At 49.0% G+C, this 143,040-nt stretch overlaps 1 protein-coding gene across 3 annotated transcripts; it reads left to right on the top strand.

Annotated features, from left to right (window-relative positions):
* The first annotated feature begins 32,194 nt into the window (after positions 1–32,194).
* Positions 32,195–121,511, top strand: Esrrb (estrogen related receptor beta). Of its 3 annotated transcripts, XM_052185349.1 has the most exons (7): positions 32,195–32,244; positions 74,644–75,053; positions 93,028–93,144; positions 107,773–107,883; positions 108,325–108,486; positions 116,607–116,876; positions 121,251–121,511. In XM_052185349.1, exons 1-7 carry the CDS (start codon positions 32,195–32,197, stop codon positions 121,493–121,495), a joined length of 1,365 nt encoding a protein of 454 aa, XP_052041309.1. In that variant the 3' UTR covers positions 121,496–121,511. The 3 variants fall into 3 exon arrangements, with proteins under 3 accessions (XP_052041309.1, XP_052041311.1, XP_052041310.1); XM_052185351.1 differs by lacking the exon at positions 32,195–32,244 and having other exon boundaries at positions 74,645–75,053; positions 107,773–107,910; XM_052185350.1 differs by lacking the exons at positions 32,195–32,244; positions 93,028–93,144 and having other exon boundaries at positions 74,657–75,053.
* The last annotated feature ends 21,529 nt before the right edge of the window (positions 121,512–143,040 follow it).

The raw sequence follows: 143,040 nt of genomic DNA, 5'->3' as shown, positions 1-143,040 counted from the left end.
CTTTAATTAGACATGTCCGAGAGGGCAGTTCCATCTCGGGGCAGGCGGCAATCTTTATCAAGCATGCCACATCTCTAATTACTGTGTACTGACAGATAACAATTGGGGAGCGTGGGAAGGGTGGGGGAGGCGGTGGGGGGGCAGGGAAAGGACGTAGGGGCTGGGGGTGGCCATTTGTCCAAGGAGAATGGCCTTCCAAGGCAACTGGGACCAAAGTGCTGTAACCCTAATGTGCAGGGACAGGGATGTGGCTTCAGATAACACCCTTCGGAGTGACTGACTGCAGGGAGTGTGGACAATGGCCAGGCTGGCATCTGGGCAGATGTGAGGATCATGTCCCCAGCCCTCAATCCATGAATCCATGTCCTGATACACTTTCGTGTGTGTGTGTGTGTGTGTGTGTGTGTGTGTGTGTGTGTGAGAGAGAGAGAGAGAGAGAGAGAGAGAGAGAGAGAGAGGGCACGGGGGTCTCTCTACACAGCTCTGGCTGACCTTGAACTTACTTTTTAGACCAGGCTCACCTCAAACTCACAGAGATCCTCCTGCCTCTGCCTCCTGAGTGCTGGTACTAAAGGCATATGCCACCACCCAGTTCTTTTCAACGTATTAGAACTCTGTTATTACCCAGGTTTTTAGTAGTCTGGTGGAAATATCAAGAAAGACCTAGGTTTGGACCCCTGGGTCCATGTCAACCAGCTTATTCAACCTCAGATAAGTGTCCTAAACCCTCTGGGCCTGACTGCCTTCCTTCCCCACCAAATGAAATGGGTTCCATCCAAGGATTTCCTTGACTGTGTGTGGAAATGACGACTGTGGAGCTGGGGAGGTTACGTTAGTAAAGTGCTTTCTTTCCATGCAAGCATGCGAACCTGAGTTTGGTCCCCAGAACCCACACGAGAAGCAGACACTCTGGCACACACTTGCAATCTCAGCACTGGGGAAGTGTGGACAAGCAAATCCCTGAAGCTTGCTGGCCAGCCGGCCTAGCCTAATTAGTGACTCTCAGGTCCCAGTGAGTGATCTTGTCTGAAGATGCAAGATGGACTGCAGCTGAAGTTGATCTCTGGCCTGTGTATGTGTGTATGTGTGTGTATGTGTGTGGTGTGTATGTGTGTGTGCATGTACATGCATGTGCATGTACATGCGTGTACATGTGTGTATGTGTGTATCATATACATGTGTATGTACATGTGTGTGTGCACACATAAGAAATGACATATACAAGAGTGTGTATCCTGCACAGCCTCCCATTAGTTAGAGAATAGTGTTGGGGAGAGGGAAGCTATTCAGATAAGCAAAAACTAAGGACAAGAAAGCCTCCTGCCTTTCTGGGGTGACCTCTCTATAGTGTTGACCTAGAACTAAGAACCACAGGAGCATGGATCAAGGCCAGGCCCTGAGCAGCAGGCAGGCACACTGTCTCCGGTCAAGGCCCCTCTGTAGTGCTCTTGAATTAAGATGTCCATCCTCACAGTTATAACCTGAGGTCAGTGGCTGCTTTCCCCTGAGCTTCAGGTTCCTCAAGAACAGAATGAGTGTATCAGGTCCCCGTGAGGACTGGACCGTGGACACATGAAGGACTCAGACTCAGTCCTGACCCTGGTTGCTGCCTGCCTGGCAGTTTATGAAGACTGAGTGCACGGATCACACTGTAACGGGTACCACAGCCTGCTAAGTGTAAAAGTTCTCCTTGCTCTGCTCTCCCTGTGGGAACAGGGCCTCCTACATGTGGGGACCCTTACCCAATGCCCCTCAAGAAAAGAGGCCTGAATTGTTCCTACAGCCCTCAGGCACAGCATTGAGACACACTAGCACTCAGCCTGAGCTGTGTCCCGCTGTCTGCTCCCCCACCCCCCAAACTCCCATTTTCCAGTCACCTTCAGAGTGACTCACTCTGGAGGTGGAGGCAGGAGAACCAGGAGTTGAGGCTAGCCTGGGCTACATTAGCCCCTACCTCAAAAAAAAAAAAAAAAAACAGAAACCAAACATAAATCCACTCCCTGCTGTCTAGCCTCCAGTAAACAGTTGCTCCCTGTAGTTCCTCTCCTCTCTAAGGCCCTCCTGGCCCTGTCTGATACCCCCAGAGTCCTTGTGCCCAGGCCCGGCTGCTAAGATTATTTTCCCCTGGGAATTGGCTTGATAGTCCTCCGTGTTCCGGTCTCTAGGGTCTCACGCTAGTGGGCTCTAAGACTCTCCGGGGGCAGAAGGGAAAATGAGCTCTGTCTCCTCAGGTGATGGACAAAGAACTCACATCTCACTTAGAACAGTTAAAATAATGCTTGAGCCAGTATTTGAACCTAGTTCAGGGTGGTGCTGAGGAGAGTTAATGTGGTGTAGATCTTACCACCAGACTGAGAAAACAGTAAGGCTGGGTACCATGGGCTGAGGAACACCCAGGGGTGTGCCTGCAGGAGAATTCTCATAAGCTCTGACAGGTTTAAAAACCTGGATCTTTTTGCAGGTGGATGCTTGCATTCTGTGGTGAAAAAGTTGTAGGCAAGAGGACAGCTCTACGAGGCAAGAGAGTGCGTGTCCTGGAGATTGCCCAGGGAAGTCTGGCCTGAGGAGCCCAGACTTGGGCTGATGGCGACCCCTAGGTAGTTTCAGAATATCAGCCACACGGGGACACCACAGGTATTGATGAGGACCTACCTGTCCCACCTCTGAGACATCTAGTGTTTCTGGAGGCATGGAGCTATTGCACAGATTTTACTTTACTAGAGACAGTGTGTGTGTGTGTGTGGGGGGGGCTCTATCAGTCTCGTGGTGGGTATTTGCAGGAACGCAGGGGTGACACTGAGCTTAGAGTCAGTCAGCCTTCCTGGAAAGACCCAGCCGCCCCTCTCTGTCTCTATGTCAGACACAGCTTTCTGAAGAGATGAGGATGGTTGGCAAAGCAAGAATAGTGTGTGACGAGCTGGGCAGTGGTGGCGCACGCCTTTAATCCCAGCACTTGGGAGGCAGAGGCAGGCAGATTTCTGAATTCGAGGCCAGCCTGGTCTACAGAGTGAGTTCCAGGACAGCCAGGGCTACACAGAGAAACCTGTCTCGAAAAAACAAAACAAAACAAAAAACAAAAAAAAGAATAGTGTGTGACTTCGTCAGAAGGCAGCATAGAAGGAACAAATCCTGAGAAGGCCTGTGAACAATGCCTGCGGAGCCCTGACCACTCCCAGACAAGGGAAATAGTGAGAGAATCCCCTCCCCTGTGACATATAAAGGCTCACCTGAGCCTTTCCTTGGCTGAACGCTGGTGGTGTACGCCTTTAATCCAGTCACCCAGGAAGCGTAAACAGGTGGACTTCTTGAGTTCAGGGTCAGAATGATCTACAGCGCAAGTTTCAGGACGGCCAGGACTACAAAGAAAAATCCTGTCTTGAACACACACACACACACACACACACACACTTCCCCTGAAGCTGATGTGGGCTCAGCTCCTCTGATCCAGGTGAGACCTCACATGAGCAGAGGAAGGGACAGGGAGGGTACCCTGGGCTTGTGATCTGGGGAGTTAGGGCAGAGCCTGGATTCTGTCCACGTGAGCCTTGCTTTCCTTGTCCATAGAATGGGAACTGTGCCACATCCCAAGGCTGCTGGGTGTGTATCTATCTCTGAGGGTATTTCCTGATGTGGATCCTGGTAGAATCTCCACAAACAGTGACCGCCTTGGCCATTGATTGATTGATTGATTGATTAATCAAGAAAATGCCTCTGCCAGATTCTAGGATCACCGAGTGTGGCAGCACCCTTCTTGCACTCGGGGCACAGATGTTCCAGCAGTCAGTGATTGAGGCCGCTGAGGAGGAGGCTGTGAGGTTATTGCTAAGTGGGTGGAGCCAGGCTGTCTGGATTCTAATCCAACAAATGCAACCAACTCCCTGCAAAATGGGATGTCTTTTTTTTTTTTTTTCTGGTTTTTTGGATTTGGTTTTTTCGAGACAGGGTTTCTCTGTCTCTGTCTCTGACAGGTGCTAGGGATTAGAACTCAGGTCTTCATACTTGTATGCAAGTGCCTCACCCACGGTGCCAGCCTTAAAGGTTTAAACCTTTGACATAACTACTTCATAGAGTGGCTTGGAGAGAATCTTAGCTGACAGAGCCAAAACTTGGAACTCAGGCCCTACTCGCTCAGTTTACATTATTTTGCTTCCAATTGCTATGTGCAGCTGTAACAGTGTTTGCATTACTTTTGCTGTGACTTTTTTTTTTCTGTAAGAAAATACTCGACCAAGCAGTTTAAAGAAGGGAGGGTGTATCTGGCTCACAGCTTGAGGGTTCAGTCCACGTGGCTGGAAAGCATGGCGGCGGGTGCGGGAGGCAGCTGAAGACTTGAAGCACACAGGAAGCAGAGCGCAATGCATGCTGGTACTCAGCTCACTTCCTTTTTCCTCAGTCCAAGACCCACTGGAACACTGCCGCCCGCGCTTAGGGTGGATCACCTCAATCAGCCCAGCCTAGAAGTTCCCTCACAAACACGCCTAGAGGTTTATCTCCTAGGTCACTATAGATCCCATCAGTTGACACTCAGCAGTAACTGTCGCAAGCAGCCACAACTGGGTTGCTTCAAACAGAAGGAATGTATTTCCGCACAGCTTGGAAGGTGCTGTTCCGAGCCTTCCTCCCTCCCGCTTCTGGTGGTCCCTGGCTGAGAGCTACATGTCTCCCATCTAGGTGCCAGGTTTCACAGTCTCCTTCTCCCCTCTGCCCGTGCCACCATCCAAAACCTCCTCTTCTGACCATGTGTGCTGGTAGGTGCCACTAATCATAGCAATAAAGTACGGGATTGCCGGGAGCTTGAGCTAGACCCGAGCTACATTATTCCAGAACAGATTGGGCTCTGGGATACACAGTAAGATCCTGTCTTAAAAATGAGAGGGACTTTTTTTTCTCTTTTCTTACAAGGACGTGGGGCCTTCTCAATCCATCATGGATTCAGTGACAACGTCTAGTGACACTCAGAGTGGACACGAATTTGACAGACTACTTTTTAACCCAGGATAAGATCAGTCTTGTTATCAAAGCTAACAGGACGGAGTTGAAGATCCGGCCCCTGGGGAGATGGGAAACTCTACCCTAATTCCGGAACTGTCTGGTATGGGGCTTCCGGATGTCCTGAGCAAGGGCCATTGACATTCCTAATCACTTAGTCACCTAGATTTAGCCTCTGTTAAATGCAGAAAGCCAGCCTTGAAAACGACCACCCCAGGGTGCCTTTTCCTGCTTCTTTAGGACAGCACCCTTGTTTTAAAAGAAAGCAGGATGCAGAGAATGGGGGTTCACCAAGTGCTTCCCTTTACCTGGAACTGGCCCTTCAGCACACCCCCACCCTCCCCACCCAACCCCACCCGACCCCACTCTCCCCACCCGACCCCCACCCTCCCCACCGGACCTCCACCCTCCCCACCCCCACCCAGTGTGCTCAGAGCTGGCCCACCCCAGCAGAAGCTTGGTGGAGCTGGAGCACCGGTGGCCCTGCCCTTCTTCCTAACTCTCTGACAAGCAGAACCTCTGCTCTGCCCACTCACTGCCTCTGGTGGCTGATCTGGGGACTGTGCCCCGGGTGGCCAGGCCATAGGGGTGCCCACTCTGGCTAATCCTGATGGCTGGTCCTGACCAGCCCAGCTCAAGCCTTGGAGGGCTGAGGGGGATGCTTGGGATAAAGGGGGACCCGTAATTGGACTGTTGTTCTCTCATTTTGCTGCGACGCAGCGTGTGGATTATAGACACCACTTGCTATAGATTTCCTGTCAGAGCCCATGAATCAAACTCTGCTGACTTATTTACTGCGGCCGGCATCTGTGTGTGAATATCCCGACCCCAGCACACACTCACAGGCATACACACACCCACAAGGACACTCTGTGTAGGAATCCAGGCCTGAGAGCTCTGGGATACCTCTGTGGTGGCCCAATACTCTGAGGCGCCCTCCTTACCCCAGAGTATTGACACCAGCAAGGGGCTGGTCACTGGGCCACATACAACCTTACCTTACAGGTGACTGCTCCATCCTTTTCCCATTAAACTTAAGGTGGCTTCTGTGAACTTAGGGATGCGTCCAGATTCTGACTGAATTAGACCACTGCCAATGGAACTGAGCAGTGGGAATTGATTCATATTTGCTATTCAAATCCCAGGGAGGCAAGCCTGGGCTAACATCTGGGTCTTAGTTTCCACATCTGTAAAATGGGAAGATTAACAATGTTGATTTGTGGGGAGGGGTGGCGAAAGAGAGAGGGTATGAAATGGGAATTCAGATGGAACACTCGGCACTGTTGGCAGGCCCAACTCCTAGAGAACCAAATCAAGGCTCAGGGGGATGAAGGGATTTGCCCAACAACACTGTGTGCACACACAGCACACAATAAAGCAAGAGCTCAAAGCCAGCTCTGCTCGGCCTTACAGACCAGAAGGCCGAGATTCAGCTTTCCTGAAAGTCATGGACCCGGAGAAAGAGTTCCTACCTCGTTCTTGCAGGAGCTTCGAGAGTGGGTTTTTATCATCTTTATGAAATGTAAACCTGATTTTTCTTATTTGGGGCTTGTTAGATATTTGCTTTTTGTGTCTGGTGTCTCTTTTTAAATGTTTAAATACATTGTAATTAAAATAGAATGGCATCATCTTCTTCCAACACTCCCTCCAGTCTGCCCATGCCCCATCCCAAATTGATAACTTCTTATTTGATTATCATTATCACATATACACACATATACATGCATGTACATATACATACACATACACAGATATAACCTACTGAGTCTGATTTTTGTTGTCTGTGTGTATATCGTCTCAGGGATGATGTCCCTGAGGGAGGCTATCAATAAAGAGTCTCATCCCAAGAGAGGCTAATTCCCCTCTCCCAGCAGTCATTAGTTGCCTACAGTTCTTTGTGAAGGGGTGGGGTCCCATGAAACTTCCCTCCCACATCAGCATGTCTTCTGATATTGTCATTGCCCTGGTCCAGATTATATAGCCTTTCTAGGAGAGCTACTTCCTGCTATTCTGGCTCTTACAATCTTTCTGCCCCCTCTTCCAAGATGTTCCTCAAGTCACAGATGCTCCGATGCACAGGTTTTCATTGAAACTGGGATCCCTACAATCCATTGATCTTGATATTGTGGTTTTCTGTAATGGTCTCCATTAGATGTAAAGAGAAACTTCTTTGATGAGGATGGTAGCCACACTTCTAAGTGGGTATAAGAATAAGATTTAGAAGGTAGTAAGGAATTAAGCTGATCTAGCCAAGTGGCTAGTTGGAGTCTCTTATCTCTTATGTGACATGCTTTAGATTGAGACTCATATGTGAGTTACTACAGGTGTAGACTATACATGCCTGGTTCATTGTTCCTACATCTTTCAAGAAGTATTTGGATACATGGTAGATAGGTGGATGGATGGATGGATGGATGGATGGATGGATGGATGAATGGATGGATGGGTGGGTGGATGGATGGATGGGTGGATGGGTTGGTGGGTGGGTAGATGGATGGATGGATGGGTGGATGGATGGGTAGGTGGATGGGTGGATGGCTGGACGGACGGATGGATGGATGGATGGATGGATGGATTGGTAGGTGGATGGATGGGTAGGTGGATGGGTGGATGGGTGGGCAGGTGGATGGATGGATGGATGGATGGATGGGTGGGTGGATAGTGTCCCTGTTTATCAAAGGATAGGGTTTTAATGAAAGCACCTGCTATATTTCCCACCATCTCTGACTTATTTAGTCTCCTTTAATAACAGCTATTCAGTGTGTCACAACCTGGAACAATTGTCATTAAATACAGATGTCATTGCCTCAGTATTAACACAGGAAGCACAGCTCGCGTTTCTCTCAAGCTCAGGGTGGGCCTAGCCTCTTGAGTTTGACACCATTGACCCATGGCTGGCTATCGATAGAGGATGGTGGGGCCATTGCCAAGCTTGAAGCCCATTTCCATCACGAGCATAACAAACAGGTCTCGCTTCCTCCTCTTAGGTCTTCGGATTGTAAGTCTGATTGTATGTGCTCTGGGCTATGCTCCCTGCTAGTCACGTGTGCTGTGATTAAGCCACCCTGGCTCAATCTATTATTTATCTTTAATTTTTTTTAAAATTATGACTATTGGTTTTCCGCCTGTATGTTTATCTTCTGGCTACTCTTGTCCCTAATGGCCGTGGAGGGCAGAAGCAGGCTTTGGACCCTGAGACTAGAATCACAAATGGATGTGAGCTGCTGTGTGGGTACAGTCAATCGAACCTGAGTCCTCTGGAAGAGCTACAAGTCTCTAGGCCTCCACTTCCAGATCCATCAATAAAGGACTGAGAATCCTGTGTCATAGGGGGCTACATAGGAGCCTTTAAGTTTGTCCTCAAACCCAGGGTGGAAGATCACACCTTATTTCCTCCACGTCTGGCTGGGGACATAGACGGTCTCCAATAAATATAGATGATGGATTGTGGAGCTTTGAGGTGACACCAAAGCTTAAGGGATTCTGAGCACAGTGCAGTTGTTTCTGCCAAGGCCTGGAACACCCCATGGTGATGAATAAATATATTAAGGCCATTTGCCTAGGAAGTAGACACATTTTCTTCCTTCCCCTCAAAGAGAGACTCTGGCCAAGAAATAGGCGGATTCGCGAGGTTGGGGAAGTCACTAACCTCCAGTTTGTCCCATGAGTCATCTCCAAAAGAGACACTCCTCCCCTCCTGGTATTCCCACTCCCACAGAGGGCTTATCACAGCCTCGCTTGTCGCCCAGAGGAAAATGCTTCACCCGCAAATGTAATTGTGTCTGAGGAGGTGTCCTCTGCAACCAGGCGGGTCACAGAGCCGATGAGTGAGTCAGCACAGCCGGGCAGAGTTAATTAAAGCAGTGAGGGCAGCTGGAGTCTGGAGCAGGCAGCCTCAAGGCAGGGACAGCTCCTGTCGGGAGTGGGGCTCCCTCTGTGGTCTGCTGGGAGGCTGGGATGGCTCCTGTGCAAGGCAGGAATAACAGGATTTCCTCTGTGGCCTGCCGGGCTCCAAAAGTGCAAAGAGAGGCCAAAGTTAGAAAAGGAGCAACCAGAGCCTGCAGAGGAAATCAAGAGTGGATGGAGGTCAGGGCCTCTAGGACTCTCCAGAACTGCTCAGTACAACTGCTAATTGCAGTTCTTAGAACTTGCTTTGGGTTCCATTGACAACATCTAAGAATACCCAGGAGACTCTCAGGATCTCTCTCTCTGCCTGGAGGGGACCGAGAGACAGAGGGGAGGAAGGAAGATGTACTTCCCTTAGATTACTGCTGCTAACCCAGGAAGGTGTCACCTGATGGAAGGTCCCAGCTGCGGCATGGTGCCCAGAGGTACTCAGCGGGGAGCTCTAGAGTGAATGAATGAGTGATCTTCCAACCGAGGTTTAGTTGAGCTGTTACTGCTTGATAGGTGATAAGGGGGGAAATGGGCTAAAAGATGAATTGAAAGGAAATGAAAGATGTACTCACTGGGACGTTGTGGCGGTTTGAATGGCTATAGTGCTCGTGGGCTTATGTGTTTGAATACTTGGCCCATAGGGAGTGGCACTAATAGGAGGTATGGCCTTGTTGGAGGAAGTGTGCCACTGTGAGGTCTCCTTATACTCAAGTGTGGCACAGAGTCTCTCCCTGATGCCTTTGGATCAAGATTTAGAAATCCTGACTCCTCCTCCAGTGCCCTGTCTGCCTGGATGCTGCCGTGCTTCCCACCATGATGATAATGGACTGAACCTCTTAACCTGTAAACGTAAACCAGCCCTAATTAAAGGTTTTCCTTTAAAAGACTTGCCTTGGTCAAGGTGTTTCTTCACAGCAATAAAGCCCTAAGACAGGTGTGAATTTCACAAAGGCGAGGTGTCTTGGTTACTCACTGCTAAGGTCTACAGGTGTATCAAGCCTACAGCCCACAGGCAGCCACATGTGGCTAAGGAGAGCCATGTATGCAGCTCAGCACAAAGGTGGAAACTTACTGGAAACATGATGATTGCTTTGTGGGGTTTTGAAGACCAACTTCATCGCGGGGTTCTTGAATGTGACCTCTGTACAGGACAATGTCCTATTGCAGTATGGCAAAGGTGGAGGTGCCTGACCCTACAGCAAGACTTAGTTTTTCTGTGGATGCTCAGTTAATGTTTGCTTGGTAATGAGCAGACAGAAAAAGGAAGGAAAGAAGGAAGGAAAGAGCCGGGTGTGGCAGCACACGCCTTTAATCCCAGCACTTGGGAGGCAGAGGCAGGCGGATTTCTTAGTTCAAGGCCAGCCTGATCTACAGAGTGAGTTCCAGGACAGCCAGGGCTACACAGAGAAACCCTGTCTCAGAAAACCAAAAGAAAAAAGAAAAGAAAAAGAAAGAAAGAAAGAAAGAAAGAAAGAAAGAAAGAAAGAAAGAAAGAAAGAAAGAAAGAAAGAAAGAAAGAAAGAAAGAAAGGAAAAGAAAGAAAGAAGGAAGGAAGGGAAGGAAAGAAGGAAGAAAGGAAGGAAGAAGAGAGAGAGAGGAAGGGAGGGAGGGGAGGGAAGAAAGAAGGAAGGGAGAGAGAAAGGGAGGGAGGCAGGAAGGCAGGAAGAAGCATTGGAAAAGAAAAGCCCCTAGGAGAACACTATTGTACGTGTAGGGAGGCAGGAGCCCGTAGGCTAGGGTGAGTCCCACAGATCTTAGAGAAGGTTTGATGCCAGCAGCAGCATCCTCCATGCCACCTTCGACCCCGTTCTTCAGGTACCTGTTATGGGAGAATGTTAGACAACCCTTCACCTCCTCTGCATCCTGAGGCCACCCACCTTGGAAGTGTCCACCCAACATGTCCCATGCCTTGGCCAACAGCTCATTCCTGTCCTACACCTGGTCCTTCTTGAATCTCTGCTCACTTCCACCTAACAAGCGAGGCAAGGCATCTCAGAAGGCCTCTGTGGCTTCCGCAACTGCGTCCTTCTCTCTAGACCAGGCTGGCCTCAAACTCACCAGCCTCTGCCTCCTGAGTGCTAGGATTAAAGGCATGTGCCACCAAGCCAGGCTAGGTGTACCCTTCTGAAGCCAGCAGGTGCTGTGGATGGGACCAGTGCTGACTCTGAGTGCTGAAGACGATGGGTCAGACACAGAAGGCTCTAACAGCCCCCTGCCTGGTGAAGTTTGCTGACTCCCAAAGGAAATGAGCATGAACACAACATCTCTGTGCCCAGTGGAATGCTGGGCAGAAGGAAGGGCCAGAGACGTGATGTAAGGCTGGCTCTGAGATAGAGAGCAGCCACCTGGGATGTCCTGGGTGGCAGGAACCACTCCGTCTCTCTGGCTTGCCGTTCCACAAGAAGGCCTGGGTGCTCCCACACCTATGGGCCCTTAAGTTCGCCATACTTTGTTCCTTCCCAGCCAGAACCTCCTAAACAAGCCACGCAGCCTTCCTCCCTGAGCCTGGAGTCCTCAGCCAATCTAGCTACAGTGACAGCTCTGTCAAGGCTCTCTCTGGGGATACTGCTGAGTAAGAGACCCAGATAGGCGTGGCTTACCACAGGCCTGGCTCCCTGTGACTGTCATGGGCCACCTGGACACAGCAGGATGAGCTAGCATGGACATGATCTCTCCCTTTGTCCTCGTCCTTCTCCGGGAACCAAACGGGCAATCCATCAGTGACAGGAGGCTTTGGCAATGTCGAGGGAAGCTGGCAGTGCTTGGATTGGCACGTGAGGTACAGGGGCCCTGGGCACACCTGCCTGCTGTCTACTCTGCCTCTGCCAGCTGAATACACCTTTGTCAGCCAGGCTGGGAACTGGAGGGGTGGGTGGTTCTGTCGGAGAGAAGACAGACACTGTGACCCCGAGGTCACTGGCTTGGACTTGAAGCCATCATGGCCAGAGACCTTTGAACTTGAGCTTAGACATTCAAGACCAAGGTGTGGTAGGCCATGCTCCCTCTGAAACTCAAGGGGGGGTGGGACTCAGCAGCTCACTGGTGGTCAATGGCGTTCTTTGGTTCTGTAGCTGCACTCTAGTTTCTTACTGTTATGAAGGGCAGGTGGTCTAACCTCTCCTCAGGACACTAGCATTAGGTCTCCTGTTCCTATATGCTTCAGTCTTTGCTTGACTATATCACAGCCACCTATTTCCAAGGTCCCATCCTCAGGTACCAGGGGTTAGGATGTCAGCGTGTGCTTTGGGGTGGGGGTGGGGGAACTTGAATTGGGACAGCCGTCAATTCTCCACCTCCTAGGGGAAGGGCAGGAATATTGCATCATAAATGTCACCATGCGCAAAAGGCTGCCTTCTTTTCTGTTCAGTGCGTGTGTACTGCCTCATGAACCCTCAGGAAACGCAAGCCAGGATAATGTCGCGGGCGTCCCTTTGGCGAGTGGAAGAGCGCAAGCTCCAGGAAAGCAGAGGCTGTAGTTGGCTCCGCCCACCGTGGAGTCTGTCCCCTAAGCAGAGAGCCATGCGCAGTGTTTGTTGAGTGAATCATGAACAACTAAGGTGCTGGCATCTCCAGAGAATGAGAGGAGTCTCAACCACGTGACTGAAAGAAACCCACTTACCTCCATAATTTTGCTGGGGTCTGAGGCAGGAGGATTTGAGTTTGAGGGCAAGCTGAACTATACAGTGAGTTCTAAATCAAGACCTGGCTGCATAGCAAGACCCAGCCTGGAAAACAAAAGAAGTTTGCAGTGTTCGAAGTTCCACCGTCGTTGGTGGGGTGTTCACGAGACCCCATGGACATGCGTGAACTACAATGCTGGTGATCAGGAAGTGCTCAGTCAGATTCCGCTGGGAACCCTGGCTGTTCTGGGTCCTTAGGCTGCTGCCAGGGAGTTGGGAGGGAGAGGAACCAGCCCCAGGAGTGGGTGACTTTGGGACTCACTTTCTTTGCTGCAGGGACTGGCTGGACTGTCTCAACCAGAAGTCATGACAGATCCTCCGAGAAGTGGGGGACAAGAGCAATGTGCCTTTGGCGACTGTACCACAGATTCTGACACATGGCTGACCAGTTAGTTTTGTTTTCTTGGCATCAGTCTTCGATGTCTTCTTCCTCCCTGGCAGCTCCGGGCTAGATCATCAGAAAGCCCTGACTCTGGGCTGACTCTGAGGCTGCAGCGTTTCTTCTCCAGCTCCCAGTCGCTCACCTGGGCGCTCGCTCAGCTCACCCGAGCCTGCCCACCCCGCAACACCTCTGCCGACCCTGCGAGCACTCTGAGACCCAGCGCGCCCTCTGGTGGCGCACAGCCCCGGACCGGCGTGGAGAGGTCCCTAGAGCGCTCTTGTGGACCTAAATGTTACCCGGTGGTCTGACTCCGATGTTTCCTGCTTTTTTGGTGAGGGAAGGGGGGCAGGCACCTCAGTGGCATAGGTGCGACCTCTCTTTCTTTGTCCCGAGTGCAAGTGGGTGAGACCCAGGCGGGAAATAGATGAGGGAGGGAGGACAACACCCTTCATCCTTACCTCCAGACTTCCGGTATGAAAGAGCAAACAAACACAGCTGACAGCGAGCAGCTCTCTTGAGAGCCCCAAAAATCTCGCCTTTTCTTTACTGTGATATCAAAACGCACTGATAAAGGGATCTGGTGTCTGCAAATCCTCTCACGGGACAGGGAGATGGACACGCAGCTATTGTGTAGGAGACCACCCAGCCCTATGCCTTTACCCCCATCACCTCTGAGCCAGGTGCTGTGCGTGTAACCCAGTCAACCCCAAAGAGTGAGACCTATCGGTACAGTAGCACCTACAAGGAAACCGAGGCACAGATACGTTAGGGATGTCTTCAAGATCATGCAGATCTGTTTATCCTGACAGTCAGGCTCTATGCTAATGTCAACCCCATGCCCTGCAGCCTCCATAGCAAACACTGTGCAGTTTCTCTTGCTTACCTACCTGCTCCTGAAGATGGTACCCTCCTCGCCTTTCCACCTAGAATGTTCTACTGTCCTGCCCTGATAAACAAGCTGGTTGAGCACTCTTCCTGCTCCCCTTGTTCCCAGACCCTGCACTCTCCCCAGTCTCTATGGGCAGGAGGCTGTCCTTTTTGGGACTCTCCTGCTTTTACTAGAGCATATTAAGCCGGCCAGCAGCAGAAACTACTGGCTTTCTTTGCAACCAGCATGCAGCAGGAAGTCCCATACTATCTTTCCCACCACCACTAACCATTTCCTGCTGAATCCCAGCTTCCTCTCCCACCAGGGAAGGAATCTGAATAGTGTTCTCTTGGCCTCTGAGGGTCCCGGTGGCTGGGGTTTTTCAGTCTGTTTCCTGGCTTCTCTATCTAGGGATTGAATATGAAGTAGAGGGAAATAGCAGGGGGCTTATTGGGCTCCTACAGAGAGGAGATGGGTCTTGCTTGTTTCCCACAATGCTACTTCCCACCTACATAACAATGTCTGGGTGAGGTTAGTAACAGCTATGCAGGGGGTGTGAGATAACCCCTCTCTGCCCACTGTGTCTCTGTGTTTAAGGCTCTGGCTCCTCCCGGCCTATACAGGGACAGTTTCACTGATGCTTCCTTGCCTTCATCCTAGAAGGCTGATGTTACTTTTGACAGGTAGAGAAATTGACCGCAGAGAGGCAAAGGGACATGCTCAGATCATGCAAGTATCCCAGAGAGTCCCACTCTGAGGCTGTGGTGGCCCCGCTATCCTATGCTGTCTCCCAGGTGATACAGAACTTAAAATTCTACAGCCTGATTTCTTCTTACCAAAGCCTGCCTTTTGGCACAGGGCTACATGACCACTTGTTCCCATGCAGCTGTTCTGAAGACCTCTGGGCATTACTCTGGGAAGGGGACAAGTAGCACACCGATGGTGGTCACTTCATCCAGCCCATCAGGGACCCCTGGGGTGGTCCCAGGACTGTAACCTCTCTTATGAAAGCTTGCGATCTACTATGTCCACCACAATTTCTGTCCCTCTTAAAGAAGGGATTTGATAGTCACTATCATATAAGATACCATGGCAAAGCTAACTTAGGGGAGAAAGGGTTTGTCTTCGCACATAGCTCCAGGATACCATGCGACATAGCAGGGAAAGCCATGCTGGTGGAAACTTAAGACAGCCTGTCATATCACAACCACAGTCAAGAGAAGGAAGAAAGGCGTGTGCTCAACCTCGGTGCTCAGATATCTTTTTCTGCTCTTTATTCAGAACCCAAATCCAGGTGATAATGTTTCCTATTTCCAAGCTGGGTCTTCCCACATTGATTAACATAATCAAGACAACCCCCTACAGACATGGCCACGCAGGAACCTGATCCAGTCAGCCCCTCAGTGAGACTCTCTTCCCAGATGATTCTAGATCAGGTCGAACTGAGAATTAAAACTCACCACCACAATCGCCACCCACTTCTGCCCACCAGGTACACCAGTGAAGGAGGCTGTCTGGGCCTCTGCCTGGGGCTCCTGCCACGCTGATATCTATCTAATATCTCCCATCCTTTTCTGATGGTACCAAACAATTTTTTATCTAAATTTATAACAATTAGACCATCTATACCTAAAATTCTAAAATGGTAGGAGGAGCCCAGGAAACCATAAGAGTGTAATCCATATGGTCTTTGACTTTAGAAATATAATAAAACTAAATATTGAAGAGTTCTAATACAATACCAAGGGATTTTGAATCCTTAGTTTGCTTTACAAGAGCTGATCTCAGTGATTTCAGAAAGGGAACCAAAGCAGGAGGCCAGGAGGGTTCGATGCAGAATAGAAACAACCTAACTATGGAGGAATTGCAAAATGATTGACACGCCTGTGTGTGTACCATGTGAGATCATTTTAATTGGTGCTTATAAAGAGTATGTGACAAGGCAATGTGGGTGATGAAAAAGAAAACCCCAAACCTGTGATGCTCCTGTGTGCCAAAGGTAATGGGCAAATGGAAAAAGGGAAGGGACTCTGGCGGTGACTGCCCTGCTTTTATGTAGTTGGCCTTGCTTAAAATTATTCCTTAGATTTAAAAATGGAAATAAATAGGGCAGGGCCTATCTCAGCTTAGATCTCTACTGCTGTGCTAAGACACGGATCAGAAGTAACTTGGAGAGGGAGGGATTTATTTCATTTTGGGTCATCATCAGGGAGAGTGGAGGCAGGAACCTGGAGGCAGGAACTGATGCAGAGGCTATGGAGGAGTGCTGCTTACTGGCTTGCTCCCTGTGGCTTGCTTGCCTGCTTGTCTCCTTCCTTCCTTCCCTCCTTCCTCCTTCCCTCCTCCTCCTCCTCCTCCTCCTCCTCCTCCTTCTTCTTCTTCTTCTTCTTCTTCTTCTTCTCTCTCTCTCTGTCTCTCTCTGTCTCTCTCTCTCTCCAAGACAAGGTTTCTCTATGTAGTCCTGGCTGTCCTGGAGCTCACCCTGTAGACCAGGCTGGCCTTGAACTCATAGATCTACCCGCCTCTGCTTCCTAAGTGTTGGGATTAAAGCCACGCACTACCACCACCCAGCAACCTGGTTTCTTATAGCATCCAGGACTACCGACTCAGGGGTGGAACTGCCTACAATGACTTGGGCCCTCCCATAGCGATAAAAAAATGTCCACAGGCTTGCTCACAAGCAATCCAGTGGGAGTATTTCTCAATTGAAGTTCCCTCTTCCCAAATGGACATGGCTTGTGTTAATTGACATAAAACGTAATTAAATAGCAACTGAACTCTTATTGACTTGACACACAAACATGCAACCAGAACCTCTCCTTTCTCATTTGCCCCCAAAATGTAAGTAAGAAAACATCCCACGGTCTTTAAAAATTCAAACACTTTAAAAGTTCGCCTCTTTAAAACGTTCAAAGTCTCTTTCAGAATTTAAAGTCTGTCAAAAATGTCCACCTTTCCTTACTCTAAGAGAGAAAAATCAGGACACAGTCACAATCAAATCAAAGCCAACCCAAAGGCCAACAGTGGAAATGTGCTGTTCTTGAGGTCTGAGACCTACTCATGATCCTCTGAGCTCCAAAGGGCTCCATCAGTCCTCTGGACTGACACCTGTGACTCCAGGGTATGTGGGCCGCTTCTCTAGCTCTGCCCACTGAAGTACACCAGCACGTTTCCCTGGCTCAGGCTAGCTCTACTCCACGACTGTTGTGCCCAAGGGGGACACTAGGGATGCTAGCAGTATTTGATTGCTTTAGGGCCATAACTGAAAACTGAGTTCACTGAACACTTAGGATAGATGATTATTTCTGAACATAAGTTGTTCTTAATAAAAGTAAGGAAACAAACTGAATGTAGCCGTGCACACTTATAGTCCCAGCACTTGGAGAGTAGAGGCAGGAGGATGAGGAACTAGAGGTCAGCCGCAGATATGTGGTTTGTTTGAGGCTATATGAGATGCTGCATTAAAAACAAAAACAAACAAACCAAACCAAAACCAAAAGAAACAAACAAACAAAAAAACAAAAAAACAAAAAAAAGGAAGGAAAGAAAAAAGGATAAATAAAATTGGAGGTGTAGATCAGAGATTAACGTGCACACTGCTCTTGCTGAGGATCAGAGTTCCATTTCTAACACCCATGCTGAGTGTATCAAAAAACACCTATAAATCCAGGGGAAAAAAATCTAGTGCCCTCTTCTGGCCATCATGAGCAATTGCACTCACATGCACATACCCACCCAGATACACATGCAAACGTGTAATAAAAGTAAATATTTTTATTAATTATTTTATTTATTTGCATTTCAAATGTTGTCCCCCTTCCTATAATCTCTTTTCTGCAAGCCTCCCTACTTCCTCCCCCGTCTCCTTTGCCTCTAAGAGGGTGCTCACCCACCCTCACACCCACTCATTCTTGCCTCAACCTGCCAGCATCCCCTACACTGGGGCAACAAGCCTCCACAGGACCAAATGCCTCCCCTCCCATTGATGCCTGACAATGCCACCCTCTGCTACATATGTGGTGGGAACCGTTGGTCCCTCTTTGGCTGGTGGTTTAGTCCCTGGGAGCTCTGAGGGTAGGGGTTGGTTGTTTGATATTGTTGTTCTTCCTATGGGGTTGCAATCTCCTTCAGCTCCTCAGTCCCTCCCCTAACTCTTCCATTGGGGTCCCCGAGCTCAGTCCAACGATTGGCTGTAAGTATCTGCATCTGTTTTAGTCGGGTGCTGGCAGAGCCTCACAGAGGGCAGCTATGCCAGGCTCCTGTCTGTAAGCACTTCTTGACATCAGCAATAGTGTTGTGGTTTGGTGTCTGTGGATAGGATGGATCCCAAGGTGGGGTGGTCTCTGGATGGCCTTTCCTTCAGTCTCTGCTCCATTTATAAAAGTAAACCTTAAAGAAACAAATCTAGGAAGAAAGATGAATGAATGAATGAATGAATGAATGAATGTCTAAATAAATCCATGTTAGTAACAAGGGACTGCCATGATGGCTGAGAGGGTAAGAGCGCTTTCTGTGTGGCCCTGGCGATTTGAGTTCAGTCCCTAGGATCCAAGAGAAGGTAGATGGGTGAACTGGTTCTATAAAGTCACCTTCAACCTCCACACGCAGACACATGCTGCGGGACATACCTGCCCACACACAACATGGAAAATAATAACAGAAATTTAAAAATTAACAATGAGCTGGGTGTGTGACATGCACCTTTAATCCCAGCATTTAATAAGCTGAGGCAGGGGCTAGAGAGATTGCTCAGTGGTGAAGAGCACCAGAAGTCCTGAGTTCAATTCCCAGCAACCTCATGGTGGCTCACAACCCTCTGTAAGGGGATCCAATGCCCTCTTCTGGGGTATCTAAAGATAGCTGCAATATACTTATATATGATAAATAAATAAATTTTTTGTTGTCTTTTTTTTTTTGAGACGGTTTCTCTGTGTAGCTCTGGCTGTCCTAGAACTCACTCTGTAGACCAGGTTGGCCTCGAACTCAGAAATCCACCTGCCTCTGCCTCCCAAGTGCTGGGATTACAGGCGTGTGCCACCAGTGCCCGGCTAAATATTTTAAAAAATAAGTTGAGGCAGAAAAGTTATGAGTTTGAGGCCAGCCTAGGTTACCTAGTAAGTCTATACCTGAATCTTTTATAAAATAATTTGGTAATGGCATTTGGCTATGAGAAAATAGACTTAAGGACTTAAAATGCTGTTTCTGAAATTTACCGATTCCAACATTGAAAAATTAAGACATCTGCAGAGGTGCTCAAATACTGATGACAGGGTTCACCCAGCAGATGTGGGCCCGAAGTTGTTGAGCAGCTGTGCCTACAGAGCCCCACTCTTTTGAGACAGGGTTTTCCTATATGGCTGTGACTGTCCTAGAACTCTCGATGTAGACCAGGCAGGCCTCAACTGACGTCTGACTGCCTCTACCTCCCATGTGCCGGGATTAAAGGTATGGACCACTTCTACAGAACCCCCTTAAGAACCACTATCCTGCAGAAGGATCAGAAGTTTAAGTTTATCCTCTGCTATATAATGAGTTTGAGGCCATCCTAGGCCAGGTAAGATTCTGTCTCAAAAAAGCAGAAAGAGGCGTAAGAACAGAACGAGAAGAGACACCACCATCACCATCTAGCGTCCCTAGCGGGGTGGGCATTGCTGATGTGCACCAAGACACACATGTCCCTCCTCTGCAAGACTATAACTGCCACCAGGTCTGTGTGAAAGGATTACCCACTGTTCTAGAAGCTGTCAATGGCTGGGTGTGCATGCCTTTAATCCTATATAAACTCAGAGGCAGGAGGCAGGAGGGTCTGTGAGTTTGAGGCCAACCTTGTCTACATAGTAAGTTTCAGGGCATCCAGGGCTATGTAATGAGACTCAAAACGAACAGAGGCTAGCAGTGCCTGTGATTATCCAGCCTATGGCCAGTGCAGGATTAGTTTATGTTGATGACCTTATTCATGCATGCTTTCTCCAAAACCTCTAGCCTAAGCTTCGACTCAAGGTATGAGGAACCCTAATCCCCAAATCTGAAAAACTTTCAAAGCACCAGTGTGTCAGTGGAAGTGGAACACTCCATACCTAACCCCATGTCGTCTATCCACCTTGGGCAAAGGGGCATATTGTAAATTGTGGAATTACCTTCAGGCTGTGTGCATGAGGTGACTATGGGACATACATGAATTTTACATGTAGACGTGGATTCCATTCCTTTACCATCTCCTTATCTGTCAAATTTTATCAAACCTGTGATATCTTATCAAATATGCCCTAATGCAAAATCTAAAACAGCTCCTGTCCCAAGCACTTCCAGTAAGAGATCTACACCTGTGTTCGTATTGCCAGATATGAGAGGAATATGGAGGCACACTTGTGTAAGGACAGGGCAAGGCACAAATTTAAATTATTGGCATTGTATAATATCTATCTAGGTAATATCTATCTATCTATTTATCATTTATTTGTGTATGTATATGAGTACACTGTTGCTGCCTTCAGACACACGAGAAGAGGGCATCGGATCCCTTTATAGATGGTTGTGAGCCACCATGTGGTTGCTGGGAATTGAACTCAGGACTTCTGGAAGAGCAGTCAATGCTCTTAACCGCTGAGCCATCTCTCCAGCCCCAAGAGAATGTCTTTTTAGGGGTGAAAAAGGATAAATTTTGCTGAGCAATTGCTGGGTGCAAGGCTCTAGGGAAGGCAAGCATGGTGACAAGGTGGGGAAAGAACATGCATGGGCAGGGTGTGGCCCATAGTTGCCAGACTCTTTGGAGTAAAAGACATCAAGTCCCAGGAGGAAACATCCTTAAAGGTCATGCTTCGTCTGTGTCTAGGGCAGATTCCATCTTCAGGGAGAGGCAAGTCTTAGGCTTCTGGAACGACAGTTCTTTTTACACCTGTTGAAAGATGAGGTTCTCGTGGGGGATGAGTTGTCATGCATGACATTAAGACTCAAAATAGACCCACAGCAACCCTCAGGATGGTCTCGCCTCTGTGGTGGCATCTCTGCCCTTGTGTAGGAGCCTGTGGCTCTCTGTGATCAGTCATGCACTGGGTTATGGAGTCGGGTGCTCACACGAAGAGGAGCAGTGGGATGATCACGCCCCAGGTACATCTTGGAGATGGCTTAGACTCTTTGAGGGTTTGCAGATAGGATGGGCCAGTCTGACAATCTAGCATTGCTCATTATTAGTAGGAGCAGATGCTAGCTAATGCCTCAGTTGTGCTGTGCACTCTGTGGGCGCTGAGCCTCATCAGGCTGAAACACAATGTGGACTCAGGGCATGCTACAGTGGGAGACACCTCTTCGGAGATGAATCTCGCTGTCCCCCTTCCTCTATTTAGGAAAGGAAGAAGTGAAGCCAGCTGCTGCCTGCTAGGCATGTGCAAAGTGCACACCCACCCTGCACCAAACAACCTTACATTGATTGATTGATTGATTGATTGATTGATTGATTAGTTGGTTGGTTGATAAATTCTCTGTGGTCCTAGATGGCCTGGAACTTACCATGTAGACTGGGCCAACCTTGAATACAGAGATTTGCCTGTTGCTGCTTCTGCTTTTGCCCACTAAATACTACAATCAAAGGCAGTGGTGGCACACGCCTTTAATCCCAGCACTTGGGAGGCAGAGGCAGGCGGATTTCTGAGTTCGAGGCCAGCCTGGTCTACAGAGTGAGTTCCAGGACAGCCAGAGCTATACAGAGAAACCCTGTCTTGAAAAAAACAAAACAAAAACAAAACAAAAACAAAAACAGAAGGCATGTGGTACCAGCCCAGCCTTTGACAAACCACAATACTGAGGTCACATCACAGAGGTATATCTTGCTCCAGGATCATGTTGTTAACAAAGGACATAGCCAAGATTTGAACTAAGCTTCGCAAAGACTCCAAAGCCAGTGTTCTTTGCCAATTATAGCAGTCACAGTAACAAGTTCCACGGCTGACTTGAAGTCACGTGGACATCGTGACGCTAGGAAAGAATAGCCAATCACAGTACCCTTCAGAATGAACCTGGTACTTGTCACGAATGTGCTTCAAGCCCAGCCATGGAGATGATATCAGCTTGATGCTGAATAGATGGAAAACAAAACAAAACAACAAAAAGCAAAACAACAACAACCCAAAAAGAAACACACACACACACACACACACACAAGCAACAATGGTTCCCAGACTGAGTGGAAATAAAGTGATCCATTTTTTCCTTCTTGTCTGATGGCTGCTTTATGTATCAGGGTCCTAGGTTCAGTTTCAGTGGAAGGTAGCTGTCTGGGGTTTTCTTTTAAAGTCTCAAAACCAGTGCTCTCAAATGGTGTCTCTGCAATCCCACAGGCAAAAAACATGTCTGCTAGTGGCACGTCTCTCTTCTGCGGATTGAAGACATCAAGAGCTATGAAGGAATCAAGACACCATAAAAATTCCATACACTAGCTCATCCTTTGATATTGGGGGCAAGGAAACACTCTCTATAGTAGACTCAATAAGTTAGCCAGGACCCACAGGATTAAAGGAAATGTGCACTGGTTGGTGTTGGAAGAAACAGGAAAATAAAACCACCTGCTTGTGCTTGAATAGCCTTTCAAGTTGGAAAAGGGAAGACCATGAACTCAAGAGCTTCCTTATGTACCCTGGCATCAGGAGATCCCTCCCGGGTACCATTTCTTGGGTATCTGTGTAGAAAGTTGTGAGAGCATCCATTTGGCTCAGAAGTGCTGCCTATTTGAGCTGCTCCAACTGAGCACATTGATTCTGATGGGAAGCTTTGACTTGGCAATAGAAAGTCTTTTTCATCACCTTTTCTGTCTCCTTCCAGCAGCACTCCGCTTTCTCTGGGTCTTGGAAAGTTAAAATATACCCTCTGGCTTTCCATCCATAACTGGTTAGTCCCTTCCCCAACACTACATTTCTTCTCAGGTTTTTTTTCCCTCCTTGCTGATAGCAAGGCTCATTCCAATTTGAAAGAACTCTTCAGTAAGGGGATAGGTCTGGTCCACGATGGCCTCCCAGCAGGATGTTTTGCTAACATATCATATGTTATGATATGTTATATCATAACATATGATATGTTAGCTGTACGAAGGTTATATGCATAACCTAACATATGTTGGCTATACGAAGCTTAAAATTTTCCCTGTTATCCATTGTGGTTAGATTTCTAAGCTAGCCCCCAAAAGTCACTGGTATTGACTGTTGAAGATAGCAGGGTAACAGCGCTAACTTGGGTGTGTATTTGACTTGGTTTTTAACTCTAGATTTCCTTCTGGCCCTGAGCATTGTACCTACAGACCTTCAGTTCCCTCCTCAGGCAGTAAGAGGAGGGCAGTGGTACCCACCGCAGCTTCAGGGTGTCTTGCTTACCTCATGGTAAGAATAAACTGCAGGGCAGTATCTAGTGGCCAGTACTGAGTGAACACTCAGAAATGCTGGCTTGCACACCTTCCAGCTCACCAGGTCAGAACACAGCATAATTAGTACATGCCTTGTGTGGCTTGAGAATGGATAATAATGAAAATGAATTTTTAATGATGAACTGTGGTGGCCCCCATAGGTTCATATATTTGAAAGCTTAGCTACAAGCTAGTGGAACTGTTTGGAAAGGATTAGGAGTGTGACCTTGTTGAAGTAGTTGTAGCCTTGTTGGAGGTGTGGGCTTTGATGTTTCAAAAGTCCAAGCCAAGCGGTTTCTCTCTCTCTGTCTGTCTGTCTGTCTGTCTGTCTGTCTATATCTCTATCTCTCTGCCTGCTGTCTGTGGATCAGCTTTCAACTACTGCTCAAGCTCCACGGCTTCCCACCATGATCATAACCCCTGAGGCGGTCAGCAGATCCCCACTTAAATGCTTTCTTTTTTAAGAGCTTCCTTGATCATGGTATCTTTTTGAAACAATAGCTAAGGCACAGGTCCAAACAGAAAGTCCACCATAGGACTAACTAAGAAATGAACTGTCTTAAACCCAGCACTTGAGAGGTGGACGTGAAGGATCAGGGGTTCAAGGACATTCTTGGCTCTCTAAGGGGTTTAAGGCCAGTTTAGGTTACATAAGACCACTGACTAGTGAAAGAAGGGAGAGAGGAAGAGAAGGAGAGAGAAAGGGAGGGAGGGAGAAAGGGAAGGAGGAAGAAAATAGAAAGTCTTCATTGGTGATATTTGACAAAAGGCAGAATTATTCGGTTAGGAAAAATGGTTAAGAGGCAGATCATGGTAGTTCTATGAGCAGCTCTGGACCCTTTCAGCGCCTTGAAGATGCCCATTATTTATCGATGGGAAGAAGGTCTCAGAACTCACTGCGATATCTCCTGGTGGAATCCTTTAGAGGTGGAGGCAGGATGATTGGGAATTTAAGGCGAGAGCCAGACTCCTGGCTCACTTGCTGTCATGTCTGGAAAAACTAGTGCCAATGTCTGGAACCCACGTGGTGGAAGGAAAGAACCAATTCCCAAAAGATGTTCTCAGATATCTGCATGCACGATGCAGCATGTGTGTGCGCCTGCACCTGCAGCCACTGCATGCACAGTGCAGCAGGTGTGTGCACCTTCAACTGCAGCAATTGCTTAGGACTTTGGCCAGCAAAAGACTTTCTTGGGAGGAGTATTTTTTCTTTATCAATAGTTTTGATTTGCTGGAGAAAATGTTATTTATTAAAAAGCAACCCAACTTTTATCCCCTTTTATTTTTGTTTCTGTATCCATATAAACTAGGGTCCGACCCAATTTATACTTGCCGACCCGGTAGTCTGATCCCATCACCTGCCCATGATACACAACCAGATGTGGGAGATTCTACCAGAGTTGCCCACCCAAGAGCCCCCTCTACTTTCTTTAGCAGAACTGAATACCTTGGTTTTAGCATTCATGTGTTCAAGAAGACCAAGTCTTTCCTTCCTGTGAGTAAATACATCTTTAAGGTAGTCACCATAGGATAGTTCTTCATTGACAGTGATTGATTGGAAGGTGAGCATGTGTCTGAATTCTGGCCACTTAAGGAGTGAGCATACTGGGGTGGTGGCATATGCTTGTAATCTAGGCACTGAAAGAGCAGAGACAGGCAAATAGTTCCGGACCAGCAGTTCCCTGTCTCAAAAGGATAAGGCTTGACAGTGCACCACACTGGCAGGCTGCTTGTCTAGTGTACAAGCCTGAGTCCCATCCCCTGGAAAGCAGGCACGAAGATCAGTCTTCTGGGATAGGAATTGAGACCTCTTGAGAAAAAATTATGTCTGGACCAAATACAAGCCAAACTAAGCAAAGTAAACCAGAGCAGGGAAGAACAGCATTTGCCTCAACACAGGCAGGCATGTATTCAGTCCATCCTCAGAGTCTACACAGTGGGCAAGTAAGTGATTCAGGACCACAAGGACCACCCTCCACCTATAGCCCCTCCCCACCCAAAAAGGCCCATTAAGGAAGCTTTAAGTAAGCTTAAAGTAAGCTTTAAGGAAGAAGATACAGACCGGGCAGGTTTGTTTTGTCTTAGCTCTTCACACTTAGAATCCTAGCACTCAGGAGCAGGAGGATTGCCCCAAGCTTGAAGACCAATCTGGTCTACATAGCAATGTCCTGGTCAGCCCGAACTATGCAGTAAGACCTTGTCTAAAACAAACCAAAACAAACTAGAGCAAAAGAAGAGAAGAGAGACCCTACCTCAAAGCCATCCCCAGAAGGGAACAAAACGGACAGAGTTTGGGGAAGTCTGAAGACAGCTGCTGGTGAGAGAAAGTGAGGACCAGTCAGTGAGTCTGAGACCCAAACATCTGTGCTTCGGTAGGCCAGAGAGCCCGCCCCAACTTGTCCCACGTTTGTCCCTTTCTCTCTGGGGTTCACATGCCCTCCACAATGCTGCTGACACCTCCTTTCTCCAAGTCCCTTCAATGCCAGGCTTGCAGTTGTCTTTCAGAGCAAGTCCCTGGGGTTGAGTATAAACCTCACCCGTGCCTTCAGTCAGCAGGTGTAAAGAGGAATTACTGCCGCTCCCTGCTCTGCTGGGCCTGGCGGAATTACCCCAAAGCCGTGTTTATCATGCCATTGAACCTTGTGCCTGTGTTTAATGTGCTATCTGCGCTGACCCCAGGTGACTCTCTGCTTCGCTGCTCTTTCCCGAAGCCATCCTACAGTCTGTGGCTCGGAGGGTCATCGCCGACAAGTGTATTACTGGTGTTTATCCATATTAAATCTTGGATCAGTGACTGCCTTTTTACCCATCTTTCTAAACTCACTTCAGTTCTCCTGCAGCCTTGCTTTCTGCCTTGTCGTTTCCTCCTAAGTCAGGAATCTATTGTGGTCTCGGGTTTCCAGGTGCCTCATGAAGAATAAAGATGCCATCGGTGGCCCTGCCTGCAAAGCTCAGAGCCTTCATCTGGAGCTGCTACTGACCCATTCATAATTGCATCATTGAGAGCAGTGGGGGAGTTCACTGAGGGGATTGACTTAATTACATCACACACATCTGTAAAGGCAGTGGTGGGCCTGAGTCTGCTCCTCTCAGAGCTCTATTGAAAGCTATCTTCTTTCTCACGTCTTGCATAGCACGTTACATTTCTCAAAACCTTTCCATTTTCTCCCTAAAGCTTGGAAGCTGTCACCCCATATCACTCTCTATAAAACATTCTGAGAGAGCTAAAGCAAAGTGCATTTTATTTAACTGCACCTTTAGGAAATCAAAACACGCTATGCCATCCCTAGTTGATCGTGGGCATCTATTTAGTTTGTGTTTTCATTTTGTCTTGTGGATGTACTTGGACTCAAAATTCACAGTCCCCTTGCCTCAGTTGCCCCCTGGCTGGCATCTCCAGCATGTGCTGCCACACCTGCTCCAATGTCTCCAATTTTTATTTTACCTTTGTCTTCCTATGTAGCCCTGGCCTGGAACTCACCCTCCCAGTTTTGAATTCTGGTGTCAGTGCTGAGACCGGTTCAAGTGATATGACTTTTTGTTCTTACTTGATAATAACATTTCAGTGTTAGATTTAATTTCCCTCAAAGTTTCACGTATTTTATGTTTTCTTTAAAATAGTTATACTCGAGACTTGAAATGTGAATGGGGAAAATGTGTGTGTGTGTGTGTGTGTGTGTGTGTGTGTGTGTGTGTGTGTGTGTGTGTGTGTGGTGGCACAGTGGTGCTGTGGGTAAAGGCACCGGCCACAAAGCCTGATAACTTGTGTTCGATTGCTGGGCCCCACTTGGTAAAAGGCAAAAACTAACTCTTAAGACTTGTCCTCCAACCTCTTGTTTTCTGCACAGGACCTACAGGAAGAACCAATCTGTGTGTTAAGCAGGGAGCTTTAATATACTATACAGCTGTGCTGGGGAGCATGAGATCTTTGGGGTGTGTGATGAAGGGGCAGGTAACAGAGTTTTGATCTCCACATATGCTCTATAGCACAAATATATACACACACACACTCATACACACACACACACACACACACACTCTCTCACACACACACACATATACACAAAATTTAAAAAAAAAAAAGAAATGTAAATGCAGCCCAATTTTCCATTTTCTTTGTGGCCAGAGGATTTTGACAGCAGGACATTTGTAGTTAAACTGTCATCGGTTGAGAAGTTTTTCTTTACCAATAAGACTCGAGATGAATTGCTTATACCATCATGTCTAGTCAAGGATGTTTTGTGCTCAAATTGATGCCAGAGTCACAAGAAATTGGATGATAAATTAATATGTGACACAGACAAAAATAAGGTCAAGTTTCTTTGTTATAAGAGAGAAAAAAACCCAGAATGCAGTGTAATGGAAAATACTTAATTAGATCATTCATCCAGTCGATAGCTCGTTGTTCAATGCCTCTCAGCTACCAGGTACCATCTAGGCATGGGTTTCCCTCTTGCTCTCCCGCCTCTCCCTCACTCCTCTGCCTCCTCTCTCTTTGTGTCCTGCCAGCACTTCTTTTCCTCGCGCAGAACTTCGTCAACAATGCTCTTACAGTCGTGATGCCCTCTGATTATCCTGGCGATAGGACAGAAAGAAGGAAAATCTTCGTTTCTCAATGTTCTGGCCCTTCCTTCTCCCTACTGGCTCCTGTTGTCTTCTGCACAGGACCTACAGGAAGAACCAATCCGTATGCTAAGCAGGGATCTTTAATATACTCTTTAGCTGTGTTCGGGAGCATACGATCTTTGGGGTGTGTAATGAGGGGCCAGGGAACAGAGTTTTGAAATATCTGGACATTCTTCCAAGACCCTTGGACCCTTGGTGTGGATTTCAGATAGTAGTATTAAGTAAGAACCCTAGCATTTATCCATTCATGGTCTCCCCCCACCTTCATACTTTTTGGTGTTATGGTGATGGTGCTAACAGAACGCAAGCTTTCTAGCCCCAATAATGGCCCATTAGAGCTTCAGGAAAAGCCATCATGTTTCTGTAGCATTTATCTGTCAGCAGGAGACTATTACAGAGCACAAACTCACATTGTATTAGTGTTATCAGTTCCTTATGATCCTTGGCACAAGTGCCAGCCAATGGGCTGGCAGCCTGCTGGCCCCCACTAGGTGATATAACTCCACACACAGAATCAAGCATATGAGAAAGCAGCAGGCCTGCAGAGGTGTGTGGCTGAGGCCATTCCTCCAGCCTGGAGCCCATGATACACAGTTCCTCAGAGATGGTAAGGTCACTGTCTTGGTCGGGCCTGCCTTAGTCACTGTGAACTGTCAATGGATGCCCTCTCAGGATCCGCCTTCTCCAGTCCTCACTGTGAGCTGGAGCACAATCGGGTTTGGCTTAGGATCCAAGCAATTCCATGGAATCAGCCTCCTCTTCCTGGACTGGTGGTAAGAAGCGTGTCTACTCATTGGGTTGTTTCCCCACAGCCTTGTTTTCTCCTGAACCCTTGACTTCAAGAGATGTGGGAATGGGTGAGGTATGGTGGAACCAAACTTCAAGCCCTAACGTCCACTGAACTCAGTGACCAGAGGGTAGATTTCCTAAAACTGCCTGGTGGGGCTTATTCAGGGATGAAGCCATCAAGACCTCTGGAGAGGGGGAGACCAAACTGGGTCCACCAGTTCCATTGGGTTTTTGTGGCTTGAGGGATACAAACAACTTCCTTTAGCAGTTGGTCCGAGAGCATGTGGGAGGAGAAAATCATGGAACTTGCCAGGCGTTTAACGACTGCCTTATTTATGGAAACTAGAAGACTGGTTTGGGAAGGCTGTCCCAGGGCATGGAGGGTAATGTCGAGACTGGGCTCTGAAGGAACAAAGGTGTGTTTTGCACCACACCAGGGACGAGGGCTGCTGTGCTAAGGATGGAGGCCAGGTGTGATAGGGCCAGCAGCGGACGGGTCTGTGTGGACCTGTGCTTGATTGGAGGCCACTTGGAGCTTTCTGCCCAAAGGGAAGCATGGGATTTTGAAGCATAGTTGGTCATGGTTGGCCATGGTTGGCCATGGTTGTAGACAGTGTATTAGGGACAGAGAGCAATCCCTTTTGCCCTCCCAGGAGTCCCTCATGATGTAATCACGAGGTGCACACAGACAGATGCCCAGTGCATCTGTGTGCAGAATACACCCGGAGGCTCGTACTACTGACCTTACAATCCTGAAAGAACTTGCACCCAGGGAAGGAGGAGGCAGGGAAAAGAGAGAGACCCATCTGCAAACACTAAGAAGTGGTTTTAAGCAGAAATCCAGCCCCCGGGCTGGCATGCTCTGCCAGTATTTGTTGTGTGACCTGGAGAAGGACATTTCAGCACACGGGGAAGTGCACGAATCTCTCCATTTATCAAACTTGATGAGGGTTCAAAATGCAGGTGCTTCTCAGCTCAGGATGGGGTTACATCCCCACCAAACTATCATGAATCCAAACGATCGATCGTAGGTTGGAAAGGCATTGAACACACCCATCCTACTGAGCCTCCTGGCAAAACTATACAGTGCACTGCGTTCCCCAGGTTTTGGGGCTGAGTAGGGGCTGTAGCTGTCTGTCACTGCCTGGCACACTGAGGCGGTATGGCACACATCTGTGTGCTGGGAAAAGGATCCCCACCCCCAAAGATCTTGCTGTGTAACCTTTGTCTATGAGCACAAGACACAGTATGCTGGGTACAGGATGCTGGAATTCTCCAGTGAACAACAACAACAACAAAACACACACACACACACACACACACACACACACACGCACACGCACACGCACACGCACACGCACGCACATGCACACACACGCATGCACGCACGTGCGCAGTCGTTCCTCTCGTGAGACTTCCAATCTATCGAGGAGGGGTAGTTCCTCTCCTTAATTAATAAAGTCGTGATCACTAACTGTGTTAAGCAACTTGAAACATGTGACTGGCAGAAGATTTGGTTGCTGTCTAGAGAAGGGTCTTCTAGATGGCAGCTGTAGTGATGGGCTGTGGAGGGGTACAGAGACACCGACAGCATCCTGCCTTGTGTTCATGGCCACACAGGCCAAAGAACAGGCCTCATTCTTCACTGAGACGGGAGTCATTGACTGTGCCTTTTCAAAGCCCTGGCAAGCCCCCCCCCCCCCCCGTTTGTGCTTGGGGACAGAAAGAATTCAGAATAGCCCAGTCAGTGAGGCCTTTCGAAGAGATGGGAGTCATGCAGACACCAACTCAAGGACAATACCTCTGCATTGCTTTGTTCCTAATAAAATACCTGTTGGGTTTTGTTTATTTGCTTGTTTTGTTTTGTTTTGTTTTGTTTTAGTAATGCGGGTCTCCTAGGGGGTCTGTTGATAGAGCAAACATCCCTGTCCACCTCTTGATATGATGCCTCAGGACCACCCCACACTTTCCTCCACTTCAGCACGTGTGACCAGTATCCACTGCCCCCCTCCCCAGCCTTGACTGGTGCACTTGTTCAAGCCAGACATTGCCCTTGAAGCCAGGGCCGCAAGTCCCCCCTCAGCGGCTAACCCCCTCCTGAGGCTTTCAGCACCCACCCTCGCAGCTTCATCCCCAAAACACACAGCACTGCCTGCAGTTACACTCCACGTAGACATTATTTTGGCGATAAAATTATTTATCTCTCCCCACCCAACCCTGTTCATTGTCTTTTGTAGAGAATAAGGTAATACTCTCTCTCTCCTGAGGGCGTTTCCTCCCCCCTTTTAAATAATTCTTTATCCACACCAGCACACATAATCAAATTGATTATTATCCCCGCGGCAGGCACATCCCCAAGGTGAAAAACCCCACAAGAAGAGTTGAGACTTGACTTACGCTCAGTTTGGTTACAGTGGCAGCCAGTAATGTTCTGGTTTATAGAGGGAGAGACAGACGGGGATGCAGGTGCATTGATAGCTGGGAATTCAGGTGTGCGTTTGAAAGTGTCAACTAGTGCCTCAGAGAAGCTGTGACAGGTAGGTTGGAGGTTTAAAAGCACAATTGTGTTTTCCAAAGCAGACAGGGATTTATGCCTGGGGCCCGGGGCCTGAGTGCACTGTTGGGATTTGCCAATGGGCGAAGCCTGACTTTTGTAGTCTGGAGGCATTTTATGGACACACACCCAGCATGGAGTCACATGCCAGCGGTTCAGAGCCGACTGGCCCAGGTGATAGGAGCAGGGAAGGGAATCTGTCTCTCTCTTCTGCCTGGCTGCGCCTCACCTGCTGGCCTGACCCTTTGCGCACTAAACGCGAGCTTAGAGCCTGTGAATTTCTAAGCCACTGGCTGCTTCTCCATGGTGGCGATGGGGCGGAATGTGACTCGTTTTTAATTTGTAGAACAAACCCGTTCCAAGAGACTCAGAAGGGATTTGCCAAGCCTGTCGGTTCATAGAGCTGTGTACCGGTGTTGGGGGGGGGGGGGACGAGGAGGGGGACGGGCGCGGCGCGCATGTTAGCCCCCTCCCTTCCAACAGTCCCAACCAAGCAGTTTGACTTTCCCCTCTGCTTTTCAGCTGCAAAAGCAAGAACGCAAGCTTTAGGACTCTAAAATCCAGCCTTCCTACTCCACAGGAGGTGGAGACCTTGCTTGCCCGCGGGAGTGTCCTATTCCATTGAAGTCTCTTGGGCTGGCCCCCTTCCCCCACCCCAGCTCGATTCTGTCACTTTAAGTCCAGCCCCTGAGAGATAGCCAATAGGAGCCAAATCATACATCAGTCTCTCAGCCTTAAAGCTACAGTAGGGTTAGTGGGCTCCAAGTGTCGGGCGCCCCAGCCTCCTCCACGGCTTCGCGTCCCCTCTGCCCGTCCGCTGAGCGCGCGGATGAGTGGGAGCGCGGAGCTGCGCGCCGCTCTCAGCCTCCGGCTCCCCCGCCGCGGCCGCGTCCTCCCACTCCGCCTTCTCGCGCTCACCGTGCCGGGCCGGGACTCGCACCTCGCCTGTGCCCTTCACTCGTCTTCCGCGTGATTTCCCCGCCGCCTTTCTCCTCCAACTGGGAATGCTAAAACGGGACTGATGGATGTGTCCGAACTCTGCATCCCGGACCCCCTCGGCTACCACAACCAGTAGGTGCCTCAGTTTCCTGTCTGTCTGTCTGTCTGTCTGTCTGCCTGCCTGCCTGCCTGTCCTTCTGCCCATCCAAGTGTCTCTATCCTGGATGTCGCAGTTCCTCTTCTACACATTCCTGAAGTGGCAGGGACCTAGGAGGGGCACTCCGGACCTAGGAAGGGGCAAACCGTACACTTGCCCGGGTTTCTTAAACCCTCCTCTTAACTTTTCCCTCATCATCTTTCACGAGCCCTTACTTTTAGACAACAGCGGCGCTTTCTTGCTCACTCTGAATTTGCTCCACGGTGACAAATATCTTCATTTCCATGACGGGCAGGCGGAAGCCCAGAACAGGTGCGGGGAAAGTGACCGACCGCAAGGGTGTTCTGTCCCGTCCTAGGAATCCTCCCCACGGGTGCTTTGATTTCCATCCTGGGTACCCAACAGGATTTCAGCCAGGGGCAGAAAAATCAGGTGTGCTAGGCCCGGTGAGGGGAACAGCCGGCGACCAATGTCGTGCGGGCGCGGGGGTCCCAGCGGGACGCGCTCATTGTGGCGGTCCCCAGGAGTCCCTGGGGCGCGGCAGGGCCCGGAGCGCTGCGCTGCGCTCCGCACGTCCTACTTGGGGACCCCTGTCCCCGGGAGCCGGGTGGCCCGCTAGGTGCTGCGGAGGTGAAGTCTGTTGGACGTTCGGGGCAGCGTGTCGGGTTCTGTATCCCCGCCGCGGGCTGAGCAGCGCTAGTACGTGGGTTAAGCGAGCTACACGGGTGGCTGAGGCTGCGGCGACACAACTCTCCGTAGCTCCGGGGTCTTGGGACAGTTTTCTGAGCGTCCTGGCTGGGAAGGGGAGAATCGACCCTAAGACTCGACTATCGCAGTTCAACACGGGCCACCCGCGCTCTCCAAGGTGGCGGTGCCACCTGCTCAAGCACCTGCCGCCGGGGTCTTCCTTCTGGCGCTCCGCGTCCCATCTCGCGTCGGTGGAACTCGGAGCGTTCGTTGTGCCGTCCTGGAAATGGTCCTCCGCAGGCTTAATAATTAAGATTAAAAAGAATCTAATGAAAACTCTGGCTTCTCACCCGCAGCTTTTCTAAGTAACTTTTGTGTTTTTCTTTTTCTCCACCCCCAACACCCCCCTCTTTTTATTTTTTTATTTTTATTTTTAACTTCTTTTTTCCTTTTTTTTTCCCCTGAAAGAAACGTACAGATTCAAGTTTTCTTCCCTATCATGCTCCTTTCCTTTCCACACCACTCATCTTTTCCTCGAACCATCCCGCCAAAGAACTTGGGAGACAGCTCTAAAATAAAGGCTGTGGACCTCCTCTGGTTAGATGAAGTTTCGAACCCTTCACCTTGCCTGGGAGACTGCTTCCCCTTGCCTGGGCCAAGCCAGGAGGCAACTTAGCAGCGCCGCTGCTGTGTCAATGGCCGGACTGTCCTGCCCCCCACCCTCACCGCGAAACAGTGACCCTTTCCCTTCAGGGATTTTCCCCCTGGCAAAGAGTCCTTTTTAAATACCTGCAGAATTGAAACAGAGGTTCAGAAGGAGGTGTTGAGGGATAGGAAAGCGGTCCTTAATTATAATGGATTCTGATTTCCATCGGCTTGAAAAGTGGCTTTTCAATTCTCTTTCAAGGTTATGCCGTTCCTGGGGCTGCGGGTGGGAGTAGGGGGTCTTTGCTTTCAGGCTCCTTCCCAAGGGAGTATGAGATCCTCGGCAACCCCGGGGGAAGAATAAGGTTAGGGGTGGGGACCGTGAGGCTTGTCGGACATTTCCTCACATAAAATTACCAAGTACGTCAAATATTGGATATTTAAATTATTTAGGCTCCCTTTCTCTGGAGGTGACTTCTTCCCTTGAGCCTGAAATATCTCTCTGTGTTTGTCCCTAGCTCAAGTCGTCATCGATCCATATGAGAATGTGTGTGCGTGCAGGGGCCGGGATGTATGCATTGATGGTGTTGTGCAGACCCCCAGAAGGCCTGATTTCAGTCCGGGGAGAAATGTGGATTAAGAGGAAACTTTCAGGGAGGCAACAAACAGGACGATGGAGCCAAGGTCTTAGAGGTGTAAAGCGAAAATCATTTATAAAGTAAGCCTGGCAGTGCTGTGCGGTCTCTACCCCTTTTGGCTCATTTCTTTCTTTCCCTCCCCCCCCCTCAAAATAATAGTAACAATAACAATAGCTTCTCTACCCGTGAGCCATACCAAAAGTCAAAAGTATGCCTGCCCCCCCCTTTTTTTTTTTAAACCCAGGACCTTCAGGCTGCAGCCAAGCTATACCCAGTAGTAGCTCATCTGCAGGTGTTGGCTGGAGCTATGGTTTGCATTTGCCCTGGTACAGAGGTGCTGGGGCATAAATGAGAAAACGGGAGGACAGGGGCCGGTATGTGGAGGTAGCTTTGGAGCCTCCTCTAGCAAAGTAGCAAAGCAGGGGTTGCCGCACACTCCGGTTTGCTGGAAGCATGGTGGCATACACGCATTTCTTACAGGCTGGTGTTTCTCAGGGAACCCGTGATGGGGTGCTGTGGGGGGAGGGCATCATGTGCTCTGTATATACATTCTTTTACCCTGTGTGCATTCATTGACATTCTCAGACTTTAGGAAGCCCAAGGGCACAGGGGGTGTGAGCTGGCGGTTGGGGTGCAGCTCTCCTGTCCCCTCCTGAGACAGAGAACATTTGTCACATTCTCTGTGTCATCCTCACCGTCCCAGGTGAGAGGTGAGCGGGCAGGTGCACACCTTCCTGGCCGTCCTGCCCTTCTTCTTCATTTCCCCACAGTCCATCCCAGAGGTGACTCCCTCACCCTTCCAGATCAGTACTCCCTGTACACGTATGACCTGCCATGGGCAGACTGAAGGTCCTCTCCTGTGAGTTGCCTGTGTAAGAATTGACTCCAGGAAACACTGGGCTGGAGACCCGAGGCACAAAACCCCCAGTGTCGGGGCGGGGGGTGGGGGGGGTGGGGGGGGGTGGGGATGGAGTTGCCACCTTCTGAGGAGGACGGACCACTTGACCACTTCACTGTTGTTAAGGAAACAAAGAACAAACTGTCCTGAAGGTAAAATATGTGGGTTCACACGTAGGAAAAATGCCACATGGTAATTCAAAATCAGTGACCTGGAGAAAAACAAAGGGGGGAATTAATTTTTAATGGTACATTCAAAAATAAATCAGAGAAAGGGCATTAGTCGTGGTTTTCCAGGGGAGGGGCTCCAGAAAAGAAACCTTTATATGTTTGCACTCCTCTGAAGGTGTCCATAGGTGGAAGAGGGTGGTGGTGGTATAGCTAGCCGGAGTTGTTCAGCCCCGAGGCAATAAATAGAAAAAAACATTAGGTCAGTGTCACAGGGCCCTAGTCAGGACTGAGGCCCTTCCGGGTCTGTGACAGTGCTAATATCCTTGGAAATTTCCTCTTGGGGTAAATTATTTTACCAATCCCTCTCATCTTAGAAATAATCTTCTATTCTGCCAATACTTATATAGTGTGTGTGTGTGTGTGTGTGTGTGTGTGTGTATGGAAAAAAAAGATTTTCTTTTATAAGAGCATGCACGGGAGAAACAACTTGATCCCCCAAACAGGAACCTTTTCATTCTATTGATTTGGAGTGATCAATAAATATCCCATTTAGTCGAGAAAAGGGACAGAGGAGACTTTCGGGATAGCAGTGTATGTGTGTGTGTGGGGGGGGGGGGGTGGAAGCTGTGAGAGTGACTTGATGTCACTCTCAGCCTTCTAGGAGGGGCCTGTTCTCAACCGGGCTCTCACAACTCCGTGCTCTGGGCTTCGTGAACCTGTAACTGGACATTTTGTCAGATGGCTTTTGGGGAGAGCCTAATGTCATTGAAAAGTTTCTTTTCTTCCTTGGTCCTCTGCAAGAAGTCTTGTTTCTCTGAGGCAGGGGTCTTTCTCATTTCCAGGCTGTGGGAGTAGTACCTGAAGGGTGGCTGGTGAGGACCTGGGGGCAGGCCGGCTGCGCAAAGAGAGTGTCTGACTAATAGCACATGGACCAGAGGCACGGTGCGATTGAGCTGGCTCCCTAGAACTTAGCTGTAAGCACCTGCCATCTCAAGATGATTAAGCCATGGTCCACATTCTAAAGGAAAGAATGGTAGACCGTTAGGCCATGACCTACCTTTTTAAATAAACTCAGACCTGTATCCTGAATGGCCTGACTGTGATGCCCTCCCTCGCCTGCCAGCTCTCCTGAGGTCTGCCCATCTCTCTCAGCTCCTCCCCGCATACATAGAAGCTCTGCCCGGCTTTAACCAGCCCTGCTGATGGGCTCTGGGACTGTCTAACTTAGATTCCGATGACCCTTAACTCAATGTTACTGCGATGGAACATTGGCTGCAATGTTCAGCTTCTAGTGTCCTCTGTAATTCCCCAAGGAGTACCTGGGCAGGAGTGGGCAGTGAATGCAGGGTCTGCAGATCGCTCCCTGGAAGCCATAGGGTAGAGTGGAGGAGGATGGGCTGTAGCCAAACCAGACAGTCAGCTTGGAAGCATCTTCAACATTCTGCTGTGTGCCCTTGAGACTCCTCCTGCTTCCAGCTCTGAAGGGGAAGGAAAAAAAGTGTGTGTGTGTGTGTGTGTGTGTGTGTGTGTGTGGTATGCATCTGTGAACCTTCTTTAAGCCTGCTGAGTTTCCCATCTCTGTCTATCACACTTATACCTCTGTGGAATGCTTGTCGCAAGGACCAGTCCTCAGAGGTAGGGCCCACAGGCTTCAGTTAGCCCTAGTCTCTCCTGGTGGAACCAGAGTGGCCTAGGGCCGGGTTACATCTGGTTGCCCCATTGGCCCAATGTTGTCTGGTCCCTGTGCAGGGAGGCTGTGGTGCTTATAATTGCAAATGTAATTAGCAGACCAGCCATGGGGGACTGGGATGCTCAACTTCTCTGCACATCTTAGTGACCCCTGTGATAGCTAGCCCGGCAGATTAACCCTCGAAGGACCAGCCTGCCTCTTGCCACCAGTGGGGCCCACTGATCTTTAGCTGACCACAGCAGAGCTGTGCTGAGATCAGACCCCCTTCCTCTGGAGAAGCTCTCTCGGCAACGAGTGTGAGAGGTTGTTTCTTGGAGATTTTCCTTCCCTTGGACACTGGGTTAGTGACCCTCAATTCTTGTCTGCTGGGGGCATTTCCTTCTCTATTTCTTCATGGTCACACTGGGATGCTGTGATGGGAGCCTTTGGCTGCATGCTGGCTGGTCCTATGACCCTGGGAGTCACTCACAGTCAGGATCCCATCAGGAGCCGGAGAAAGAAAAGCTCTGACAAAAGCTGTGATGACTTCTGCCCGGCGCACTTGGGGCTCAGGGGCAGGGGCTGGTACTCACCCATCTCATCAGTCTCAGCCACAGTCAGCTGGCAGGAAGTGATTGCTTCCCCCTAGCGTGAGCTCTTCATGCGTGTGTGTGTGTGTGTGTGTGTGTGTGTGTGTGTGTGTGTGTGTGCTCCGCAAGGCTGCCCAGCTTCTGCTGTTCTGCTCTGCTCGGAGATTTGTAGAGACGGTCATTGAGTCATCATCCAAAACCAAACACCAAACATCATACAAGTGAAGACACATGCAGCAACCTGTCTCCCCACCTCCCCCCAAGAGTGCCTCTGTTTTGTTTTGTTTTTTAAATCTTTTTTTCCTTTCTGTCTTGGTCAGGATTAATATCAGAGAGGATCATAAGAAGATTTTAATTTGCAAGAACTAGGGTAGAGAAGTGTCAAACCTTTTTTGTGATCCCATCAGGAGCTGCATCCAGCCCTGGGCCACTATGCTCTGGAGAGCCATGTGTGCCAGTGTGGTGGGTACAAGCATGGACTGTGGGCCTCGCTCCCTTTAAAAGGAGTGACAGTGTACAAAAAAAAAAAAAAAAAAAAAAAAAAAAAAAAAAAAAAAGCCCTGCCTGCCTGTCCCTTGCCTGAGCTGAGATCAGGTCTGGCGACATTCCAGTAAAAACTCTCACCTTGAAGTTGATCCAGAGTATGGAAGGGACCACAGAGGGACCCACTGGCTGGTGTTCTTGTGGTATAAAGGATCCTAGCTTTCTCAGAGGCCTCTCTCCGTCTTCACCCTGGACTGGACTGGAGCAGACTGGAGAGAGAGTGAAGGTAGACCCGCCCCTCTATCAGATGACCATTCCGAGGGACACAAGTACTTGGGCCATTCTACTGCAGGCCTCCATGTCCTCTCCTCTCCCTGGACAGATATGCCACCAAAAACGGAAGTTCAGAGGTTTTCTTAAATGGAGACAAATAAATTGTAGTTCCTCTGTCCTTTCTGTATGGGATCCGATAAGATGGTCAGCTGAACATCTTAGAATTAGGATTATCTCAGTGTAAATTAAAATTATGTAAACCTAACGTTTTTCAGAAGGTGAATATATGTGTGTGAGAGTGTGTAACTACTCTTCATTTTGTTGTGTTTTAAAACCTGTATAGATTTTGATCCTAAATAAATTTCCCTTTTCGTTTCTTAAGACCCCCAAATTGCCTATTGCATTTTGTAGTGAGCTTTTTCCAGGGTGGAGTCTTTTCTATTCCCAGCTGCATTGCCGGCCAGGATGGAGCCATTTCTGGGAATGGATTTCTAGAATATGGTGTTTTATTTTTCAATATCATCTTATTTAAGGGTCAAAGGGGAGTTGCACAAACTCTGACGGGGTTTTGTTTTTATCATCTGGCTTCAAGTGAGATCAATTTTTTGTTTAACGGTCTAGCATGGTCCTCTCTAGACCATTACAGAAACAGCTAGCTGGCAGCCGATAACCAGCATTTTACTAAAACACAGCATTTAAAACAAGAGTGAAGGTGACACACCAAAGACACACAGGGCACTGCCATCCCAGAGTTTCAGATCTGAACCATAAAGTATCCTTTATATGTGGCACTTTAATTTTCAATTGCACAAATTAACTGGAGTTCATGTATTACTTTTTAAAATTATCGATTCTTTTGCTAATTCCCTTTGGATTTCTGGTTTGAGATTTTTTTTTTTTTAACCTGATTGTAGATACCTGAAGTCGGGCACAACAGTGCATGCTTGAAATCCCAACACTTGTGAGGACAGAAGAATCGGGGGTTCAAGGTCATCCTCAGCTGCATATAGAGTTAGAACCGGGGCTAGCCTGGGTTATAGGAGATCTACACTAAGTGAGAGAGAATATGATCTATGTTAAAAGGAGAAGGAATGAGACAGGAGAAGAACAACCTGGAGAGGTGGATTTGAACATCGCCCGTTTTCCCTGTGCTCTTGGATCTGAAGGATGGAGAACAAGGCCATGCAGTCCCAAGGACACGTTCTGGGGAGCGATGGGGTGAAGGGGCATGTCCTAGGGGACCTTTTTCTCGTGCCTTACAACTCAGCCTCGTCTTGCGTCTTCATTCATCAACCCTCGCCGTTTCCGTCCCAACCTGGTACAGCATGTCCTTGTCTGCTAGCCTGTTTCGATTTCACTGTTTGGGAGGGAGACTGTAGGTATGTGGGCCTGACTTTGCACACATGTCACCGTGCAAACTGACTGTGCACACATGTCTCCATGCAAACAGGAGCACGTTTGAGCTGTCCTGGGGTGGAGGCCGTAAAAGTCTGATACAGAGTGCCTTCAGCCATTCCACTGTGATTCATCCATCCATCTCTTTATCCACTGTCACCCACCTGCTCATCTGTTTTGGTAAAAACATCAAGAACAGTGAAGAAAGACCCAGTCTTCATATTTCATTCAAGCTGGCTGTGTCTGTTACCCGGGAAACCAGTGATAGAGTATGAATGGAAGTAGCAGGAAACAGGAAAACTCTTCAGAGTCCTTTTTCAAGTCTTTCCCGTCTTTCCTGTCTCACCGTCTGGTCCTGGGTGCTCTCGTTGGGTATCCTGATGAAGCAGAGAGAGCAAACTCGTGTGCCCTCCCTCACACCTCTGCTTTCCTGATCCATCTGCAGAGTTCATTGTTAGTAATAAACCAGACCTTCGGCGTGCATGGAACAATATTTAGCCATCTCCTTTCAGGCTGACTCTTTGTCAGCCATCTCCTGGGTCTGTTGACGCCACCGTCTCCCTAAACCGTCACGCTAACAAACACTGTCAGAAAGAACACCGCTCTTCACAGAAATAATAGCGAGAAGGTGGTGGTTGTAATGATTATAAGAAGCGTAATAACAGCTTTCACCTTTTCGTTCCTCCAGAGTGCCAAGCGATTCACATGACCCGTGTTCTCACAGTCTCTGGTTAACGGTGGCCACAGTTTCGCCTCAGAGCATAAATACATTTTGTGGGAATGTAAAATACGCAAAGGCCTCGGGCTTGCGTATTTGAATTCATCCAGGAGCAAAACCAGTGTCTGGCTATGAGCAGGCAGGTGGCAGAGAATCTGGTTGGTATTAACCACATGTGCCCAACTCCAGAGGAATGCAGGAGAGAGAGCTCTCCCTTTAAGGATGTCCTTCCACGTCTCCTGTTGCTGTCAGGTGGCTCTTCTGACTGTGTTCTCATGTGTTTGCAGGTGGGAAAGGGGGGGCTTTGAAGGACAAGGGGGAGGTGCTTTGACATGGAGGATCTTCAAGAGTGGCAGGAAGTGAGGCAAGTCATCTCCCCAGCCACCTCGGTCGGCCACCTTACTGGCCCTTCTGTTTCTGTGAGGCTCTTGTCCCAGTTTGCAGGGCAGGACCTCTCCAAGAGCCTCTGAGCTACTCCTGCATCCAGTGATGCCACAGCTGTGTTCTCTTTCTTTTGCTTTTGTCTGCACTTGTGCGTGTGTTTAGGGGAATGTAAGGCACAGCTCTGCGCCCCCCAATATGCGGGGGACCCTGATGTCTGCATTCCTTTGAACAACTTAGGATCACTATGACTAGCTTCTTACCCTCCCCCCAAGGAAAATAAAATCGAAGCTTTGGATTATGGGTTGATTAGCAAGCGATTTAGCAAACAAACCAGTCCCCTCTGGAAATGCAAGCCGGTGTGGCTGTACAGTTCAGGTTCAGATCTGATCTTTATTCAGTCAGTGAGAGATCTTTATAGCTGTAATTCCCTTGTCAGATTCAGAGGATTTGTTTGTTTTGTTTTTAATAATGAATAATAAGAAACAGTTTTTGTTGAATTTAAGAATGATTGAAAGAAAGATTTTTTTAAATTTTTAAAATTGTTATTATTTTCTTCCAAAGAACATTTGGAATCTGTGTGTCATTGTCACTGAGAGTTCGGGGCTGGCCTGAGCATGCCTACCTGCCTTCGTAGCAGGTGAGCTAGCTGTTCATTACAGAGTCGGAACATTATCTTCAGCAGGTGCCAGGCCAACTTACTATTGGCTGTTGGGATGTCCCTTCTGTGTGTGCCACATCCTGTACTGATTCCAGAGGCAAATGGTTGAAACGAAGGCACACAACCAACAGCCACGGCGGTGGCCCTGATTGTTTATTGATGACACAGAATCTTTCTGGTTTCTTTCCTCTCTTCCCTGTGAAGTAACCAGCGGGAAATGAGCGTGCCTTCAGAAGGACCATGGAAATAAGATTCACGGATTTTCGTAGGGTTGCACGTGTCGGTTTTTATTTGTTTGCTTTCAGACAGAGTCTCACGAGTGGGCCTGCTATGTAGACAGTCTGTCCTCCAGCTCAAGGAAATCCACCTGCCTCTGCCTTCAGAGTGCTAAAACTAAAGGCACGCACCATCACACCCAGGTTCATAGATCTTTGCGGAAACTTTATTCTCTCTTTCTTTCCGCAGATAATAACTACCTCTCTTTAACTTGTTGTGGGGATCAAATCAAGTCATTGACAAGTGCCAGGCGCTTAGCAGGCATGTAGTAGGCGTGTCTTAAATGTTTCGTGTTAATGAAAGCGGGGTGGGGGGGTGCCTGGACTGGACTTAGCTTAATGTGATCACTGTGGCTTGGATTTCTGTATGTGTAACACAGGGGATTAGAGAAGGGATTAGTGGAGCTTGGGGGGAAATAATGAATAGGAAATATTCCTCTGAATGAGTGTGCACATCCTCAGTCTCCTGAGTGGACTTGCATGATGAAATAGAGAATACCGCACAGTTAAATGTAATTTTGGCTTGTATAATTTGGTTTAATTTAGATAAACAATGATGTTTTTTGTTATGCATCTCATGCAATATTTGCTAAATCTTAAATTTGTCTGATTAAGTAATGCGCCATTATATTCTCCTTATCCTTATCGTTATGGTTGCTGTTGCTTTTGGCAAAACACCAAAGGGTAGTTATATGTTTAAGGTTTGGGGAAAGAGCAGGGGGTTTTGGAGGGAGGGTGTCCCCCCCCTTTTTTTTACAGTTGTCTTTCTCTTTTCAACTTATTTATTTGTTGAATTTATTTTGCGTGTTTTCTGACAGTCTCACGTAGCTCAGGCTGGTCTGGAACTCGCTGTGTAGCCAGTGATGACCTTCCACTCCTCATCCTCCTGCCTCCGTCTCCCAAGGGCTTGGATTACAGGCATTGCAGTATTACACTCCCGCCTATTGTTTCCAATTACATTTTATCCATTTATTTTGTGTTTCTGTGTGCATGTATGTGTATGGGCACGTGTCATGGTGCCATGTGGAGTTCAGAAGACGACATGTGAAACTTGGTTCTCTCCTTCTGCCATGTGTGTCTCCGTGGGTTTGGCCACAGATCCCTTACCCGCTGAGCCCTCTTTCTGGCCCCTCAAAGTCTTAAGTGACCATCTCCTGCATCTTGCCAATATTAACTGGTTAGATTGGTCATAGCTTCAGGGGTTAGTGGGTAGAAGTGAGTTCTGCTTTCCCAATGTGTCAATGGAATCGCGATTGTGTAAGTCTTTCGGGGCATGTAGCACCCACAGCTGTTGAGTTTTGCTTTAGAGAGATGCAGAGGAGAAACTCTTTTGAGGACCCGAACTTGCTTGGTGTTCCACCCTCCACCCCACCCTCAGACATGTTGGACAACTGCAGCAAGTACCTGACATTCAAACAATGAGAAGATAACCTTGCTCTACCTAAATGGCCAAAAAAGATACTATCCCGTCTTCCTATGGAGAGCTCGGGTAAGATGCTGTGGGAAATCCACTCGCATCAGTGTCATATGGGAAGCAGAGGGGACTAGGGATGAAATCTGAATAGGGTCATCTGGGAGGGGGTGCAGATAAGCTAGGACCCCAGCTGCCGCTCACTCGCCTCCCAGAGCTAGTAATACCATTGTTTTACCTAAGGTCTCCTCGCTGCCTGGATACTGGGAATAAAAGGGCTCTAGAGCCCCCTACAGGCCCTCGCCGACTCTGCAGCCCATGGGCACCAACCCTACAGCTGGGCCTTTCTAGAGCGGAAAGGAGAGGCGCATGGACAGCTCAGAAGCCAGGATCACAGCTCAGCCCGTTTCTAGTTCTCCTTCTGAGCTGTGGTGCAGGTTCTGTAGCATTGCAGCTGCCTCCAGCTGTGGTGTGCCTTCCCCTAGCGCGTACGCACACCACACACACACACACACACACACACACACACACACCAGCAGGACAGGACACACTCACTGCCTCTGCGGCTTGCCTGACCTTCAGACAGTCTGGCAAGTATTCCAGCCCCACTTATTCTGAGGAATGCCCTCTGCTGCTGGATATGCAGAAGCATCGCAGCCTGGTGCAGAGCCCGACAGTGGTGTTCAGATCCACGGATGATCTTAATAATAATAATATTAATATTGGGTGCTTACTATGGGACACATGTTCCCAAAGGATATTTTACATATTCACCCACTGCTTCCTCACAACAGCCCTGGGAATCTTGTTTCACAGCTAGGTAGACAGAGGCATGCGAACACACAAGTCACTGTTTGACCCTTGCCTGCTCCCTTTCTCGGGCATCATAAGGCATTCTGGATCGAATCCTCTCTTGTGGCCTGCGTTTCCCCCTTCCCATGTTTCCCATCATCATCTACGCCTTACTCTTTCTCCATCAGCTCCTGAACCCCAGTCTGTGTGTGATGCTGGAGCCTGCCTTGAATCCCGCTTGTGCCTGTCAGCAGCAGTTCATAGCCCCAGTGTAACAACCCCCCCTCCTTGTGTTTTCCCTCACTCCACCCAGTAACCCAGGGATTCCCTGCAAGTCACTGAGAGAGTATCTTCAGTTCTTTTCCCTCTCTTCCTTGTCTAATGCCCACCGACACCTGAAAACTTATCCAAATAAATACACACTTGAGAACTGTTCTTCCCCAGAAGGCCTTTCCCCATCCGGAGAGCTTCTATGGATCCTGTGAAACCCTGCCCAAGGATCCCGTCTCTGTGAAGCCATCCCTTACACACCCCATATATGGCTGGATCTCTCTCCATGGAGCTGCCCAATGGCCCTGGGTTGCAATCCTAGCATAGAGCAAGTGCTTACTAATTCCTGTTTGAGTATGATAGAGAGGTTACCAGTGAGGGAACTGGAGCCTTGGGGACACAAAAGGGAGACGAGAGCCCTGTAGCTAGTGATGACCAGGACTCTCTGTGGCTCCACACCTGCTGCTCAGGCTGAACACGGAGCCGTCTAGCACAAGGGCCGGTAGCTAGTGCATACACTCTTCTGGGAAACAGCCAGTTCTGCGGCTGAGAGAAACGTAGCTCTCGGTGCCCAGGCCCCAGGAGACTCAATTGTTAATTTTTCAGTTTTTTTTTAAAGCTAGTTATCAAACACAATCACTATTGAGCATGAAATAATATAAATGTGTAATTCAACACATCACAGTAAAAACAAAGATCATAATACCAAAAGCTCAGCACTTCCTGAGGCCGTGGGACACTTTGCTTTCAGTGTTTGAAGCAGGTAGCCATCTCTGAGCTTGTCAAGGGCCATACTGTATTGTACAGTGGCAATTTGTGGCCCATTCCTCCAAGCCCCTCAGAGTTGTCACACTGATAGCTTGAAACGGGACACCACAGAAACTCAAAACTTCTATAGTCAGTCACTGCTCTTCTGCATGTGTTCCACCAACACAGCACCGTCTGGCTTCCTTGCATCCTGCTCTGTGACTGTGGATAAATGGCTTGACCTCTCTGTGCCTCAGATTCCATATCTGCAGTGAGCCTTCCTGTGGTGCTGGCACAACTAAAATGTGGTAAACATCAGGCGCTCAAGCAGAGATGCGTACACAGTAAGGGCTCAATAATCGCTGACTCATCGTACTTATATGCTCCTCACTGTCCTGAAACGTGTCCAAATCCCACCACCACGGAAGACTTCCCAGATAGAGGAATGTGCACTGTATGTCTGGATTCTAAGGTTCATTGCTCTCCACCACCCCCACCCCACCCCACCCCCTGCCCCCGCCCCCGCCCCCGCTCCTGCTCCCGCTGCTCCCGCTGCCCATGGCGTTGAAGCTGAGTAGCTCAGAACAGGAAGCAGAAAATACTGAGTGTCCCAGAGGAACAGCCCCGTTGACTAGAGGATTGCGCCCCAGGGCCTATGAGGCTTTGGGGTCAGGGCTGCAACAAACTGGAGAGCCGGTGAGGAGGCACACGAGGTCGGGGCTGAGCGCGGTGGATGTCAAACACAGCCAACCTGGAGCAGGGAAAGTCTGCAGATGGCTGAAGCTTTAAAGATGGCTGAAGGTCTGAGAAGAGACTCCTGTCCCCCCTGTGAGTGTGGGACCCAGAAGCTGTGCCCCAGCAGGCGGGGACTCTCACAGTACAGGGAACAGAAGACGTGTCCCAGAATATCCCAAGGGGAGCTTGCGCAGTGAATATCCTGGGCGGGACCTATTGACTGTGCTGTTGTCTAAGTCACACCCAGACAGGCCCTACCCAACCCCAGCCCAGCCCACTTTCAACAGTAAGCTAACTGGGAGCTATGGACTCCCAGTAACAGTTACAGCTGCCTCTACACAGGCCTGAAGGTGCGTCTCGCTGATTGCCGTGGTCCCGGTTTTGTTTTTAATTCTGGACTCATAGACCAACACCCCTGGAAGTGACCGTGCCTAGATTGGGCAGCATTGAAAAATCTATGCCGACTTGCTAGTTCTCATGGGATTCTGGTCTTTCCCCGAGCAATTCTGGAGCCTGCCTGTGTCAGAATTATTTGTGAATCGAAACACAGGGCTGGGATCGGAGAAGCCTGCAGTAAATATGATACATCTGAGAACGTTTTGTTAGGCTGGGCAGCTCGTGGGCTACCGTCCAGCCGTACAGGTTGCTCACTGACCATGGAGGTCTGTTTGAAGGACTGGTGAGATTCGAGGCTTGTTTTTCCTCAGTCATGGGCATTGTATACCAGGGAGAAGAGCAGAGTGAGTGTCTGAGGACTGAGGTGTAGAGAGGCTGAGGAACCTGGGCCTATTCATTCCATGAGAGCAGCCCCATCACTAAGTCACCCTGGTGTACTCTTATTGCTGCGAATCCAGTGCTCGGGGATAAGAACCACGCTGGCGCCCTGAGCTGAGAATCCCCTGGCAGACAGAAGAAAAAAAGAATGTTCTGGAACAGTACTGGGATCCCCGCCCCTAACCCCCGGCTCTGAGGTCTTAATGAGCAGGTTTGGGAGTGTGTAGGCACTCTAGAGGACATTGGAGGGGAGAGACCCCAGTGCACAGTAGAATTTGCTCTTAGGTTCCAACAGTGACTCTAAGTGGGAAACCTTACCCTGCTTTCACAGAGTACAGAGGAAGAAGGGCCTGCCCAGGTGACCCCAGGAATCCACTGGAATCAGGTCCAAACCAAAGCCATTTCCTGCGATAACTCTCAAGTCCACATACCTGGGAAGCACCATGTCTGTCACATCTCGTGGTGGTCCAGCACGGACCAGCCATCACTTGCTTCCTCCCTGCCTGTGGTGCTTAGAACGGTGCTATAGAACCCCTGAGAGGCCTGCGGCTGCTCAGGAGATTTGAGCATCCCGAAGTGATCCTGTCCATGGTGGCCCCTTGCCAGGAAGGAAGGAGGAAGAGGACATAGCCCCTGTCCCCTCATCCTATAGGGACATGGAAAGTGTCTATCATCCTGAACCAAATGGGGCCTGTATTAGTGCCGTGGAAGATGAAGACATGTGGGCACTGTCTTCTGACATAGACACCCTACCCGAGCCATCTTTATTACAATGAAACTATTAGCCAGGTACGATGACACATGCCTCTAATCCCAGCATTCAGGAGGCAGAGGCAGGCAGATCTCTGAGTTCAAGGCCAGCCTGCTTTGCAGAGCAAGTTCCAGGACAACCAGGGCTACACAGGGAAGCTCTATCTAGAAAACATGAAAGAAAGAAAGAAAGAAAGAAAGAAAGAAAGAAAGAAAGAAAGAAAGAAAGAAAGAAAGAAAGAAAGAAGGAAGGAAGGAAGGAAGGAAGGAAAGAAAGAAAGAAAGAAAGAAAGAAAGAAAGAAAGAAAGAAAGAAAGAAAGAAAGAAAGAAAGAAAGAGGGGAGGGAGGGAGGAAGGAAGAAAGAAAGAAAGAAAGAAAGAAAGAAAGAAAGAAAGAAAGAAAGAAAGAAAGAAAGAAAGAAAGAAAGAAAGAAAGAATGGAAAAGAAAGAATTAAAGCAATCAAAGCAGTTCTATCAGAGTCCTCTGGAAGCAGAAGATGGGTCTTTGCAGCTGTGGGGGCTGAATCTCCAGAGCCTTCATGTGTCCCAGACACCTGCAAGACTTCCATCCCCTAGCAAGCTCTGCACCCACCCAGACAAGAGAGAATACTTCAGATTTTCTGCCTCTGCTCGCCTAGTCCTGGCCACACGAACCAGCCTGAGATTGTGCCTGTGATAGGTGAGCCTTCTGAGAGAGTAGGAAGCAGGGGGTCCTACTTGGCAGCCATGCAGGGAACTCAGGGGCGAATCCTCAGGGGTGAATCCTCAGAACAGAAGAGCCCGCATGTGTGGTCGCCAGCAGCAAGCACTGGGAATGCTGCTTATCTTTGTCACCGTCATCAGAAGGGAACCTTGCAGAAAAGATCTATGGGGTCAGAGCGGTGTGCATGGTGGGGATAGAACGAGTGAGAGATGGGGAAACAGAAGCAAAGGTATTCTTTGGCTGCCTCACTGTGGCCTTCGGTGCCCGGTGCAGAGACACTGTTGGGGCCCTACTACGCTCCTGCTGACTCCTCCCAGCTAGCACAGCCGTGTCCAAGTTCACACCCTAACTTGGCCATCCTTATTCAGAGGTGACCTCTGGGACTATGTGTCTAAGATCTCTGGCTGAGAAGGAAGGTTGTAGAGCAGGAGGTGGGGAGGGGATTCATGGCCTCCGCAGCTGGTAGATGCCCTCACGGGAACGTGGGGATGGGATGGAAAAACAGGTGACGTAGGTGGTGGTCGTCGTCGTCGTCATCATCATCATCTTTAAAAGCAATGGAGTAATATAAACAGTAAAATCCAAGATCTTTAAGCACTAACATGCCAGCTATGAGCTTTGGAAAGTTCTGGAAGGAGAAACACAATATTGTCGTTTTGAAGGACTTGTGGGAAATGGGTTTAGGAATCCTGATATTGAGATTTATTTTTGGTTTTCTCTTTTTTATGATCACACATAAGTATTCATCAATAGAAATAATAATTTATGTTTATGTACATGAAAGCCAGAAGGCAGACATCTTTCTCTTGGAAGAAAAGCAAAGTCCCGAAGTCCCAACATGGAGCCCAAGCTCTGAGGCCTGAAAAGTTCTGCCTCTCCTTGCTCCACTGTTCTCTCTCTGCCACCAAGTTGGTACCACTGCTTGCCGCCATGACAAAGCTGTGTGTGTATGTGGGGGGCTGGATCAAAGGCTCAGGTCTTGGGGTGCAACGTTGACAGTGGGTGGATACAGTGACCTGCTCTGCCTGCTTGGTGCGGGCTGGCCTCCCTGGCAGGCTCTTGCTATGCTGCGTGTCTTACACAGCCTGCCCGGGCCATTCGAGCTGGCAAGGGATAGCAGATCACCTGCCTCGAATGCCATTAATCTTGTGTCTCTGCGGGCCCTTGTCATCCTATGCCAGCTTGCCTGGCACCAACTGTGGTGGAGAAGGACATGAATGGGGCCCTGGGCTTCTCTACACGGTAGGCCAGGACCCTGGAAAATACCATCTGCCTTGTTTGAGTCTTCTGACACATATTCCTCAGGTCAGGATACATTAAGGAGAGCCCTGCCTGGTGAAATCTCATTGTTATCCCCTTGGTAAGACCATAGCATCCAAGGTCATGGCTATATACACACCCCTGGAGTCACCTGTGGTTCCCCCCCACCCCCCCCCACCCCCCGGGTTTCCAGAGAACCTGGCTCCTGAGCCTTGCTGCATCTACCTGACCAGCTCGCACACCAAGCAGCAGAGATTCTAATCCCCTTCTCTGGATTTCCATGTCTAGTTCATCCTTTCCCCACCTATTGGCCAAACGCAGACCACAAGCCATCTGGGTACCAGACAGATGGAAGTCTGAGCCTGGCCGTGAATATCTCAGCAGTAGCCTAGGAACTCTATTTTCTTTACACTAAAAAAGCCAGCTAGGTAGGGACTAGAGAGATGGCTCAGTGGTTAAAAGCATTGGCTGTTCTTCCAGAGGACCTGGGTTCAATTCTCAGAACCCACATAGCGGCTCACTATGGTCTGTAATTCAGCTTTGACACCCTCATACAGACATGCATGCTGGCAAAACCACCAGTGCACATAAAATAAATAAATCTCTTTTTTAAAAAAAGTCAAAGCCATCTGCATGGTAGCGATGCGTTTCTGTAACCCTGGCCCTCAGAACCCAGCACTTGGGAGGTGGAGACAAGATATCAGAAGTTCAAAGTCTTTCTTTGCTACATATCAAGTTGGAGGATAGCCTGGGCTACAAAAGACCCTGTCTCAAAGGAGAAATAAATGAGTATACATCTCTTGCTCATGCGCTTTACCCTGGATAATAACCTCTTCATTCGGGTCTATGGGCACTGTTGAGTGAGCTCCATTGAGCCCCTGGCACGGTCTCATCACTTCACTCCTGATCTTTGAAATGTGGGCAGTGCCCCTTTGGCCAGCCTCTGGCCATTGGAAATTGGCTTTGTAGTTGGGGTGGGGGTGGGGAGAGTCAGCACAAGTTTACTCTGTCCCAGGCAGGATGCAGCATGCTTCCCTACTTCCTGTCTTAACTCTCTGTTGTGCACATATATTTTCCTCACCGTGGTAAGGGCGTTGGGAGATGGAGTAGTGGTCCCAAAGGCACAGATCTGGTTTCCATCACAAGATTGGGGCTGGAGAGACGTCTCTGTGGTTAAGAGTGTTTGCTGTTCCAGAGAATCTGAATTTTGCTCCAAACATTAGTATATGGCAGTGTATAACTCCCTGCTGAACTCCAGAATCTAATGTCTTCTTCTGCTTCTATACACACACACACACACACACACACAGAGAGAGAGAGAGAGAGAGAGAGAGAGAGAGAGAGAGAGAGAGGCCGGCAGGCAGACAGGCAGACAGAGAGACAGAGAGACAGAGACAGACAGACAGACAGAGAGACAGAAAGAGACAGAGACAGAGAGAGAGAGATAATGCTTTAATCACCCCCCCCTTTTTAAATGTCAAAGCAAGGATGTGAACCCAGGTACACCCTGGTCTGCCATGCTGGGCTCACTGGAAGATGGCAAATGACTCCTGTATCCCTCTGCCACCTGGTTTTAATTTTGTCCATGTATGCAGTGTAGGGTGCACGTGCCTCAGTCCATGCCAAGGTCAAAGAACAACTTGCAGTAGTTCCCGCCTTCCATCCTGCGGGTCCCAGGGATGGCGCCCGGTTCATCAGGTTTGGCAGCAAGGACTTTCTCTAACTGAGCCATCTCAACTTCCCTCTCTCTGTCTCGTTTACCAGACAGGGCTTTGTGTACCCCAGGCTCTCCCCAAGCACACCATGTAACCTAGGGTGACTCTGACCTCTGATCCCCACGCTTCCACCTCCCAAGTGCAGGGATCACAGGTATGTGCCACCAAACCCAGTTGACAGGGACAGGCCCATGCTTTGTGCTTTATGCATGTCATCGGGTGAGCACATTGCCTCTGAGTGGCAGTTTACCTCCTTTTGTTGACATCCCCCACCCCTAGAGTTCAGAGGCTGCCCACTGAGTGGGAGGTCACTGTTTTGCTGCTTGCAGACTGGACTTGTCTCCCCCCGCCCCCAGCTCCCACAAGCAGGGACCATAGAGTGACAGCCTGAGACATCACTTTCACAGCAGTTGCTGTGGGTGGCAGATAAATGACACATGGGGTCCTTAAAACAACCCCATGAGACAGATGCTTCTCTGTTCCTTGTTTCAAGATGTTGCAGCGACAGCCTGGAGAGGTTCCTTGACTGGCCCGGGGTGACTCAGCATTACAGCACAGAGCTTGAGCCGGGTCCACCAGCCGTCCCTGTGTTCTGCACTGCCCTCTGGTCCAGGCATGCCTAAAACACAGATGCCAATGTTGTGGAAGGGACCAGTCACCATGGTGGTGTTTAAAGGGACAGGATGGGACAGTTTGTGGGTAGACTGGTTGATACTTCTGTTATTTGTGTTTTTGACAGGGAGTCTTGCTATGTAGCCCAGGCTGACTCTGAACCCCAGGCAGTCCCCCTGCCATCACCTGCCAAAGGTTACAATTACAGGCATGTTCTATTGTGTCTTCGTCGATTGCTCTTCAATACGGGGTGAAACCTTTGTTTAAACAGATGGCTGGCTTTGGGTAATGTAAAGAAAGCTCCCTGTGATGGAGAGCTCTGGACTCTTAGAAAGGTCTTCATTCTGAACCTTGTGGTCTCATCTGGAGAGTGGTTATAGCAAGCAGTTCATAGAAAAGTCAAGAGACAAAGCACACTGTGGATAAGGTATGCTTAGATTAGGACTCGGGGTCTAACCGCCCCTTCCTCTCACCCCCTTCCTCCTTCTTACCCCATACTCCCTGTTTCTTACTCTCACTGTGAACATTGCTGTGAGCATTGCTCCAATTAATGGTGAATTCTTTCCTGGGGGGTGGTGGGGGTGGGGTTAATGTGTCCAAGGTCATTTAGAAGCTTAGCAAAGTAAGCTTCAATGACAAAGAGAGGCTGTGACTCTTTTCTCAGAGGATCTGACCCCAAAGGCAGTTCCCAAAAGAAGCGTCAAGAGTGTGACCAGAGGCAGCATGGCTTGGAACAGAGATGTGCAAGGTGGCCATTTTGAAGGGGACTGCACTCTCCATGTATATAAATATCACTGGTCACAATGGGTCTCCTGACTTCACAGTCACAGCAGACGCCACAGACCAGCTGTCCCTGCTTCGCGGTGTAAACTTGGTGGGAGTTCATGTAAGTCTCCGAGGGGACAATTACTTCATAAGTAGCTGTGGCAGCCTCTGGTCGGGTTTCATCCAGTTCCATGCAGAATAAGCGATGGCCCAGCAAGATATCTGTAACTTTCTCACTGCGCCTGCAAATGGCCCGACAGAACCCACGCTGGTTTGGCCTGGAGGACCAAATGAACCAGGGCTCGCGGAGCTTGCTGAAGGCAGAGGAAAGATGCCTGACACACAGGCTTTCCTGCTCCGGGCCCATCCTCTGCCCTTGAGAATTGGTTGGGCAGCGGGACCCCGAGTGGGCAGCTCACTCCCTTTTTCTTGTGTTGCCACATGCTGGGATTATCCTGCTGGAAAACCTTCTAGAAAAGTCATTTGGAGAGGAGTTTTGAATAGGAATGTAACAAGCCTGGAGATGGCCTCAAATGTAGGCCTGCAGACTTGAGGACAGAGGTAGAATGTCAAAGGCAAAGAATTTTCCAGAACTCACTTCAGCTGAGATGACCATCGGCCTGGTTTCATTCTGTTGACGTGATGAAATGCTGACCAGAAACAAGCTGGGAGGAAGGGGTTATACGGCTCATACTTTTCGGGTCTCATCACTGTGGGAATTCAAGATAGGAACTCAAGGTAGAAACCTGGAGGCAGGAGTCATGGGGGTGGGGGTGGTGCTACCTGCTGGCTGACTCTCTAACTCTTTCACATGCGTATGCTAAGTCAACTTTCTCTTCCTTCCTTCCTCCTTCCTTCCTTCCTTCCTTCCTTCCTTCCTTCCTTCCTTCCTTCCTTCCTTCCTTCCTTCCTTCTTCCTTTCTTTGTTCGTGAAGCCCCGAGTTTGATCTGCAGCACCTCACAACCTGGGTGTGATGATGCACACCTGTAATCGCAGCATTCAGAAGTTAGAAAGAGGAGGATCAGGAGTTCAAGGCCACTGTCAGAGGGTACAGTGAGTTCAGGGCCAGCCTTTGGACCCAGCATGAGGGCAGAAGGGTACCTGGAGCTCCTAGAACTTGAGGCCAGACCAACAGAGGTAAACACTCAGGTAGACACACTTCTCCAAAGCAAGCTAAGCTAGGTAAACATCAAGGAGAACTTAAGTTGTCTGGCAGTGGGAGGAGGAAGAGAGTTTTCAGAGTTTGTAGGGTCAGGTGTCCCAGGCTAGGTCAATCCTGAGGTAGGAGCCAGAGGTGTCTCAAGTCAGTTTCCTCATGAGGCAGGAATGGGACTCTATCTTAGGCCTGTGAATCCACGGGCTAACCAGAAGAGGTATATGGGTCTGGAGAGACGGCTCAGAGGTTAAAAGAGATGGCTCAGAGAGCCCGTACTGCCCTTGCAGAGGTCAGAGTAGAATCTTTAACACCTCTGTCTTTCTGTAGACTCATAACTGCCTGTGACTTCCAGTTCAGGGGATCCAGTGCCTCCAGCCTCTGCAAGGAACCAGCTTACATGCACACCCTGCTACTCATAGTTAAAAATATAAATAAATACAATAAAATAAAATGAAGAAGCCTCTGTAGCAGCAGCAGCAGCAGCAGCGCAAACTCAGGGGCGCATATTCCAGACTGCAGGCCTGCTGTCATCAGGATGTCGGATACATCCAGAGTTTAGCCATCTTCCCTAGCCAGCTGCCTTTCTGTTTTTTTCGTGTCATCATGGACAGTATGAACTTTTTTTTTTAAGCCCAGCAGCGGTGGTGACGCACGTCTTTAATCCCAGCACTTGGGAGGCAGGCAGATTTCTGAGTTCGAGGCCAGCCTGGTCTACAGAGTGAGTTCCAGAACAGCTAGGGCTACACAGAGAAATACTGTCTTGAAAAAAACCAAGAAAAAAAGAAAGAAAGAAAGAAAGAAAGAAAGAAAGAAAGAAAGAAAGAAAGAAAGAAAGAAAGAAAGAAAGAAAGAAAGAAAGAGGGAGGGAGGGAGGGAGGGAGGGAGGGAGGAAGGGAAGGAAGGAAGGAAGGAAGGAAAGAAAGAAAGAAAGAAAGAAAGAAAGAAAGAAAGAAAGAAAGAAAGAAAGAAAGAAAGAAAGAAAGAAATGTACTTTACTCTTTAAAAGGCAGAGTCTCACAAATCAGACTGGCCTCGAACTCACCAAAGTAGCAGAGAATGACCTTGAATTCCTGATCCCCCTTCTTCTATCTCCCTAGTAATAGAGCTACAGGTATTCAATACCAGGACCTGATTGACTGACTGATATTGATTGATGATTGATAGATGGATGGATGGATTGATTATTTGAGTTTTATTAGAGTTGCTTACTGAGCATGGATTAGGGGTTATTTACAACGGCATGGAACCTTACTAGTAACTATACCACTGAACAGAATATCTCTCCCTCCCCCGAAACCATTAACTATTAATCTCACCATGGAGAGTGGGGCCTTGTGAGCTCCTCCTCCCAGATTGTCTTATTGTTTGTTTGTTCTGAGGCAGGTTTCAGATGCTGACGCAGGGATAAATATCTCCTTCTACCAGAGTACCATTTGTAGCTTAAACTTTCTTAGAAGAATCTCAGAGGCCAGTGGTGGTAGCACACATATATGAACCCAGCACCTCGGGAGGCAAAGGCAGCAGAATTGCTGTGAGTTTGGGACCAACCAGAGCTACAACATGAGACCCTATCTCAAAAAAACAAAACAAAAACAAAGAAAGGAAAAGCTTGGTTCGAAACTAGCCTTCACCTCAAGTTTGAACTCACCTTGGGGTACCTGAGTTCTTGTTTAAGAAAGAAAAATGAAAAGAAAGAAAGTCTGGTGTGGTGACATAGACCAGTATCCTAGGACACTTGGGAAACTGAGACAGGAGAATTAGGAGTTCAAGGTCACCTTCAGCTACAAAGCAAGTTTGAAGTTACCCTGGCCCATAGGCCACACAGATGGAACATCAACAATGACAACAACGACAATGAAGCCACTAAGGCTCTACAGACAGATAAGCAGGTTAGGAGAGTGGGATGACCATTTGTCATTCCTCGTAGTCAACAGGCTTCTCAGTACAAAAGTCGGGTCCTGTTGGGTCAGTAGGGCAGTAGGTTTTCATTTGGGCTGGAAACCCTTGCAGTTGACATGGATGGAACTGTGCTGCTCTGAGAGTGGGGCTTCTAGGAGGGCGAAGGCTCTTTATGATCTATCCCTCATAATCTCACCAACAGCACCTGAAGTGACACAGCTCCTTGAAGCTTCCTTGGCCTGTGCGAGTGGCCTCTAGTTCTCCCTGGTCTGACCACAGCATGGGTGACTGTGGTGCAGGACCACAGGCTCCTGGCCGTCTAGTTCTCAGACAGATGCTAACAGCGCATGGAGCTGAGGCTCTGTCAGTCACCATCAATGACAGGGCCCATCTTTTCAGTGATCAGACTGACTGTATCAGACTTCAGACATTTAGATCTCCGGAGTGCCTGAGTCCTGGTCACCAGACAGCTTTTAGGAGCCACTAGGTGGTAAGAAGGGATTTAATGTAACCTATAATGTAGGTGAAAGGAATAAGACCACTTCGGCTGAGAATTGTTGTTCTAGAACATTCTATCCATCTCCTTACACTGTTGTCCATGCTATTCCCAGTTTTCAGCTACACAGCTACAAGGCCAGGAAAAAAAAATCAAGTTCTTCTCTGAGGCCACACAGGCAACAAATGGCCATCAGGTATAATTGTGAGATCAAAAGATTTGGGGGACAGCAGGTGATGGAGGCATACACCTTTAGTCCCAGAATTCAGGAGGCAGAGACAGGTGGATCTCTGAGTGTGAGGCCAGCCTGGTCTACAGAGAGAGTTCCAGGACAGCCAGGGCTACACAGAGAAACCCTGTCTCAGAAACCAGCCAACCAACCAAAACCAAAACAAACAAACAAAAAAGATTTTAGAGAAAGAACATTCTGATTAATTACTAGGTCCCTTCCTGGGTTTCTGGTGGGCAACTGTTAAGTGACAAGGGACACTGTGGGAAGGAGTTAGGTCTGGGTGGGGGGAAGGGAAGGCTGGTGCTCCTGAGGTGGGGATAGGAAGAGGAAGGGCACAGCCTGGCAACAGGCCTTTGCCTTAATCCAGCATGGACGTTTTATCTCCCAGACTTCACTCAGGCAGGCTCCCTGTAAAGATTTCAGCTCAATACCATTAGTGTCTATCTGCAGAGGCCCCTCATAAAACTGATTAGAAAGCAGGCTTTTGCATGTGGACTAGGGCCGTGGGCCTAATCGCATTTGTGCGTGAGATGATATCTAATTCCCTACACAGAGCAAGCAGACTGGGGGGCTCCCCTGGAGCCAGGGCCCCCCTAATTTGGTTTGCGAATACATCAGCTAAGTGAGCTGATGGCACTCCTTAGAGGAGTGGGAACAAAGCACCCGGGGCCTGAACTGGGCCGGGCATTGCCCCAGCTGTATTTCTGATGATGGGGGAGTGGGCATTCGGAAGACTAAAGTGGCCATATGAGGAGGTTGTTGCTGATTGCTTTGCCACCTTTTGAGCCTCTTTGTGTACTTTCCTGTTTTCATTTTTCATCATCATTATCATCATCATCATCATCATCATCATCATCATAATAATAATAAATAATAGGGCCCAGAAAGGTGGCTCACTTCCTGCTCTTCCAAAGGACCTGGGCTCAGTTCCCAGCACTCACATAGCAGCTTACAACCATCTGTTACTCCTGTCCCAACAATCTGTAACTTTATGTCCAATGCCCTCTTCTGGTCTCTACAGGCTCTTGAATGAATGTGGCAAACAGATGCACATGCAGACAAAATAGTCATATACATAACTTTAAAATAAAATCTTTAAAAAAAAAAATTTTGCAGTGATGGTGCCAGGAGGAGGCAGAGGCAGGCTGACCTCTGAGTTCAAGGCCAGCCTGGTCTATAGAGGTCTATAGAGTGAGTTCCAGGGCAGCCTGGGCTACATAGAGAAATCTGGTCTAGAAAAACAACAACAAACAAAGGAATATGGCGAGAGGGGTGTGGTTCAGTTGGTAAAGTGCAAGCCTGTCAGGCACAAAGCCCTGGGTCAAGCCCCAGCATCCCACGACTTCACAGGCAGCTTTGTAAATCTCTCCAACAAAGGCTGGAGAGATGGCCCAGCAGTTAAGAGTACTTGATGCTTTTGCTATGGAGTTTTTGTCAACCTGACACAAACTAGAATCACCCAGGAAAGGGGAAGCTCTACTGAGGAATCTCCTCCATCAGATTGGCCGGGGGGGCGTGGGTGTGGGTGTGGTTGTCCGTGGGGCAGTATCTTGCTTAATGGTTTATATAGGAGGGTCCAGCCCCCTGTGGGTGTCTCCACCCCTAGGCAGATGGTCTTGGGTTGTATAGAAGACCTAGCTGAGCAAGCCTTGCAAGCAAGCCAGGCCTTCCTCCGTGGGCTTTCTTCAGTTCCTTTCAGCTACCTGCCTTGAGCGCCTGCCCTGAGGTCCCTCCATGATGGGCTGTGGTCAGTGTTTCATCACAGCAACAGAGAAGCAAAGTAGAACACTGCTTTTCCAAAGGACCTGAGTTCGATTCCCAGCACCCACATCACAGTGGCTCAGAAGCACCTGAAACTCTAGATCCAACAGATCCAAAACCTTCTGGCCTCTGCGGGCACCTTCATGTGTGTGTAAACTCTCTGTCTCTCTGTCTCTGTCTCTCCACACACACACCACAAATACATATTAATTAACTAAAAATAAAAAAAAATAAAAATATCTCTCCAAGCAGGGGCAGTGGTGGCACACCTTTAACCCCAGCGCTTGGAAGGCAGAGGAGCCGAGGAACCGAACTGGAGATGGTCTAGCTTCGGATCCTGGGATCTTCCTGTGATTCAGTGTCCTCAGTGGTGTACAGAGAAGGACACTGACACTGACATAAAAGGGCATTCTTCGGTTTTCACTTCTTGGACTGTTCCTTGCAGATACTGTTTGGCTTGTGCCCAGGCTTTCTCGGGGCAGGATGGAAACTTTCAAGGACTTCTTTTTCAGGGTCTCCTTTGGGGGCAGGGGCTGCCTTTGATGCGAGCTCAGGAGAGTGACTTGTGTAACTTTCGACAGCTTTATCTAGATCCGTCCTCTTTCCTGCGAAAAGCCGTGTGTTGGTTGAGGAGAAAGGATCAGAGGTTCAGAACCAACAAGATGGCTCAGCAGGTTAAAACACTTGCATCAAAGCCTGACACAACCTGGGTTGGATCCCCAGAACCCACATAAAGATGGTTAGAAAGAACGAACCCCCTGCAAGTTGACCTGTGACTTCCACAGCACACCACAGCACATGCATGTGCAAACACACAGGAGCTAGTGATTACTAGTACTGTGAGCTCGAGTTCCTTTAGACCCTGGCCATCGTGCTCTTTAAGCACGATGCTCTTTAAGGTCCTTAGGAGGCTAATTTTCCTCTTGACTGTAGTGAAGAGGAAATCCTCATGTCCCAAGCACACTCGTCTTAAAGCACACTCACTCTATGCCCAGAACACCCACCCAGCCCCATGGCTGCCCCTGCACCACACACTCACATGCACACACACACACACACATACACACATACACACACACACACACACACACACACACACACACACACACACACACACACACAGGCTTGGCTACTGGAGTATGTGAAACCTTTGTTTCCCAGCAAACAAAATAAAACCAAACAGCAAGCCAGGCCAGGTAGAACAGAAGCAGGCAGAGCCTTGTGAGCCGGGGCTACATTATTTCTTTACTCTGTGCTAGTTGCTTCCTCCAAAGTGTTCTTAGAATACAAAGTGTTCAAAGAATACAGTTCTTACATTATTATGCTTTCAATGGCTTACATTTAAAAAAATTAATGTATTTACATAGTAAGAGTATTGCTTTTAATAAAATTAGCATAATGCCAACATATAGGAGAGATCCAGAAAAAGTGATCTCTCACCCATGTTCCCTTATCAACTTTAAGAGACCAACTAATCGCCTGGCGGTGGCAGTGGCAGCTGCAGCAGCAGAGGCGGCACACGTACACCTTTAATCCCAGCACTTGGAAGGCAGAGGCAGGTGGATTTCTGAGTTCGAGGCCATCCTGGTCTATACTTCAGAGTGAGTTCCAGGACAGCCAGGGCTACGCAGAGAAACACTGTCTCAAAAAAAAAAAAAAACCAAGAGAGAGAGAGAGAGAGAGAGAGAGAGAGAGAGAGAGAGAGAGAGCATCTAATCATGGTGTACACTTGAATCCCAGTGCTTGGGAGGCACAGGCAGGCAGGTCTCCATGAGTTTGAAGCCAGCCTGGTCTACATAGCAAGTTCCAGGCCAACCAAAGCTCCACAGTAAGATTGGGTCTCAAAACCAAACGAGCCAACAAATGAATAAATAGAAACTGCGTTTACTTTCTCTGGATTCTGAATCTGATTTTAGTTGCTTCTCAACACAATCATTGAGCACTTGCTGCTTACTCTGCATCTGGGTGCATGGGGTGGGGGCGGGGTGGGGTGGGGAGCACAGGTTGGACAGTCCCTGAAAGGAGCTTACCCCGGAAGGCCTGAGAGTGCAGAGAGGAGCTGTGGAGAACAGCAGTGGGAGGGGCTGGGCTTGGGGGTTTGGGGGTTTGGGGGGAACCAGTACAGAATGGACTTTGTGAGTTGTACTGTGGGTCTCACTTTTCCATTCTGAGAAGTGTGGAAGATGTGTAAACACTTGGCTGGTACGATTTTTGTCATGTAGGGGCTGGAAGCACTGAGCCAGGGTTCTTGCCTATAACCAAGTGGCCCCACCACCGCCCCCAAATCCACTCTCCACCCCCAATTCCCCCACTTTTCTGGGAGCCTACAGGCTCTGGCCTGCTTACAGACCTGCAGAAGCACAAGCCTCCTGCTCTTATAGGGCCCTCTGCTCCTACCCCCCATGCCCCTGGCATCATGCCCCCCCTCCAAACGACACATTTTACCATCCTTTATCCAGAACCCATCCTCCGGCTGTGAAGGAAGGTTTGTAAGGACCAGAGCACCCCGCCCCAAAGCTGTACTGTAGAATCCGGAATTGCGTAAACGGAGCGATTATTAGCTTTACATAAAGATGTTCCGTTTGCATGGGGATTAGCTTGTGGTCCTTTAAATAGCTAGCTTTGCTGAAGCCTTGGTGCTGAGGAGAAAGGAGGGGCTGGAGAGAAAAGGAGGGATGCAAGGCAAGAGGTTTTGAGGCAAGCCATAGGACCCTGAAGCCTTCCTTTCCTCTGAAGGAACACCAGAAGTCACCAGCTAGTCCTGATGACACCTTCTCGTTCGTTTGTTTGGTTGGTTGGTTTTTCGAGACAGGGTTTCTCTGTGTAGCTCTGGCTGTCCTGGAACTCACTCTGTAGACCAGGCTGGCCTCGAACTCAGAAATCCGCCTGCCTCTGCCTCCCAAGTGCTGGGATTGAAGGCGTGTGCCACCACTGCCCGGCTCTAAAGACACCTTATCTCTCAAGCCTCACCTCACCTCCTCCAGGAAGCCTCCCCTGGCCCTCTTCTCCTTAAGAGTGCAGCTGGATGCTTCTTTGTGAATAATACTGCATTTTGTGACCCAATTGGACACATTAGGACATTACCACCTACCTGATGGCTTTATCGCCACTAATTTTTGTTTTTGTTTTTGTTTTTGGTTTTGTTTTGTTTTTTTTTTGTTTGTTTGTTTTGTTTTGTTTTTAAGATAGGGTCTAAACAGGTAGCTATAGTTGGCTTGGAACTCACTGTGAGGCTACATAGGCTGAGTTCAAACTCAGGGTTATCCTCCTGCCTCAGCTGAAGTAAGCTACCATACCTGACTGCCCTAAATGCTCTGCACTCTTTGGGTGCAGAATCTGTTGTATTTGACTCAATAAATGAGTGATACATCAAATTAAATGCATATATCTACTGTTTGTAGGAAGGACATGTGTTTCCCTCTGGGTGTAAGGGATACCCTGCACCCTGGGAAACACACAAGGCATGCTTGGAGAGAACCTTGTATCGGCTCCCACAGGCTAAGGGAACCCCGACTCTGCTCTGGTAGGTATAAACCCTACAAAATGCTATCTGTGCATCTTCCCATCTACAGAGCCGGCACTCGCTGTTCTGATGCCTTTGCTGTTGCAAAGACTGGAGGGGTTGCTGATGTTCTTACATCTCTACAGTGGTGATCGCAGTAGTGTCTGGGTGCTTTCTGACGCAGGGCTAGATTCCCCTCACTCACCACTGAGTTTCCTTGCTTCCTCACCCACCCCATCTGGACAGCACAGCACAGGCAGAATCTAATGACACTAGATTCTTTTTTTACTGCTTTTTTTATTAGATATTTGCTTTATTTACATTCCAAATGGTATCCCCCTTTCCTCATTACTCCTCCAAAAACTCCCTATCCTATCCTCCCTCCCTCCCCCTCTGCCAGCCCCTCCCCCCTTCTTGACCTGGCATTCCCCTAAAACTACTTTTTTCTCTCTCTCTTTTTATTAGCTATATTCTTTATTTACATATCAAATGATTTCCCCTTTCCTGGTGCCCTCCTCCCCGAAAGGCTACCATTCTAAGTGTGTGAGAAGAGGGAGAGGGAGGGATGGAGAGATGGGGGGACATTAAGTCAATGCATCGTGAAAACAACGCAAAGTAATTTTGGGCCAAATAGCCAAAAGTTGCCATCAAAGCAACCAAGGCCTGTGGGTTTGGGATAGAGGCTCTTGGGCCCACTCTCTGTGGACCAGACAGGTCTTAACTTTGAGATCCTCCTGCCTTAGGCAGCTTCAGAACTGGAATTATACCGCCAAGCCAGACTAGCCCTGTCCTCACACTGGAAATTCCTACCCCACCTACTCTGAGCTCTCTTAACTTCAGGGCTTGCAGGCCACCCAAAATACTAATTTGTTTCTAAGTGACATCTCTTCTGACTGGATCCCCCAGCAGGACAGAGGCCTCTCTTCCTAACCTATGCCTGGCAGCCTGGCCTTCCGGATGCTTCTCTGTAGCTGGTTCTTAGGCAAGTGCCAGGTGGAGAAACAGCAGAGATATTTGTTTGGATTCGGTACCCTGGCAGTTTGGAGCCAACAGAATACCACAAAGTCATACGGCACAAACCTCACACAAGAGATTTATTGGTAAAGACACAAAAGGGTAGCTGCCTCTGCTTAGGCAAGAAGCTATAAAGACCTGAGCAGGAAGGAGGCATATCTAGGGTCCCTCAATGGTGGTGTTTTTCAGGGCAGAGATGTCTGGGGTGGGGACTGCTGGGATTTCAAGTCCTGAGCTTGGGGTGAGCCCAGGGATTTGCAGGGTTTTGAGCTCGGGGAAAAGGTGGGTTTTCAAAACCCAGAAGTGAGCTTGGCCTTCTTACTCTGTATTGGATTCCTTGGAAGTGGAGTTAGGAATGAGCCACTGTGTGGGTGATGGGAACCAAACCCAGGTCTTCTGAAAGAAGAGTCACTGCTCTTAACTGTTGAGCATCTCTCCCCTGACAAGGTTGTCCTGAAGATGAGGAGCTTGGGCATAGAGAACACTCTGCAGGCAGCAGGTGCTCCCAGAGGAAGAGCATGGTGTTCCCAGAGGAAGCATGGTGCTCCCAGAGAAAGCATGGTGCTCCTCATCGGGTTTTTTGTTTGTCTGTTTGTTTTTCTGGTGTCCTTACCACAGCCCAGTGCCATGGCATTATTTTCAGTGACCAAGTTTACTGGCTCAGTATCTAAGGCTCATGTGGTGGCATCTGAGGTGTCTCTGTAAAGCTGGGAACTGAGGCTGGACCCCTAGGCCCCTGAAGTTCACAGGTCCTCCCGTTGCTGGCATGACTGGCACTCTCCTTCCTCCCTCTCATGATCACCTCCCAAGAAGCAGAGCCTCGGCCTCCTCAGTGCTGGTGGAGGATAATGCTACCCCCCTAGCTTGGGGCAGGACCATTGCCACAACGGGCAGCATCCCCGCAGGACGAGCTGGGCAGTCCTGAGTGGTAATTGAATTGCGGAATACCATTTTGATGGAACCAACCAGCTGTTAATTTATCAGATCAATAGTTAAACACCGGGGTCAGCCAGTGGTGAGTGACAGCGTAACCAAGGGCAACCCTTGCTGCCCTAGCCCATCCCAGAGCAGCTTGGATTAGGGAGGCCAAAGCCAAGGATGATGCCACCCCTGCCTCTGCTTTCCAAGTAGTAAAGGCTGGGGGATTTAGCTCATGGGTGAGCGCCTGCCTAGCACACGAGAAGCCCCGGGTTCAAACTCCAGCACTGCATAAAATAGGCATGGTGGCACAAGCTTGAAAGCCCAGCCCTCAGGAAGTAAAGGCTAGGATAGCAGAAGTTCAAGGCTATCCTCAGATACAAAGCATGCATAGTATGGTTTAAGGCTAGCCTGGGCTATGTGGGCTATGCTCTGTCAAAAAAGTACAAATTACAAATAGGGTGTGCACACATGCACACTGCTTCCTCATTTTCTTCTTGTATCTGGTTCACATGAGGTCCTCAGTCAGGGAGGGCCTCGCCATGACCACAGACTGTGCGACAACCATTGGGGCTTGGAAATCAGACGAGCTCGGGTTTGCTGTGCATTTACTACATGCAGGTGCTGCTCCTTAATGCTTACTGATTATCGACAGTCAGCCCTCAGAAGAGCGTCAAGAATTGGGTGTTATCATTAGTTTGCAGATGAGGAGACTGAGGCACGGAGAGGTTAAGTAGGGGATTGCATGGTCAGCAAGTGCCAAAGCTGGGACTCAGAACCAGGTCACACGCGCCTTCACCCTGTGGGTGCCTGTCTTAGGGTAGGAGCCTATGGGCGCTGTCTCTTACGCATGGCTGTGGTCCCTGACGTCATGGGGCTCTTCTCTAAGTCACAATGTCATCATATTAAACTAGCATTTTTAGGGGGGGGCTGGAGAGGATGCTCAGTGGTTAAGAACATGTACTGGTTTTTCGGGGGTTTTTTTGGTTTGTTTTTTGTTTGTTTGTTTGTTTTGAGAGAGAGGACCTGCTGAGCTTAATTCTCAGCACCCATGTTGGGTGGCTCACAGCTGTGTGGGTGTACATGCATGCAAGCTCTCTCTTTCTCTCTCTCTCTCTCTCTCTCTCTCTCTCTCTCTCTCACACACACACACACACACACACACACACACACATACATACACACACACACATAACAAATCTTTTTTTTTTAAAATAGCCTTTTTTAGTCTGAGTAGAGTGGTCCACACCTTTAGCTCCAGTGCTTGGGAGGCAGAGGCAGGATATCTCTGTTGGAGGATAGCCTGGTCTACATAACTGTATAGTAAGTTACTTTGCAGCCTACCTAAAAAATTTTAATTGGGCATGTTAATTACACAAGCCAAAGGGGGCTTTTGATTGCCGGACTGCAGTACTTTGATAGCTGGACCTTGGTGGTCAGCTCCAGAAGGAAGAAGTGGCCAAAGGAGGGAACGGGCCTTGATGCCTAGCTTTAGGAATGTAATCTAATGATTTTTAGCAAGGCAGGGGGAATGGGGAAGAAAGGTAAGGTCTGCCAGAGCCATGTTTGCCAAACCTGGGCCTGTTAGAGCCCTTGGTACTTCACATGTGAAGTGTCTAAACCGAGATTATTGGTGATCTTATAGAACGAGGGACTAGGGGGTGGATTAGAAGCGTCCTCTCACTGGGCTGGCACACATTGCTTGTGGGGACTATGCCTAAGCTGGCAGTAATAATACACATGAGAATCGGGTTTGTGGTGGCGGTGGTGGGGACAGCTAGGGTGCGAGGGGAGTAGAGGTCAGCAGGGTGCACCAAGCACCTTCAGTGCTGGTTTTCCCTGGTTCTCCCTGGGATGCCCAGCCATATGTGCCGTCTGCCAGAGGTGAGGGAAATGATTCCTTCTGTTAGAGGGGAACTTGCTTTACATGTTCCTGGGAAATGCTAGCTTTTATCTGTCCACCAGAAATCCTCCTGTAGTTCAGGCTGAGCTCATTCCTGGATAGTTGGACTGCCTTTTGGAGTTTAGGGGAATCGGAGTTCCCTTTGGGCCTGACACTATACATGGTTCCATCCGATGCCAGGACAACTGGGAAGCAGGATGGCGTTGGGTGAACTCCTCGAGGTCTCAACTGTATTGGGGGGGGGGTGACATTTCATTGCATCAGTGACATCTTTGAGGGAAGGCCCCATTATTTTCTAAATCATCATTTAAACTATAGCTAGTGATTAACTTCAGATGCATTCTTGTCACCTGGATAGCAAAATGTCCAGTGAGGGCAGGGGTCTGTCTACTTTGTTGACTAGAGGAACTGCAGGTTGTATTGAAGATACTCAAAGAACAGCCGTTGAGTGAGTGCGTGAGGGTGAGGTGGGACTGGTGCTTTCAGGCGCCTGAGGCCCCCTGTGTGGACTCACCTCAGGGATGAAGCCATGCTGCCTGGTCTGAGCAGAGATGCCCCTGGTTGCTGCTGCAGGAGAGCCTCCCAGAATTCTCTGCCTCTGCCTCTTGTCCTTTGTTGCTGCCGTCTTCAATATTCTTTCTTTCCACTGCACACTGGAAAGGTGCACGACCTTACTCAACACAGCAGCTCTGCAGTTTGCAGTTCCTGGCCCTGAAGAGGCAGCTCCAGCACCAGAAATCTTCTGGGAGGACTTGATGGCCGTCCTAGGTCAGGTACCCACCCCTCTTTGAGAGAGAGAGAGAGGTATATTGGGATTGGACATCAGTTCCCAGAAGTAATGAGGGTACTTTTTGCCTGTAGGAACTTTCTCAGTGGAAGCAGCAGGTGTGTGAGTCTCTGATTTAAGGGGGTGGATAGACAGATACCTGGAGACAGATGCATAGACAGAGGGTAAGTTTAGACCATCTCCTTATTGCTAAGTAAGGATGGTAGAACTCCTCAGGCAGATGAGAAGCTACCTTGTGCCAGGGCCTTTTCTGTGTCAAGGTGTTCATTCTTGAGACTGCCCTGAAGGATGAGCACTTTTGTTTATACCCCTATGCCATGAATAAGGAAACTGAGGCATCTGGAGGTTAAATAAGCCAGATCATGACCGGCAGAACTGGGGTTCAAGTTCACACTGCCCAGCTCTGAGTTAAACTCTGAGGCCACAGCTGTGGCTCATGTGGCTCATTTGAGAACAGTCAAGTGTGTCCAGACACAGTCTGTAAGGTATTCATGCCACATCACTAAATCTCTAACTGACTCAGGTCGAGATATACAAGCAGGTTCAAGACTGGTTGTGATCATTCACAAACGCCATGCTGTCTTCAGTAGGACTTGAGAGATGGGATAGAAACAATGTTAACTGTTTAAATTTTTTGCATTATTTGTGAGTGTGCATGTGCTCCCCGACCCACAATGTTTGTGTGTGTGTGTGTCTGTGTGTATGTGTGTGTGTGTGCAGTTTGTTCTTATACCATGAGGGTCCCAGGACTAGAACTCAGATCATCAGGCTTGGCAGCAAGTGCTTTTACCTACTGAACCATCTTGCTGGCCCTTTGAAGATTTTTGTTCATTTATATATTTATGTGTTTGGGTTTTGGTTGTTTTTGTTTTGTTTTTCTGTCCATTTTTGTTGTGTTTGTTTGTTTGTTTGTTTGTTTGTTTGAGACAGGGTTTCTGTGTGTAGGCTTGGCTGTTCTGGCACTCATTCTGTAAATCAGGCTGGCCTTGAACTCAGAGATTGACCTGCCTCTGCTTCTCCAGTGCTGGAATCCTGTCTAGGCGCATCCGTCCTCCAGGGTTTGGGGTGTTTTGCTTGCATGTGTGTCTGTGCACCAGATGTGTGCCTGGTGCCCTCAGAGGTCTAAGAGGGCATCATATTGCCATGGAGCTGGGGTTACAGATCATCTGAGCTGACATATGGGTGTTGAGAATCAAACCATGGTCCTCTGGGCTGAAGTTTCTTGAAGGTAGGAGTGGCCTCCTGCGGGCCAGTGGACTGGGACTTCATGGCTGTCCTGTGACAGCCCCACTCTTTATCTAGTGGCTTCTTCCGGAGGACATCCTCTCTTCCCGTTCCAGGTGTATACGGCCTGAAAACAGATGGATAAAAAGCCCCAATTGAAAGGCGCTAATTACCTATCATTATTTTCCCTTGCCGTAATTTGTGTGCAATGAGATTTCCATCAGTTGTCTGGGATCAGCCTGGTTTTGACTAATCTTTCAAGCGACATGGTGCTTAATTACAGATCTCTGCTGAGCTCTGGAGCAAGTGAAAGGAGGACCGATGTCACTGGCGCTGTTACACTGTTAAGCATTCAGTTGTCCTGGATCCCAGGGGAGCCCCCAAGTGGGGGAGGGAGAAACACCCTGTTTGGAAAACACTCCCAGGGAGACAAACAAAAGTAAAATCCAGACACCACAGAGGAAAGTGTCTGAATAGCGAGGTGACCTGGAATGGTGGCAGGTGGGTGTGGCGTTCTCTGTCAGCTTGGTTTCCTGGGCAAGTCCCCTCCCAGCTCATGGTATCTAAGCCCTCCATTTCTGGGGTGCTGCCCATCAGCCAGCCTGGTCCTCTAGTGACTGGGACAAGTGTGTTTCTCAGGCAATGGGTACCTAATCCAAAAGTTGCTGAGTTAGACAGAAGGCCTTCTGAGAACTTGTGGATCAGTGGCCGCTGCTAGGCAGGTGTGCCAGGTTTCGCAAGCTGTCAAACTCACAGGGAGGGTGAAAAGTACGGGCTGGAGAGATGGCTCAGCGGTGAAGAGCACTGACTGCTCTTCTGGAGATCCTGAGTTCGAATCCCAGCAATCACATGGTGGCTCACAGCCATCTGTAATGAGAAACAAATTAAAAAAAAAAGTGTGGACTGGAGTGAGCGGGGCCCAGAGCAAGAGGGAGAAGGGAAGGGGGGAAAAAGAAAAGAAAGAAAAGAAAAGAACTGCATCTGTAATTAATGAACATCAGTGCACAGAACCTGAATTATCATTCCTATCATCCCTCTTCCTCTCTTCTCCTTCCTCTTCCTCCTCCCCTTACTTCAATGTAGTAAACACCAAGAACACTGGGACTTTGACAGTCACATCCAGTGCACTGTTAGAGGCATGCTGCTGCCTTTTTTTTTTTTTTTTTTTGAGACAGGTCTAATGCTGTCGAACCTCCTGATTGCTGAGGCCAGCCTGCACTTCCCTTGCTTCCACATCACCCCAGTCCTGGGATTTTAGGCATGTCCCAGTGTGTCCAACCTTCCATAAGTGCTGGTGTTTAGAGTCAGGATCTCATGTGGTTGAGGCTGGTCTAGAACTAACTCCCTGTAGAGTCAGCCTAGCTGTAGGGCTTCCCTCGGCAGGAAGTTTAGGTGCGATCTTCCTCAGTGCCTGAGGGTCGGAGGCTCACTGAAATGTGTGAGTCAGTATCTCAGACACCCCCACCCCCGTGGGTTTGCAGTCCAGCTCTGTCTGTCCTCTTCATCTGCCAACCCCTCCCCATACTAGTATTTTGGCAAATTCCTTTCATTTTATCCTCAATTTTGGACGAGGGTGAGGTTTGGCAGTAACCCCAGGTCAGCTAGGGGCTAGATTTCTCCGGAAGCTGTCCATGACAATTAACACAACAGTAACACCCATGCTGTGCCGGCTTGGGACCTGTGTGTTTAGAGCCGGTTACCTCCTCAGCCCTGTCGTGGAGCCTTTCCTGGGAAACAGACACTGTTCCACTCATGAGCACCGCAGGTCCAGAGAAGGCACTACCTGGCTACCCAGAACCGAACATACAGAGAGGCAAAACTGGTATGTTTGGCGCAGATGTTTGTCCCTGCCTTCAGGTACATAGCACATAGCATTGCCTGAACAGAGAGCGAGTTGGCTCTAGCTGGGGTGACAGGTTTTTTGTGACGCAGATTCTTTTTAGTAGTGGGAAGACCCCACCCCACAGTAGAAGACAGGCAAAGCCAGTCTACACCTCCCTTTACCTGCCCACCCACTAGCTGGTCACCTCGAGTAGACCTATCCCAGGGATTCCTGCCAAATTTATGAGTACCAGCTCTCTTCCCAGCGTTTGAGGTTCTCCCGGTCTCTTTATAGGTAAAGAATCTTCAGCCCTGTGTAGTGAACACATTTAATCAGAGGGTAGTGACATTGAGGCCAAGGTGGCTCGTTGGGATCCAGTTACCAGACGGATCAAAGAGAAATGATGCCTTGTGGGGCTTCGACCACTGATGATTGCTCTTGCAAAGGCCTGAGATGGGATACCTGTTCCCTTCCCACAAGGAGTCAATAGTCATTGATCCAGATGAAGGAGTGGCCTGAACCCCCTCCCAGAGCATGCTGGGCTTACCTCCTCCTCCTCTCATCCTGAGACTGTACCCTTCCTGGACCTCTGCTTAGTAACCCATCACGGTCACCTCTAAAATCTTTTCAATTTTAATTTTCTTTTCCTTTCTTTTATTCTTTTATTCTTTTTTTTTTGAGAGAGAGAGAGAGAGAGAGAGAGAGAGAGAGAGAGAGAGAGAGAGAGAATTTCACTATGTTAGCCCTTCTTGGCCTAGAACTGACCTGTAGACCAGGCTGGCCTTTAACTCACAAACATCCACCTACTTCTGTCTCCCAAATGCTAGGATTAAAGGTATGTGACAACATCTGTAGCAGAGTTTCCAGCAGCTCTGGCCAGCATCCAGCTCAACTACTGTGTATACCTGAGGCTAGCCGTGAGCTTCGGACCCTCCTGTCTCTGCCTCCTGAATACCGGAGTCACTGGCATACACTGGTGGACATGAGTTTTTGCAGTATGCGGGATCAAACCCAGGGCATTATACAAACTGGGCAAGCACTCTACCAACGTGTGCACCACCTCTGCCTTCCCTTCTTAATATCAGCAACCCACAGAAAGTGGAGTAGACTCTAATCAGAAAATCTGAGCTCAAAATTTGCCCCCAGGTCTGAATTCTTGTTTTGTTTTGCTGAGCCCAAGGTATCATGCACGGTTTTCACCTGAATTGTATCCCCAGTAGTAGGCAAGTATCTCTAATAATTTAAAATGTGGATTCATTAAGTCACCAGATTTGTAGCATCAGGATCGTTTTCCAAAAGTTCTGGATTTAGAGGCTGGCCCTGGATTTGATCCCAGCTTTGAAAAAATAAAGTAAAAAATTACTTTCTGGCTATGTAGATTACTAGCCCTTGGAAAAAATAAATCCCTTGTGTGTTCAGACTTTCCCATCTTCTTGATCTTATTTGTATTCATTTTTTTTGTTTGTTTGTTTTGTTTGCTTGTTTTTTGGATTTTGTTTTTTCGAGACAGGGTTTCTCTGTATAGCCCTGGCTGTCCTGGAATTCACTCTCTAGATCAGGCTGGCCTGGAACTCAGAAATCCACCTGCCAGAGTGCTGGGATTACAGGCATGCGCCACCAACGCCTGGCTTTGTATTCAAATATTACAAAATCTAAAAACAACAACAACAACAAAAAACCTTAAATGCAAAATACCTTTTGGTCTAAGGTATTGCGCTGCGGACTACGCAATTTGGGATCTGCAGTCTGTGTTGAGAGAAATGGGGAGGAAGATTAGTGGGGTGGGACTAAATTAGCGGTCAGCAGGAGGGACTGAATTGCTAGGGGCAGCCTGGAAAGTGTGGCCGGTTATTCTTAAATACCTTAAATTCCTTCTATTCTCAATGAATAGCTTCTCATCAAAGATACTCACCGGACTCACTCCAGTCTAAAGTGTATCCTGTCCCCCTCCCCACTCCCCCAACCCCCCACCTTTCCACCCCCACCCTGCCATGTGTGTAAGCAGGTGCTGCTGACTGAGGATGAGAAAGGCACTCCCTCTACCTCCCTTCCCCCCATCCTCCACCTCAGGCAGCCAAACTTCCTGAAGAATTGTCTGCCTTCATTTCCCCTATGGGCATTGCAACACCACATCCAGTCCCACCATAAAGGTGAGTCTCTGGAGCCAGGCTGTCTCCTAATGACTGAGTACAGCGGACTCCAGCCCCTCTTCCCCCGTCTTACCCTGTGGCGACATCCAATGTGCTATCTACCCACCTCCCTTCCAGATGGCTCCGGCCTTTGCATTTGCAATGGCTCTTTTTAGTTTCTTCAGTGTGCATATGTTTGAAGATGGGGGGTGCCTGTATGTTTATGGGGACCAGAGGTTGACTTTGGGTGTCTTAGTTACACTACACTTGTTTGTTTGTTTGTTTGTTTGTTTTGAGAAAGGTCTCAGCCAGCCGAGGTGGTGCGTGCCTTTGATCTCAGTACTCGGGAGGCAGAGACAGGTGGATCTCTTGAGTCTGAGGCCAACCTTGTCTACAGACTAATGAGTTCCAAGACAGCCAAGAGTACCTAGATCCTGTCTCCAGAAAAAAAAACATGAAAGAAATAAAGAAATGCAAAGAAGAGAAAGAGAGAGAGGGACAAAGGAAGGGAAGTGGAGAGAGGGGTAGGTGCGGGAGGTACATAAGCAATGACATCATTAAATCCTACGGCCCTCTATTGGGATACAGATACTAAATGACTAGCTGCTTATCCTATGCCAACTCTGACTGAGCCTTGGAGCCTTCTGAATCAAGACACAAGGCCGGAGAGGAAGCTAGGCCTTGGAAGCACAACCTGACCCCTCCAGTGTCAGACAGGGTAGGTTGTGCTTCAAGACAGGGAAGGCAGTGGAAAATCAAGGTCCACACCCTCCCGGGAGAAGCTGCAACCTCCCTCCTCCTCCCTCCAGGTAAATGGCTTCCTGTGCCTCCAGAGATGAAGGGGAGCTGGGGGGGGGGAGGGGCGGAGCTTATAGGGCTTGTTCAACAGAAGCTGCTGCCGGGGACTTCCTGGGTCAGGTGTAAATTGGGAAATTTTTGGTGCTCTCGGAGCCTGTGGAAGGCTGGGTAGAATTACTAAATCTGTGAGTTCTGGTGCCCAAAGCCGAGAGCAGTCAGAGGGGGAGCAGGAGAGGGTTAGCCATTCGTAGAGGTAGAGGAGTCGGCTGTCTTCTCGGCCTGTGGAGGGCATGTGGGGAGGAGGAGAGTAGCGCCTTAGGCCATGAGCTCAGTCATGACTCCCCTCCAGATGGTGCCCTGCTATTTCCTCAGGGTACTTGGGTGGTGGTTAGACAAGTGGTCAGCAGTAGCCAAACCCAGGAAGATCACAAGGCACCAGCCAGAGACGTAGAAAGGATTCAGAGGAGACCGTTCACTGGGGACCTGCCGCTTATGAAGCAGAGAATGGGGGCCGGGAGGAGAGAATTCCCAGGGTTGAAAGGAACGCTTTATCTGGAACAGTACAGACCTGGGGGCCCACTCTCTACAAACTACATACGTGGGCTTGTAAGCTGGACTGCAAGGGCCTTTGATGGGCCTTTCATTCCAGTCCCTGAAGTTCCCCGACTCTAGTCCATGTGCAGATGAGTGAGTGACACCCTCAGGAAGTGTGCTGAGTGTCATCACTTCAGTGGAACCTAAAGCCAGGTCACATTACCAACTCTGTGGTCTTGGTCTGGGGCTAGACCAGGGACTGTTATGTGGGTATAATGACAAAGCCCCCTTCCCCATTCCCTACAGAGTGCCCCTTTTCGTGGGCACTTTACAGAAAAGGAGAAGCTCCCAAGGGAGTTACCTTCAAGTGGTACAGGGGGTACGGACCCTCCAGCTCTGAGATCTTCCTTCCTACCCAGGAGTCTTTCTTTCTGTGTTGTTTTTCCCTGCACGCTTTCCCTTGTTCTGGGCGCCTAAGCTGGTACCCGACTCTGTACTGAGGCAGACCTGAGATTGAGGCTATTTTCAGAGATCATGCCTCTAGATGGATTTGTTTGTTTGTTGGAGACAGGGTCTCTCTTTGCAGTCCTGGCTGTCCTGGAACTCTCTGTGCAAACCAGGCTGGCCCCAAACTTGATGTCTTGACATTTCCGCCTCTGACATGCCACCATGCCTGGCAGGAGGCAATTTTTGAGACAATCTACACAGGCCTCCTGCCTCAGACCCAAATCCTAACTGAACATGGAACAACTAGGTTCCCCTGAACGATCCTCCAATCCAATCCCCTTTACAAGAACTTGGCTGGACAGGCAGGCGTCCCAGTAACTGGAAAGGTATGATTATGCCACAGTTTTCAGGGATCCCAGATGATCTGCCGCATTGGTGAGGCTCCAAAGCATCCCTGCTTAAAAACAAACAAACAAACAAAAATAAATAAAAACAAAAACTCGAGGTGAAAGGAGTGTGGGTGGTAAGCGGAATGCTTTGAGCTTATGTGAATTAGGGGTGGGTGGGCGTTTAATCTCTAAAAGAAAAAAACTCATCTCTGGCTAAGTGTTACATGGTGGCATGCCAGGCTTAGTGGAACATGTCTTTAGTCCCAGCACTTGGGAGACAGAGGCAGGCAGATCTCTGTGAGTTTGAGCCTGGGAGACAGAGGCTGGTGGATCTCTGTGAGTTTAATCCTAGCCTAGTCTACATAGTCAGTTCTAGGCTAGCCAGGGCTACACAGAGAGTCTCTGTAAAGCTACATGGTGGTGCAGACCTAGAGTTCCAGTTCATTGTTGGCTGAGCTGTGTAGAATTAGGTTTGACTGATTCTCTCATGCATTCTAATGGAGACAGTCTTTTGGGGGCTGGGGGGCTGGGTGGAAGCTGGATTATCCCAAGGCTAAGAAGGAAAAATAGAAGCCTGGGCAGTGGTGGAGCACAGCTTTAATCCCAGCCCCACCCCCAGGGGCAGGGGCAGAGGCAGAGGCAGGGGGATCTCTGAGTTTGAGGCCAGTCTGTTCTACAGAGCAAGATCTTGGTAGCCAGAGCAACACAGAGAAACCCTGACTCAGAAAAACAAAACAAAATAAACAAAAAAAAAAGCATAAGAGAAAACACTATCAGGAAATCACACTTTAGATGGGACCTCCGTTATCCAGCCTGGGACCACGGGTGAAAACTCCCTTGGTGCCTTTGGGTTAAATTGTCTCTCTCGGTCCAGTTATAAATCTTGGCAGTCTTGGTGACTGTGAGGTACTAGTGAGGCAAATCCCAAGCTTGTATCTCGCAACTCTTTGGGATTGGAAGATACTGTGAAAGGGTCTAAAAGGCCCTTTAGCTGTGAGTGCCTGAGGTGAGGCTCCATGCTTGGGACAGGTACACTGTCCGCTTCCACCTTTTGTCAGGTTGGCAGGTTGGCCAAATATTTAGGAGGGACAGTTAGCATCTTGTCACCCTTAGGCCAGCAATTTGCAAAGGACAGGGTGTCTGATTTGAAGTTTACAAATTAAAAGTTTCTTAGCATTCTGAAGTCGTAGAGACTTTTCTGGGAAGCAGCTCCTGACCCAGCCACCATTGCCGCTCCCCCTATGCTTTACCTATAGACACGCCCATATGGCCCGCCCACTAGGCCGGCTCCCCGCCCACCCTCTCACCTCGCCTAGAACTGACTCCCGCATTCTGTGTCCGCAGGCTGCTGAACCGAATGTCGTCCGAAGACCGGCACCTTGGCTCCAGCTGCGGCTCCTTCATCAAGACGGAGCCATCTAGCCCGTCCTCGGGCATTGATGCCCTTAGCCACCATAGCCCCAGCGGGTCGTCGGACGCCAGTGGTGGCTTTGGCATGGCCCTGGGCACTCACGCCAACGGTCTGGACTCGCCGCCTATGTTCGCAGGTGCGGGGCTGGGAGGTAACCCATGCCGCAAGAGCTACGAGGACTGTACTAGTGGTATCATGGAGGACTCGGCCATCAAGTGCGAGTACATGCTTAACGCCATCCCCAAGCGCCTGTGCCTCGTGTGTGGGGACATTGCCTCTGGCTACCACTATGGAGTGGCCTCCTGCGAGGCTTGCAAGGCGTTCTTCAAGAGAACCATTCAAGGTGCGTGGTGGGCAGCGGCAAGGCCTGGATTCAGGCTTTGGGTCTACAGGTCGAGTTGGGGTTATTCTCTTAAATCTAAGTCTAGTTTCTTGGGGGCAGAGGTGCTCTAGAGGTCTCTCTCCTGTTCTGTGTCTCGAAGTTTCTCACTCGGGGATTCTAGACGAGGATTCCAACTATCCGGCTCATAGATATGCCATGTTCCCTCCTGCTTCTTCCCTGAAACGCCATAGAAAAAGCCACAGGAATATCTGATCTTGGACAGCTCTCTCAACATGCATACTGTCCAATGCATGAGCCCTCCCTCCAAAAGCCTATTTGTGTGGGCGGGTGGCGGGGCTGGGGGAGGACTAGGTGTTTCCATAATTTGACTCACTATTTCATACTTAGGCTGTCTTTTTGCTTCCATCTCAGTCCCACATTAGCTCCACGCATAGAAAGGTAGGCCCATTTTCCTGTGGACTGGAACTGACTGGGATCCTGGAAGCTCTGGGCTATTTTTCCATACATTTGCATATCACTAGGGTCACATGCTGATAGCCCTGGGGTATTCTGCCCTTTCAGCTCCGTGAATGTGTTCAGGAGTCCCGGTGCTTCCTTCCCCCTGTGCTGGTGGGAGGAGGAGGATGGTGGGTCAAGTCCTCCCTGGGCTATACTCTTCTGGACCAGTAGGACTGGGTCTGAGAGTCTCAGTGCTTCAGGCTTAGTGTAGAACACTTAACGGGCAGCTCTCTGTCAGTTGAGATACTTCTTGAGCACCTTCAAAGCACCATCTTTGCAGGTAACCGAGAGGCGCCAATTCTCTCCCGCCTGGACAAACACACTGCCCAAACCAAAAAATGCTGGCCATTTCTCCCAGCCTGGTTCCTCCCCCCCCACCCCCCATCTACACCCCACTCACTCCCCCCTCCTCTTACCCCCTACCCCCTACCCCCCCTGCACCACCCCCACAGCCACCCCACAGTGTTCTGTTCTGTTGACCGCCTTTGGAAGGCATTGGCCAAGCTTCCCTAGCTTGGGTGATTCTGTTTATTCAACAAGTTTATATTTGTTAATCTCACTGGATAATGATCTGTTAGACCCACTGAGGGCATTGAAGGTTGGATATGTTGACAGTTCTACTTAACCTTTCAGAGGCTGGGCTAACCCACCAGGCTTCTAGGGCAGACGCTTGAGCCAGCCCTTCCTTACCTGTGAGCTCAAACTGGGGTGTGCTGCCTCGGTTCCCTATGTGCTTTATAGAGTTTTCCTTCTTAGGGCTTTATGTAGCCCTCTGTAGGCTCAATTTACTGTGTAACCAAGGCTGGTCTCGAGATCGCCGCCTCTACCTTCCAGATTTCCACATGCGTATGTTCTATCACTACCTCATACAGGGTTTTCTCTCTCTTCTTCCTTTCTTCCTTCTTTTCGTTTTTCCCTGCACGCTATTGGGAATTGAACCTAGGAACTGGCTGTGTGTGTTCACCAAGGCATGCGTGTAGAAGCCAGAGGACTCCTTGCTGGAGCTGGTCTTCTCTTAACACAAGGGCGACCTCATGTCTGCAGCCTTGGCTATGAGGGTCTTCTCGCCACTGAGCCGTCATGCTGGCCCTAGCTTAGTGTCCGTTGCTATTTTTTTCACATTTAACAATATCACTTACCATATACCTTTACTATAACAACACGTTTCATCATGCAGAACAAGCTTTGTTGTTGGCATATATTTAAATAAAGTAGTGTAATTACTCCGATCTAATAAAATTGAGATTACTAAACTGTGTTAGGACCTCTGAGAGTGCTGAGTGTTAATAGGCCTGTCACCAAACCTGTAACCCACGTGGTGGATAACTTCTGGCCTCACGTGTCCACAGAATTTAGTCCATCGTGATCACGAATAATATTTATTCGGCATTTTGTGTGTGACAGGATCTTACTGGATAGCCCTAGCTCACTCAAAACACAAGAGAGATGCACCTGCCTGTTTCCCGAGTGCTGGGATTAAAGGAATGCACTACCAGGCCTGGCCATGAGTGACTCTTCCCTTCTCACAGGAGTTTTCTGTGTAGCCCTGGTTGTCCCGGAACTTGCTGGGTAGACCAGGCTGGCCACAAACTCAAAGATCCCTGCCTGCCTCTGCTTCTCAGAGTGCTGTGCCACTGCCGCCGGGCATGAACCAAACCCTTGCCAAGCCAGCCTGCATACGTGTAGGCTGAATGCATAGAGCAGCATCTCGTATACCAGGAGCAGAGACAGTGAGCGACCTCTAGGCCGCTCTGCTTTGTGTTTTGGTGCTGGGGGTGTAACTCAGGATGTGGCAGCACTGGGCATCTGCCACCCTGCCCTCGGGTGGAAGGAACCTCCGGGTCGGTCGTTATAGGGTCTGATGGTACAGCAGACAGCTCTCTCTCTTACTTCAGCCAGGGCAGAGAACTTACAGTGAGAAAATGCTGACCAAACAGGTTTGAAGCATTGTATGTTACTGAAGCCACAGGGGTTTTTGTTTTTGTTGTTGTTTTGTTTGTTTTATTTTTTTCTAAATTGGGAAGTGACCTTGCAGGTTTGTTTTATACTCCTTATAATAAATTTTTTGAAAATAAAACATTAGAAGACAATCATATGCCGGGCGGTAGTGGCACACACCTTTAATCCCAACACTTGAGAGGCACAGGCAGGTGGATTTCTGAGTTGGAGGCCAGCCTGGTCTACAGAGTGAGTTCCAGGACAGCCAGGGCTACACAGAGAAACCCTGTCTCGAAAAAACAAACAAAAAACAAAAACAAAAACAAAACAAAACAAAAAAGACAATCCTATTTTCCCCTTTCCGTGGTTTCTTTAAACAGGGTATAGATAGTCTAGATCAGATTTTCTAGAAACCAAGGCTGGTATGGATAGACCCAGAGCCTCTGCCACCCCCTTACCAGGTGCCTAGGAGTGTTCTTAGGGAAGATCTGTAAACAGTATTAATTACGTGCTTCCATGAAAAGGATTCAGATCTCTTCCTAGAAGTTGGCTGAAAATTGTGGCCCTTATCTCCAGGAGAGGTCTGAACTCATTACAGGAGATGCTCCTCCCCAGAGCTGGGGAAAACTAGCTTGAGGCCAGAAGTTGGCCGGATGCTCTCCTTATTAACTCTTTGGTGTCATTCTGAGGAAGATTGCTATCACCGTGTAGCCCTCTCGGGCTAGCTGTTCTCCAGTCTCTGCCTCTCAGCCCGTGCGGTTTCGTCATTCTCTGGATGGCTTTATTGTTTCCAAGTGGAGTCAATAGGGAAAGAATGAAGCAATCACTTGATAGAAATTCCTACACTTTACACAGCAGGAATGTGAGACAGCAGATGTGGATCGTGTCTCTGAAAAGGGTGGAATTCAATGCTAAGTGCCTAGGGGTCTGCAGGGTCTGCAGTTGTTACAGTAGGCTCCAGACCAAGGCAGCTTTCTCCTAATTAGGGAGATCCAGACCATTTTTTTCTTTGTGTGCATGGTCAAAGAGAATATTTCCAGGACTGAGGCGCTGTGTGGGCTCAGTTTTTTGTTGTTGTCATCTAACTTTAGAGACCTGGTTAGCCCAGAATTTGCTATGTCGTCCAGGCTGGCCTTTGAATTCACAGACCCAGCGGCCTCTGCCTCCTTCCTGTGTGCTAGGATTGGAGCTGCATGGCGCCAGACTGGAGCCTAAGATTTCTTGAGGGCAAAGCTAGAGTTCTATTGAGCTACACCTCAGCCACGGGCCATCTTTTCAAAGTCTGGCTTTGTGAGCTGGTCTAGTGATAGAAGCTGCTAAGCACTGGGAGGCAGTGGGAAAGCCAGTCTGGTGTGGTGTGGTGTGGTGTGTGTGTGTGTGTGTGTGTGTGTGTGTGTTTCCAGACAGGGTTTCTCTGTGTAGCCCTGGCTGTCCTGGAACTTACTCTGTAGACCAGGCTGGCCTCGAACTCAAATCCACCTGCCTCTGCCTCTCAAGTGCTGGGATTAAAGGCATGCGCCACCACCGCCCGGCTCAGCCTGGTCTGTATGAGCAAGTTTAAGGCCAACCTGGGCTATATAGAAAAGGTTTAGTCTTTGGGTTGATAGCCAAACACCTGAGCACGGTGGGGGCTCCAACTCTGCCTTCCCTCCCCGTCAGAAATTTCTGTCTGCTCCTTTCATGGAAGGAAGTTTACAGAAACTGGCATGTTATGACAGACATTGGAAGACCACTCCTGGTGGCTCAGCCTCTGGGCTGGGCTGCAGGTGAAGAAGAAGAAGAGAGGGGTGCTGGGACCCAGACAGTCCTTGGGCCACAACACCCTAGAACTTTTACTAATCACCCCTTATAGAGTCTTAAAACCACCCCTTCTAGAGCAAGGCACAGTCTGTCCTCCAGCCCCTGCCCTGTACAATCAACTCCAGTGGTGTAAGTGGAATGCCTTCACTGTCTGTGGAGATTGTCTGCAGCAGAGCTGGGAGCTGTTAGGAGCATAGCCCAGAATAGATGAGCTCAGAGATACCCAAAGGCACCTTACTGTCGACAGACCAGTGGCTCCAGGCAGAAGGAAGACGGGGGTCTGATTGAATTTGCTAGCATATCTAAAGGAGGGTTTGTGACTGTCCTGGACGATTAGCCTGCCCTTGGAGCAGAGAGCCTGGCGAAGGGGCCTACCTGTCCAGGACCAGGGAAGCTGAGGCTAGGGGCGGCCTGCACGTGATGTGTTAAACGTTCAGGTGACATGATTAATATCTTTCTGATTATGACCTACTTGTCTCGGTCAGGTTGTGACCTTTGTAGCTAGGTAGGCAGATCAATTTCTTAAGTTAGAGAGAGGCTTTGTTTCTTCCTTGGTGTCTCTGGGGTTTATACACCAGGATCTTGAACTTGGGCTGTGGAGTCTGCTCCCTCACAGACAGCCCCTTTTCTGTCAGTCAACCTTGGCCACTCTAGCAGTGACTACCTACGATCCTTCTGTCACCTTTAAAGTTTTATTTATTTATTTTTTATATGAGTACACTGTTGCTGTCTTCAGACACACCAGAAAGGAAGATCAGATTCTATTTCAGATGGTTATGAGCCACCGTGTGGTTGCTGGGAATTGAACTCAGGACCTCTCTGCAAGAGCAAGCAGCCAGTGTTCTTAACTACTGAACCATCTCTGCAGCCCCCTGTTTTTGGTATTTTTTCTTATTACATTTGATTATTATGTGTGCTACCACATAATAATTTTGTGTGGAGGTCAGAGGATAACCAGCCTGCAGGTTATAGTCAGTCCTCTGTGTAGATCCTGAGGCCCCGCACAGGTTTTCAGTCATGGCAGTAAGTACCTAACTTTACTTGCCAAGTCATCTCCAGTCCTTTAAAAAGTAAGTGGGGTGTGTGTGTGTCCCACTGTGTAAGCCCAGGCAGGCCTCAAATTTTCTGTAGTTTATCTGCTTCAACCTTTCGAGTGCTTCAATTCTGGGCGAGAGGCACCACACCCAGCTGATATTTTGTTGTTTTGAGATAGTCTCCTGCACTGCTGGCTTGCTTCCACTTGCCAAGTACTGGGATTACAGGCATATGCCTGCAAAAATTTCATTGTTGGAAAGCTTTCCTGTGCGCATTTTGTGGGGTAGGCTTTATTGAGTTGGCCCTTTGAATCTTGGGTCTTTGCCAGTCTTTAAGCTATGTTTTGAGTTGTGAGTTCTTCAGGTCCCTCTGTCCTTCCAGGTTGATTCAATGTGTGGACTGTTCTTAACCATTTTGGTTTTTTTTTAAAAGCCATAATGATACATCTGTGTGTATGTAGACACACACACATACCATTAGGAAAATTCTTCTATGTGTTAGTTTCTGGGTGTCAGAACTAGGCTTAACTAGGCAGTAAGTACACTGCTTTTGACTCCAAATATTTTATTTGAATTTCTGAGAGTAGCAAAATTTGCCTTACATTTCTTTGTTCCCTTGTTGTCGATTCATGCAGGTGACCAGCGTTGATTGCAGTCTTCAGACCATGCCATTGATTTCTAGAAAGGCCAGGCATGGTGGTGCATACCTTTAACCCCAGCACTCAGGAGTCAGATCAGAGTTCAAGGCCAGCCTGGTCTTTAGTAAATTGGAGGAGCGGGAGATTCTGTATCAAAATTGAAAGAGAGAGAGAGAGAGAGCTGACATAATATCTCTAATATGACACCATTGAAAACTTGAATATTAAGCAACCTTCCCTTTTTCTAAATGAATGAAGAAGCCTCCACCTTATATTTGAGCTCGGGACCAGGTCACTAAGTTCTTCAGTGAGTTTGTGTTAAGTGCCAGTCACTGCAGTGGGGACCAGCTCAGGGCCCCTACTCCAGCCTCTCCCATGTGACAAAGAAGTCAAGGGACAGACTGAGATGGGTCAACCTTTAGTGACAGTTGGAGACCAAAGGTGAGGGAGGACCTGGGAAGGCTCTGCGAAGAAGTAGCTTTCAGGGTAAGTTGAGGCCCAGGTAAGAACTCTGGGGACCAGCACTGCGGGCAAAGGAAATGTCTGTCAGGTGTTTCAAGATGAAACTGACTTTGTGAGCCAGTGAAAGCAGTCTCAGCTGCTCCAGAGGCAAGGCCAGCTTGGAGCTTAGGCATCATAAAAACACCTCCTTTAAAAGTTATACTTGTGCACCTGGGGACGGGCGTCTGTGCACGTGCATGCTTGGTGTCTGAGGAGGCCAGAAGCGGCCCTCAGATCCCAAGAGCTGGAGTTAGAGGCAGTGAGACACACACACACACACACACACACACAGCCTTTGCTTATTGAGACCGACTTTCTCTGAGTAGCCCTGGCTGTCCTGGAACTTGTTCTGTCTGTTGATCAGATCAGACTGGCCTCAAACTCAAGAGAGCCACCTGCCTCTGCCTCCCAAGTGAGTAAAGGCGGCAGGCTACAGTTGTGAGCCCTTTGATGTGGGTCCTCTGCTAGAGCAGTATGTGTCCTGACTTGCTGGGCCGTCCCCAGTGGCAGCTCCCTGGAGCTGTGATTTGAGACTAGGAACAAGTGAAGAGTCCTGGCTTGGAGCTCCTGCCCACCCGAGGCCCAGCTGCAGGCTCTGCGGGGAAAGTCTCTGAGGAGCAGGGCTGAGGCCTGACTGATGGGCTGTTCTGACTGGGACCACCTCCAGGCCTTTTGTCTTAGAGAATGAAGCTGGTGGGTGAATCCTGGGGGACCCAGGACAGGTATGGGGACAAAGCCCAGGATCTGAAGCCACTTGCAGGCCAGTGACAAGCCAGCTGGCTGACCTTGGACAGGGACTTGAGTCCCCTGGCCTAGCCACCAAAGAATGGAAGAAAAGCTCATGATCCTCTGTCCACCAGTGGATACGCTCAGAATGTGGCTGACTTGGTGACAGTCTAAGGAGGGCTGTTTAAACCGATTAGAAATCATACACATGCTGGGTTTTGTTTTGTTTTGGTTTTGGTTTTTTGAGACAGGGTTTCTCTGTGTAGCCCTGGCTGTCCTGGAACTCACTCTGTAGACCAGGCTGGCCTCGAACTCAGAAATTCACCTGCCTCTACCTCCCAAGTGCTGGGATTACAGGCGTGTGCCACCACTGCCCGGCTTTGTTGTTGTTTTTGTTGTTGTTGTTTGTTTTTGTTTTTTTTTTTTAGCTGTATCTTTTTGAACTAGTGACTCTTTGAGCTTTCATTTCTTTATTAGCTAATAAATATCTCCACCCTCTCAAGTGTTATTGCAGAAACTGAGCCGTGCGCATAATGTGCCTAACTTCCTGCCTGGTTTATAATCTCTACAAAATGAACCTTTAAGCGTTCACAGTGCTTGACCAAAGGAAGCCATTGTAGGCTTCTGAATAGGGAATTAGATGTCCTCTTATCAAAAGAATTCTGGCAGTGACGGGAAGGAAGGGTCTAGAATGGGGAAGAGGGTGGAGTTCAGTACCATCCTGGTTAGATCAGAGTCCTGAAGGGAGGAGAGCGGCAGAGGGTTCAAAGCACAATGACAGGTGAGACTCTGCTAGAGGCAGGAGCAAGGGCATCTGGGAAAAGAAACAAGGATGGTGAGGTGGTGGCAGAGAATGGGAATAGAGGAAGATTTGGAAATAGATGAAATTCTGGGCACACAAATCTGATGAATTCAGAGACACTGGAGCCCAGGACCGCATGCTCTGGGCTTTTGGTAAAATGAGATCTAGGGCTGTGGATCTCCAAGTGTGTGTCCGTACCCCACCCCTCACACCAGCTATTTGGCTTCCTTAGAAATGCAAATTTAGGGGCCTACCCCCTGGACTGAACCACTTGTGAGAGACTCGTGACTGTCCGTTGGCTGGGCCTGCTATCTGTACCACACCCAGGCAGCTCTGTGGGCAGGCTGGGAGGTGGAGGGATGAAGGGAAGGGGGAAGAGGTTTAAAAGGAGTTGAGAACACCATCCCATCCGTTCTGACACCGGTTGTGGGGCGCGTACACGTGTCATGATATATGGTGAGGTCAGCAACGTCATGTGCATATGGAAAACTTTCAGAATCTGAGGAAGACTGCGATGGCAGAGGTCGCTCCTGTAGAGAGCAGATTGTCTACTCCTTGTTAGGAAGGAAAGCCCTGTGAACTGGTAAATTTAGTAAGCAAAACATACAAATAAAAACTCTCCTTAGCATAGTATTTATGCATTACCTCAGAATGCTATGTGGTCAGGTCTATATCTAACTACATCTAAAAGTGTGTTTTAAACAACATGAAAATGCTGGTTATACTAAGACATTATCATCATCATCATCATCATCATCATCATCATTATTATAAAAAGATGGGGTCTCTCTCTACATTGTCTGACTGCTGGTACTTGTTCTGTAGACCAGGCTGGCCTGGATCCGCCTTCAGAGTGGATTTCTGCATTCTGGGTGCTGGGATTAAAGGAGTACTCCACCATACCGCCTGAAGCAGAGGTTTAATTGGTGGAGTTCTCTTTCTCTTTCTTGGTGCCACATTGAAAGTGCCAGGCAGATGAGAACGAGACACAGTCTCTGTATAAACAAGGGAGATAAGTGTGGGCACCCGCCTTAGCTAAGTGGGTGGTGATGGGTGTGGTTCCCTAGGAAGAACCCGGAGGAGTCCCGAGAGGACCCCGAGGCACACTCATGGCCACAGGCAGTTCACCATCACCCTTTGGGGTTCTCTAAGCTTCCCACTTATTTGCATTCATCCTTAATTCAGCAGATACTTAATCAGTGCCAGGCACTGTACTTGTTAATGAACGTGGTGCCAGGTATGGTAATTCATGCTTGTAAGTCTAGTGCTTGGGGAGCTGAGGCAGGAGGATTACACTGACTTACTGACCAGTGGGGACTATGGAGTGACAAGGTGGAGGAGGGCTAAGGGTGTGGCTCAGTTGGTAGAGTGTTCGCCTATTTTTTTTTTTTTTGAAGCCCCTTGGTGAGTACTCCCAGACACCAGGTGGGGTGGTAAAGACCTGCAACTGAGGCGTCTGGAAGTTGGAAGTGGGACAGCAGACAGACAGACCTTCAAGGTCAATGGCTACGCAGCAAGTTTGAAGGCAGCTTGTCATAAATGAGACCCTGACTCAAAAATATCGAGTGTTTTTAATCCCAGCATGCAGGCAGCAGAGGCAGGCAGATTTCAGTCTATAGTGTGAGTTGCAGGACAGCCGGGGCAGCACAGGGCTGTCTTGAAAGACCAAAAAAAGTAACGCAACCGTGTCTGTCGGTGGTAAGGGCCCTTCAGTTTTTCTGGAGCTCTTAGGTTCAGATGGGGAGAGTGACAGACATAGCAGGATTACATCAGTTGCTGTCAGTGGGCAAAATGGACAGGAGGAAGGAATTGTGCCCCCATGGGACACAAACACCCATGGACAGACACAGAACTGGGAGGAGAATGCCTCGGGGACAATGGAGGAGTTTGGAGTGTAGGGTTTCACAGGCTCGTAGGCGGTACTCTGTGATTCAGGGTTGTTTTTGGTTTTTTTTGAGACAGGGTTTCTCTGTGTAGTCCTGGCTGTCCTGGAACTCACTCTGTAGACCAGGCTGGCCTTAAACTCAGAAATCTGCCTGCCTCTGCCTCCCAAGTGCTGGGATTAAAGGCATGTGCCACCACTGCCCGGTGGTGGCAATTCAGGTTTATGGGAGCCTCTGTGGGGGGAAAATAGGTTACCCTGGTCAGAGGTCCCCAAAATAAAAGGCCTTGCTCTGGAGTTTGGATTTCTTTGCATAAGTGAGGTGCACTGAAGATTGAAGATTGATATGCTGTCCTATTTGTTAAGAGTTTGCAGAGGGGGCGCTGGAGAGAGATGGCTCAGTGGTTAAGAGCACTTGACTGCTCTTCCGAAGGGTCCTGAGTTCAAATCCCAGCAACCACATGGTGGCTTACAACCATCCTTAATGAGACCTGATTCCCTCTTCTGGAGTGTCTGAAAATAGCTACAATATACTTACATGTAATTTGTATATAATAAATAAATACATCTCTTTAAAAAAAAAGAGTTTGCAGAGGATCAAACCTAGGCCTGCCAGGTAAGGCCTCTATCACAGAACTATACCCCAGGCCACAGAATATCTTAAGTTTTCATAAGGTATAATTTAAAGATAATATTAATTTAAAGACTATAATAGAAACAGCGGTTCTCTTTTTTAAATTGGCATTACATTTTGTTTATCGCGGACAAGCCCTTACACCACAGCACACACACGGAGAGACCAGAACTGTAGGAGTTGGCAGGTCTCTACCATGTGGCTCCAGATCCTTCATGGGTTCTCAGGCCTGGACACAAATACCTGAGCTATCTTGCTGGTCTTAGAAATATAAATTTCAAGTTGGGCAGTGGTGGCGCACTCTTGTAATCCCAGTACTCTGGGAGGCAGAGGCAGGCGGATTTTTGAGTTCGAGGACAGCCTGGTCTACCGAGTTGAGTTCTAGGACAGCCAGGGTTACATAGAAATCCTGTCTCGAAAAAACCAAAAAAAAAAAAAAAAGAAGAAGAAGAAGAAATATAAATTTCTAGGGGAAAGATAAGAGTGGAGCGCCTGGCCCCACCCATCTTCTTTGCAGCCTATCTAAAGTTAACCACTAAAAAAGGCAAACCAAACAACAACAAACTAATAAAAAAATCCCAACGACAACAAAAACCCTCCAGCATATTCTCAGTTACTAATGTTATATTTCACACCTGTACTTACTGGCTTAGAAATCTTGGCTTTTTAAAAATAGAGTCACTTGGAGTCCCGGCTGGCCTTGAACTCCTATCCCCTCGCCCTGAAATTATAGCCTTGTGTCTTTACACCCAGTCTTACTGTTTGTCTGTCCCAGCCCTCCTTCATCCTCTCCACTTATTTGGTTAAAACCCATTTTTCTGTTTGCCTTCTTGCCTGACCAGCCCCTTGTTTCTAGGTTAAATGATGTTTTTGGCTTCCTCCACTTTCTATAGCTTTTGTTCCCCATGGTACCTGAGCATATTGGAGAGGAAGCGCTCCTGACGGATTGTGTGAGTAGATAGGATTTTTTTATTTTATTTTTTTGCTTCTGTTCTTTTTGTGGTTGGTTTTTGTTTGTTTGTTTTTTTCGAGATAGGGTTTCTCTGTGGAGCCTGGCTGTCCTGGAACTCACTCTGTAGACCAGGCTGGCCTCAAACTCAGAAATCTGCCTGCCTCTGCCTCCCAGAGTGCTGGGATTACAGGTGTGCACCACCACCGCCCGGCTGTGGTTGATTTATTTTAAGATTTATTTATTTTATGTATGTGAGTACACTGTAGCTGTCTTCAGACACATCAGAAGAGGGCATCAAATCCCATTACAGATGGTTATGAGCCACCATGTGGCTGCTGAGAATTGAACTCAGGACATCTGGAAGAGCAGTTTTAACTGCTGGGCCATCCATCCAGCCCAGAAAGGACTACTTTTTAACCCTTGGCCTCTCACTATATCACACCTTGGGCTCTGTGGGATTCTGGCTGACAGTCACCACCACCTGCCTTCCCCGTAACCTGAACACTTGCAGTTAAGTCGAAAATCAAGGTCAGGAAACACATTGCAAGTCCTTTCCTTGTGAACAAAGTCTCAAAGTGCAGCTCAGGTTGCTCTGGGGTTCACCACGTAGCCTGTGCTGGCTTCGAACTCCACCCCAATCCTCCTGCAGTGATCTCCCCAGAGCTCTGCCGACCGAACCTTTACAATTAAAAAAAAAAAAAAAACCTACTTTGCAAATTGTAATTTCTTTGGATCCTTTTGTTTTGAGGTGATTACAGATCACATGAAGCTGTAGGCTAACGTACAGTGAGACTGTGCATACCCCCTCACCTTGGTAAATTCTTATACACCCTGGAAGGGTAGAGATGCAGTTCCCAGGTTGCCCTCTCACTGGTGTGGGGTTCTGAGTGTGGCAGGGCAGGAATGCAGACCAGAAAGCTGTTCATTTGCTTATCTTAGTCTGTGTACTGCTCTCCTTCAGAGCCAAGCCCTCTGTACCCCTTCCTTGGTGTGTGGGGGAATCCTCTGGTTTGGCCTATGGAGGGGGCTGGGTGGTCCCACCGTCCATCCTTTTTGGTCTCCACTTCCCTGCTTTGCGTATCTTTGCCTTTGATCCTGTGTCTTGGACATCTTTGGTTCCTGTTCTCCGTTGACTGTCAGCTTCCTCTTGTGTAGACCTTGGAGGGACTGTTGGTGGCCCTGGAGGCCGCAGAGCTGGTTGGAATCAGCCAGACACTCCCTCAGCACACACTTCCAGGAAGTCTGTTTTTAGCGCCCGGCCTCTGCACCTATCTCCCACATTATCTTAAATCTTTCGTGCCTGAGGCCTTGCGAGGTTCTTCTGGAGGAGTGTATCTTCCTCCTTCTAGGTCCTTCCTTTTCAAAGCTTCTCCCTCTATTCTTTATTTAGTGTTTGTGTGTGGGAGTGGAGTGCAGAGTACAGCTTTCAGGAGTCTGTCCTCTCCTTCCATGGGTTCCAGAGGTGGACCCCAGGTCTTCAGGCTCAGAGGCAAGCACTTTTACCAGATGGATTCCCCTTAGAGATCCAACAGCTTCTCATCTGCATCCATTTGAGCTTCAGGGCTTTTTCTTTTCTCCTCCTTTCTGCCTCCTACTCCTCCCCTACCCCACTTCCTTTTGAGAAAGGGTCTCCCGGATCCAGACAAGCCTCATACTCAGACTATAACCAAGGGTGGCCTCAACTCTTGGGTCCTCATTTTTTTATTTTCCTCCTGAGTACTGGGCTCATAGGTGTGCCGCCATCTCAGTTTTGGTGAACATACACAGGGCTTCCTGTGCTAGACCAGTACTCTACCAACTGGGGTCCACCCCTCGTGCCTCTACCTGTCCCATTCCCCAAACCCTCACTGTTTGTCAACCTTTAACAAGCTTCGGGGAAGGCATGGAGGTGCCTGTTTCATTGTGGCTGACTGGAAGGGATGGAGATAGCAGAGGCCAAACATGACAACGCAGACCGAGAACTTGCCCGTTGGAATGTGGCCTCCAGGGAAGCAGGAGGATGGAGAGAGCCTTGGGAGCAAATTGTGTAAGACTCCAGAAACTTTCTCAGTGTTAGATAGACCCAAGAGGCAGGCTGGAGAGTCACTCTCTTTGACATGATGAGGAAAATGGAGGAGCACATTGTGAGGATGGTTTCAGCGTGAGGAAGCTGAGGAACCCAAAGGCAGTGAGGAGGCCCAGGACAGACCATCTGTCCCAGGGCAGGGCACTGCAGTTGGGTGACAAGGAGAGTCCACACAGAGCTGAGATTATCTAACTGGAGATGAGGAGGGAAAGGTAGAAGGTTGAGGACAGGGGACCACACAGAGAGAAAGCAATGCCTCTGTCCTGCAGGGCTGAGGTAAATGAGAGCTCTCCCCACAGCTGCTCCCCACAGCCTCCGAGGTCAGCTGGGGCCTCGGAACTGTTTGAGCTTAACAGCTCCCCTGTGCTTGAGCAGGGATGGGGCTCCTGGCTTACTTACAGCCGCAGGGACAGCTGGTGGGGCTTCCCCTGGGGTTCCCCTCTCAGGGTGGCCTAGGATCAAAGAGAATGCTCGGGCCTCAGGGTCACACAGAGTTCCAGCTCAGCTCCGGATGGTCCTCGGGCACAAACAGGAGCTGAAGTCCAGCCACCCATAGATTATAGTGCTCTCAAGTGTCCTTGAGTGGACAGGACAGCCTTCTGTGTGGCACTGACTTGCCTGCCTGGATGCCAGGGTCTGTGTGTCACTCAGTCCTGAGTTCCTCCAACTTTGAGATGGAAACTGCACCCATTTTATAGATGAGGACACTGAGGCTCAGACAAGTAAGGGACTCAATTTGGGACCTGAGTTTGTGCTGTTGGCTAATGTCCCTGTCCTATGAGGGACTAGCTTGGTGACAGCTGAGTTGATGGTGGAGTGTTTGTGTGTGTGTGTGTGCCCCTCTGATGCCCCCTCTGTGTGTGTGTGTGTGTGCATGTGCCCCTCCGATGCCCCCTCCCTGTGTTGAGCTCTCCTAGACTCCCCTTGAGACCATGGGAACAATGATGAATTAATCTCATCACTTTATCAAGGAGGCACTTAGAGAAATTACAAGACAAGGCCACCAGCCTGGCTTTGCTGGCAGTCAGCCGCCAGGCCCATAAAACAAATTGAAGGGAACCAAATAAATAAGTAGAATTAGGGACACACACAGGCACTCGAGTGTGTCTGTGGGCATGCGTGTGCACGCACACGTGGACCCTGAAAGGTCAGGAGCATTGCTGGCACTCTGGACCCAGGAAGTACCCTTGTCCTGTCACCTTGCCAGTCCTCAGAGCACAATCAAACCCACACATGCTCTTGACACCCCCCTCCCTGCCCCCACCCCACTCTGAGCAATAACCCGTGGCTAGCCCCATTCATGCACTGGGTGGCCTGGAGCAGAGCACAGAGGTCTGCCCTGTGCAATTCCCAAGCAGGCCACCTGGGCTCGATTCCCAGGCTGCTTCTGCTAACAACAAAAGCCCCAGACTTTCACTGTCTCACCTATCCCATCCTGACGTGATCTTCCTGCCACACTGTCCCTGGCTCTCATCTGTAAGAAGGGAGAAGCTGGTGGTTAAGTTAAAGACGATTCACGTTGAGCAGGGCTGCAGCTGCACTACCTAATGCCTGGTTATGTAGTGGTCAGCATGCCTTGGGAACGGACAGCCGGGCAGCGAGGGGTGGTCAGCACAGAGAAACAACACCTTCCCATGGGGTCTGGATTGGTGGCTGCAGGCTGGGGTGTTGGTGGTGGTGGTGTTGGTGGTGGTGGTGGTGGTGGTGGAGGAGGGCACTTGGTGGACCTGCCTCTGTCAGTTCCAGGAGCTAGTCATGTATAGTACTGGGGAGTGGGAGGGGCTCAGGCTGTGCATGCTGTGGGGATGGTGGGGTGGGATTGGGGACAGCCTACAGAGCCTCTACACATGCAACAGATGCATCATCGGAGCCTGCGTTCCCCTCTCTTGTTTATCTTTAATATTGGTGTAGAAATACATCTGCAATCCAAGATCTGAGTTTGAGGCCAGCCTGGGCTACAGAGTGAGACCCTATCTCAAAAATTAAAAATTACCAAAAAACCCGAAACAAACAGGAAACAGGTTTATAATGAGTCAAAACTACCGCCACACCTCAATTGACTTCCTATAAAGCTACACAAGTGAATTCTAAGAAATCACATCAGAGGGGTTGGCGAGAAGGCTTGGTGGGTGCTTGTGATTAAGCTTGATGGCCCGAGTTCGAGCCTCGGGATCCACATGTTGGAAGGAGGGAACCAGAAGCAGTCCTCTGATCTCCACACTTGTGGAGATGTGTACACCCAGGTCCACACAAACAGTGCACACCTACATACATACACAAACAACATCATGCAATGCAACACACACACACACACACACACACACACACAGAGGAAAGCATTGATTAGAACAAGCAAGGGCTGTCGGGAAAGGAATGAGAACATGTGTGAGAAAACAGTCCTATTGTCCACAGAGGCCCCTGGGGTTCTCCTGGGGAGAGCCTCCTGGGGAGGTGCTGCAGTGTAGTAACTTGGGTCCATCCCTGACACTGCTTCAGAGCCCTCATCATTGGTGGCCCAGGCGTTGTAGACCTGACAGCACACCGCTCTCGGACACTTCCCTCCCTTCCCCGCCCCCAAGCCACCAGTGTACCTCAGCTGTGGGTTAGCAACAGCCTGCGTTTGTTGGTGGGGAACTTCCTGATTTCTTCAAGCTCCCTGGGAAGGACAGGGAGGGGCTATAGGGTCTCTGGGCCTGAGGTAGTTCATTTTGGCTCCCCGAGTCTCCACTTCTTGGCCTGTGAATTGGGCCCTGATAGGCCAGCTCCAAGTCATGGTAAGGATCTAGAGAGCTGTCCAGAGGCTGCCCATAGTAGGTGCACAATAAACCCTCGATATTATTTCTGTGAGTGGGTAGATGTGGAGCAGGGCAGGTCCCCAGTGCCTCCCTTGCCCTCCGGGTTGGGATGAGGACCTGGTGCCTTTCTGTCGTTCCTCTTCTGGTGCCAGGCACGTTGTAGGCACACGGCCTACATGCCTTTGTTCATTAGGTGTTGAATGGACAGGGAATTCAGGGTGGACACTGTCCCTGTGTCCCAACAGCAGCCGTGGTTTTAGGATGAACATGCGTTTATAAAGCCACCAACCATGTGACGTGGTTTGTTGTTTTAACAGTTTGAGACAGTCTAGACATGTAACCATTGAGCATCCTGCCTTAGCCTCCCAGGTGCTGGGACAAAATGATCGGGTTGTCATGCTTAGTAGTTCTGTACAAGACACGGTATGTAGTTCTTTTTTGAGACAGGCCGTGTATCTGTAGTTGTCTTAGGGTTTCTATATCTCCACAAACATCATGACCAAGAAGCAAGTTGGGGAGGAAAGGGTTTATTCAGCTTACACTTCCATACTGCAGTTCATCACAAAAGGAGATCAGGACTGGAACTCAAGCAGGTCAGGAAGCAGGAGCTGATGCAGAGACCATGGAGGGATGTTCCTTACTGGCTTGCTTCCCCTGGCTTGCTCAGCCTGCTCTCTTATAGAATCCAAGACTACCAGCCCAGGGATGGCACACCCACAAGGGGCCCTCCCCCTTGATCACTAATTGAGAAAATGCCCCACAGCTGGATCTCATGGAGGCACTTCCCCAACAGAAGCTCCTTTCTCTGTGATAACTCCAGCCTGTGTCAAATTGACACAAAACCAGCCAGTGCAATAGTCTATGCTGCTCTCCAATTCTCATTCCGGATGATTGTGAGCCACCATGTGGTTGCTGGGAATTGAACTCAGGACCTTTGGAAAAGTAGCCAGTGCTCAGTGCTCTTAACCACTGAGCCATCTCTCCAGCCCTACAATTTTTTTTCCCCTGAGACAGGATTTCTCTGTGTAGCCCTGGCTGTCCTGGAACTCACTTTGTAGACCAGGCTGGCCTCGAACTCAGAAATCTGCCTGCCTTTGCCTCCCGAGTGCTGGGATTAAAGGCGTGTGCCACCACCGCCCGACTATAATTTTTTTAAAGTGATCTTTCACTTAAGATTTTGCTTAACCCTCCCCTCCTGTAGATGAGAGAACTAAGGCTTAGTGACCAGAGAGTATTTCTCAAAGTCGGGAACTAGGTGCCCTAGAGCCAGTGGGACGCAGAGTCCAGGTCCTTCCACAGTTTCCTAGACTTTTCCTAGTGACTGATGCAAGGCAGAGGCTGGAGGAGCTGGGGCAGTCTGTTAATTAATGTTCAGCCCCGGGTGGTGGCCGTTTTCCCGAGGGAAAATGCGGCTCAACATATTTTGAATCCACCTCTCCCCCAAATCTTGTGGCTGTTTCAGAACCATGAGAGACCATTCTCAGAAGTACATTCTTCTTCAGGTGGCTTTTTGGCCTACCCAGCTCACGGGCTGGAATTGGCATGGGAGAGTTTGAAGCATTCTGACAGCCCCTGCTTCTTGAAGCAATTCCCTACGCAACCCTGGGTGGGGCCAGTCAGCTCCGGCCAATTAACCCCCAGATGGTCAACCTAATTGGTCGGGGTCCTGGACAGACCGCAGACACCTGGCAACCATCTCTCTGTTGCAGGAAACATCGAGTACAACTGCCCGGCCACCAATGAATGTGAGATCACCAAACGGAGGCGCAAGTCCTGTCAGGCCTGCCGCTTTATGAAATGCCTCAAAGTGGGGATGCTGAAGGAAGGTAAGAGGCCCACGGCCAAGCTCCAGGGTCGGGGCTCCACTCGGTTTGTCTCGGTGGGGAGAGTCAGACCTGTGTAAGGGGACCTGAGGGCCACACCAAGGACCTTCCCAAGGGCAGTATGTGTGTGCCTGCAGCTCCAGGCTGGCTGTCAGAGCTGGCATGTCAGAGCCTGCTGGGCATCTCTACTTAGAAAGCTTCGGGCCAGCAGCAGTATGGAAGTCCAGAGGTCCCAAGGATCCTTTTGGGACTCCAGACACTATTTGGGGCCTTGTAAGCTTGTCACTCTGGGAAGTCCTCATTTGGACTAGCTGCCTCCCCCCTCTCCTTCTCTCCCATCTGTGACCTTAGAATCCCTGGTCCTCCCTCAGGTTTGCAGGTGAGGCCTTGCACACTCCAGAGTTGTACCATGTCACAGGTGTCACAAGTGCCAACTGAGCTTTATGTAGATTGAGCCGAGATGTTTGTTTGTTTATTCATATATTCGGCTCTATGAATAGTTTTTATCCTTCATAGATTTTTTTTAAAAAAGGTATTATATAAGGAAATTAGCTTTACTAGTTTGTCTGTCTATCTGTCTGTCTGTATTTATTTATTGTGTGAGTGTGTGTGTGTGTATGTGTGTGTGCCTGCACATATGTGTGTGCATACCTGGTTCTCCTGGAGTCAGAAGAGCTCATCCATCCCCTGGGAGTAGTTGTAAGTTGCCCAGTGGGTGCTGGAAACCAAACCCTGGTCCTAGGTTGAATTAACTAAAAGTACAGTGAGACTAACATCCTGTGAGGTTTTTTTGCTTTAAAAGTGGTTCCTAGGAACTGTGAGGTGATGCCCGGCTTATTGTAGGAAGGCTGCTGTAACGCCTTTCTTTCCTCACTAGCTCTGTGGATGGGCCTGGATTGAATCTTAATTCGGTTTCATTTTGTGAATGCTGTGTGTGTGTGTGTGTGTGTGTGTGCACGCGCGTGCGCGGCCATTGCATGTACCCACATCTTTGCATGTGTACACTCGTGTCTCCCTCAGAGACAGCCAGTGTAAATTCTTACCGATCAGCTTCTGATCCTTGAGCCTTCTTAACATGGAAGGGAACAGGGAAAGTTTTGGGGGATGGGGAACAGGGCAGGCAAAGAGAAAGGGGCACGCTGGGGGGTGCAGTCTCCCCTGGGATGGACAAGGTGGGGCTGCTTACCTCCCAAACTAGCTCAACCAACCCTCAGCAGGCTGGGGACTTCCTCTGCTCCTCTCCCGTGTGCTGGAGAGGGGTCTACGTCTGAGCTGTTTTGCCTATGAGACAGCTTGGACAGACCTTCTAGTGTCCGGGAAAATTCCAGATCCTTTCTCTCCTCACCTGGGCTCGGTTTAGCATCTGGAGAGGAAAGGGTTTATTTGGCTTACACGTCCACACTGTAGCCCATCATTGAAGGAAGTCAGGACAGGAACTCAAACAGGGCAGAAACCTGGAGGCCGTGCTGCTTCCCGGCTCCCTCCCCATGGCTCGCTCAGCCTGCTTTCCTATAGAACCCAGGACCACCTTCCCAAGGATGGCACCACCCACAGTGGGCTGGGCTCTCCCATATCAATCACTAATTAAGAAAATGCCCTACAGGCTCGCCTGCAGCCTGATTTTATGGAGGCATTTTCTAACTGAGGTTCCCTCCTCTCAGATAACTTTATAGCTTGTATCAAGTTGATATAAACCTATTCACCACAGCTCTCTTCTTTGTCATTTCTTAGCCCCTTGGTAATGTGTTGGCTGCTGGTTGGAAGGCCCTGTGGAGGAAACAGCCTCCTTCTCCTTTGAAATGGGCTGTGTTGGGCCTGTATGGAAGACTGACTGTGTTTCCCTGTGGCACAGTTTTGGTCTTGGTCATATATAGATGTGACCAAGATGGAGGTTGGATTTGATCCCCTGCCTCCAACACCAGGCTCTTTCTGCTGCCAAGCTCCCTGGTGTTCAGATGAGGAGGCCCACAGAGGCAGGCCTGGTTGGTTGGTCTCCTTACACCTGTTCTTTGGCACTGGGAGCCTGAAGGTTTCTAGGACCTGAAGAGACTTCTTCCTCCTAAGCCGCAGAGATAGAACAGGCATCTTATTCTGGAAGCTGAGTAAAACTCCAGTTCAGGCTGGAGCTCGTGGAGCGGATATTTCCTTGGTTGGAATATGCCTCACTCTCTGCCTGCTTTCCACATCTAAGGAAATCGAGACAAAAGTCTCTCCTTTAAGGTGACTAATGGGGCTTGCAGGGGCTGGAGAGAAATGGCTGTTGCCCCTTCTCCATCCACCCTCTAGCTTGAGAAGATCAGGCCCAGGTCTGGACTTCTGTTCCATGCCTCCTGCCTCTCTCCCCTTCCCCCATGACAGAAACCAGGAATGGGGGAATCACCCACCATTCAGTCCCTTGACAGCTGGAAAGCTCAGAATTCTCTTTATAGGAGTTTATCCAGTGCCAGGAAAGAGGAGGACCCTTTCTAGTGGTCCCCAGAAAGGTCTTCTGACATCTCACCAATGACAGGAGAGGCATGACCAAGCACACTGAAGGACTGTGTGGGGGCAGGGTTTGAGGGGGGGAGATCCCTGGGCTGGCCCCTGAAAGATAAGCCCATGGGTAATGCAGGTCTCTAATGGTGGGAATGGGGTGCGGGGAGGAGGCACACTAGCCAAGTGGGAGGACTGCAGGGTGATCCCAGAGTTGCCTCCCCTCCAGGCGTGGCTTCCCCACGGCAGCCAGATGTCTCCGGTCCTGATATACTGAGCCCGATCCAGCCATTAGGGAGCTTTACCTGAGGGAGGAAGAGACAGTCACCTGGGCACATCCCACCACACCTCCAGTGCTGGCAGGCCTGTCTCTGAAAGAGAGGAGCTGACAGGAAGCCCCCTGAGTGTGGCTGAAGCCGAGCGCTTGGCTCAGTTATGGGTCCCCGCAGAGCTCTGTGGTACCTGGCATCAGAAGCCCTACTGGGACCAGCCTCCGAGGAGCCGGCAGGAGTCTGGGTCTCTGCCAGCAGGAGCTTTTGGCAGTTGTCCTGGCTCCTGCTTTGTTTGGGTGTCCCTCCTTGCTTACATGCACAAGGTCTGGTCCCTGGGGGTCTAGCCTGGACTCCTGCCCCTACTCTGACTTGATTCTGGAAGCGAACGGCACACTTTGCCATGCCGCTTGCTTCCTGTGTTAGGATCTCACAGTCAGCTGAATAACAGGGGCTCCTGAGTCCTACAGGGAAGCAGGGAGTAGAAACACTGCCCTCCCCCACCCACCCCTGCTCTACATGTCCAAACCATATTTTCCATTGTAGGGAGTACTTTTTTGCTACCCTGCTTTAAGCTCCAGCAACACACACACACACACACGTTTTTCAGCCTGTCTTATGTATGGCTCAGTTGATGGGCTTTTCTAATCTCTCGCAGCTAGCATGCCCTTCCCAAAACTCTTAACACCCTAAAGCAGCTCAACACATCTCCAATAACTTTCTTAGTAAAATAGTGTGCGTCCCTGATCCATGATTTAGGGGGCCTCAGTCATCACTAGGGATGATGTCAGATGTGTGGTGTCCTCTGTCGCAGGATCAAAGTCTGTCCCATTTCTTAGCTGGTTGGAGGTGGATCTCCTTTCCCACGTGACTTGCCTTTGCCCTGTCTATCCCAGGATGACTGGGGTAGTCAGTGTATGAGGGCGGTGCCCCCGAGTCTTTACACAGATCCTTTGTGTATGGCAATTCACATTTTCAGGGAAAGTTGTCCTTTGATGGCTGCAGAATTGAATATAAAATGTGACTTGGGTTCAGAGCTGGTGACTGGCATTTGTGGACCCTGTCCACTCTCTGGACCTTTCTTCACTCGTATTGATACCTGCTGTTCACCAGGTAGTGGGGAGGATCTGCTCAGACAGCCATGACGGTGTCTTGGTGTGTCAGCTCCCTGGTGCCAAGTCAGCATTAGATTCACTTGGGTTCTTTTCTTCAGCTGCCCACAGAGTTGAGTGAGGTCGATGGGACCCATGGATCTCCTTTGGATCTCTTGGGGGCACTCTTCGGGGTGTGTGTGTGTGTGGGGGGCATCACCTTAAGCTGATCCTCTCTAAGTTCTGGGATCAGAGTGGAATGGGAGAGACAGTCCCCTGGCATCTCAGGTGTGGGCTGATTTAGTCTCCAGACCGGAAGAACTCTGAATATCAACCCACTTGCTGCATCTGTCAGGCGCCCCCACCCCCAGGTCTCCAGTTCAGCTTCTTGGAATTGCATTCTGTCCCCCTAGTCGCTTTGTCCCTGCCACTCCACTGTCCCCTCGCCTGACTTACCCACCCTCCGGACACTCCTGCTGTCTCCTCCCTGTTCAGTTTCTGAGAGAAATTTGATTTCAGTGAGAGCTGGGCTGACGGCCATGCAATGTGCTTTCACTCTGCGTGCGGTGGAGGAGTGAAAAGCTCCTCCAGGGATTCTGGGTAATTGGGTTAGTGGCCAGCTCATGTCAGGAAATTAAAAGGGGGCCCTGATCAGGTTCTTGCTGCATGGGATCTAATGGTTCTGTATTTATAGAGTGCTCTGCCTCTGGTCTGTGCCAGAAATACTACTGTTCTGGTCTTGTGAAGGAAAGAAGGAAGAGACATTCTTTTTTGCTTTTCCAAAATACATCAATGTTTTGAAACCAACCAGCTTTCCAGCATGTCAGAGGACAACATAACTACTTTCTGCCTATACACATGTGCCCTCTGATAGCTCACAAGGTCTTCCCAAAGCCTCCTGGACACTCAGGTACAATGACCTCTGGCAGGACAGGTGTTGATTGAATACAGACAGCTGCTTGTGGCTGTGTGGAGTTGTTATTACCTTTCACTCCAGGCATCGGACTACTATAGAAGATTCAAGCAAATTAGCAAGCCTACCTATCCCATCGCCAGCTCATTTTGTCTGTGGGTAAGAACATTAAAACCCTTTATTAGCAGACATATGAGTGCATTGCTTTGTTCACTGGGGATCCAGGTAGTACAGGTCACAAACTAAGCTTTCCTGGTTCACCAGGCTCTGTTGTTTCAAAAACAACAACAAAGGGCTTCCCTTTCCTAAAAGCCCCCAAAGTGATTTTTCTCTTTTCTGTAATCTGGTAAGCAGTTTGGGGTCCCCCATACACACTTAGCTAATGATCCCTGCTCCATGTTGTCTTGAAAATAGAAACAGTAAAATAGAAGATTTTCGATTAATGGCAGTGCTGGGATAAAACCCAGGCCCCCGTGTATAAAACCCCACTGTTCTACCTATCTGAGCTATGACCACAGCTTCTCCCCTTTCAGTTAGGATTTCATGGAGTTCCTGGGGCAGGCCTTGAACCCTGACTTTCTCTGCATCTGCCCTCCAAGTAGCAGGGATGCCACCTCACTGGGCCAAATAGAAACTTCTTATCCAGCTACCTTGGAGTCCTCCCAGTTTGTTGAGTAGGTAGGTCTTCTGCCTCAGTCCCTTGTATTGATTTCTGTTGTTTGTTTAGAGACAGGGTTTCTTCTCTATGAAGCCCCAGTTATCCTGGAGTATGGCACTGTAGACCAGGCTGGCCTTGAACTCACAAAGATCCATCTGCCTCTGCCACCCAGGTGCAACCCAGATTCTTTTGTGTCAAATTCCTGATTTTCTTTAATAGGAATGTAGTAGTTCAAAGGTCCCTGGCTGTACAGGACAGGGTAGTAATAGCTCCACAGTCCTTACAAGCCTGTGACCTACACCTACGACTCCAGTTCTCAAAGGTAGTCAGGACACAGGGTCCTTTCATTCACAGACTGGGAGGAGCCTAATTACATGGGCATGCCGCTCAGTAGAAGAGGCTGGAATTGTTTTTAGCTGGAATGTGGTGTGCTCCGCAAAAGCCTGGTTGGTATGGAAGAAGGGTATTTAAAGTACTCCTATCTTCAAATATACTTTCTTACCTTTATTTCTTGTGTGTGTCTGTGTGTGTGTGTACACGCAGATGCCATGGTATGTGTATGGAGGTCAGAGGTCAACTCTCAGGAGTCAGTTCTTTTCATAACGGGTGGTGGGGTGGTTGGACTTGGCCTGTGGACTGGAGTGTGCTCACGCCTCTCCTCAGCAGCTGGGCTTGTGGGCTGTCATAGAAGCACCGTGCTTACATTTGTTTCCCAGATGCATGTGTGGAAGAGTTAGTTTCCCAGGAGAAGGGCCTGGAGTACATCTTCAGCTCCAGGATGTGTGTGTGTGTGTGTGTGTGTGTGTGTGTGTGTGTGTGTGTTATACCATATATACAGTATATAGTATATGGTAGATAGCGCATAGCATATAGTATGTATGTATCGGTACACAGGCCAGAAGAGGACACTGACCATCCTCCTTTATTGGAACTTGGAGCTAAGCAGGCCCCCTGCAAGCTGCTGGGGTCCCCCATCTCTGCTCCCACGCAGTGTTGCGTTAGAGGCCATGCTAGCTTTTGTTTGTTTGTTTTTCAAGATTTCAAGACAAGGTTTCCGCAGACCAGGCTGGCCTCGAACTCACATTTACCTAACTCTGCCTCCCAAGTGTTGCAATTATTGGTATGTGCCACCACTGCCAGCTCAGAGGGACCTTTTAAAAAGCCTTACTGAGAGTCTGTCATCCTGTTTCCATCCTCCTAAACTTCTCCATTGCATTTAGAATAAAGCCAAGAATCTGACCACAAGTTTCAGGTCTGCTCTGCCACTCTGCCATCAACCTCGCCACCATGTCCTATCTGCATTCCTTCAGCTCCAGCCTCGTGGGTGTGGGCTTGCTTTCACTCTCTGAGCATGGCCAACTTTTCTCCTTAGGAATTCCAGACAGTGCCCTCCCTTGGGGTGCCTTCCTGAAGACAGGCTTCTCTCATCCTTTCAGTCTCCATGCAGATGTCCCCGTCCCCATCACTTGCTGTCACAGCTCCCTGTAGACCTTGTCACTGAACTCCCCCTCCCCAAGAAATGACCCTGTTTGTTTATTTATGCCCTCGCCTTATTTTGTTTACTCTGCCATCTCCTAACACCCCTGTTCTTAATTCAGGAAGCAGGGTGGCAAATTGCCTTTCCGTGGGATTGTCAGCTCCTGGGTGGTAGTGTGCATGATTGAGAGGCCCCAGTGGAGTATCTGAGACCAGTCGGCTGTGGTGCCGTGATTGATTAACAGTGTCTATCACAGGCAAGGAAACGGGCAGCTGTGGCACCCGGATGTGACCTGCCACGCTTCATCTGGCCCAGGTGTGCTTAGGTGATTCTTTTTTTCTCCCCTAGACCCACACAGCTAGGATGTGGCAGAGCTGGGCTAGGCTCCAGACGTCACAGAGTCTAGGCTCCTTGTAAGGAGCTGGTCCTGACCTCAGGGTGCTTTCCCTGCCCAGCAGGAGTCTGCAGTCCTTCCCCAGCAAGCTTAGAGTAGGGCCTGGCTGGACTGACTTTTCCATGGTAGATGTAGTTTTAGATATTGGCCACTGCGAACACGGAGATGGTACAGGCAAAATGTCCTCACTGGTATAGTGGTGCCATCGACCAGAAGTTTCTAGAGGAGGAAGAGTGACAGTAGACAGACATTGGTAGCCAGAATACTGGAGTTCCCCCTTAGCTGTTTGGGTACCAGGAGTCCACAGAAGAGTTGGCAGAAGCCTGGGAACATAAGGTAGGAGAGCGCCCTCCCCCCCCATCCCCATCCCCAGGTGTACCAGTTAGTTTTTGTTAATACTTTTTTGTTTATGTTTGACATAAACCTACATGTATCTGGGAAGAGGTGATCTTAACTAAGAACATTTCTCCATCACCTTGGCCTGTAGGCAAGTCTCTTGGTGTGTTGTCTTGATTATTTATATAGAAGCACCCTGGCCACTGTGAGTGGTGCCGTCCCTGGGCTGGTGGGCCTGGGTTGTGTATGAAAGCAAGCTGAGCAAGCCGCGAGGAGCAAGCCAGAAAGCAGCATTCCTCCATGGCCTCTGCTTCAGTTCCTGCTTTCAGGTTCCTGCCTTGAGTTCATTGCTTGGATTCCCCCCAGTGATAGACTGTAACCTGTAAGCCAAATAAACTCTTTCTCCCCAAGTTGCTTTTAGCCATAAGCTTGTTTACCACAGCAAACTGGGACACCGGATTAAGCTTCAACCCCATAATCCCTCGGGGGAAGAAAACTCAGAGCAAATGAATGTATCACAAAGACCCAGATCTGGTACACAACCACCAGAGCTTTGACCAGATACTTGTTCTAGAGAGTACATGGGTACGTAGAGTACAGAGAGACCCTAGGCTCAGTGTCTTCAAGGAACAGGTTCTCCAGTCTCCTTCAAGGGGGTTCTCACCATGCAGGACTGAGATGGATTGACATTTGGTCACCCACAAATCCAGGTGCAGATCCTTTGGGCTTCCTGGCTGTGTGACCCTGACCAGGTCTTCCATATCCCAGGCTAGCCCTGAACTTCATTATGCATCCAAGAGTGACCCTGCATTCCTGATCATCTTGCCTCAGCCTTCAAGAGTACTGGGATTACAGGCAGAGCCCATCACACAGGTTTATGCCGTGGTGGAGACTGAATGCAAAGTTTTGTGTATGCTAGGCTGGCACTCTACTGCCCCGGCTGTGTCCCCAAGTCCACCTGATCTTTCTCTAGTCCTCTTGTTTCCTCCTGATGACAGCCACGAACTCTCCCTTCTCAGAATTGTCAGGCAGCTCAAGAATGAGATGATCAGCTTTGTAAGCAGAGCCCTGTGCAGTTCAGACCTGCTTCACTTCATAAAGAAACAGAAAATGGTGGAGTCAGTGGTGGTGCTGGGTTTTGGAGAGGAAACATGTCAACCCTAAATACCTCAACAAGGTCAACAGGGATTTTTTTCCTGGCTTTAGCTTGGGACAGAAAAGAGGGAAGGACACTGGCTTCCAGACCCACCCCACCCCCCACCTCATCGTCCCCTAGAGTAGAGAGAGAGAGACACATGATAGTCAGAGGGCAGCACCAGGACAGGCTTGGGGCCAGGTGGCCAGGCCATGCTTCTTCAGCTGGCTATTTTTAGTGTAAAAGAAAGAAACTTACACTGGCTGCTGCCCCAGTGCAATCAGCTATTTTTGCTTCTGAAAGACTGGGATCCCGTCCAGCCGTGGGGGAGGGGGTTGCAAGTGAGAAGCAAGGCAGGAAGGAGGTGACAGGAAGTGGGAAGGGTTGCTATTCCATTAAGAAAGAATGAGTAGCCCAACAGAGTTATGGCTCCCATTTAATCAGTGCCTGATCGGGAGATCTGAGGTGCCTGCAGTGGATGCCAGAGGCCAGCAGGTGGGCATAGCTTTGAGACCCTTCCTTTGTCTACCTGAATCTTGGGTGTGCTGATTTGTGGGCTCTGAGCTGAGCCCCTGCAGGCCCCTGGGCTAGTGTCTGTCCTAAGGCTAGTGAAGGACTGCGCGAGTGTGTGACTTAGCCAAGGCCAAGAGTTCTGTCCTTGGACTGGACAGAGGTGGCTGCTGGGTTCTGTTGCTGTGCCGTCTGGCAACTTGACATTTTTTACTTTTTTTTTGCAATGGGGTCTCAAAAACTGGTAGCTAAGGCTAACCTGGAACTCAGCTGTAAACGCCCAAGCTAACTCAGAGCTCATGTTGATCCTCCTGCCTCAGCTTTTCAAATGCCAGGATTGCAAGAACAAAATCCCCGTGCTTGCTCCAAGTAGGACCCTGGGCATACTAAGTCTACATTCCAGATTCCTAACTCCCCCTCCCCAGGCTTTCTGTGTCCAACCCTGCTGACTCCAGAAACCTCAAAGGTAGAGCTAGGCAGTAGCTGTCTTTCTGTCTAATTTCACTCAGGATGACTGAGTAGTAGGCAGGTAGTATTGGCCACAGTTGTTTGCCTGATGACAGGAGGCTGCTCCCTGCTTTGCACCCCTACCACCCCCCATCACCTCACACCCCCCCTCCGTGAATTGTGCTGCAGCTAACACTGCCTTATTTCCATCTTTAGTTCTTTGTTGGAGTGGAAACCCAGGAGTGGGGGGTGTGGGGATTCTGAGCAGGGTTTTTGAGCTACCAGCATATATACTGCTGTACACCTCCACCAGAATTTTCTTCTCATTTTGAGATCATTGAGTTACAGTTGCCAGAAAGTTCAGAGCGATGCCATGCACCCTTCACCCAGTTTGCCCATCATGGTGGTGTCTTGAAAATATAACACGATACCGTCAGGGTGCTGATTGATGTTGGTAACAGACACGTCGACACGGAGCCTCCTTCAGGTTGAGGTATTTTGGTATTAGCACTTATTTAACAAATACTGTTTGCCACTGAAGGTTTTCAAATGCCCACATGAAGTGAGGATTAAGTGAGCTATTAGTTAGCCCTGTGAAGTTGACGTTACCCTGTCTTAGAGTCCAAGAAGTGGAGGTACAAGAGGTGAAGATCATTACCCAGTACCACTCCGGTAGCCGGCCGGTGCATCTGGGTTCACCCAGATCTGCCCTAGGCCGCTACTGCTTATTCTAGGAACTTATCACACTTATCTAGGAGTCTGACTCTGGCCAAAACTCAAGGACCTTGTTTGCCCACAGCTATGAATTACATTGATTACCAATCGTGTGTGTGTGTGTGTGTGTGTGTGTGTGTGTGTGTGTGTGTGTGTAGTATATGTATATGATGTATATGTTCGTGAGATACTGTCTAAGCATTAAATTCCTCTGTACCTCTGAAGGGGTTAAACAGTATCCAACAGTAGTTAGGACAAGGGTCATGTGTTACTAAGTAAGCATTTGGAGATTAGCAAGGATTTTCATATTAGCATTATTAATGCCTTTTTATATTTGGAAAGTCTCAATGAGATGATAGACTCTATTAATCTGAGACAGTAACTATAAGTTAATTAGTATTTTAGTTGCACTTCCTGAAACTGCTTTTTTTTTTTTTACTAATATAAGTACACAAACAATAAGGCGTTGTTATTTAAAGACTCCATTTTCTCTCTCTTCTAATTTAGAAGTAATTGTCCATTGTATCTGCCCCTGTGGACAGATAACTCTTTACTGCCACACCCTCTGATAGCAGGTAGCTTAAGCATCAGCAAACGGAGATGCATTTCCTCCTCTGTCCCTCGTAGCCCTGACTAGCCTCAAACTTGGCTATGTAGCTGAGCATGACCTTGAAGTGTTGCTCCTTCTGTCCCCATTCCCAAGTGCTGCTATTACAGGCAGGTGCCAGCACACCTGATTTATGAGGTTGCTTTCTATTGCTGGTGATATTCAACTGCAAAGTTGAGCTATCAAGCACTGGGCAGGAGGGACAAAGCCATTGAATTTGGAGGTGGCACTGAATGGGTTCCACAGATCCGGAAGCCTGGCACTCCAGATGATCATTAACAGATCCTGACCATGGCGGTGCAGGACTGCAGGGCGTACAGAACCCACAGCATGATGGGAACAGGCCTGGTGACGCCTGCAGCACCCCTACTTCAAGGTCAATTGTCAGGGAAAGCCTGGGCTCCAGCAGAGTAGGTACAACCATTGCTGCCTCCTCTAGCCAGAGATGACACTGAAGCGCTGAACCACCTTTTCCGAGGGTCATGAATTAGATCAGCCTGAGCACCACCCCTGGGTCCCCTGGGTTACAGGTCATAGGCTTCATAGGTTTGAACTAGGACAGGAGTTTAGAAAGAGAACAAATCCATTTTACACCAGTCCTTGATTAGTTCCAGCCAGAGAAGATGAGGTGACAGTGGACACATCCATCCTTTGGAGTCACTGGCTGCCTGGCTGTAAAGATCCGGGGTGGAAGTGCAGAGGAGAGTTTTAGAGGTGCCCTGGAATGTCATTCCTCAGAATGGTGACGGAGCCTGGGCAAATGGAACTGATGCTTACTGGGCCAACCGGCCAGCCCCTCAGTCTGTTCTTATTTGATAAGTGAGGTGATGGCCGCCACTCCATATGTTGTGGGTTAAACAGTGTATGTATGAAGTCCTCTGTGAACCATGCTGTTAACCATTGATGATACAACTTACCAGGGAGTTGAACATAGTGTTCTAAGTATCCTATGGCTACCAGGTACCATGGCACAACCTGACCTTAAGGCCACCTACCTATCCAGCAGGGGAGGCCCTGGTACTGTGAAGAAACACACGGCATATGTTACCAGGGGTAGGGGGTGGGGGATGGGGATGGAGACAGGGATGGGGGATGAACACCCGCTTTAGGGTCAGGAAAGCTAGGAGACTCCGGTGGAGTGACTGCTGGGGAAAAGGACTGGGGAAAGTGGATTCAGAATGAGAGCGCCTGTCAGCCTGGCACATGCTGGGCGCCTGGGGGGGTTCTTCCTGCCCACTGTGAATTCGGTAGTAGTGTTCTGCTTAGGTGGTGTTGGCATTTCCAGGAGTAGTGAGCCGAGCTTGGTTCTGGTGGGAGAACAGTTGCGCAGGAGTCTCCTGTCTGCTTGTGTCTCTGCCTCTCCTACTGCAGGGGATTTCAGGAGTGAGACACAAAGGTCTGTGCTGGGGGATTGGGGCTGTTCCCTTTGTCCCCTAATGTCCAGGACAATGGAGGCAGAAGCTGGAGCAGGGCCACCAGAGAGAGAGAGAGCCCCATGGTGGTACCCACGGGCTCTCCGCATCATGGCTTATCTTAATAAGATGCTTATTCTGGAGCCCGGGATATAGCTTGGCTAGCAGGGTTCTTGCCTAGCGTGCACAGAGCCCTGACTCGAACCCCAAGTATTGCATAAACTGTGTATGGTGTCACATGCCTAAAATCCCAGTCCCGGGGAGGCAGAGGCAGGAAAATCAGAAGTTCAGGGTCATCCTTGATCCTGGGTTACTCAGCAATTTGGAGGCCAACTAGAGGTGAACGAGGGTGAGAGGTTTATTTGCTCCTCCTGCCGGGGGCCTGAGAAATTTGCTCTTCTAATGAGCCCCAGATGATGGTGATGCTACTGGTGTGTGGACCACACCTTGAGGGGACCACCCTTCTCACCTGTCAGCACCAGCTATCCTGTGTGGGCTGACTTAACATCCTGTGACCTCAGTTCTGCCCCAGAGCTTTGGCTACCAACTGGCTCAGCCCGGGGCCGGACCACCAATTACTGAAGAGTACCCACTGGCAGCTTGGGCTGACGGAGCTAGCGGCGGAATCCAGAGCACACCCTTCTCTTCTCCCTCACAGCTCCTTGTATGTTCATCCCCTGCTCAGGTTCTGCTTGTAGAGAAATCAACACAGACACGGCCAGTTACCTCCATTTGACCCTCTAAACAGACGTAGGGAGTTGTTGGTAGCTTCTTCAGAGGTCCAGTCTTAGAAAACAGCAGATCCCAGAATGTGTGGAATGACAGTAACCAGGATGTTGCGTCCTGAGGCTGCCCTCACACTCTGTACCCTTCTTGCTTCCCATTGGATGGGCCTGTGTCAGACTCATTGGTCTCACCTCTTAAAGAACTCAGTCCAGTGGCGGTACAGCTCAGGACCTCCAACAAGACGACTCTCCCTCCATATAATATTAGCATTAAGTAGAAGGGGGGGCGGATCCTAAGTCCTCCTCATCCAGCCTTCACTACAGCTTTGTGCCTCCCCTGTCACAGAAGTTCAAGGGAGGGACTAAAAGGCTGACGATGAGCTGAAGATGTTGCTAAATTGGAGCGTGCTTTCCTACACAGAAGGAGCCTTGTCCTGCCTTCAATTCTCCCCCTCCACCCCTGACCCCCGCACTGTGTAAGCCAGGGGTGGTGGTGCACACCTATTGCTTTCCTGAGGTGAAGGCGGGAAGATCCAAAGTTCAAGGCCAGCCTGGGCTAAAAGTGTCTGAGGGGTAATTAGCTCATTAAAAAGCAGTTCCTGTCAGGGGCTTGCTGGGTCGTCTTCTGCCTTAGCTCCTGCACCTTCTTTCCCCTCAGGGAGAGGATGTGGGCTGTAGCCTTTAATTGGAAACTGGGTGTGGATGTGTGGGTGTCTTCCCCACCTCTCTGCCCCACCTATGAAATCTTTGCACTTCTCTACCGTCCTCTTTCTGGTCAGCTTCCTCTTTTCTGCTGAACTGTTTGTGTATAACTAGTTGTTTGTACTATCAAAGTGGTAGCCAGAGGCTTGGATGGGATGTAAATCTCTCTATCAATGGCCATTTTAGCTTTCTCTTCTGCTGGGTGGTATGAGTGAAATATAGGCTAAGGCCGCTGACAATTGCCCACCACCCTTTATTTCCAGATCCGCAAGTCTTCCTGGAGAAGGAAGGGCAGGCTTTGAGGTGGGACACTCTTACCTTCAGGGGAAAGTACAGAACTTAGCCTCGGAGGCAGTAACCCTGCTTTCTCTCTCTGAGGACTCTTTCTCCATCTGCCTTTTTACTTTTGAGGCAATCTCATGTAGCCCGGGACCTTCATCTCTGTTCCCCACTTAAACCCAGCTCTCCCTGGATGCAGAGCAGAGCTGATACACTTGGTTGGCAGAGGCCTTTGTTGAGCTGTCACTTGAGGTTTCAGAGGCTAGAGATCGCAAGGTGATTTTTAGGATGGAGCTGTACCTGGAGAGGCAGGACCCAGGCTAGCTGGTGGGATGGATGGACTTTAGATGATGTCTCTTCTTCTGGCATGACGCTAGCCATCCGGGCATGGCTGTGAAACTCTGAGCCAGGGCAGCAGTTTTAAAGTCGGGGCTCCTTCACCTGGAGAGTTGGACCAACTCTTGATGCCAACATCTTTCTTGTCCGACAGGTGTGCGCCTTGACCGAGTGCGAGGAGGCCGCCAGAAGTACAAGCGACGTCTGGATTCGGAGAACAGCCCCTACCTGAACTTACCGATTTCCCCGCCTGCTAAAAAGCCATGTGTGTATCAGGCAGGCCCTGCTACCTGTCTCAGCCTGGGATACCTGGCATCTTCCTGGGGCGGTTCTGTCTTCCCTCCACTGGGTGGTGGGCCATGTGGATCTAAAGATGGCCAACAGTGCCCAGTATTACCTGGCTTCATCAGAAGGCCTGTCTACATGGGATGACTTAAACCCTGCCTCCATGTGAAATAAGGGTTCCAGTATACAGACCTTGTTTCCATGGCCACCCTCTCCTGTTCAGGGTCCTCTGAGCAGCTTTCCATTGTAGGAACATCTCACTGACCTCATTACTATTGCTAGCAGCTTTGTGATGTTAGCAGACAGCAGACAGACAGCAGACAGACAGCAGACAGACCCCAGCCATATTTGACCTTCCCATGGGCTTTGTCCCGACTCTTCCCCAAGCACTGACTGTTTGCTCCCTGTTTGGTCATTACAGTGACTAAGATTGTCTCGAATCTCCTGGGGGTTGAACAGGACAAGCTGTATGCCATGCCCCCCAGCGATATACCCGAGGGAGATATCAAGGCCCTGACCACTCTCTGTGAACTGGCAGATCGGGAGCTTGTGTTCCTCATTAACTGGGCCAAGCACATCCCAGGTGAGTCACGATGGGGTGGGGGCAAGAATGGTAAGGGGCTGTAGATTCAACCTGGCCCATAGCCGTGCCTGGCCTAACAAAGAAAGCCTAGAAAAACCTTTGCCAGCCCACATTTCTAAAGGTCCCTTTCTCTTCTGTGGGTAGCATTTGGAAGGTTTGGTGATGTTTATGAACCGCCGGGGCACATTAGAACCACTTAACTATTTTGGTAGAGCTACAATTAGAAAGGTTCACAATCGGAACCACCAAGATAAAACAGTAGGCTTTTCCTGTAGAGTTCACAGCAATGACCATGGAAAACAGCCCTCTTCCTTAACATCAGCTGCAGGCAGATAGAAGGAGTTAGGAGCAGGTTGGGAAGTCAGCTCAGATTCCAATTTTAGGCCTAGAAGCCGTGTGACCTGAGCCTATCGCTTGACCAGTCTTGTGGGACTATGAGAAAATGACCTTCTCAGTTTAACCCAAGGGCGAAATGAGGTCGTTAGTCCCAGGTGTGCCACCTTGCTGGCATGTGCCAGCGTCACCTGCATGCTCACCGTGGCCACCTGCTGGATCGTTGCCTTGTCTCCTGGTTGAGACTCCATTGCAAGATGAGCATACACACTGTGTTTCAGACCCCTGGGCCTCTCACTCTCTGGACCCAGGCTCCATTGTAAACCTCTGGGTGAGTGAGTTCAGGTGAACAGTGGGAGCCCATGTATTGCCCACGGGTAGGGGGGGCATTCTCTGTACAGTTCAAGGTCCTTCCCCGTGGACTGTATGGGAGATATGCTGTTAGCTCTGGCACTGAACCCCTCTTCTGTGGCCTCTTTCTAGCTGTGTGAAACATGGGTTCTTCTTTCTGTGTAGTTTTCTTTTCCCCTCAGCCGTGGCCCTTAAAGATCACACATGGTAGCCCAGCAGGGGTGTCCTGGCCTGTGGATACCAGCAGTTAATTGAGGTGATTCAAGTCCTATGTGGGAAGGCACCCACTTGTGGACAGGAGATGCTGTTGCGGACGCTAACCTTCGGGAAGCCTGGAGGTTTCTGACGTGGTCTCCTGGCTCTCTAACCCTTGGGTGGGTTAGCCAGGAACCTGGCTAGTGCGTCCTTTGTAAGAAGCTCAGGCTTCTGGGATTATACACTCTGTAGTTTTGAAATCCGTCCTGTGCTAACTCAGCACAGATGTGGCATCAGGCTGATGCTTAAGACACCTCAGCCTGGATTGCTCCACTAACCCCAAGCCAAATTGGGCACAGCCACCCCAGCCCAGCCCTCGAGACTACTATTCCCGGTCAGTCAGATACAGGGTCAGGAAGGTGACTCTGGAGTGACGCCTGGCGGTCTCCTGGGTCATAGTACAACTTCCTTTTGTTGCCCTTATCTGCACACCTGGAGGAAGGGAGTGTCCTTCATCCTACAGTTTTCACATCTATGCCAAGTAAGAGGAATAGGCCAGTAGGGTGCTTGCTGGGGACATAGGCTTTAGAGCCAGACTGAGGGGCGGCGGGGGCGGGGGAGGGGGTGGGGTGGGCCTCCGGTCCTGGCTCTGCCCTTGGTGACCTTTTCTAAGCTAAAGTGTTCCCATCTGTAAAATGGGAACCATAGAAGCCCCCACTAGGAGTCCCGGGAGGACGTTGCACACTCGGAACTACCACACCTACCATGGTTGTCATGGTTACTAAGAATGACACAGCCTCCACTGCACGGGCACTCCATCTCCAAAGCCTGTGGATCAGAGACTGGGTAGCTGAGTGTGGTGGCTCATGCCTGTCATCTCCACACTCTGGAAACAGAGGCAGTGGGCTAACGGAAGGGTTGAGGCCAGTCTGTTCTGCATTCCAGGCCAATTCCTGGCCAGCCAGAGCGGAAGTAAAGTAAGGGAAGGCTTGCTTTGGTATGCCTGTTTTGCATAAATTTGCATGTCGAATCTCTGGGACTTGACCTTTGGGTGTTTAAGGTAAAATTAACTAATAAGGGTCTCCTGCCACTAGTTGTAAACCTCACACTAAGGGCAAAGAAAGACCAAGAGTCTTTTAAAAACAATTTTCTTTTATGTCTATGGGTAGGTGTTTTGTCTCCTTATAGACCTGGGCACTGGGTGCATGCAGTGCCCAAGGACACCAGAAGAGGGCGTCATCCCCTGGAACCAGAGTTACGAATGCTAGTGACCGTCCATGTGGGTACCAGGAATCTACCCTGAGCCCTTTCTATAGGAGCAACAAGTGACCTTGCTGGTGACCATCTTTCTAGCCTCGTGTCTAGGAGATTTTTAAAACTGTTGACTGAATCCTGCTTACATGGAAGAAAGGCTTACAGAGGAAGTGAAGGTTGGTTAGAGGGCTAACATATTAGAGCCTTCCCCAAGACCATGGTGGAGCCTGTTTATTCTGGTCAGGGACACTCAGAAGGGAGGATTTCTGACTGCCTACGACTGGAATTCTAAAACTCTTTGGCTCATCCGACCTTCAGTGTCTTTAGCTTGTGACCTACAACTAGCGACACAGAAGGTACTTCATGCTTGCAGAGTAAGCATGGGACAGTGGGTCTTCCCCAAGGTGTGGCTTAGAGCTGAAGAGGTGTCCACTCATTAACCAGAGATGATCTGAGACCCCACCCCCAGCCCAGAAACCTGAAGCCTCTAATAGCTTCATATATATTGTATTTTTATAATCCCACTGCACTAGATTTTATTTGTCTTTATGTGTCTATGACATGGTGTCTCCTCTGCACCCAGGGCCATTAGTAAGTAAAATGAGGTCCTCCTGAGCATAGCTGTGGGCTGCGTTACCCTGATTCTGGGCTTCACAACTGAGATGGCTTCGTGGGACAGCCTGGGAGGCAGCGCATACAACCTGGCTACACCGGAAAACAGCCAGGTTGATGCAGGGAGCAGAGTAGTGCAGAGAGACAGAGGTCACACAGTCCACAGCGTGTTGTAAAAACATATTTAAAAATACGTTTATTTCTAGAATGTTCTACCTCATCTCGTCTCTTCATACCCAGTTGGGTAACTAAAACCTCAGAGAGTAGACTCTAGACACAGGAGGGGCCACCATTCTTCACCATCTGTTCTATTTTAGGAGAGGAGGATGCTACTGTGTGGCACTGGCTGGCTTTGAAGTTGTGCTCCTTCTTCCTTCTGCCTCTTCAGTGCTGCCATCCTAGGCTCAGTCAGAATAATAACAGTTTGCTCAGTTATTGTTTGGTTACACTACTGTAAATACAGGCTGTTGCCCATGAGTTGAATTTTTCCAAGTATTGGGCTTCCGGGAGGGTAAGCCCCAAGTGGGAGAGCAGCAGCTGAGGCGACCCAGAGATGAGAGATGAGAGCCGGAGCCTGCAGCCCCTGTAGCTAGGGTGCCGGTAATGCTCAGTGAGTGTCACAGTCTCCTGCATCATTGTCTCATTCATTGTGGCCCCTCCCCAGGCAGCATGGATTCCACCTTGGCCAGCAGAGCCTTCATCGGAGTCACCACTCCTGCCCAGCCCAGGCACCCCCGTGTGCAAGGGGATCCCCAGAGGCCTCTTCAGGAAGGCTCTCTGGACAGCCTGCTCCCAGGGAACCGCTGTCTGGCCAGATGACAGATGAGTTGCCATGCAGCAGCAGCTGTGTCTGAAGTGGCCCCAGATCCTATAATTACATCTCCCTTTATTACCTCTCTAATGGCCCTCCAGGTCGGCAGAGACCATCATAAATTAGCAGATTATGAACTCCACTTGCCACAAATTATGTGCGCTTTTTTTTTTTCCTTTTAAATTCTAGGAGCACATAGCGTCAGTGGGGGGATGGGGCCTGCTGTTATTAGATCCACTGGTGCAGATAACGCCCCATTTTTCTGGGGCTGAGGAGCAGATGGAGGGAGGTCTGAGAGCCGGGGGTGGGGGTGGTGGTGGTGGTGGTGGTGGGGTCCTGGGCTGGGCAGTACCACCCAGGGTGAGCTGCAGGGAGGGCTGGCTGGCCAGCCTTGCTGGTTCAGAGCCCGGGGCCACCTGAGCATCTCTTGGGCTTTGCTGGCTCAGATCCCGGATGAATTGCTGGGGACCCAGCCCATGGGAAACACAGGTGGAGGGTGTTTTCCCAAAGGTGCTTGTGTTTTACATGACTAGAGAATCTACTTCTCTGCTAATGTTAGGTGTAACAGCAGTGAACGGGGAAACTTGGAGTCTTGTGGGGAGGGAGAGTGCGAGGGGGAGAGAGTCCAGCTGGCAGCCACGGTGGTGTCCTCTCCCCATGGGCTCATAGTTTAACACTGTGTCACCCTACTTTATCGTGCAGTGATAGTAGATACTTCTGTAGGCTAAGCCAACCAAGAAGTCGTCTGTGTGTTTGCACATTTATTTAACCTCTGCACCGCTAACGTGGGACTGTCGGTCCCATTTTCCACAGGGTCAGAGTAGGCAGCCTTGCCTAGGGGTCACCTTTGGTGGCCAGCAGAGTGACTTCTTTGACCAGTTGGCTCTGGAGTCTGTGCCTCCGACATATCTTTACACAGCTACATAAATAGTTCTCCCGCACATGTTGGGTTGATATAATAATGTATGTATCACATTACATTTCCATAGTTTCCTGCCTGGCATGTGTACTGCATGTGAGCTAGTAACAACCTCTTCCTCACCTCCACCCTGGTCCTCTCCTGGAGTTAACTATCCCTGTTTTCTCTTGTAGTGTTTCTTTTCTCAACTATTAGAGAGCAATAAAGTGGTTTCCAGTAGGGACCGCACACACTCGCTGCTGCCTGGTGCCTAGCATGCACACGTGGGCTGGGGGTTTTCCCGGACCTCTCAGGTGTTGGAGAGGAGGAAGAGACTCCCTCCCAGCGGGTGAGCTCAGAACTCACACCCAGCTGGCACAGCGATATGAGAGTGAGCCTTCTTAGTGTTCTCTCCCACAGCAGCCTAGAAATTTCCAGGCGGCTGCTGTCCCGCCCTCCCCCACCCCCAGCAACCCAGCCTCTTATACAGGACCTAATAGGGTCTCTAAGCAGATGTTTTAGGTTGTTTTCCTGCCATCCCAGGGTCAGGCTAGGGCATCTGTCTGTCCTCCGCTGTGACTGCTTACGAGGCTGGGTAGGAAGGCAAGCTTAGGACTCAGGGGCATGTCTATACCTCTGTGGAGTCTCCCTCAACTATCCTTAGCATCTCTACCGGTGGCGTGTTCTCAGAACCTTCCAGGTTGAAGTTCATTTTTTTTTCTTTCTTTTTAAAAATGTATTTATTTCTTTTTGGTGGGTTTTTCGAGACAGGGTGTCTCTGTGTATCTCTCTCCCTGGCTGTCCTGGAACCTACTTTGTAAACCAGGCTAGCCTCCTCAGAGATTCACTCAGAGCTGGGATTAAAGGTGTGGGTCATCCCATTGGCTGGTGACATTTAGTGACATGTGACATCGTCTCCGTGGCGAGCCTTGGAGGCTGGGAGTTATGGTTTGAGTGAGCCATCAGTTTACAGAGGCCATGCCTTGAGGGATGAGCCTCACCAGCCCAATCCCATGCCCAGAGCCTGGCCGAGCCTCACTCCCAGCATGTCTGCTGCCTCCCAACTCATTTGTCTATTCCCGTCACCCTATGTGTCCCCTCCCCGGTCTTTCTGCCCTGAGACTATCCCTCCCTGTGTGCTCCACTTCTTCCCCGCCCACACCCTTCCACGCTAGCTGATTGGTATCTGTTAATTAATGTCACCCAAAGCCTCTCCTACTCATGGACCTGATAAGGAAAATTGGATGTCCATTTCTATCTATCTTTTATTACCTCCAGCTTCCTGCCCTACCCCCTTCAGACCCCCACCCCCACCCCACCCCCAGCAGTCACATACCCTCTGTGGTACTCCTGGGAATGTGGGCAGATACACAGTTTAACCCCTGTGTTCTGTCTTGTCTACCCCACCCCCACTCCCACCCCACCCCCAGGGAGGCACAATCACCAAAGCACCCACCAGGTGGCGAGTACCCTCCTGCTCTGTGATTGGTCACCTGTGGAGTCTGGCAGCGAGGATATGATTCAAGACAAAGGTTGTATAGACAGGTCCAGGGCCCATAATGGTTGGACTTAGAAAATGGAGGCAAGATAATTGGCCTTCAACCTCAGGTTCCCCCAAGGGGGAAGGGACTCACCTTGGGTAGGTAACAAGAGTCCTAAAGGTGCCCAGAAACTGGGCGGGTCCAAAGAGGAGAAGGAAGTAATAATAACTTGCGTGTAAGGATAGTGGCAGCCTCCTGGGTCATCCTTGGCAGAGGGATGCTGGCCTACTGTGTGCCAGCAGTGGTGTGAGGTCTTCACACAAGCCTTTCATCCTCATGACACCCCCATGTCATGAGCAATGACTTACTTGGCAAGGCTAAGTCCCACACTAACAAATTCCTTCACTGGCAGGGATTCCCAGGAACAAATTCCCCGACAGCACGGCAGGCAAACGGTTTTGTGGACTCTTCCCTTTTTTTCTCACCCTTCCATGGCCTGGGAGTTGAGTTCAGAGCCTCATATGTGCTAGGCAAGCGCCCAACAACTGACCTATGTTCTCAGCCCCGTTTGTTTGATTTGATTGAGACAAAGTCTGGCTTTGAACTCCAGATCCTCCTCCGGAGTACTGGGATTACAGGCATGTACCCTTCCTGGCCAGCTGTTGCCTTCTCTTAATAAATCTAGCTCGCTTAGAATTTTGACTAATCTGCTGCCTGGTTCTGGGTGAGCCTTCCCCCCGGAGAAGTTACTGCCCCCTGTTTAGTGGTTAAGATGGTTGAAACTTACTTACCCTTCTCTGTTGGCTTCTCATAAATCAGGCTGTTAAGTGACTTAGGCGGGAGCCTAAGGAGCACAGCTCAGGATGTGGGCGGGGCTTGCCTAAATCTAGTCCTTACACATTCCAGTCTCAGCAGACACAGACCTTTTTCTCAACATTAATAAGAGCTCATGCGTTCTATAACCGTCTTCCCCTGTAGCGCACAGCCAGCCACTCTGAAGCACACTCCACTCTTGTGCCCCTCGTGTGTTCATTCCAATGACCAAGAGGTCCAGGTTTGCTGAAGTTACATTTCCTTATCAAGGCCCACACACAGCTAGTACGTGGGCAGTCAGGGTCAAGCCCAGGCAGTCTTTCATAGCACATTGGACAAAGCAGTGTCATGATTCTGGAGTCCTCTATCTTAGTTAGGGTCTCTACTGCTGTGACAAAACACCACAACCAAAATGCAAGTTGAGGAGGAAAGAGTTTATTTGGCTTGCACTTACAGATCATAGTCCACTGTTGAAGGAAGTCGGGACAGAACTCACACAGGGCAGAAATCAAGGCAGAGCTGATAACAGAGGTCATGGAGAGGGGAGGGTGCTGTGCTTGCTCCTAGTGGCTTGTTTGGCCTGCTTGCTGTCTTACAGAATCCAGGGCCACCCACCTGCCCAGGGCTGGCATCACCCACCATGGCCTGGGCCGTCCGCCATCAGTCGCTAATTGACAAAAAGCTTTACTGCTGGATCTCATGGAGGCACTTCCTCAACTAAGGTTGCTTCCTCCTCTCTGATGACTCTAGCTTGTGTCAGATTGATACACTTAACTTCCATCTTCCCTCCCTGGAGGGAAGAGGTAGCGTTGGTGAGCACTCGCGTCCACAGTACATCTGCGGAGTCTTCTCAAGGCACAGTGGCGACGGTGCAGGCAGCCAGAGTGCTCACAGGCTGTCTTTGGAGCCTTGCCCTCCCAGTAGCCTCTGCCCAGGCCACGGGTAACTGAATCCTCCTTCCTGGCTGGGAGGATCTGGTATTAAAGCAGAGAGAGCTTCCCTGGAGCGGCAGAGGGCTGGAGACACCCATCTTGCCACCCTCAAATCCTGCTATTAATTCAACAGCTCCTTCAATTACAAATGCACCTAATTACTCATTGTAGTCACTCCACGCTGGGAAAGACCTAGAACCAATGAGCATAGCCATAATAACTGTCAACATTGACTCAACTCTTGTTATGTAAGTCTTTTCCATGAATTCCGGTGTGACTCACTTACTACAGGGATAGCAACAGGCACCACGGGGCTTCCCCCCACTTCCCCCCCCCCACCCCGCCTCCAGCTGGGGCTGGGGACACAGCCCATCCTCCTGGTTGCCCTCCAGCAAGCACCAAGGACCACTTCTGATCATCAACCTCTTCCCCTTCTGCAGGCTTCCCCAGTCTGACACTCGGGGACCAGATGAGCCTGCTGCAGAGTGCCTGGATGGAGATCCTCATCCTGGGCATCGTGTACCGCTCGCTTCCTTACGACGACAAGCTGGCATATGCGGAGGACTACATCATGGATGAGGAGCACTCTCGCCTGGTGGGCCTGCTGGAGCTTTACCGAGCCATCCTGCAGCTGGTACGCAGGTACAAGAAGCTCAAGGTGGAGAAGGAAGAGTTTATGATCCTCAAGGCCCTGGCCCTCGCCAACTCAGGTAATGGTGGAACGCGTGGGCGGGGCTTGGCTTACGGACCTGGGGATGACAGACATTGCCTTTATTAGCCAGTACCCCATTAGTTACTTTTATCTGCCCGTGATGAAAAGCAACTTACGGAAGAAAGGGTTTAATTTTGGCTTAGGATTCCTGAGGGATAGAGTACAATATGGGAGCCGGGAGCGAAGGTTCGGTGTGGCTGCGGAAGCCAGGAGATAGCATTTCGTTTACGCACAGGGAGCAGAGGGAGCAAACAGGAAGTGGAATGCGGTTATAATCCTCCAAGCTGGTCCTCCGGCAAAGCTACACTTTCTGAAGGTTCCATATCTTCTCCATACACCACCAGCTGGGGATCAATTGTTCAAATTCACGAACTTATGGGGACAGTGCTCATTTAAGCCACTATACCCTGCAAAGGGTGGCCTAGAGTTCAAAGGACAGTCATGGAGGCCAGCGCTGGTTTTGAATTTCCTAGGCCTTTTACTTGCACAGAGACCAAAGGACATAGATTATTGCTAAGGGCTAGGTCTGTGTCGACCGCCTGAATGATTTGCTTCACTCTGAGCCTAAGTGGCCATAAACAGTGCCTAGTCCACAATTTATTTATATTAACCCCTACATTAGGGTTAGGGTTAAGGGTATACTTACGTTAACCACATAAGTAACACAGGAGTGAGTGCTCAGCTTGCTAAACTGGCTAGGACATTATGTACATAACATTATTATAATCCCATTTTACAGATGTGGACATTGAGGCTGGGAACGTTGTACATTTGACCAGGGTAAGACTGTTTAAAGATGCCAGGGTTAGTTCAGGTGTAGGGGCACAGGCCTTTAATCCTAGCACTAAATGGACTGAGAGGCAGGAGGATCTCTTGAGTTTTAAGCCAGCCTGGTTTACACAATGAGGTCCAGCCCAGGCAAGGCTACAAGTGGGATTCCATCTTAAAATATATATATGTATATGTATATATGTATATATATGAAAAAATGAAAAAAAAAGTCAGAATTAGGATCCAAGCCACAATCACACAACCATGTAATTCACAGAGAACACCGGCTTATGGATCCTCTTGGAATATTCCTATCAGATCCCCCAGGTCCACTACATCCAACTTCTCATGTGAAGGCTTAAACCAGTATTAAAAGGGTTGTAGAGTATTCATTATTTCCTAAGCTTCCTCAACTTCAACTGGATTATCTGGACTGAGGCGCTTGGTAACTGGCAGATCTGCCCATGCTTGGCGCCTCTGGTCTACCGGAAGTTCTCCGGGTGCTGGGGAAAGAGAGACATACAGGGTCTCTTCATGCGTGAGAGTAGCACTAGAAACACGCACACACAATCATAATCCTGCTGCAGGGGCACTATGTGGCAGAGTTCTTCCTCTGGCCAGGGTCAGGTGGATCTGAGTTCAAATCCCATCTCTGAGGCTGAAGAGATGGCTTAGCAATTAAGAGCACCTGCTGCTCTTGCAGAGGACCAGAGTTTAGTTCCCAGGACCCACCCACTTCCCAACCCCCACAGACTTCTAATTCCAGCTCCAAAGGATCCAACGCCCTCTTCTGGCCTTCACTGGCACTGCACACACATGGTACACATACATACTTGCACATGCATGTGTGTGTGCGTATGCGTGCATACGCGCGTACACACACACACACACACACACACACACACACACACACACACTATCCCTCACACTAACATCATGGCCTTGACCTTGGTTAGCTGTGTCCTTGAGTAGGACGTATTCCCAGGTCCACCTTCAAGCACCTGTGAGTATTAAAGATCAATTGCGGATAATGCAGCCCGGTGCCTGGCCCAGAGGAAAGCTCAGTAAATATTGATTATTGTCATTGCTGTTACAGTGTCAGAGGAACCGGTGTTCCCAGCACACGATGAGGGAAAGCCGGCTCCCAGGTGGACACACACACACACACACACACACACACGGGCAGACTCCCGCTTCGCTGTGTGTGCCAGGCTTTCCCCGAAAGCCTCGTCTCCCAGAAACTCCCATCCTCAGCAACTTGGCTTTGTTGCTGTTAGCTCCCCAGAAACATCCTCTGGTGCCTTTCCTGAGCTCATCAATCCCCAGCCAGGTATTGTCAGCCCATGGTGGCTTCACACAGCACAGCAGTCTGCCTTGGACATCTGTGTGGGCTCAGGCCTTGGCATTGTATTGTTCCTTTTGGCCTCCTGCCTCCTCTTCCCCCTCTCCCCTTTCCCTTCCCTCCCGTTCCCCTCCCCCCCCACATAAATCATTAACCCTGAGCCCCTGCCTTAGGCTCTGCGCCCAAGGACCTAACCTAATACTTGTTGTTGTGCTGTCTTTTTTGCTGTAGCTCTGTGAACAAACAGCACCTGGAATCCCACAAGTCCTCCCTGCCCCCCGACCCCCATCCTTAGCCCACTCTTTCCACTCCTTTTTGTGTTAGATCATTTGCTGCAATTAGTAAGCCAATGAGGATTGATGCCTCTCTGGGTTTTCTTCCCCACCCCACCCCCCACCAGACAGGGTTTCTCTGTGTAGCTCTGGCTGTCCTGGAACTCACTCTGTAGACCAGGCTGGGATCTCAAACTCAGAAATCCACCTGCCTCTGCCTCCCAGAGAGCTGGGATTACAGGCATGCGCCACCACCGCCCAGCAGTCTCTCTGGTTTTTAAGACCGTCTCATCGGTCTGTCGCCCACACTGGCCTGGGACCGACTGTATATCCCAGATTGGTCTGAAACTCATGGAAATCCTCCTGCCTCAGCCTTCCAAGAATTGTAATTATAAGTGTTTACCAACCTCTCATGGCCGGGGCCCTTGCCTGCAACCAGAGACTCCTTATTCCTGTCTTCTACTAGTTTTTCTAAAAAAACCCAGTCAGTATCTTGTGGTCCAGGAAGGGAGATCTGGGTGGACATGACCCAGATCTGAGGCAGAACAGTGACCCAGGAGCCAACAGAGTGAACTGGATGGAGAAGGGATGTCTAGGAGACCAATCAGGCCTCCTGGCAGCAGTACAAGGGCCCCCGTGGCTAAGTGAATGGGGTGACACAGGTACCTGGACGAAGGGCAAAGCTCATCAGAGGCTGACCCGGGCCCCTTGAGAGCCTGCCAGCTGTCACTCACCTGCATCCCAGCCATCTCTAGGGCTCTCTGACAGCAGAAAAAAAAATTCATAGTCATTGATTTTGTAATTAACAGTTTATCAATGCCATCGATACAGACTTGCTGATGGATTGCACAGAAATTGATCTTGCAATGTTATTTTATTTCATTTTTGGTTGAAAGCACCTGCCAATTGTGGCTCCTTGGGGAGGGTGACAGGATGGAAAATGGGGTCAGAGGTGACTGGGGCCGGGCCCTGTAGGGATTCTGGAAAGTACAGGCAGGGAGGAGACCCAGGGGCATGCGGAACATCACTGTGTCCAACCAGCTGGTGCAGCTGCCTCTGCAGTTTGGTGCGCTGGACTTGTCCACTCCTTCAAGGGATGCAGAAGGTTGGCTCAGCTCCTTCTGTCCACACAGCAAGCTTTGGGGCTCCAGTTCGTGAGGGGCAGCACAGGATGTTAAGAAGTGTCTTGGTAGTTCTCCCACAGGACCGGGAGATTCCCTTTGTTTGGCTCAGACCCGGCTGTATCCCGGTGTTTCAGAGTTCATGGCCTGTAAGCCTTCCGAGTCAAAGATGCTGAGGGTCAGACCCATGCAAGGCCTCGAGGATGCTAGGCAAGCACCCATTCCGGAGCTACATTCCCGCCGGCTCCCTCTGTCACCACACCCCTCTACTCCCCTCACCCCCAAACACCTAGACTTGACTTCTGCCCCTTCATGTCTGGTCTGTAGCCAGAATTGTAAGGTTGTTGGTTGGACTGCATGTGGGTGGTACCCGTGGCCCAGAGTCATCATGAAGACATGATGGTGTCAGTAGTAATAACAGTGAGGCTCCTATGATCCAGGTGCTTATTTGTTCTAAATCCTTAGCTGTATAACCCTCTTAAACCCTATGAGGTAGGTATGGCTAGGGGGACAGAGAAGTTATATAACTTACCTAAAGTCTCAAAAGTGAGGGATATAGGACTCAAACACTGCCAGCAAGATTCCAGAGTCCCTTCAACACCTCTGCGACATCCAATAGGTCTGCCCACATTCATGGGCAGTGCAGTACCCTCCTGGTGGTCTCTCGGTGAGGTCTGAGCTCAGTGCTATCCTCAGTTTCTGACTCAGCCCTGCCTTGAAGATCCTCACTCTGCTCTGAATAGTCAGTCAGCTTTTGCAGAAGGCAGACGGGCTGCCTGCTGGTCTGTCCTCCACTCCAGAAAGGCCTTCCATGCTGGGGGTGACAGCCAGGCCCTACTGACCGTGACCCTCTCCTGTGTCTCCAGATTCAATGTACATCGAGAACCTGGAGGCCGTGCAGAAGCTTCAGGACATGCTGCACGAGGCGCTGCAGGACTATGAGTTGAGCCAGCGCCATGAGGAGCCACGGAGGGCCGGCAAACTGCTGCTGACCCTGCCCCTGCTGCGGCAGACCGCCGCCAAAGCCGTGCAACACTTCTACAGTGTGAAACTGCAGGGCAAGGTGCCCATGCACAAACTCTTCCTGGAGATGCTGGAGGCCAAGGTGTGATGGCCCAGCACACAGACAGACGGACGGACGGACGGACACATCCGTGTGGAGACCTCCACAGCCCCCAGCCTCGACTTCTTCACACCCGCGTCGGGGCTCTGAGCTGTCCCAGAAGAAGGGGTTTTCTTGCTTCCTGGCCATGTGCAGACTCCTGGGGGGCAGCAGACGGGGAGATGGGGATGGGAGGGTGGGGGCGGGGGCTCATCTGTCACCCGCATTTTCTTTGGTATTTTTTTTTTCCTTCTCCATGGGCAGTGCTAAGGCTTGGGCCAGGGCTGACTTCTCTTAGGCTGGAGACCACCAGAGGAAGCATCCCTTCCTGCAAGGGATCCGTTTCAGGCCCTCTCCCTGTTTAGGACCTGGAGGTACCTGGATGGGCAGTGCTTAGTGCTCAGGACCCAAGAGACTTAGATTGGGTGCTCCTGAAGATGTCGGTGTCACCGAGGGCAGGTCTTGAGGGCAGGAGGTCCCTGTGACCTCTCCTGAGGCTTTGTCCCTCCTCAGTCTAGCTGGCTCCCTCCCCTCCCCCCTTCTTGTCCCAGTACACCCGGTTCTCAGTGGATGCTCCTGCTTGAGCACCCCCACCCCCAAGTATCCCCTCCCCTCCATCCTGCCCCTGCCTTAGCCAGCTGAGGTAACTCTGGGGCATGTACCTGGGAACTCGCTGGCTCAGAAAAGGGTATAGTGGGTCCTGTACCCACTGCTCCTTGCCTATTGTTTCTCCTCCTCTTGGGCATGGCCAGCCTAGAAACCTATGGAGAGTTCAGGACCTGGCCCCATCAGAGGGCGCCTGGGGGACTCTCACTAAAGGTCAGCAGCTTAGGTTGGGTGTAGGACATTGTGAGAGAGCTGGCGGTAGAGAAGGGTCATTGCACCTTAGATAGGAAGACGCTCTAAAGGTCCCCCTCAGCCCCTCCTTTACCTCATGAAAGGCAAGGCTTTGTGCCCTGGGGATGCTCGATGCAGCCCTCCTGGGTCAATTCCTGGCAAGATTCTGCAGTCTGGTTGTCAAATAGGGTGGTCCACCAACCCATCCCAGTCCTAATAAACCCCTCAGCCCTGGGCACATGAACTTCTGTTTCATCCACACAAAGGGCAGTCCAGAGCTCATGCTGGTGTTTATGGGTTGACAGGATGAAATGGTTCATTCTGGAAAATGGACACACCCCTTTTCTGATAAATCCTCCAGGCTTAACCTACTCTGATCCCTTCCTGGAGTACAAGGGTCCCCTCTTTCATGCATTCTGGCACCTGCCACTGCTACTGGCTCTGCCTCCCTGGTGACACCTCTAGGAGCTGCTGGGACTCCAGATTGGAGGCTGGTCACTTCGCATAGTTAATGCTAAACTTTCCTGGAGAGCCTTTCCCTGCCCTTTGGCCCACAAGGGATCCATGCGTCTGTGCGGGCTCTCCTTGTCCCAGATCCCAGGTAGATACCACTTTTGTGTTAAACTGGGTTAACTCTTAGGGGCTGGGTATAGCTATCCTGGAATCTGAACACCCCTCCCCTCCAGCCACACTGTGTGCCCAGAAGTGTGGAAAGGGGGTGTCACCTAAAATTCCACCTAGTTCTCAGAACTTCTTCTGGGCCTCTGAACCACACCAGCAAGGGTTGGACAAACAGCTACAGCTGAGCTGCCTGAGTGGACACTGCTTTGAAGCAGCAGCAGTTAAGTGGGCAGAGCCTCAGCTCCTTGATCAATTAATGCAAGCGCCCTGTATAGGACACTTGTCACCAGAGGTGGCTGCTCACCTGCTGAAGAGAGAATGGACCAGGGACAGTTGAGTGCCCTGTGGGAAAACTGGGTGCCCTGGGCACCGGGAGTCAGAGGGTAGAGCCCACTTGTTCAAAGACCAGCCAGAGAGGGGCATCTGTGAGGCCAGGGTGCTCAAAACAGGAAAAAGCGAGAGACCTCCTTCCACCTCCCCCAACCAGAGCAAAAACCCAGACTAACTTCCTTATCCGTTTCTGGAACCCATGGAGAGGAGACCCCTCTTTCCAAGTATGTATTCAGTTAAGGATTATTTCAACCCAGAAATGAAACATAGCCAACCTTGTAGAAGGAGGTGCTGCTGGGATTTCTTTCTCTTGTCCCCTAACCTTTCTGAAGATTCTGGATGGTCTTGGCATGCCCCCCGGTTTCTGCATCCATAAACAGATGACTTCCCAGGGACACAGCTTGAGAAATAAGAGGCTCTCATTTGGGGATAGCAGGGTTAGAGCCTATAGTACCTGTGCCTGGTCCTTTCCTCCAGACTTGACTGGCAAGGATGACAGACTTGTGACAAGGAGACAGGAGGACCCAGAGTCCAAGCCCGTGGAACAGCACCAAAGAGAAGCACTATGTGGAGAGATTGCTTTATTTTCTGATAATGATGTCGTGGCTGGAATGACTTAAGATGTATATATTTTTTAACCGGCAGTCCTTCGCGCTGTCTCACCTCCCTGTATGTACATGTCCTCCCACAGCCCTCATGTAAATCACATGCCCTGGGATTATCCCATCCAGTCCCATGTATCTGAAATCTAATAAATACGGAAAGGTCTGCTGAGTCGTTCGCTCATTGTCCGTTGGAGTACACTGCCCTCTGGACAGCATCGCCCTTAGGACTCTTGTTGATAACGGGAGAGGTGAGGGGGGGAGAACCTGTGCCTAAGAGGCCTCGTGGGTACAGATTGCGTGGATATTATAAATGAGCAGGGCTTACCCAGCATGCAAGAGACTCTGGGGTTAACCCCTAGCATCTTGAAGCATGAGAGTGAGTGTGTCAGCCACAGTCAGGAGCGTGACTTGGGACATCTGATGGGGGTCGGGGAGGCCCTGCTGCTGCTCTTTCGGAGGTGTTGCTCTCCATGAATGCCTGGGACATGGGACGTTACCCACCTGAGCACAGCAGCTGCCCAGGTTGCTTCTAGTCACCAGGTTCTGGTGTCTTTCTTTTTCAAAGCATTGAAGTTCCCCCCCACCCCCCAACTGTAAAGTCAGAAGGAAGGTCATTCAAAAGGAAGTTGGTAAGACGGAGCAGATATGTTGCTTTGCAGCAGGCTCTTTGGGTTATGAGACCCCAAAGCCCTGGTTACTTACTGCTTTTGTGGGTAGGGGGAGATGGTTGCTAAGGGACATGGATGGGGTAAGTGGTTCTCTGTTATCATTGACAGGCTTGGGTTACAGACTTAGCTCTTATGCCCAGGGTGCATCTGATTTTAATCATGTGTGTGCCCAACTATACATAGATATAACATGGTAAAGAGGGTTTATGCATTCAAAACTGATTCAGACTGGATTGGTGCTCTGCCTCCAGTTTCCAGATGTGTTCTGGGACGTGTCTGAGTGGGAACTGATGCCGAAAGAGCAGTCACTAAGGGGCTACTAGGAAGGAGCACGTTTCTCCATTGTTTGAAATGGGGAATATCTGAAGCTTGCTTCTAGGTACAGTTCTGGGAGAAAGGTGTAAGGATAGCCCAAACTAAGCAAGAGTTCAAGGCTGCGCCGACCCCCTCACTGTGCTTGCCTGCCAAGACCAGGAGAACTCAGAAGGATTCCAGCAGGGCGCCTTTTGTTACAAGTAAAGGACAGTCCATCTCAAATTGACTTATGGGGAATTATTCCCACAGTGGAAAGGAGTGTGTGTGTGTGTGTGTGTGTGTGTGTGTGTGTGAAGTAAGATACCATCATCAGACTGGGCTTGATCCAGAATTACAAAGTCAATATAATTCTAGTTTGACTTTTAAAAATCTAGTAAAAAGAAAGTTTATTAGATTGGCTCTCGTGATCCAGTGGCTGTCATCAATGGCTGTCTCAGAGAGGCTGAGAACAGTCTCGTTTTGTGTCTGTGAAACTGGGTGCCTCATCTGTCTCAACCTTGAGTAGCTTGGAGGGTTCCTGGGGAGTGCTGAGCTTTGCTGACTCAGTTTAGTCCTGTTCTGTCTGCTTCATCTTTAAACTTCTTTCTGCAAGCAATAGACTGTTAAGGTTTTTTGTTATTGTTGGGTTTTTTTTTTTTCATACCCTGGGAGGGAGGTGGGGAGAACCTCTCATTGCAAATGTGGCAAATGCCTGGGTCTCATCCTCAATCCCAGTGTTTCGAGTTTTTTTTTCCTGGAGGACTCATTAGTCATCTAGGGCTGAGTGAATCCCATTCAACAAACATCATTGCTGCGAAGCAACTGGAAAGGAGGAGGCTGGAAACCCTCACAAGCAGACCACAGACCCCACATCTGTGGACAGCTCAGAGTCTGGCCAGCTTTCAGTGAACTATGAAAGCCACCAACATAGGGTCCCCATCACAGTGTATCCTCTAATCTCAGCACACTGCAATGCACACAGAGCTATTCATGCCTCTTCATTAAAAGGTGTGCATGTGTGTGCATGTATGTGTTGTGGGTGTGTGGGTGTGTGCGTCGGGGGCGTGTCAATCATAACAGCAAATGAACCGGAAGAGAGGGCTGGTATCTGTTGAGGTGGGAGGACTTGATGGAAGGTTGGGGCTAGAAGAACTGATGTGAAGTTTAAGATGCTATTGCTTGTTGAGGGAGACAGCATCAGGGCAAAGAGTGGTGCTCCAGATAACCGGCAAATGCCACGAGGTTCCTCAGTAACAGATTCAGTGTGGAAGCCTTTGCCTGGCGTGGGTTCCTTCCCCAACACGCATCCTCCACTGTACAGAGGCAGGCCCTCTCTGCCAACGCCACCTTCTGCAGTGTTAAAGTTGCCGCTTACCAGACTGGAAACACTATATGAAGAGTTCCAAAAATAAACAGTTTCCAAGTTTTAAATAACCTTTATTACGTTGCATTGTTATGATTATTGTATTCATTAGTACTATTTGCTTATTTCCTATTGTGTCTAAGTTGAACTTTATCATAGGGGTGTGGGCGGGGGATGGGGGTGCAGGTGCACTATTGCATGCATGTAGAGATCATAGCCAACTGTGTGGACTCACTGCTGTCCTACCAGCATTACATGGGTTGCAGGGATTGAACTCAGACCATTCATCCAGCATTCTCCATTGGGTGGCAAGTGCCTCCACCCACGGAACCATCTAGCTGATTGATAGCAGAGGATAAGACAGGAAGAGAGAGCGCACACTGAAGGAGTCCTGGCGTTGTCAGCCTCGAGGCTGTTTAGTAGCGTTGGAAGAACAATGGCAAACCTTGTCAAGTCCTAAGCAAGGAATGATGGGTCAGATCTACCATTAGCTACAGGAATGATGTAAGACCTTTGGTCCAATGCTAACAGAATCCCAGAGGCCACCATAACTCTTCCCCTTACCCATGTGTAACGGAGCCTCACACTGGGCAAAGCTGCCCGTGACCAATGTCAATAGGTTTCTCAATAGATCCCAGATGTGTTAGATACAGTGACCACAGCCTTTACTTTTAGGGGCTGAGACTTTAGCAAGGTTTAAGGTTCCAGAGGTCAGGTTCATATTCAGATTTGTGCAAGTGAAAAGGAAGTCTCTTCTTTGAGTCCTCATATCCCAAATCTGGATAGTCACTAAAAGGGCTGAGTATATAGTAGCCACTCAACAAATCCCTCCATCTTTGCCTCTTCCTTGGTTACCATGGGGCCACAGTAACCACCTCTAGCCACAGATGTCTATTCCCACCCATCCAGGGCTGGCTCAGGCATAACCATAAGGACAGGTGTGCTGGGGAAGGGTTCTAAACAATTTACTGGAGGCTCTCTAGGTTCCCCACAGCCTATGCACACCAGTGGGGCCAGCGGCGGAGGCACTGTTGTGCTGGTTTGGTGGCGATGTGACTGCTCTAAGCCATATCCCACTGAAGTCCGATCACTGGTATAGCTTGTAGAACAAATCAATGGGAGCAAAAATATCAAGACTTCCAACCATATCTTACTGTTCATCTTGGAAGAAAGCACTAAGTGTAACCCCGTGGCTAGTAGTGTGACACTTCCCCACCCCCCATCATCCTAAAGGTCCCTGGATGGAAAGCTTAGACTCATTTAAAGCAGAAATTATCTCAGCTGTGCAATGTCCAAGCTTAGCAGTCAGACAGACAGAAGGAGTATGCGTCTCCAGACATCCCAGAAGGATCAGGAGGCCAGCCCTGGGCTTGCAGCTTGTGGGTGGAGATGGCAGAGACTTTGTGATCCTCAGCCAGGTCTCTTGGGAACTGGTACTGGCTAAGACTCCCCTCCTGTTCTCATCATAGGCCTCCTGGGAGGTAGGGGATGGGGAGGGGATGCCAGCATCAGGTAAGGAAGAAGGCTGAATAACTCTGCCCTGTCCAGGGCAAGCCAGGGGCCGTTGTCCTTCATCCTGTGCCCCACGCAGCCAAGCTGGTGTCCTTGCAATGGGGGAGGCTAGGAGAAGAGAGGGACTCAGGACCCTCGGGGAAAGTATTGAAAGGAAAGGGACTTGGACTCAGAGGAAACATTCCTGGAAAGAGACCAAGCTCCCCCAGATTCCCCTGGAAATTGCTTTGTTTAATATGCAAAGTACAACTGTCTTCAGAAGACATCTCAGCATCCATCACCCTATGCAAATTCCGACCCCAGGGAAGAGAAGTCCCTGTAAGTCACTCCAATCCTCTAATCAGGTGTGTGTAGGTGACAGCAGTGTGCCCAAGGAACAGCACAGGGCAGACAACAGCTTACCACAGCCAGAGACTAGATAAGGAGCCTAAACAGGTAAGAGCTTGCCCTAGGTCGTCAGGTTCCCATCTATGCCCAGTGGTCACATGCATCCCTGGTCCCATAGGTCTTGGATGCAGGATGCTATAGGCAACTAAAAGGTGGGGATCTAAACACACTGCAGGAGTCAGAAGCCTTTGCTGGGAGTATGGGGGATGCCCATTCCTACCCCGACAGCCCAGGGAAAATGGTGACTGTGAGGGCCTGGCTGTGGGAAATGGGCTCTCCCCAAGCTGCAGCCTTTGGAGACAAGAATGTGTCAGCCTTGGCACCTCTCCGGATGACATGCCCAAGGCCAGTTAACTTTGTTTCAAAGATATTCTAAATTACATGTTCGTTAGGGAGTGGGGTTACCCATGTAAGTGGCCTTGGTGGCTAGAAGAAGGCACTGGATGCCCCTGAGCTGTAGTGTCGGGCAGCTCACAGCTCAGTGTGGGTGCCAGGAACCAAATCAGGGTCCTTGAAGGGTCGTACACACTCTTAACTGCTGAACCATCTCTCTAGCCCTGTTTTTGTTAATTGAGACAGGGTCTTGCTGTAGTAAAACTGTTTGCAACTCACTATTTTAATTGACCAATTAGTTAGTTAATTAGTTGATTAGTTAAACATGCATGTGTCCTCACACGTGTGACCTAGTAGTAACCCATGGGAGTTGGTTTTCTTTCCTCCATGTAGGGCCAGGGATTAAATTTAGGTAAGCAGGCTTGACAGCAGACACCTTTACCCACTGAGCTGTCCTACCCGGTCCATAACAAATTAGCCTCGAACTTGCCATTTTCCTGTTTCAGTCTTCTGAGTACTGCAATTACAGATCTGAGCCACCATGCCTGATGAGTCTAGTTAACTTTGAATTTTAGGTATGTGAGAGCGTATTTTTACAAAAGTGTATTCTGGTGCAGTGTGGACTTATGTTTTGTCTATCGGAAAGTCAAGTTTCCTAGCCTGTAATGACAGTGGTGATTCTGGAACTTAGACATTGCACCTCGTTTGATTTTGCACGTTTAGTGGTGGAAGGATCTTATTTCTCTCTTACTTCTATGTCCTTATATCTGTTCTTGAAACAGAATTGATTCCCCTCCACAGCCAGCCCTCTCCTAAAAGACCTGACTCAACTTCTCTTTTGTAGGGTTAATGTGTAGAACATGCAAAGAGCCCCAAACAAAAAAACTGGCCAAGAAATCAAACAACCCAATCAACAAATAAACTAATGACATGGACAGATAGTTCTCACTAGGTGACATGCAGGGAACTGTAGAGATGGGTCAATGGTTAGGAACACTGGCTGCTCTTCCAGAGGATTGCCTGTATGCACATGGTGGCTCACAACCTGTTACTCTAGTTCCAGGGCATCCAATGTCCTCTTCTGGCCTCCACTGGCACAGTACACACTACACACATGGTTCTCAGACACACATTCAGGCAAACACAAACGACTCAAACACATAGCATAAAAAATATCAAAAAATGCAACTTAAAGTTATAGTGAGATCCCATCTTGGTTAAGGTTAGAACAGTAACTATTAAGAAAGTGAGTAACAACAAGTGCTAGCAAGAAAAGAAAATGAGTAACAACAAGTGCTGGAAAGAAAAGAAAGTGAGTAACAACAAGTGCTGGAAAGAAAAGAAAGTGAGTAACAACAAGTGCTGGAAAGAAAAGAAAGTGAGTAACAGCAAATGCTGGAAAGAAAAGAAAGTGAGTAACAACAAGTGCTGGAAAATATGGACAAAATGGAAACCTTGGGCTGTGAGATTGGAAGGCAGCTCAGCCAGTATAAAAATCAATATGGAAATTTCTCACAAAACAAACAATAATAAGGCCTGCCATTCCACCCCTGAGCATTGACCCATAGGACTTCAAGATGACTTATCATAGGGATAGCTAACTACATACCAATACTTACCATTTCATTACCCATAATGGCTACACTATGGAGCCAACCTAAGTATCCCCCAACATAGGATGGCTGAGGAGAACATGGTCTGTAATCAGTAGGGGCTTTTTCCATGTATAAAAGAAGAATGAAATCATGTCATTTGAAAATAAAATGGATACAACTGGGGATAATCAGATTAAATGACTTAAACCAGTCTCAGACAAGTATCACATGAATTCTCTCATTTGTGGGTCCTAGACTTTATATAGGGACTTAATGTATGGCTGACAGGAGGCAGACACGTTAAATGGTTTTGAAAGAACAAAGGGGACTGGTGGGGGTGGGGTGAGAAGAGAGACAGCTGAAGGATGCTCTGGTGGTAAATATTCTCTACATACAATATATCCATGTATGAAAACTTAAACAAAATTTAATTTGGGGGCTGGAGAGATGGCTCAGCAGTTAAGAACACTGGCTGCTCTACCAGAGGACGCAGATTCAAATTCCCAGCACCCACAAGGCAGCTCACAAGTATCTGTAATTCCAGTTCCAGGCGTCCTTAAATGGGCATTCATGCAGGCAAAACACCAATGTTCATAAAATAAAAATAAATTTAAATAAGTAACAAAATTTAAAAACAAGCCTCCCAGGGGCTTTGACCAGAAATCTCATTTTCTTTACTGTATTTGTATCCTCTTATTTTCAGCCTCATCTATGTTACAAGCTCACACACACACACACACACACACACACACACACACACATACACATACACACACACACACATATCCCTTCGACCTCAAACACATAGCTTCTCTTCCTACTGTGACTTCATCGCTTTCTTTATATTCTCAGCCATTTTCTCCCCCCAAGATACTTGAAGTTTTAATTTTCTCTCCCCTGCTGGCTCATTGTCCATGTCTTCCATCTTCCCTGCTCTCCCCCTGCCCGACTTCTTTCAAAGGTCATCCGCGCTGCCCTACACATGGGTTGCTTCTCCGGGCTCTCTGGACACTCCTGTGTCATGCGCAAAGGCGCTGTGGTAAGACTTCTACTCCATCCGCCTAGCACTTCATGGTTGTTCCCTTCTGGCAGCCAAGCTCCTTGAAGGCAGGGACTTATGGGAAGTGATGTTTTACTGTCCAGTGAGGAGAGCACGATACTTCCCCCGGAGAGACCGCATGACAGATGTACAGCTGAAGTCAACTGGATGTGGCTCCTAGCCGGAGCGTTTCCTCTGGGGGTAAATAGAGGAAGGTCCCGTCTGAGGTGTGAAGAGCAGGCTGACCGGGAAGGTTGGTGAAAGGGGAGGGTAGGAAGTTAGAGGAAGAAGGAACAGATGGAGGGCTGGAGACATGGCTCAGCGGTTAAGAGCACTGGCTGCTCTTTCAAAGGTCCGGAGTTCAATTCCCAGCAACCACATGACTCACAACCATCTGTAATGAGATCTGATGCCCTCTTCTGGTGTGTCTGAAGATAGTTACAGTGTACTCATATAAATAAAACAAATCTTAAAAAAAAAAAAATGGAACAGGCAGAGGGTGCCAGCTCTTACCAAAGGCTAACCTGTGGGAACAAAACTAAGATCCTTTGGGCTGTCAGAGCCACAAGGCCAGCACACTGCCAGCCTGAGTTTCAGAGTAACGGCACGATTCATCTTCCTTTGTTTTGTCTCTTGAAATTGGGGGTCATTGGTATTGAGGGGTTTTGTGCTGCCTTCCTTCAGAGAAGACTGACCTATTACAGCCTACAAGATGTTTCAGGGAGTAGCACGTTGGAGTCCACCTGCCGAGGGGGACAGAATCCTCCTGGGGTCCAAGCAACAGAGAGAAATCATATCCTCTTCCAAACCCCAGGTGCTGCATGGTGCCAGGCTGGCAGCGTTTTGGGTCAAAAACAGCTCAAACATGAGGGAGCCTGCCTGACCTTGGGCTTATCTTTGTTAGTTTGCCCAGGACCCCAAGGAAGAACCCCAGCTTTGGTTCTGCTGTCCTAACCCCTTATTGACTGGACTGAGTAAACAACTCGAAGCCACCTTCCAGGGTCTCCTAAGCCACCTTCCAAGGGTCTCATGGGCAGTCCTCTCGCTCTCTTTAGTAGCTCGTGCATTTAGTTACTTTGCTATGGTGTCTCACATAGCCCAGGCTGGTATCAAACTCACTATATAGCTGAGACTGGTCCTGAACGCCTTATCATCCTGCCTCTACCTCCCGAATACGATCGCAAGTATCATGCCCCACTTTACCAATCATACCGACCTACCCATCAACTGGGACCAAGACCCGGGCTTGGCCAAGCAGATCCCCGACCCTGACACAGTCCTGCGATGGAGGGATCTGCCCTGGTTGCAGCTCCTCAGGTTCCTCCCCTTCCGGTGAACAGGCTGTCATCAGGAGTTGCTCTAGAAAAAATGTCCTTTTCTTGGCATTAGTACCCGTGCCTTGCCGTCAGTGAATTCTGAATATAAGAAGTGACTGTGGACCATATCACAGGTGTGTCGATCTCAGCTTCTATCGACAAGGATGCTTTTAATAGAAAAACAACAAAAGGGGCTGGAGGTGCGGCCTAGTTGGTGGAATGCTTCTTAGTCAGGATGAAGCCTGGGACTCAGTCTCCAGCACTACACCGACTAGATGAGGATTACACCCGTAATCCCAGCATGCAAGAGGCAGAGGCAGAGGCAGGAAGAGTAGGAGTTCCAAGTCATCTTAGACGACATGGCAACTTTGAGGGTAACCTGGATGGTACAAGACCCTGACAGGGAAGGAAGGAGGGAGGGAGAGAGGAAGGGAGGGCGGGACACACAGCTACTGGAGATCCCACCAGTTCTCGGAGGTTTGCTGGCAGCATACCAGATTCCCAGGTCCTACGGCTGTGACTCTGCCTTGGCATATGTGGCACCTACCATGCAGACGATGCTTTTTAAGGTAGCAGCTTGTGTGAAATGAGTCAGCAGTCAGAGGCCCGAAGCAACTGCCCTTCATCCTGACAGCCCTGGCCTCCTACCTCTCACAGTTAACAGAATGTGCCCACTGCTGGTACCACTCCTGCCCAGCAAAGACCCAGACAAGCTTTTCTAACACCCCCATTGTGAACTGTGACTGAACAGCAGCAGCTGACCTGGGCTCCAGATGTGGAGTATGGTCTTTGTGCTCCCCGATTGAGATTTAAACATCACATAAAACCATGGACGAGGTTGGGTGTGAAGGCAGTTAGCTGTAGTCCTAGAAGGAAGGAAGAATGAGTTGAAGGCCAGCCTCAGCTACCTGGCAAATTCAAGGCCAGCCTCAGCTACATGAGACCCTGTCTCAAAATAAAAAAGGCAAAACATGCTGGGCAGTGGTGGCACACGCCTTTAATCCCAGCACTTGGGAGGCAGAGGCAGGCGGATTTCTGAGTTTGAGACCAGCCTGGTCTACAGAGTGAGTTCCAGGACAGCCAGGGCTACACAGAGAAACCCTGTCTGGCTGGGGGGGGGGTGGGGGGGGGAGGCAAAACACTACAGATTCCAGGCTTTGCCTAGAGCCACTACTTTTCATCGAGTCTAATCAGGATTCACAGAATATCTGGATCATTCTCATATACTATATAATGATTAAGAACAATGGTGACTCCTGCTTCTCTTTCCCGCTCTCCACATCTCCACATTTTCTCCCTCTCATAAAAGCTGAATGTGTCGTCTCTTCTTTGATTTTATTCCTTCTGCTGACCTATTACCCAGACCATAGCTGTGTGCTGAGCATACTGGCCACACCCTGTGACGTTTCTTCCACCTGATTCTCAGTGGCAGTTCCAAACAGATTGGATGATTTAAGATCTGGGGGCTTTGGTGTTTGGTTTTGAGTTCTTTATGTATTCTGTGTTATATGTTAACCCCCAGTGAGTATGTCAATAGAGCGAGCAAAGGTTTTTCTCCTGCTATCTAAGTTGTACCTGCACCTCCTTTTCTTCCCTCAGCAGAAGCTCCTGATTTCATGCAGTTCTAATGATCAATTCTCTGATGTTTCTTGGGTTCTCAGAATCCTTTTCAGAAAGCCCTTGTGTATGGCTCTGTCTAGAAACATTTTTTTCTATATTTTCCTTTATAGCTTCAAAGCTTCCAGTCTTCCATTAAAGCCTTTTAACAAGTTTGAAATGATTTTGAACAGGGTGAAAACAGGGATCCAACCTCGTTCTTCTATGAGAGGACATCCAGTTTTCCCTCAGCGTCGTTTATTGACGAAGCGGACTTCGCTAAGTGGGTTTGGGTGTGTTCGCCTACAGCCGGCAGGTTTAGCTGTGTGCGTTTGTTTCTGGGTCTCTGTGCTACTGGATGGGTCTGTACGTCTGTCTTCAGTGACAGCATTGTGCTGCTTTTGTTACTATGACTCTGTGATACAGTTTGAGATCAGGTATGGTGATATGTGTTTCCATATGGACTTTAGGATTGAATTTTTTTTAATTCTGTGAGGAATGTCATTTCAATGTTGATGGAGATTGTATTAAATCTGTACATCACTTTCAGTAATATATATTACTGAATTATATAATATATACATCATATATTATGTATAGCTGTTTTTGCACCACAAGTTCTGTCAATGCATGAACGCCAGAGGTCTCTCTATCTTCTGGGTTCTCCATCCCTTGTTCTTTCTGGTACTGAGGACTGAATCCTGGGCCTCACATGTGCTGGCCCCACCCCACCCAAAGCCTTTTTTCCAATCTTCTAATGTCTTCTTCAGTTTCTTCACTGTTTTAATTTTTCATTATAGATTTGTTTAACCTCCCCAGGTAGGTTTATTCCTAGATAAAATTTTAAGGCTATTGTAAGTGAAATTGTTTTCTTGATTTATTTGTCAGCATTTTTATTATTATTGTCTACTATTTATACTATTGTATAAAACTACTGATTTTTCTATAGTGACGTTTTGTGTGTGTGTGTGTGTTTGTGTGCAAGTGCACACATGTGTGTGTTTGTGTAGGTAGAGGCCAGAGATCAATATTGGGTGTCTTCTGAAATGATTTCTATCTTATATTTTGGGACAGGGTTTCTTTTTTTTTTCCCGTTTCTTCTTTGTTTTGTTTTGTTTTGTTTTCCAAGACAGGGTTTCTTGGTGTAATAATGCAGGCTGTCCTGGAACTTGCCTTGTAGATCAAGCTGGCCATCTCTCTGCCTCTGCCTCTGCCTCTGCCTCTGCCTCTGCCTCCTGGGATTAAAGGCATGTCCCCACCAGATAGGATTTCTAACCGAAGCTGGAGCTCATCCATTTTTCTGGCTGTTTATGAGTACACAGTAGCTGTACTGATCTGCTCAACTCTACTTTACCCAGTGCTGAGGTTATAAATGAACTCTGACCTTGGCCTTTTACAGGGGTGCAGGGGATTTGAACTCAGGTCCTCATGTTTGCATGGAAGACCCTTTATGGCTGAGCCATGCTGGAATCCCATCTTCATATGCTGACCTTGCATTGTGTTAATTACATTGATGAAACCATCAAAGCTAAGAGTTTCCTTAGGAGTCTTCAGAATCTTTTAAGTATTACACACAGTATATTAGTGGTTTTATTTTTTGGATAAGCATTCATACACCGTATTAAATGAGAGTAGAGAGAGGGGATATTTGTATCACTCATTAAAGGAAACTTGAATTTTTCTCATATGTTGGCAATAGGTTTGCTGGATATTATACTGAGGCATGTTTCTTCTTCTTCTTCTTCTTCTTCTTCTTCTTCTTCTTCTTCTTCTTCTTCTTCTTCTTCTTCTTCAGATTTATTTATTTATTTTATGTTTATGAGTACACTGTAGCTCTACTGATCGTTGTAAACCATTATGTGGTTGCTTGGGATTTTGAATTCAGGACCTCCACTCGCTCCGATCGGCCCCGTTCTGGCCCAAAGATTTGTTTATTTAAGTTCACTGTTTAGCTGTTTTCAGACACAGCAGAAAAAGGCTTCAGATCTCGTTATGGATGGTTGTGAGCCACCATGTGGTTGCTGGGAATTGAACTCAGGACTTCAGAAGAGCAGTCAGTGCTCTTAACCACTGAGCCAGCCTCCATGTTTCTTCTATTCCTAGTTTCTTCAGGACTCTCATAAAGGAGTGCTGAATTTTCCCAGAGGCCTCTTCTGCCTTGTTTGAGGCAGTCATATGATCCGTACCCAAGTCACTCACACGCTGCGTCACTTATTGATTTGCACGTGGTGAATCATCCTTAGATTCTTGGAATGAAACTTGATTACAGTGTGTTATCTTTTCTTATGTGATTTGCAAATTCTTCTTTAGAGTGTTGTTGTTTATTTGGTTTGGGTTTTTTCAGGACAGGGTTTCACTGTGTAGCTTTTGCTGTCCTAGAACTCACTCTGTAGACCAGGCTGGCCTTGAACTCAGAGATCCACCTGCCTCTGCCTCCCAAGCCCACGCCGCCACCACCCGGCTTTATTTGGACTCTCTGTGTCTGTGTTCCTCAGTGGAACTGGTTGGTCTATGGTCTTCGTTTACTCGTTTGTTTTCTCTGTTGAGTGTCTATATGTGGTTTCGTTACCGAGGTAATACTGGCTTCATAGAGCATTTCTTCCCTTTCAACTTTAAAATTTAAATAAAAGTGAAATAATTTTATTTATTGCAAGTGTATGTGTGTGTTCATATGTATATTTACATGTTGCATGTGGGTGGGGCCTGAGGCTGACTTTGGCAGTCTTCCCTGGTCACTCTCCAATTGAACCTGGAGCCCTTGTTTGGCCAGTCCAGCCGGCTTGCTCTGGGGACTCCCTGTCTGCCTTACAAATGCTAGAATTACGGGGGGTGGGGGGGTGGGGGGGTGGGCGTGGGAGGGGAGCTTCTGCACACACCTGGTATTTGTGCGGGTGCTGCTGATCTGAACTGAAGTCCTTATGCTCACACACCAAGCACTTGGCCTGCCGAGCCATCTCCCTATCCCTCTCGGAATAGTTGGAAAATCATTGGTGTTATTATTTTATTGTTTTTTGTTTTTTGTTTTTGTTTTTTTCCGAGACAGCTTTTCTCTCTGTGGTCCTGGCTGTCCTGGAACTCACTCTGTAGACCAGGCTGGCCTCGAACTCAGAAATCCGCCTGCCTCTGCCTCCCAAGTGCTGGGATTACAGGTGTGCGCCACCACGCCCGGCTATTTTATTGTTTTATAATTATTCTTTAAAATAATTTTTATTACATTTATTGACTTATTTTGTGTGTGTGTCTGTTATTCTGTATGTGTGTTTGTGTCCACGTGTGTGTGAGTCTGTGTCTATATCTGTGTCTGTGTGTTTGTGTGTCTGTATGTGTATGAATGTGTTTGTGTCTGTGTTATCTCTGTGTCTCTCTCTGTGTGTCTGCCTGTGTTTGTGGGTCTCTGTATGTCTGTCTGTATGTGTCTCTGTCTGTTTGTCTGTCTGACTGTTTCTCTCTTCTCTCTCTCTCTCTGTCTCTGTCTCTGTCTCTCTCTCTCTCTCTCTCTCTCTCTCTGTGTGTGTGTGTGTGTGTGTGTGTATACCTGAGGTTGGTGTTGATGTCTTCTTAAATTTCTTTCCACATTTTGTTTTTATGTATTTCCTTTTTGAAGACAAGGCCTCTCTGTGCAAACCTAGCTGTTCCTGAAACTCACTATTACACCAGTCTGGCCTCAAACTTATGCCTTCTACTGCCTCTGCAATTTAAAATGTACACCACCACCTCCAGCTCCATATCATCATCATCATCTTCTTCTTCTTCTTCTTCTTCTTCTTCTTCTTCTTCTTCTTCTTCCTTTTCTTCTCATTATTATTATTATTATCATCATCATCATCATCATTGTCAGAATTTTTCACTGAGTCTGGAACTTACCAATTTTGCTAGAATGTCTGGTCAGCAAGCATCGGGAATCCTCCAGTCTCTGTCTCCACAGCACTGGACTGACATGCCACCATGCCTGGATTTTTATGTGTGTATTCAGAATCTGAACTCACATCCTCCTTCCTTCACAGCAAGGTTTGCTGACGGAGCTGTCTCCCCAGCCCCTCGGCTTTCGTAACACTGCTTCAGCCTCATGGTTTACTATAAGCATGTATAAGCTATTTGTAAACGCTTTTCAATTTTTATTTTATGTGTATGAGTGTCCTGTCTGCATGAAGGTATGGGTGTAGTGCCTTCAGAGGCCAGGAGAGGACATTGGACCCCATGGAGCTGGATTTAGAGATAGATGAGAACCACTGTGTGGATGCCGGGACTTGAACCTGGGTCCTTTGGAAGAGCACCCAATGATCTTAGCTACCAGGCTATATTTTTTTTCAAATTAATTTTTTAGGTTATCATATGATCTATGTATTTCGTCGTGGCATTTTATACATATATGTCATATTCTGTTCTCAGTTATAAACTTTCCCAAAAGTTTATATGTTTTTATTTTAATTTTAGTAGGTCATATGGATGTAGGGACTTATACATTTTGTGTAGATTTCCAGTTTACTGGAAGTATTTGCTAAATATCCTATGGATTTCTTTACTTTATTGTAATGCTTCTTTTGTGACCTCCAATTTTATTAATCTGGGTTTTCTCTTTCTTTCCGTTAGCTCAGCTAAGTGTCTGATAGTCTTGTTTTTCTTTTCAAACACTAATTTTATTTCACTGATTATTTTTATTTTCTTTTAGTATCCATTTCATTAATTTCTACACTCTATTCTTCTATTTTTCTTTTCTTCTTCTAAATTTGGTTTTGGCTTGTTATTGTTTCTCTAAGACCTTGATATGCACCATTAAGTTACTTGTACTCTTTCTCTGATCTTTTAAATGTGAGAGAACATGTAAGCTCTTGCCGCTTAGAACCACTTTTCCCGTTTCACAAAGGTTTGGCAAGTTGTGTTCTTTGATTTTGTTCCTTGGATTCTAAGACTTTTAAATTTTTCCTGCCTGGTTTCTTCAGTGAGCCAGTGATCATTCAGAAGCACATTATTTAATCTTCATGTGTTTGTATAATTTCCCTGGTTGTTTTCTAGTTTTATTCCACTGTACTCATATGTGGTAATAGATGAGAAACTTTTTTTTTTTTTTTTTTTTTTTTGGTCTTTGTTGAAATAGCTCTGTGACAAATGATCTGTTTTAGGAAGAAGCTACTGAGAAAAATGTATATTCCACAGCTCTTAGACGGAATATTACGCAGGTACCTGCTAAGCTGGTGTGATCGATCCATGGTGCAGTTTTTCTCTGAAGTCCTTGGTTGATTTCTTGCCTGCAGGATGCGTTCATCATCAAGTGTAGTAGCGACATCACCCACCTTTTTGTGTCTTCACCTACCTATTCCTTTATGTCCACTGGTGTTTGGTTATAGAATGAGATGCACCAAAGTTCCCTGCATATATGCGAATGTATATATGAACACACAATGATACCATATATATAAAATGATAACATGTTATTGTATCTTTGTGATGAATTGTTCCTTTTATTAATATGTTGTGACCTTTATCTTTTCTGGATAACTTGGGCTTGAAGACTGCTTGTCAGAGGTGAGAACACTCACTCATGACCTTTTCCCTCACTATTTGTTTGGTATATTATTTTCCATCTTTAACATTTTTGGTAATGGGACAATTCATTGCAGATAACAAGCAGGTAGATTGTATTTACGCTGTTTTACTTATATTTATATATATGAGTGTTTCCCCTGCATGTATGTTTGTGTGTGTCATGTGGTGTGTGTGTGTGTGTGTTATCCATGGAGACCAGAACAGGGTGGTGTTGGATTCCTTATGACTCAAGTTACAGATGGTTGTGATCTGTAGTGTGTGTTTTGGGAGTCAAACATGGCTCCTCTGGAAGAGCAGACAGTGCTTTTAACTGCTGAGCCATCTCTCTCTAGCCCCAGATCTTCTAAATCCAATCTGCTAAAATGAGCCCTAAGTGTTAAGACCTTTATTGTTTGTTTGTTTGTTTGTTTGTTTTTGGATTTGGTTTTTTCGAGACAGGGTTTCTCTGTGTAGCCCTGGCTGTCCTGGAACTCACTCTGTAAACCAGGCTGGCCTCAAACTCAGAAATCCACCTGCCTCTGCCTCCCAGAGTGCTGGGATTACAGGTGTGTGCCACCATTGCCCAGCTTGCGTTGAGACCTTTTATGGGGTTATCTATGGTTGGGGTATATTTGCTGATTCCTGTGATTTTGCTGATTCTTTTCCTGATTGGTTCAAATACTATTTGTTTGTTCCTACTTTTTTCAATGTAGGATTTGCTGGATTATTAATCTGAATGTATTTTACACTTCCTTAGTTTTCATTTGTTCATGCGTTCCTCTCATGAGGTTATTCTTTTGAGTCTCTGTGTTTGACTCTGTCTTTCCCCCTCCTCTGTGTGTAGGAGGCCTTTAAGAATCTTCTGTAAATGGCCAGAGTAAAGTCAAGACCAGAGTCTCTACTATGTCTTCAGCCACCTCAGCCCAACCGCTAGTGACAAACCCAATTCTCTCAAAGGGTACATTTCTAAGAGCCAACCACTGTTAAACATCATTAAGAATGTTACATTATGCTGGGCATGGTGGCACACACCTTTAATCCCAGCACTGGGGAGGCAGAGGCAGGAGGATTTCTGAATTCCAGGCCAGCCTGGTCTACAGAGTGAGTTCCAGGACAGCTAGGGCTACACAGAGAAACCCTATCGCAAAAGGCCACACCCACACCCACACACCCATGCACCCCCCACCCCCCACAGATGTTACGTCTTTGCTATAAACACACTTTGACCCTCTGTCGACTTGACAGACCCTGCCCTTACATCTGACCCATCCACCCATGCAAGGCTCACTGCCACCACAGCTGCTGCTGCAGCCCTGACCTCTGCTGGAGCCTTGCTCCAGTCAAGGCTGCTCCACAGGACTTGCCTTTGCTTCGGAAGGCTCCCCTCTGGGCGAACAGCCTTCAGTGAGCTTCAGATAACCCTGCTCACCCTGCAGGTACCCTCGCTGGTGCAGCATCTCTGTACTGACTCAGCAGATGCTTGTGGTTGGTAGATTTTGAAGCTATATTCATGTGGGGTCGTTACTGGAAGAACTGTGATCTCAGCAGGTGTATGTCACACCCTTCCTCAGCCTTGCGGGCTTAGTCCTAGAAGCTCAGACTAATACCTGGTATTGAAATATTGAGTCCCATGACAGCTTCCCATGAGTGGTTTGGGGGGTTGCTTGTGGTCTTTATTATGGGCCCAGTGGGCTGAGATGCTTGCACTAGGAGCAGATAAATCCCAGTCCTGATGGCACCACTGAGGATAGAGCCAAAGTTCAACCACTTAGTACTGAGGCCTCCAGTGCTCAGATTTCAGGGCTGTAACACTAGGAGAGGCCGAAGAGTTCTAGAAACAGATTATGATGGCCAGCATTAATAGTTCACTTGATTATTAACTCCAAGTTAATAATCACTCTGGAGGTAGATCTCTGAACATGCCTATGGGGGGATTATCTTGGGCATATTAATTGATGCTGGAAGATATCTGAATCATAGGAGGCACTATTTGATGACTGAGCACTGGAGAGAAAGAGAGAGAGAGAGAGAGAGAGAGAGATAGAGAGAGAGAGAGAGAGAGAGAGAGAGATGAGCACAGTTATGTATTTCTCTTCTGACTGCGTGTATAATACAACCAACTGCTTTAACTCCTATTACCTTGCCTTGTCTGCCATGATGATCATGGCTTAAACTGTGAGCTAAAATAAAACCTTCTCCCTTAAGTTGCCTTTGCCAACTTGTGTCCGGCCACTGGAAAGGAACTAAGACAGTGGGCAAGCGCGAAGAGCTTGAAAGTTAATAGTCTTGGGGAGTAGGAAATGGGAGAGGCTGAGGCTGTAGCAACCGGTGCCGGTGCATATCAAGGGGTAGAAAGGGGCCCAGGCTATTAGGACTCAAAGCCATGGTTACTAGAAAGGTTTGAAAGAGAAAGAAAAGCCAAGGTGTTATGTGAAAAACACTTTTCCTGGGGAGGTGCAACATATAAGTCTTCTCACCCCAAAGGGAGCCCACAACAGATCAGAAGTACAGATACCAGTGAGTTTTATTAGAGTTACTTGGGGTTACTTGCAGGCGTATGGAGGAGGTTACTTACAGCAGCAGAAATGACTCAAAGACAGCTGTAATACCAAAGTCCACCCCGTATGGATGATACCTCACAAAACCCAGGAATGTGGAGCACACTGCACAACCTGCAGGCAGCTCAACAGTCTGGAGAGCGAGCATCCTTCCCAAGTGACTCTGGTCTAAACTTCTTCCAGCCAACTCAGCCCCTGATTTCTGCTTTTTCCCAGGCAGCTGGCCTGGTCTCAGAGCCTCCTTTGCTGCTCAGCTTCCTTCTGTCTGGGGGAACTCTCAGCTTTCATTGTTTACTCTGTCAGGGAGGGGCCTAATGAATCTGCTTAGTTTCAGGAACTTCCTGAAGCTATATTGAGTTGTTTACCTTCCTGTTTAAGGAGTTTCCTTCAGGATAGAATGAATGCTTTAATTTCTGAGAAAACTGTTAACACGATTTAGGGGATAAAGAGAAGAGGCCCAAGAGCTCCAGCTTTAGCTGCACGATGTTGAAACTGTCAGTTCAGAGCAGTACTCCTAAAACAATATGCCTCTGCTTTGAACACATAGAGCAGTACACCCCTGGCTTTGATGGCTAGAAGCCATAATCCTCTAGTCCTCTAGGGTTAGAGCTATACACCTCTGAGTTTGGTACTCCAGTTTGTGAATTTCTGGAACTTAAGTCCAACAACACTAAGGGACTGTTCCTTGGCTATCTGATTTCTGACCAGATAAACCAAAAGAAACCCTAGCCAGCTGTTAGTGGCTGCAGGATTATATAGGACTGGAAACAGCACACATGGGGTTAAAGCGTCTGTTCTTGCTGGAGACAAATGTTTTGTGTTGAGGAGTTGCTGCTGGGAAGGGGAAGGAGGGGGAGAGAGAAAGCCCCTTTTTTATTATTCTGAGGTGCATTTTAATTTGCACAAGCGATGCTGTGTCTGTGATGGATGACACAGAGGGAAAAATTACAGCCCAGAAAGCCCAGCATAGGGGGAAA

Source organism: Apodemus sylvaticus, chromosome 6 (assembly GCF_947179515.1).
Source record: "Apodemus sylvaticus chromosome 6, mApoSyl1.1, whole genome shotgun sequence".
NCBI classification, from domain to species: Eukaryota; Metazoa; Chordata; class Mammalia; order Rodentia; family Muridae; genus Apodemus; species Apodemus sylvaticus.
Note: the sequence above shows the minus strand (reverse complement) of the source record. Positions and strands in the feature narration are given on the sequence as shown.

Excerpts from the sequence above, each read along its gene's own strand:
- Esrrb (XM_052185349.1), top strand. The coding sequence starts at position 32,195 with ATGGATGTGTCCGAACTCTGCATCCCGGACCCCCTCGGCTACCACAAC. Across the intron at positions 93,145-107,772 it reads AGTGGGGATGCTGAAGGAAG|GTGTGCGCCTTGACCGAGTG; the intron begins GTAAGAGGCCCA and ends CTTGTCCGACAG. Across the intron at positions 116,877-121,250 it reads CCTGGCCCTCGCCAACTCAG|ATTCAATGTACATCGAGAAC; the intron begins GTAATGGTGGAA and ends CTGTGTCTCCAG.